At 37.3% G+C, this 115,556-nt stretch overlaps 1 protein-coding gene across 1 annotated transcript; it reads left to right on the plus strand.

The window, feature by feature from the left end:
* Positions 1-9,016: 9,016 nt before the first annotated feature.
* On the plus strand, positions 9,017-73,631 carry B4GALT4 (beta-1,4-galactosyltransferase 4). The gene is made up of 8 exons (XM_075263295.1): positions 9,017-9,107; positions 20,638-20,764; positions 31,267-31,680; positions 45,521-45,753; positions 45,967-46,154; positions 46,937-47,059; positions 56,024-56,128; positions 73,025-73,631. The coding sequence occupies exons 3-8, from the start codon at positions 31,410-31,412 to the stop codon at positions 73,158-73,160; spliced, it is 1,056 nt and encodes a 351-aa protein (XP_075119396.1). The 5' UTR covers positions 9,017-9,107; positions 20,638-20,764; positions 31,267-31,409; the 3' UTR covers positions 73,161-73,631.
* The last annotated feature ends 41,925 nt before the right edge of the window (positions 73,632-115,556 follow it).

Genomic DNA, 115,556 nt, shown 5'->3' on the forward strand with positions numbered 1-115,556 from the left:
GACCAGACACAGGGCCCCAACAACAAGGAGACCAGACACAGGGGCCCAACAACAAGGAGACCAGACACAGGGGCCCAACAACAAGGAGACCAGACACATGGGCCCAACAACAAGGAGACCAAACACAGGGGCCCAACTACAAGGAGACCAGACACAGGGGCCCAACAACAAGGAGACCAGACACAGGGGCCTAACAACAAGGAGACCAGACACAGGGGCCCAACAACAAGGAGACCAGACACAGGGGCCCAACAACAAGGAGACCAGACACAGGGGCCCAACAACAAGGAGACCAGACACAGGGGCCCAACAACAAGGAGACCAGACACAGGGGCCCAACAACAAGGAGACCAGACACAGGGGCCCAACAAGAAGGAGACCAGACACAGGGGCCCAACAAGAAGGAGACCAGACACAGGGGCCCGACAACAAGGAGACCAGACACAGGGGCCCGACAACAAGGAGACCAGACACAGGGGCCCAACAAGAAGGAGACCAGACACAGGGGCCCGACAACAAGGAGACCAGACACAGGGGCCCAACAACAAGGAGACCAGACACAGGGGCCCAACAAGAAGGAGACCAGACACAGGGGCCCAACGACAAGGAGCCCAGACACAGGGGCCCAACAACAAGGAGACCAGACACAGGGGCCCAACAACAAGGAGACCAGACACATGGGCCCAACAACAAGGAGACCAGACACAGGGGGGCCCAACAACAAGGAGACCAGACACAGGGGCCCAACAACAAGGAGACCAGACACAGGGGCCCAACAACAAGGAGACCAAACACATGGGCCCAACAACAAGGAGACCAGACACAGGGGCCCAACAACAAGGAGACCAGACACAGGGGCCTAACAACAAGGAGACCAGACACAGGGGGGCCCAACAACAAGGAGACCAGACACAGGGGCCCAACAACAAGGAGACCAGACACAGGGGCCCAACAACAAGGAGACCAAACACATGGGCCCAACAACAAGGAGACCAGACACAGGGGCCCAACAACAAGGAGACCAGACACAGGGGCCCAACAACAAGGAGACCAGACACAGGGGCCCAACAACAAGGAGACCAGACACAGGGGCCCAACGACAAGGAGACCAGACACAGGGGCCCAACAACAAGGAGACCAGACACAGGGGCCCAACAACAAGGAGACCAGACACAGGGGCCCAACAACAAGGAGACCAGACACAGGGGCTCAACAACAAGGAGACCAGACACAGGGGCCCAGCAAAAAAGGAGACCAGACACAGGGGCCCAACAACAAGGAGACCAGACACTGGGGCCCAACAACAAGGAGACCAGACACAGGGGCCCAACAACAAGGAGACCAGACACAGGGGCCCAACAACAAGACTAGACACAGGGGGGCCCAACAACAAGACCAGACACAGGGGCCCAACTACAAGGAGACCAGACACAGGGGCCCAACAACAAGGAGACCAGACACAGGGGCCCAACAACAAGGAGACCAGACACAGGGGCCCAACAACAAGGAGACCAGACACAGGGGCCCAACAACAAGGAGACCAGACACAGGGGCCCAACAACAAGGAGACCAGACACAGGGGCCCAACAACAAGGAGACCAGACACCGGGGCCCAACAACAAGGAGACCAGACACAGGGGCCCAACAACAAGGAGACCAGACACAGGGGCCCAACAACAAGGAGACCAGACACATGGGCCCAACAACAAGGAGACCAGACACAGGGGGGCCCAACAACAAGGAGACCAGACACAGGGGCCCAACAACAAGGAGACCAGACACTGGGGCCCAACAAGAAGGAGACCAGACACAGGGGCCCAACAAGAAGGAGACCAGACACAGGGGCCCAACAACAAGGAGACCAGACACAGGGGCCCAACAACAAGGAGACCAGACACAGGGGCCCAACAACAAGGAGACCAAACACATGGGCCCAACAACAAGGAGACCAGACACAGGGGCCCAACAACAAGGAGACCAGACACAGGGGCCCAACGACAAGGAGACCAGACACAGGGGCCCAACAACAAGGAGACCAGACACAGGGGCCCAACGACAAGGAGACCAGACACAGGGGCCCAACAACAAGGAGACCAGACACAGGGGCCCAACAACAAGACCAGACACAGGGACCCAACAAGAAGGAGACCAGACACAGGGGCCCAACAACAAGGAGACCAGACACAGGGGCCCAACAAGATGGAGACCAGACACAGGGGCCCAACTACAAGGAGACCAGACACATAGGCCCAACAACAAGGAGACCAGACACAGGGGCCCAACAAGAAGGAGACCAGACACAGGGGCCCAACAACAAGGAGACCAGACACAGGGGCCCAACAACAAGGAGACCAGACACAGGGGCCCAACAAGAAGGAGACCAGACACAGGGGCCCAACAACAAGGAGACCAGACACAGGGGCCCAACAAGAAGGAGACCAGACACAGGGGCCCAACAACAAGGAGACCAGACACAGGGGCCCAACAACAAGGAGACCAGACACAGGGGCCCAACAACAAGGAGACCAGACACAGGGGCCCAACAACAAGACCAGACACAGGGGCCCAACTACAAGGAGACCAGACACAGGGGCCCAACAACAAGGAGACCAGACACAGGGGCCCAACGACAAGGAGACCAGATACAGGAGCCCAACAAGAAGGAGACCAGACACAGGGGCCCAACAACAAGGAGACCAGACACAGGGACCAAACAACAAGGGGACCAGACACAGGGGCCCAACAACAAGGAGACCAGACACAGGGGCCCAACAACAAGGGGACCAGACACAGGGGCCCAACAAGAAGGAGACCAGACACAGGGGCCCAATAATAAGGAGACCAGACACTGGGGCCCAACAACAAGGAGACCAGACACAGGGGCCCAACAACAAGGAGACCAGACACAGGGGCCCAACAACAAGGAGACCAGACACAGGGGCCCAACAACAAGGAGACCAGACACAGGGGCCCAACAACAAGGAGACCAGACACAGGGGCCCAACAACAAGGAGACCAGACACAGGGGCTCAACAACAAGGAGACCAGACACAGGGGCCCAACAACTAGGAGACCAGACACAGGGGCCCAACAACAAGACCAGACACAGGGGGGCCCAACAACAAGAACAGACACAGGGGCCCAACAACAAGACCAGACACAGGGGCCCAACAACAAGACCAGACACAGGGGCCCAACTACAAGGAGACCAGACACAGGGGCCCAACAACAAGGAGACCAGACACAGGGGCCCAACAACAAGGAGACCAGACACAGGGGCCCAACAACAAGGAGACCAGACACAGGGGCCCAACAACAAGGAGACCAGACACAGGGGCCCAACAACAAGGAGACCAGACACAGGGGCCCAACAACAAGGAGACCAGACACAGGGGCCCAACAACAAGGAGACCAGACACAGGGGCCCAACAACAAGGAGACCAGACACAGGGGCCCAACAACAAGGAGACCAGACACAGGGGCCCAACAACAAGGAGACCAGACACAGGGGCCCAACAACAAGGAGACCAGACACAGGGGCCCAACAACAAGGGGACCAGACACAGGGGCCCAACAACAAGGAGACCAGACACAGGGGCCCAACAACAAGGGGACCAGACACAGGGGCCCAACAACAAGGAGACCAGACACAGGGGCCCAACAACAAGGAGACCAGACACAGGGGCCCAACAACAAGGAGACCAGACACAGGGGCCCAACAACAAGGAGACCAGACACAGGGGCCCAACAAGAAGGAGACCAGACACAGGGGCCCAACAACAAGGAGACCAGACACAGGGGCCCAACAAGAAGGAGACCAGACACAGGGGCCCAACAACAAGGAGACCAGACACAGGGGCCCAACAACAAGGAGACCAGACACAGGGGCCCAACAAGAAGGAGACCAGACACAGGGGCCCAACAACAAGACCAGACACAGGGGCCCAACTACAAGGAGACCAGACACAGGGGCCCAACAACAAGGAGACCAGACACAGGGGCCCAACGACAAGGAGACCAGATACAGGAGCCCAACAAGAAGGAGACCAGACACAGGGACCAAACAACAAGGGGACCAGACACAGGGGCCCAACAACAAGGAGACCAGACACAGGGGCCCAACAACAAGGGGACCAGACACAGGGGCCCAACAAGAAGGAGACCAGACACAGGGGCCCAATAATAAGGAGACCAGACACTGGGGCCCAACAACAAGGAGACCAGACACAGGGGCCCAACAACAAGGAGACCAGACACAGGGGCCCAACAACAAGGAGACCAGACACAGGGGCCCAACAACAAGGAGACCAGACACAGGGGCCCAACAACAAGGGGACCAGACACAGGGGCCCAACAACAAGGAGACCAGACACAGGGGCCCAACAACAAGGGGACCAGACACAGGGGCCCAACAACAAGGAGACCAGACACAGGGGCCCAACAACAAGGGGACCAGACACAGGGGCCCAACAACAAGGAGACCAGACACAGGGGCCCAACAACAAGGGGACCAGACACAGGGGCCCAACAACAAGGAGACCAGACACAGGGGCCCAACAACAAGGAGACCAGACACAGGGGCCCAACAACAAGGAGACCAGACACAGGGGCCCAACAACAAGGAGACCAGACACAGGGGCCCAACAACAAGGAGACCAGACACAGGGGCCCAACAACAAGGAGACCAGACACAGGGGCCCAACAACAAGGAGACCAGACACAGGGGCTCAACAACAAGGAGACCAGACACAGGGGCCCAACAACTAGGAGACCAGACACAGGGGCCCAACAACAAGACCAGACACAGGGGGGCCCAACAACAAGACCAGACACAGGGGCCCAACAACAAGACCAGACACAGGGGCCCAACAACAAGACCAGACACAGGGGCCCAACTACAAGGAGACCAGACACAGGGGCCCAACAACAAGGAGACCAGACACAGGGGCCCAACAAGAAGGAGACCAGACACAGGGGCCCAACAACAAGGAGACCAGACACAGGGGCCCAACAACAAGGAGACCAGACACAGGGGCCCAACAACAAGGAGACCAGACACAGGGGCCCAACAACAAGGAGACCAGACACAGGGGCCCAACAACAAGGAGACCAGACACAGGGGCCCAACAACAAGGAGACCAGACACAGGGGCCCAACAACAAGGAGACCAGACACAGGGGCCCAACAACAAGGAGACCAGACACAGGGGCCCAACAACAAGGAGACCAGACACAGGGGCCCAACAACAAGGGGACCAGACACAGGGGCCCAACAACAAGGAGACCAGACACAGGGGCCCAACAACAAGGGGACCAGACACAGGGGCCCAACAACAAGGAGACCAGACACAGGGGCCCAACAACAAGGAGACCAGACACAGGGGCCCAACAACAAGGAGACCAGACACAGGGGCCCAACAACAAGGAGACCAGACACAGGGGCCCAACAAGAAGGAGACCAGACACAGGGGCCCAACAACAAGGAGACCAGACACAGGGGCCCAACAACAAGGAGACCAGACACAGGGGGGCCCAACAACAAGGAGACCAGACACAGGGGCTCAACAACAAGGAGACCAGACACAGGGGCCCAACAACTAGGAGACCAGACACAGGGGCCCAACAACAAGACCAGACACAGGGGGGCCCAACAACAAGACCAGACACAGGGGCCCAACAACAAGACCAGACACAGGGGCCCAACAACAAGACCAGACACAGGGGCCCAACTACAAGGAGACCAGACACAGGGGCCCAACAACAAGGAGACCAGACACAGGGGCCCAACAACAAGGAGACCAGACACAGGGGCCCAACAACAAGGAGACCAGACACAGGGGCCCAACAACAAGGAGACCAGACACAGGGGCCCAACAACAAGGAGACCAGACACAGGGGCCCAACAACAAGGAGACCAGACACAGGGGCCCAACAACAAGGAGACCAGACACAGGGGCCCAACAACAAGGAGACCAGACACAGGGGCCCAACAACAAGACCAGACACAGGGGGGCCCAACAACAAGACCAGACACAGGGGCCCAACTACAAGGAGACCAGACACAGGGGCCCAACAACAAGGAGACCAGACACAGGGGCCCAACGACAAGGAGACCAGATACAGGAGCCCAACAAGAAGGAGACCAGACACAGGGACCAAACAACAAGGGGACCAGACACAGGGGCCCAACAACAAGGAGACCAGACACAGGGGCCCAACAACAAGGGGACCAGACACAGGGGCCCAACAACAAGGAGACCAGACACAGGGGCCCAACAACAAGGAGACCAGACACAGGGGCCCAACAACAAGGAGACCAGACACAGGGGCCCAGCAAAAAAGGAGACCAGACACAGGGGCCCAACAACAAGGAGACCAGACACAGGGGCCCAACAACAAGGAGACCAGACACAGGGGCCCAACAACAAGGAGACCAGACACAGGGGCCCAACAACAAGGAGACCAGACACAGGGGCCCAACAACAAGGAGACCAGACACAGGGGCTCAACAACAAGGAGACCAGACACAGGGGCCCAACAACTAGGAGACCAGACACAGGGGCCCAACAACAAGACCAGACACAGGGGGGCCCAACAACAAGACCAGACACAGGGGCCCAACAACAAGACCAGACACAGGGGCCCAACTACAAGGAGACCAGATACAGGAGCCCAACAAGAAGGAGACCAGACACAGGGGCCCAACAACAAGGAGACCAGACACAGGGGCCCAACAACAAGGAGACCAGACACAGGGGCCCAACAACAAGGGGACCAGACACAGGGGCCCAACAACAAGGGGACCAGACACAGGGGCCCAACAACAAGGAGACCAGACACAGGGGCCCAACAACAAGGGGACCAGACACAGGGGCCCAACAACAAGGAGACCAGACACAGGGGCCCAACAACAAGGAGACCAGACACAGGGGCCCAACAACAAGGAGACCAGACACAGGGGCCCAACAACAAGGAGACCAGACACAGGGGCCCAACAACAAGCCGATGTTGAGATTTCAGAATCGTTTTTAAAATCCAATTTTCAATCATTTTCCAGCCAATCCCGATCGTGAAATTTGCTCGATTGCCGATTGGACTCTGATCTTTCCCGATCCCTATCGCTCAACCCTAATGATTGGCCAGTAGCCAAGGACTGTGGGAAATAACCTCCAACTTTGATCCCGCTGGAAAAGATTGGGATTGGAATTCCGATCGGGATTGTGAAATTTACTCGATTGCTGATCGGAATCTGATCTTTTCCGATCCCAATTGCTCAACCCTATCCAGGAGGTGTCACTGCAGCTACTTTAGCCCTCTGTACAACGTCTTCTTGTACATAAGAGTATATGGGGCCTCACTGGCCGCCATGTCCCTTACAGGAAGAAGGACAACACAGTGATACGCATACCTCCCAACCGTCCCCATTTCCGCGGGACATTGACAATTCCGGTGTCCTGTCCCGCAGTCCCGGTTGGCGGGAGGTATGTCCCGTCCTCCGGACGCAGATCTGAGTTGAATACATATGCGACTAAAGCAAGGAGCTGTTACAGCTCAGCTCCTTGCTTTGCCGCGGCGCTCCGACTAGTGGATGTGTACATATGATGCGATGATGTCACATCGCGCCTACAACTCTGTTGTGAGACTGCGGAGAGAGCGGCGGGGGAGCGGTGGAAGGCGAGTATCAGTGTTTTTTTATGTTAAACATTGAGGTGGAACATAGTGAAGGGGGTCCATGAAACTGGGGGCAGATGAAGGGGGGGGGGACGGCATGAAACTGTGCAGAGATGGAGGGACATGAATCTGGGGGCAGAGATGGAGGGACATGAATCTGGGGGAGAGATGGAGGGGGGACATGAATCTGGGGGCAGAGATGGGGGACATGAATCTGCGGGCAGAGATGGAGGGGGGACATGAATCTGGGGGCAGAGATGGAGGGGACATGAAACTGGGGGGCAGAGATGTGGGGACATGAATCTGGGGGCAGAGATGGAGGGGGGACATGAATCTGGGGGCAGAGATGGGGGGACATGAAACTGGGGAAGAGATGGAGGACATGAATCTGGGGGCAGAGATGGGGGGACATGAATCTGGAGGCAGAGATGTGGGGACATGAATCTGGGGGCAGAGATGGAGGGGGCAGAGATGGAGGGGACATGAAACTGGGGTCAAAGATGGAGGGGACATGAAACTGGGGGGCAGAGATGTGGGGACATGAATCTGGGGGCAGAGATGGAGGGGACATGAATCTGGGGGCAGAGATGGAGGGGACATGAATCTGGGGGCAGAGATGGGGGGACATGAATATGGGGGCAGAGATGGAGGAGACATGAATCTGGGGGCAGAGATGTGGGGACATGAATCTGGGGGCAGAGATGGTGGGACATGAATCTGGGGGCAGAGATGAGGGGACATGAATCTGGGGCAGAGATGGATGGGGGACATGAATCTGGAGACAGAGATGGAGGGGGGACATCTAATTTACGGGTGACTGTAGGAGGATTATACTGTGTGGGGGCACATGAAAAATGAATGAGAATTGGCGGAGTCAACATAAAAGTGGGTGGAGCTAAATTTGCCGCACAATTTGTCCCTCTTTCAGTTCTTCAAAAGTTGGGAGGTATGGACACGTAACACGTCCTGTCTCGCCTTCAGTCCTCTAACAGTTGAGCCGCAGCTTTGTAGATTAGACCGGAGTGTTGCATTGGCCGTGTATATTGCAGGACAAATGGTGGACACATCAATAAGAAGAATATTAATAACATGTAATATCTGAGCTAATAGTAATGTCCACGTCACCCGCCTGGCGCCCACATCTCAGTATTGGGGAACCATAAGTCACTTTCCATTAGCTGATCCCTCACAGATAGATGAAGAATTATATACAAGAGCCTAAACATGGTAAAGTAAGGGCACAGCATTCCTTTGCCCTCAACCAATATGGCGGCGGAACACTTCCTGTTTCCTGGTGACGCTCTAGCTCTGCCCGGACTGTAATATGAGCTGAGCTGGCAGCTGTGGACGCTCTGTCCTCCTGTGTACAGAGACTCTATGATGGATAACGGGACTGGGATGATGGACACGTAGTGAGCGCCCGCTGAGGGGAGACAGGTGAGACCCTGACACGAGGGGCGCCCCCTGCGGGCGGTGTCTGTACCTGCACCTCACATTGCTCTGCTTGCTTTTATTTAGGGTATAATCTGTTTGCTGAGGTGAAAGGGCAAATCCAGAGATTGTTGTCAACGGGGGCAGATTATTAATTCATGGAGTGAAGGGGGGGGGGGTAATAAAAACACGACGAATAATACGACTGTAAATAACAAGCAACAATAACTTTATTAGTTGTAACTTGAGCAATGACATGAGGAAATCAACAGCAGAAACCCGAAATGAGAATCGCGGAAATCATTATTTGTGTCTTTTAGTCGCATTTGGTGAATTTCGCAAAAATCTGAGACAAAATAATTAATGTATTCATAATTCTGTCAGATTCTCTGAGGCGTCTCCTGTAATCAGGTAAAGATCTAACCGGTAATAATGGAGAAGGAGCCTCGTCAAGAAGACACATGGCGACTTATGTAGAAGTCCTGAAAATACATGCAAAGAAAGTAATGCACAATGTAAGAGACTGCGCCATGAAAAACCGTCCGTATGTGCGTAATGGCGACATGTTATATCATGTGGGGCGAACTGCGAGATAACTGACTATGGTCTGACTAGCATAAGGAAAATGTTTGTTCTCGTACCGAGTTAGCCAGTGGGTAGGAAATATAAAAAAACAAAAAACTTGATAGTCTTCAGTAGTTGACACCAGCCCAGTACTACAACCCATACACGGAACGTCTATCAAGGGCAGAATATAACTACTATAATACTACTCCTATGTACAAGAATATAACTACTATAATACTACTCCTATGTACAAGAATATAACTACTATAATACTACTCCTATGTACAAGAATATAACTACTATAATACTGCTCCTATGTACAAGAATATAACTACTATAATACTGCTCCTATGTACAAGAATATAACTACTATAATACTACTCCTATGTACAAGAATATAACTACTATAATACTACTCCTATGTACAAGAATATAACTACTATAATACTACTCCTATGTACAAGAATATAACTACTATAATACTGCCCCTATGTACAAGAATATAACTACTATAATACTACTCCTATGTACAAGAATATAACTACTATAATACTACCTCCTATGTACAAGAATATAACTACTATAATACTACTCCTATGTACAAGAATATAACTACTATAATACTGCTCCTATGTACAAGAATATAACTACTATAATACTACTCCTATGTACAAGAATATAACTACTATAATACTGCTCCTATGTACAAGAATATAACTACTATAATACTACTCCTATGTACAAGAATATAACTACTATAATACTGCCCCTATGTACAAGAATATAACTACTATAATACTACTCCTATGTACAAGAATATAACTACTATAATACTGCTCCTATATACAAGAATATAACTACTATAATACTGCTCCTATGTACAAGAATATAACTACTATAATACTGCTCCTATGTACAAGAATATAACTACTATAATACTACTCCTATGTACAAGAATATAACTACTATAATACTACTCCTATGTACAAGAATATAACTACTATAATACTGCCCCTATGTACAAGAATATAACTACTATAATACTACTCCTATGTACAAGAATATAACTACTATAATACTACTCCTATGTACAAGAATATAACTACTATAATACTGCTCCTATGTACAAGAATATAACTACTATAATACTGCTCCTATGTACAAGAATATAACTACTATAATACTACTATGTACAAGAATATAATTACTATAATACTACTCCTATGTACAAGAATATAACTACTATAATACTGCTCCTATATACAAGAATATAACTACTATAATACTGCTCCTATGTACAAGAATATAACTACTATAATACTACTCCTATGTACAAGAATATAACTACTATAATACTACTCCTATGTACAAGAATATAACTACTACAATACTACTCCTATGTACAAGAATATAACTACTATAATACTACTCCTATGTACAAGAATATAACTACTATAATACTACATCCTATGTACAAGAATATAACTACTATAATACTGCTCCTATATACAAGAATATAACTACTATAATACTACTCCTATGTACAAGAATATAACTACTATAATACTACTCCTATGTACAAGAATATAACTACTATAATACTGCTCCTATGTACAAGAATATAACTACTATAATACTGCTCCTATGTACAAGAATATAACTACTATAATACTGCTCCTATGTACAAGAATATAACTACTATAATACTACTATGTACAAGAATATAATTACTATAATACTACTCCTATGTACAAGAATATAACTACTATAATACTGCTCCTATGTACAAGAATATAACTACTATAATACTACTCCTATGTACAAGAATATAACTACTATAATACTACTCCTATGTACAAGAATATAACTACTACAATACTACTCCTATGTACAAGAATATAACTACTATAATACTACTCCTATGTACAAGAATATAACTACTATAATACTACATCCTATGTACAAGAATATAACTACTATAATACTGCTCCTATATACAAGAATATAACTACTATAATACTGCTCCTATGTACAAGAATATAACTACTATAATACTACTCCTATGTACAAGAATATAACTACTATAATACTACATCCTATGTACAAGAATATAACTACTATAATACTGCTCCTATATACAAGAATATAACTACTATAATACTGCTCCTATATACAAGAATATAACTACTACAATACTACTCCTATGTACAAGAATATAACTACTACAATACTACTCCTATGTACAAGAATATAACTACTATAATACTACTCCTATGTACAAGAATATAACTACTATAATACTACTCCTATGTACAAGAATATAACTACTATAATACTACTCCTATGTACAAGAATATAACTACTATAATACTACTCCTATGTACAAGAATATAACTACTATAATAATACATCCTATGTACAAGAATATAACTACTATAATACTGCTCCTATATACAAGAATATAACTACTATAATACTGCTCCTATATACAAGAATATAACTACTATAATACTGCTCCTATGTACAAGAATATAACTACTATAATACTACTCCTATGTACAAGAATATAACTACTACAATACTACTCCTATGTACAAGAATATAACTACTATAATACTACCTCCTATGTACAAGAATATAACTACTATAATACTGCTCCTATGTACAAGAATATAACTACTACAATACTACTCCTATGTACAAGAATATAACTACTATAATACTGCTCCTATGTACAAGAATATAACTACTATAATACTACTCCTATGTACAAGAATATAACTACTATAATACTGCCTCTTATGTACAAGAATATAACTACTATAATACTGCTCCTATGTACAAGAATATAACTACTATAATACTGCTCCTATGTACAAGAATATAACTACTATAATACTACTCCTATGTACAAGAATATAACTACTACAATACTACTCCTATGTACAAGAATATAACTACTATAATACTACCTCCTATGTACAAGAATATAACTACTATAATACTACCTCCTATGTACAAGAATATAACTACTATAATACTACTCCTATGTACAAGAATATAACTACTATAATACTACTCCTATGTACAAGAATATAACTACTATAATACTACTCCTATGTACAAGAATATAACTACTATAATACTACTCCTATGTACAAGAATATAACTACTATAATACTACATCCTATGTACAAGAATATAACTACTATAATACTGCTCCTATATACAAGAATATAACTACTATAATACTGCTCCTATATACAAGAATATAACTACTATAATACTACTCCTATGTACAAAAATATAACTACTATAATACTACTCCTATGTACAAGAATATAACTACTATAATACTACTCCTATGTACAAGAATATAACTACTATAATACTACCTCCTATGTACAAGAATATAACTACTATAATACTACCTCCTATGTACAAGAATATAACTACTATAATACTACCTCCTATGTACAAGAATATAACTACTATAATACTACTCCTATGTACAAGAATATAACTACTATAATACTACTCCTATGTACAAGAATATAACTACTATAATACTACCTCCTATGTACAAGAATATAACTACTATAATACTACTCCTATGTACAAGAATATAACTACTATAATACTTCCTCCTATGTACAAGAATATAACTACTATAATACTGCTCCTATGTACAAGAATATAACTACTATAATACTACTCCTATGTACAAGAATATATCTACTATAATACTACATCCTATGTACAAGAATATAACTACTATAATACTGCTCCTATATACAAGAATATAACTACTATAATACTGCTCCTATATACAAGAATATAACTACTATAATACTACTCCTATGTACAAGAATATAACTACTATAATACTTCCTCCTATGTACAAGAATATAACTACTATAATACTGCTCCTATGTACAAGAATATAACTACTATAATACTACTCCTATGTACAAGAATATATCTACTATAATACTACATCCTATGTACAAGAATATAACTACTATAATACTGCTCCTATATACAAGAATATAACTACTATAATACTACTCCTATGTACAAGAATATAACTACTATAATACTACCTCCTATGTACAAGAATATAACTACTATAATACTACTCCTATGTACAAGAATATAACTACTATAATACTTCCTCCTATGTACAAGAATATAACTACTATAATACTGCTCCTATGTACAAGAATATAACTACTATAATACTACTCCTATGTACAAGAATATATCTACTATAATACTACTCCTATGTACAAGAATATAACTACTATAATACTGCTCCTATATACAAGAATATAACTACTATAATACTACTCCTATGTACAAGAATATAACTACTACTAGCTGGTACCCGCGACTTCGTCTGCGGTGATTGTAGCAGGGGGTATATACAGGCGCGGGTAAGGTTTTCGTACTGTGTATAAGGTATGGGATATGAAATGTAACTGTGTATCTTGTTGTTGCTGTAATTCGGAGAGCACATGAGACTTTTGTGTTGAATGTAATTTGTATTTCAGCTGCTATATATACGGTGTTGGTATAAACTGTACATAGTGTCTTTGGGACAGAAGTATTTCAGGTTAATATACTTCGATATACGACATTGTATGAGTTGTTATTTTGCGCCAGTACATGTAAGTTTTGGGCACAGGATACTCTGGAGCAGCCACATAAAGTCTGGCCCTGTGCATGACAGTTTAGTAACTCCATGCGCCTCTTATTAATAGCAATTAACCCCATTATGTCCCTCACATTAACCCCAGTGTAAGAGTTACTGATAGAGATGAGCGAGTACTGTTGGGATCAGCCGATCCGAACAGCACGCTCGCATAGAAATGAATGGACGTAGCCGGCACGCGGGGGGTTAAGCGCGCTGGCTACGTCCAAGCGGAAGTACCAGGTGCATCCATTCATTTCTATGGAGCGTGCTGTTCGGATCGGCTGATCCCAACAGTACTCGCTCATCTCTAGTTACTGATATGTGAGAGACTTGGAGGTAATAATTAAGTATCTTCATTACTGAGGTCTTTTATTAGTACCTCCATATGTCTCACATAGTAGTAACCTTTATATGGGGCACACAGGGGTTAATATGAGGGACATGATGGGGTTTATTCCTATTAATGTGAGGCACACAGGGGTTAATATGAGGGACATGATGGGGTTTATTCCTATTAATGTGAGGTACATGGAGTTACTAACACTAAACTAATAACCCCAAATGCCTGACATTAATGAGAATAGGAAGTAAAGGAAGGGAGCTGTGTGTTTCTTACTTTCAGTTTGCTAGCAGCTTCGGCAGGAGCTATCACTATAGCAGGCAGAGACTTGAGCGATTAAGCTCCACCCCCTGGGTTTCCTGCACCCCTCGCAAAGGGGAGTGTCCTTATGCCTCAGCTCTAGCAGGGACTTCATTTAACTCTTGCAGGTCCTGTGCTGCTGGCATGCCAGTGAAATATGGCAGGAGTGCCACTCTTGGCATGTGTGCCAGGGGTTGCTGACCTCTGCTGTAGGGAGTAATATGAATTTTGTGGCTTGCTATGGTCCAAAGTGTGTGAGATTGCAGAGATAGTGATGTGAGTTTGGGTTTTGTGGGGGTCCTGGGAAAAACGTATGTGCGCTATTGTGACGAAAAGTAGCCTATTGCACAATCGAGTGTAGGGACTATGTTTGTGGAAAATTTCAGCCAAATCGGGGTCCAAAGTGTGTGAGATTGCAGAGATAGTGATGTGAGTTTGGGGTTTGTGGGGGTCCTGGGAAAAACGTATGTGCGCTATTGTGACGAAAAGTAGCCTATTGCGCAATGGGGTGTATTAACTATGTTTGTGGAAAATTTCAGCCAAATCGGTGGAGCGGGTTTTGCGTGATTGACTAACAAACATCCGAACACACAAACCCACAAACATCCAAACTCACAAACTTTCACATTTATAATATTAATAGGATAATACTGATCCTATGTACAAGAATATAACTACTATAATACTACTCCTATGTACAAGAATATAACTACTATAATACTACTCCTATGTACAAGAATATAACTACTATAATACTACTCCTATGTACGAGAATATAACTACTATAATACTGCTCCTATGTACAAGAATATAACTACTATAATACTACTCCTATATACAAGAATATAACTACTATAATACTACTCCTATATACAAGAATATAACTACTATAATACTACTCCTATATACAAGAATATAACTACTATAATACTACCTCCTATGTACAAGAATATAACTACTATAATACTACTCCTATGTACAAGAATATAACTACTATAATACTACTCCTATGTACAAGAATATAACTACTATAATACTACTCCTATGTACAAGAATATAACTACTATAATACTACTCCTATGTACAAGAATATAACTACTATAATACTTTTATTCTATGAGAAACAAAAAAACTTGCAAATCTTCAGTAGTTGATCCCTTTTTTAATGGCTAAGTCATGATGAAAGAATATAACGTTTCGAAGCTCTCGGCTTTTTCTTCGGAAATATCTAAAAACAAATTCTGAAGGCTGCATATTTATGTACAACAGGACACATAATAGGGATAGGATTTCAGGAGGGAGGGGGGGAGGCTTATTACTATATACATATAAATATAAACTATTCCCAGTTCCCAGGTTCTTTATCTTTATGGCTGTCTTAGTTCAGTGATTTGTATAGAATGACATGAACCCATGTGATGTATTCATTCCATTCTCCAGAGTGTTAAATAGGGCCATGCACCTGTACTCATAAATCTCTCTCTGTTTCCTAATGTGGTGTATTTGATAATGTGCACCAAATGTCCCACTGATAATCTGTATGTTGGAGAGACCGGACAGCAGCTTAGAATGCGGATGATTTCCCATCGTCATACAATTTGAGAACGAAGACTGGACCTTCCCTTATCAAAACATTTCTGCCAGGAGGACCATAATATCACCAATGATATGAAAATTTTGATTTTGAGAGGGAATTTTAAATCAAGGAAACAGATGGATTTATGAGTACAGGTGCATGACCCTATTTAACACTCTGGAGAATGGAATGAATGTCTCACATGGGTTCATGTCATTCTATACAAATCACTGAAAATATATCTGAAGAAGCCAGGAAGCTTCGAAATGTTATATTCTGTCATCATTATGAGTTAGCCATTAAAAAAGGGATCACCTACTGAAGACTCGCAAGTTTTTTGTTTTTTTATATTTCCTACCCACTGGCTAACACAGGACAAAAACAAACACTTTTCTTTTATTCTTTGGTCAGGTTCAGTCTTTGGTTTCCTTATGTCTTGTTGCAGTTCTTTGTTTCACCACTAGGTGGCGGTGCGGGGTCCAGCTTGTGATCCTGAGTTTCTTGGGTTCTGGACTTCTTGCTGTGTAGTGGAAAGTGATGGCCGCTGCCAGTTTTCCAGTAACGTCTTGGGTGCTGTATCATGAGTTTGTCTTGGCAGTGGTTGTAGAGTAGACGTTCCGACCATAAGCTCACAGGGCAGTCCTCAGGGGGCACTTCCAGGATTTGGGCGGGTGGTGATCATGCAGGCGTCCTGTGACAGAGTCCATATCATATGTCAGGCTGTGACCTGGGACTGTAACCCCTTCCTGACTGGTAGACATGGAGCGGTTGGATTGTGTACAGTGTTCTACCACTAGTCACCTGTAGTAGCGGGCTCTGACCACATGGCGGTGTTATTGGGGCGTAGACTCTGTAGTTTAGACGTGACTTCCAGACACTCTGAGCTCCAGGTATTCAGGTCTTCTACAGACCCCTCCGAATCCTTCTGGCCACCATTTCACTCCAGTCTCTGTCACTATAACATTGCTCCGTGGGGTTTAGACTTAGGTACAGCAGGAACAACGAAACAAGTGAATGGGGTGGTATACAGTCCCAAGGGGGCGCTCTGTTATGTGGACCCCTAAGTGCGTATCTTGTTTCCTCAGGGCTACAGCAGCACATAAGGGGTTACTACTGTATATACTAGTGATCCCATATAGCCGTCCCCGTATGAGACCCCATAATCCCAGACATTAGAGGACGCGGAGACACCTCTTAAGGGGGTCTGTGTATACCGAGCGGAACGTGCCGTAACCTGGAGAAGCCAAGTGATGCCTGGCGACCGCTATCCCTGTCCGGTTACCTCTTGTGGGGCCTCAGCTGGCCGTGGTCCTGTGTACACTGAATATTCAATGGGTTTAACCCCTTGGTGTTCGGCCGCTTACACGGATACCTATGGCGGGGAGGTATTTCATCGAATACTATTCGCTCATCTCTACTGGTAACCGTATATGTGGATATAGAAAGAAGAAGTTTTATTTTACATTAGAGGGGCGTAAGAAATGTCTTCTGGTAGAGAAAGCCAAAGAAAACCTGTGGGTGACAATCTTTGCTGCTCTATGGTGCGTGTAATGTCATTTATTATCAGATCAAAGGGAACGGAAATGGCGGTACTACAGGTAACAGAGAGGGAGCGAATACATGTGTACATAGGGCAGTGCAGCAATGTGTAAGCTATAAAGAGCCTGTTAGTCCATTAGTAATTACATAAATCATCCTGATGGCAACGTGCCGAGAACAGAAGGAATGTGCAAACAGTACAGGTGTGCAGGTGTGATACACAGGGCTGGGATGTGTAGTCGCTACAGCTACAATAGGCCTATATAAGAGCAACTAAGTGGTATAATACTGCCCCTATATAACGGAATGTCACTACTATAATACTGCTCCTATGTACAAGAATATAACTACTATAATACTACTCCTATGTACAAGAATATAACTACTATAATACTCCTCCTATGTACAAGAATATAACTACTATAATACTACCTCCTATGTACAAGAATATAACTACTATAATACTACCTCCTATGTACAAGAATATAACTACTATAATACTACCCCTATGTACAAGAATATAACTACTATAATACTACTCCTATGTACAAGAATATAACTACTATAATACTACCTCCTATGTACAAGAATATAACTACTATAATACTACTCCTATGTACAAGAATATAACTACTATAATACTACTCCTATGTACAAGAATATAACTACTATAATACTGCTCCTATGTACAAGAATATAACTACTATAATACTACTCCTATGTACAAGAATATAACTACTATAATACTGCTCCTATGTACAAGAATATAACTACTATAATACTGCTCCTATGTACAAGAATATAACTACTATAATACTACCTCCTATGTACAAGAATATAACTACTATAATACTACCTCCTATGTACAAGAATATAACTACTATAATACTGCCCCTATGTACAAGAATATAACTACTATAATACTACTCCTATGTACAAGAATATAACTACTATAATACTACTCCTATGTACAAGAATATAACTACTATAATACTACTCCTATATACAAGAATATAACTACTATAATACTGCTCCTGTGTACAAGAATATAACTACTATAATACTACTCCAATGTACAAGAATATAACTACTATAATACTGCTCCTATATACAAGAATATAACTACTATAATACTGCTCCTGTGTACAAGAATATAACTACTATAATACTACTCCTATGTACAAGAATATAACTACTATAATACTACTCCTATGTACAAGAATATAACTACTATAATACTGCTCCTGTGTACAAGAATATAACTACTATAATACTACCTCCTATGTACAAGAATATAACTACTATAATACTACTCCTATGTACAAGAATATAACTACTATAATACTACTCCTATGTACAAGAATATAACTACTATAATACTGCTCCTGTGTACAAGAATATAACTACTATAATACTACCTCCTATGTACAAGAATATAACTACTATAATACTACTCCTATGTACAAGAATATAACTACTATAATACTATTCATATGTACAAGAATATAACTACTATAATACTACTCCTATATACAGTAGATGTATATAAGGATGCTCAGTTTTCTCTGTGTCTTTGTAGTTACATATTTTGTGTTCCTTCCTCTCTCTGTTACATTTCTCGTTTGTTCTTGTCTTATTGGTCTCTGTTTTTCTTCTCTGTGTCTCTGCCTTTTGCTGTTTCCTCTCTGTCTATCTCATTTCATTTCTTTTCTTTCTTTCTTTCTTTCTTTCTTTCTTTCTTTCTTTCTTTCTTTCTTTCTTTCTTTCTTTCTTTCTTTCTCTCTCTTTCTTTCTCTCTCTTTCTTCCTTCCTTTCTCTTTCTCTCTCTCTCTCTCTTTCTATTTCTCTCTCTCTCTTTCTCTCTCTTTTTATTTCTCTCTCTCTCTCTGTTTCTCTCTCTCTCTCTTTCTCTCTCTCTCTCTCTCTGTTTCTCTCTCTCTCTTTCTCTATCTCTCTCTCTCTGTTTCTCTCTCTCTCTTTCTCTCTCTCTTTCTCTCTCTTTCTCTCTCTCTCTCTCTCTCTGTTTCTCTCTCTCTCTCTTTCTCTCTCTATCTCTCTCTCTGTTTCTCTCTCTCTCTTTCTCTATCTCTCTCTCTGTTTCTCTCTCTCTCTTTCTCTCTCTCTTTCTCTCTCTCTCTCTGTTTCTCTCTCTCTGTTTCTCTCTCTCTGTTTCTCTCTCTTTCTTTCTTTCTTTCTTTCTTTCTTTCTTTCTTTCTTTCTTTCTTTCTTTCTTTCTTTCTTTCTTTCTTTCTCTTGTACACTTCTTCTCTCCTATATATAGCAGTCTTCTCTGTAGGTAAGTTCTGTGTCTTCTCCTTGTGATCTTCTTCCTCCTCCGCCTCTTCTCTCGGTCTTTGCCCTGTCCATTGTGTGTGTGTGATGAGGCAGTTGCGTTCTTGCTGCCAGTGACTGTCCCGCCTGCCACATGGCACAGGAGCGGCATTGTATGGAGAGAGGAGGGGCGGCCGCTCGGTCCCTCCTCGCTCACAGACACTTTCTTTGCCTTCTGTCTCCTCAGTCACTCAGAGATGTTCAGCAGCTACTTCAAGGCTGGAGAGAGTCGCGAACGGAACGTCACTGAGAACACCCCCTAGGATCTGAGGAAGACGAGATATGGAGGACGCCATGAGGGGAGGACGCTGCCGGTGAGGACTACTGGTCTTCTCTGACCTGTCCATTCCTGTCCGAGGACTCCTACCCCCATCTGACATATGTACAACCTGTAGGGAGTAACAGTCCCTATAGACAGAGGAGCTGCAGCGTTGCGATGAGATGTGTGTGACCTTGTACTTGTGATGACTTTGTGATTTTTGTATAAGTGATGGCCGATGTGTCCGGCAGGAATCGGGGCCGTGGTCGTGTAATGTGATGTATGGCGGTATTACATCTCCGTGTACCAATGATAGTCATGATGGATCTGTCATGTGATGGTCCGCTCCATGTGTCTGGGGTAGATAACACTGCGCACCGTGTTATAGTTATAGACAAATATTCAGATATAAGATGTGAAATACACCAAAGACTGTGTCACATCTGCGCTGTTATCTCTGGACCCTCCGACACAGGTGTGAGAGAAGAGTAAGATATATTGTGTATCCATCCGTATATCCATATATACTACACGTGTGTGCACTGATATAAGATATATATGTGTGTGTGATATAGTTGTGTATCCATCCATATATACATATATACCACACTGTGTGTACACTAATAGGACTGTTATAAGCAGTTCTTCTATTTGTTGTAGGGGATAGTGATGTCACACGTAGCAGTGGGGGGGGGGGGGTGCGGTATTATTGTGAATTATCACACATTTATAGTACTACTAGCTGGTACCCGCGACTTGGTCTGCGGTGATTGTAGCAGTGGGTATATACAGGCGCGGGTAAGGTTTTCGTACTGTGTATAAGGTATGGGATATGAAATGTAACTTTGTATCTAGTTGTTGTTGTTGTAATTCTGAGAATACGTGAGACTTTTGTGTTGAATGTAATTTGTATTTCAGCCGCTATATATACGGTGTTGGTATAAACTGTACATAGTGTCTTTGGGACAGAGGGATTACCAGTGAATATACTGTGATATACGACATTGTATGATTTGTTATTTTCGGCCAGTATATGTCAGTTTTGGGCACAGGATACTCTGGAGCAGCCACATACAGTTGTCCATGTGAGGAGCCTGGTGTGGTAAATGTCTTCCTGCTACTCTCAGCGTTTGTCCTTGGGATTTATTAATGGTCAGTGTAACTTAAGGGGAAATTGTAGTCGTGTGAATTGTAATGGGGAATGATTTGGTATAATTGGAATGCGCGGGGTTAACACACTGTCACCTGTAGCTGCTCCTGTGGTGGCTGCAATGAGATTTGTTCCTAGTTATGTGACCCGTAGCCTCGCGCCATTACACAATCGGGGGCATCAAGATTACGCATGAGTAGGACAGGGACGCCAATCGTCAGTTCTAGTTTATGTGAAGGGACGCCGGGTAATTCTACGGAGTTGAGGAATTCCACAGGATAACTTGTAGTCTCCTCAGAGGTTAATCGGGGACATTACGGTGCCGAAAGGGTCATGTGCACGATTGCTGTGGTCAGCAACCGTGGACATGACGGTGGCTTGGCAAGTGGATGGAATATTAGGCAAGGGGATGGCTATGGCGGCCGGGCGGCTGCCATAGCGAAGCCACCAGCATGCGCCGTAGTACAACAGCGTATGTCGGCAAAGAGTTAACTGAGCGCCTGTCTGGTGTTTTGGGGGGAGGAGAAATTAATGGAGACGGCAGATTGTTCAGATGTTATGGGGCGTAACGTGTGTATGGTGTGTTCAAAGGGTAGAGCGGAGTGTAGAGGAGAAGGAGTGATTGCGGCTGTGGAGCCGAACTTACCAGTGTCGCCTGTAGAGCTTGGGAACGTGGATGGATGGTGAAGACGAAAGAGCAGGGTGGTCACAGTGCCGTCGGAGAGTGCAGCTGGCTGGAGACGGTATGTCAAGTGCTGTGGCCTACGTTGGAGGCGCAAAATGGTGGCGAGCAGGAACATGTTCTGTAGGTGGGTAACATACGCATGCTCCTGGCAACACAGTGGAGTAGCTGGGTGGGCGGTGTCGCGGAGCGTGCAAGGGGTGGAGGGCCAGCAAACATGGCTGCTCCGGAGCATGGAAGATGTAGCCTCCTGCAGCATTGTTAAGGTGAGGGGCAAAGTCTTAAAGTATATGTATATGTGATTGTGTGGGGTTAGGGGCAAGGCCAGAGAGGGCAATAGGAAGTTTTGTGGTTTGCTATGCTTGAAAGTGTGTGAGATTGCAGAGATTGTGATGTGAGTTTGGGTTTTGTGGGGTCCTAGGTAAAAGGTATGTGCACTATTGTGACGAAAAGTAGCCTATTGCGCAATCCTGTGTAGTGACTATGTTTGTGGAAACTTTGAGCCAAATTGGTGGAGCGGGTTTTGCGTGATTGAGGAACAAACATCCAAACACACAAACCCAGAAACATCCAAACTCACAAACTTTCTATTATAATAGGATTTCAGGGAAGACATCAAACACCTTCTAAATATGTCCTATATAATATCACACCATACAATACAGAAATATACACACCTACAGTATATATACTCCTATACAACTATATATACTCCTATACAACTATTTATACACATACACAACTATATACAGTGTTGGCCAAAAGTATTGGCCCCCCTGCAGTTCTGTCAGATAATACTCGTGTTCTTCCAGATAATGATTGCAGTCACAAATTCTTTGGTATTTTCTTCATTTAATTTGTCTTCAATGGAAAACCACAAAAAGAATTGTCAAAAAGCCAAATTGGATATAATTCCACAGCAAACATAAAAAAGAGGGTGGACAAAAGTATTGGCGCTGTTTGAAAAATCATGTGATACTTCTCTAATTTGTGTAATTAACAGCACCTGTTACTTACCTGAGGCACCTAACAGGTGGTGGCAATAACTAAATCACACTTGCAGCCAGTTGAAATGGATTAAAGTTGACTCCACCTCTGTCCTGTGTCCTTGTGTGACCACATTGAACATGGAGAAAAGAAAGAAGACCAAAGAACTGTCTGAGGACTTGAGAAGCAAAATTGTGAGGAAGCCTGAGCAATCTCAAGGCTACAAGTCCATCTCCAAAGCCCTGAATGTTCCTGTGTCTACCGTGCGCAGTGTCAGTAAGAAGTGTAAAGCCCATGGCCCTGTGGCTAACCTCCCTAGATGTGGACGCAAAAGAAACATTGACCAGAGATTTCACCGCAAGATTGTGCGGATGGCGGATAAAGAACCGCGACTAACATCCAAACAAGTCCAAGCTGCCCTGCAGTCCGAGGGTACAACAGTGTCACCCCGTACTATCCAGCGTCAGCGTCTGAATGAGAAGGGACTGTATGGTAGGAGACCCAGGAAGACCCCACTTCTTACCCACAGACAGAAGCCAGGCTGGAGTTTGCCAAAACTTACCTGAGAAAGCCAAAACCGTTCTGGAAGAATGTTCTCTGGTCAGAGGAGACAAAAGTAAGAAAAGGCCTCAACATAGAGATTACAGGAAAAAGAGAAGAAGACGCCCCCTACAGTCAGACATGGCGGAGGTCCCTGATGGTTTGGGGTTGCTTTGCTGCCTCTGGCACTGGACTGCTTGACCGTGTGCATGGCATTATGAAGTCTGAAGACGACCAACACATTGTGCAGCATCATGTAGGGCCCAGTGTGAGAAAGCTGGGTCTCCCTCAGAGGTCAGGGCTCTTCCAGCAGGACAAGGACCCAAAACACACTTCAGGTCAGCACTAGAAAATGGTGGTGAGAGAAAGTCCTGGAGACTTGTAAAGTGGCAGCAATGAGTCCAGCCCTGAATCCCATAGAACACCTGTGGGGGAGGGGGAGAGATCTCTTGGGGGCAGTTTGGAGAAGGCCCCCTTCACATCTCAGTGGGGACCGCGAGCAGGAGCCAAAGAAGAAGGGTCTAAGATTCCAGCAGAGCCTTGTAAGAAACTCATTGCTGGTTAGCGGAAGCGGTTGTGCGCAGTTATTGTGTCTAAAGGTTGTGCTACCAAGTATTAGGCTGAGGGCGCCAATACTTCTGTCTGCACCAGTTTTGGAGTTTTGTGTAAAATGATCAATGATGTGACTTTTTTTTCATTCTCTTTTGTGTTTTTTCATTGCAAGAAAAATAACTGAAGATATTACCAAAGAGTTTGTGCTGTGTAATCATTATCTGGGGGACAGCGAGGATTATCTGACAGGACTGCAGGGGGCGATACTTATACTGTATATACCCTGTGTCACTTATATACTATATAAGAGTCTGTGCTGTGTAATCATTATCTGGGGGACAGCGAGGATTATCTGACAGGACTGCAGGGGGCGATACTTATACTGTATATACCCTGTGTCACTTATATACTATATAAGAGTCTGTGCTGTGTAATCATTATCTGGGGACAGCGAGGATTATCTGACAGGACTGCAGGGGGCGATACTTATACTGTATATACCCTGTGTCACTTATATACTATATGAGTCTGTGCTGTGTAATCATTATCTGGTGGACAGCGAGGATTATCTGACAGGACTGCAGGGGGGGCGATACTTATACTGTATATACCCTGTGTCACTTATATACTATATAAGAGTTTGTGCTGTGTAATCATTATCTGGGGGACAGCGAGGATTATCTGACAGGACTGCAGGGGGCGATACTTATACTGTATATACCCTGTGTCACTTATATACTATATAAGAGTTTGTGCTGTGTAATCATTATCTGGGGGACAGCGAGGATTATCTGACAGGACTGCAGGGGGCGATACTTATACTGTATATACCCTGTGTCACTTATATACTATATAAGAGTTTGTGCTGTGTAATCATTATCTGGGGGACACCGAGGATTATCTGACAGGACTGCAGGGGGCGATACTTATACTGTATGTATACCCTGTGTCACTTATATACTATATAAGAGTCTGTGCTGTGTAATCATTATCTGGGGGACAGCGAGGATTATCTGACAGGACTGCAGGGGGCGATACTTATACTGTATATACCCTGTGTCACTTATATACTATATAAGAGTCTGTGCTGTGTAATCATTATCTGGGGGACAGCGAGGATTATCTGACAGGACTGCAGGGGGCGATACTTATACTGTATATACCCTGTGTCACTTATATACTATATATAAGAGTCTGTGCTGTGTAATCATTATCTGGGGGACAGCGAGGATTATCTGACAGGACTGCAGGGGGCGATACTTATACTGTATATACCCTGTGTCACTTATATACTATATATAAGAGTTTGTGTTGTGTAATCATTATCTGGGGGAAACTGAGGATTAGCTGACAGAACTGCAGGGGGCGATACTTTTGGCCAACACTGTATATATACCTATACAACTATATATGTACACAGCAATGTATATTACACCATACAACACAGAAATACACACACCTATATATACATTCTCTTATAAATATACTCAGACATATACAGTATATACAATGTATAGATGCACATACACTATATATATTATATACTGTGTATGCTGTGTCTGTTGGGACTTTCCCATTGCGTAGATGGCGGTGTTACCAGATCCTGTTCCCCTGTTGTTCCTCCCCTCATTGTTTTGTTAGTCCGGTATCTAGGAGCCCACCCCAGCCCCGGCCCAGTAGATATACTCGTATTACCAGTCTGAGCTATAGGGGACTGGTTTTCCAGTGACTGGACATGTAGATTCTCCCAGTACTCTGGTGACGGTCAGTATACAGCCTGAGTGACAGCGCGGCAGGTACGGTGTGTTATATGTGAGTTATATGTATATTACAGGGTTACTCTGTGCACTGTATAGAGGTGATGTATACTGGATGGTTCCGGTCATATGAGCTGACTATCTAGTCTCAGGTATTGTTTTTTTAGTCTTTGCAAATCCTGGGCTCAGTGTTAGGTTTCACCGCTGCGCCCTCTGCACTGGGGAATGTCTGAACTTGCTGGAGTCCGTGTATGAATGGCTGCTTAAAGGGGTTTTCTATTTGACTTTACAAACAAAGTTAATGGATAGAGTGTTCACAGGTAGGTGGTAATAGTACATGTATGTGAGTGTGAGTAGCCCTGTCTTGGTAGCAGTCCACCTCGAAGTCTGCAGTTCTTGGTCCTTACCAGCTGTCTGAGATCCGCAGATCGGTGACAATCAGCTGATCACTGGGCCGGGCTGTACTTATTTCCAGACAGGTTTGTCGTGGTAGGATATGTGGGTTTAGTTACCTCTGTTCCAATGATCTAGTCACCAGTGATCAGCTCGGATCGTTAGCAATCTGCTGTGATCGTAGCAATACGGGGCAGATTCCCTGCAGTGCCTCGATAGGGGAAATGAGGAATTGCACAATCAGGTCCTCCAGATGAAATTTAGGCTTCCAGTTTACTAGACAGAATTACTAGGCCTGAGATTCCCTACGTATGATGTTGAAAGGATAGACCACAGACCCGCGTGTGTGTATGTGTGTGTATATATATATATATATATATATATATATATATATATATATATATATATATATATATATATATATAGGCAGGCTCTCTGGAAAGAAACATTGAAGGGATTTTTCAACTAGATTATATTATATGTTAGATCAAGTGCCCCTACTTTCCCCCAGTAGTCACAGCAGATCCATTTACCATCCCCTTATAGTCACAGCGGGTGCCCTTACTTTCCCCCCAATAGCCACGGTAGGACTTTCTCCCCGAGCTGCATGTGTATAAGGAGGTCAGGGGATATAGCGTTCAGTGAAACCAGGGAAAGGCCGCCATTATGGAGCCCACAGTTATCGGCCGCTGAGCTTCTCCTCCTCTATTTTATGGCGTAATAAATGTTCCATCTCTTTATTAGTGACACCATCAGTAAACAGAGGCCGGACGCCATATACAGAGATAAGACATATACAGAGATAAGACGCATCCACCTGGATGGGCCTGTGATATAGGTAACCTCAGGTCAGGTCTTCACTAGAGATACACAGTGGACGGAGCTGGAAGCGGACAGCGCCACCCATTGTGTAGTGGCCGTGCATGGTTACTGCATCTCACCTCCAATACTAGGACCTGTCCAGCATTACAGAAACATCACATTTATATGAATGGACGCTGTGTAATGCCTCATTTTCCCTCTGGTGGCGCTAACAACTAAATAAACAACTGCTGAGGGGGTATGGGGGGGGAGGGGAGGGTCTCAACATTTAGCCTGGAAGCATTTCTGTAATCTGTGACATCCAGGTCTGCTGCGGGACTGAGGCTTTTTAGACTGTAGTGATTTGTGTCAGTCCTTACAGGTTTCCTGGCATTCTGTTCATTATAAACAAAATCGGGATAAACTTTCCCATTCTTATATTTGTGCTGCGACGCCATAGTGTGCGGCCCCGGAGAGGCGACAGCCGGCGCTATATACAGCAGCAAGTCACAGGCAAACGCCAAAAAACAGCATCTTGTGTTAAGATTAACTATGCAGATGAAGATTCCCTCCATGTACATGTGTCAGACGGGTGCGGAGCTGCGCTCACAGGACAGACTTGGCAGAATAATGCTTTGTGCTCTGGAGGCGGCAGCGGTCTCCATACAAGACACAATCTGGCTGCCTGAGTTATATGACTAGCTTTATAGTTCTGAATATCATCTTTGTGTGCAGCTTCTGATGATGTCATATATTAGGATCATACAGGGCTAAAGCTGCAACTCTTCATAGACTCCACGTATCAAATCTTCACCGTTTTCAGATTCCCTTTCAAGTATCTGAGATCTTATTGCAGCAAGTGTAACCGTCACTATCAAGAATTCACTCTAAGGAGGCGGTTGGGGACCCCAGACAATGTTTGCATCGGGCCCACAAGATTTTAGTTATGTCACAGCATCCTATATTATACTCCAGAGCTGCGCTCACTATTCTGCTGGTGCAGTCACTGTGTACATACATTACATTACTTATCCTGTATTATACCCCAGAGCTGAGCTCACTATTCTGCTGGTACAGTCACTGTGTACATACATTACATTACTTATCCTGTATTATACTCCAGAGCTGCGCTCACTATTCTGCTGGTACAGTCACTGTGTACATACATTACATTACTTATCCTGTATTATACTCCAGAGCTGCGCTCACTATTCTGCTGGTGCAGTCACTGTGTACATACATTACATTACTTATCCTGTATTATACCCCAGAGCTGCGCTCACTATTCTGCTGGTGCAGTCACTGTGTACATACATTACATTACTTATCCTGTATTATACCCCAGAGCTGCACTCACTATTCTGCTGGTGCAGTCACTGTGTACATACATTACATTACTTATCCTGTATTATACCCCAGAGCTGCACTCACTATTCTGCTGGTGCAGTCACTGTGTACATACATTACATTACTTATCCTGTATTATACCCCAGAGCTGCGCTCACTATTCTGCTGGTACAGTCACTGTGTACATACATTACATTACTTATCCTGTATTATACTCCAGAGCTGCGCTCACTATTCTGCCGGTGCAGTCACTGTGTACATACATTACATTACTTATCCTGTATTATACTCCAGAGCTGCGCTCACTATTCTGCTGGTGCAGTCACTGTGTACATACATTACATTACTTATCCTGTATTATACTCCAGAGCTGCGCTCACTATTCTGCTGGTGCAGTCACTGTGTACATACATTACATTACTTATCCTGTATTATACCCCAGAGCTGCGCTCACTATTCTGCTGGTACAGTCACTGTGTACATACATTACTTATCCTGTATTATACTCCAGAGCTGCGCTCACTATTCTGCTGGTGCAGTCACTGTGTACATACATTACATTACTTATCCTGTATTATACTCCGGAGCTGCGCTCACTATTCTGCTGGTGCAGTCACTGTGTACATACATTACCTATCCTGTATTATACTCCAGAGCTGGGCTCACTATTCTGCTGGTGCAGTCACTGTGTACATACATTACAGTACTTATCCTGTATTATACCCCAGAGCTGCGCCCACTATTCTGCTGGTACAGTCACTGTGCACATACATTACATTACTTATCCTGTATTATACTCCAGAGCTGCGCTCACTATTCTGCTGGTGCAGTCACTGTGTACATACATTACATTACTTATCCTGTATTATACTCCAGAGCTGCGCTCACTATTCTGCTGGTGCAGTCACTGTGTACATACATTATATTACTTATCCTGTATTATACTCCAGAGCTGCGCTCACTATTCTGCTGGTGCAGTCACTGTGTACATACATTACATTACTTATCCTGTATTATACTCCAGAGCTGCGCTCACTATTCTGCTGGTGCAGTCACTGTGTACATACATTACATTACTTATCCTGTATTATACTCCAGAGCTGCGCTCACTATTCTGCTGGTGCAGTCACTGTGTACATACATTATATTACTTATCCTGTATTATACTCCAGAGCTGCGCTCACTATTCTGCCGGTGCAGTCACTGTGTACATACATTACATTACTTATCCTGTATTATACTCCAGAGCTGCGCTCACTATTCTGCTGGTGCAGTCACTGTGTACATACATTACATTACTTATCCTGTATTATACTCCGGAGCTGCGCTCACTATTCTGCTGGTGCAGTCACTGTGTACATACATTACCTATCCTGTATTATACTCCAGAGCTGGGCTCACTATTCTGCTGGTGCAGTCACTGTGTACATACATTACAGTACTTATCCTGTATTATACCCCAGAGCTGCGCCCACTATTCTGCTGGTACAGTCACTGTGCACATACATTACATTACTTATCCTGTATTATACTCCAGAGCTGCGCTCACTATTCTGCTGGTGCAGTCACTGTGTACATACATTACATTACTTATCCTGTATTATACTCCAGAGCTGCGCTCACTATTCTGCTGGTGCAGTCACTGTGTACATACATTATATTACTTATCCTGTATTATACTCCAGAGCTGCGCTCACTATTCTGCTGGTGCAGTCACTGTGTACATACATTACATTACTTATCCTGTATTATACTCCAGAGCTGCGCTCACTATTCTGCTGGTGCAGTCACTGTGTACATACATTACATTACTTATCCTGTATTATACTCCAGAGCTGCGCTCACTATTCTGCTGGTGCAGTCACTGTGTACATACATTACATTACTTATCCTGTATTATACTCCAGAGCTGCGCTCACTATTCTGCTGGTACAGTAACTGTGTACATACATTACATTACTTATCCTGTATTATACTCCAGAGCTGCGCTCACTATTCTGCCGGTACAGTCACTGTGTACATACATTACATTACTTATCCTGTATTATACCCCAGAGCTGCGCTCACTATTCTGCCGGTGCAGTCACTGTGTACATACATTACATTACTTATCCTGTATTATACTCCAGAGCTGCGCTCACTATTCTGCTGGTGCAGTCACTGTGTACATACATTACATTACTTATCCTGTATTATACTCCAGAGCTGCGCTCACTATTCTGCTGGTACAGTCACTGTGTACATACATACTGTGTATTTTCGGTCGGGGGCGCTGCGCTGGTGGTTTGTACTTTGTTATATTTGATAAGGAGATGTTTTATTACTTGTGATACTTCTCTGTCTTGCAGGTCAGATGATGGCGGTCACATGTGAGTCGCTCTGTGAGATGGATGTTTCATGTGAGAGGTCGATGAGGTGACGTAAAGGAGTCGCCGCTGATCTCCAGTCCGCATTTCCCTTCAGTATTTGGACCTTCGGAGTCGTTGTAGTGATGGGACTGAGCAGCACCATCGGGAACCTCTTCTGTCAGATCCGGCTTCTGCTTTTCATTGCCGTGTGTCTGACCGCCATGGGCTGGGCCTGCTTCTATATAATGGACAGCACCCACTACACCCCCAAATTCAGGACCCCAGTGGACAACTTCTGGAAGTGTCCACCCTCAGAGAAGAAATCTACGGACAGTAGGCCGCCCCCTGCCGTGGAGCAGACCACGCAGAATGAGGTGGACTTAAAGCTCTGCCCGCTGCTGTCCCCACAGCTCAGTAAGTATATACGGTCAGTGACAGCCGCGCCGGTGCGTTACGTTATACTCCACTGTAGGAAACTTCATGTAGTGAGCACCCCTCATCTTATGTGTATAGTAGTCCCATCCACAACTGCAACATTATGGAACAGACCACTACATGCCTGTTATGGGGGTGTCTGATTACATTACATGACAGATATTAAGCCATGTGATAAATATGATATGTCAGGATTATGAGGGTGTGATGGATAATAGGATAGGGTGATAAGCGGCGCCGCTCCTTTCAAATATTTGACTTCATTAATAGAGATGAGTGAACAGCGTTTGATTGAATTGGTATTCGATCAAATATCAGGCTGTTCGAGATGTTCGATTCCAATTGAACACCACGCGGCAAATGCAGTAAAAATTTGTGTCCCCTCCCACCTTCCCTGGCGCTTTTTTTGCACCAATAACTGCGCAGGGGAGGTGGGACAGGAACTACGACAACGGAGGCATCGAAAAAAAATCGGAAAAAGTAATTGGCTGTCGAAATCACGTGACCTCCAATTTATATGAATGGAGGATTTCATATCTGGGTCATATAAGACTGTGACCTATGTGACTGTGAGACAGGGACAGATGTACAGGAGGGTTAGCTAGGGATTACCTTTATTTAGGGGGGAATGTCACTCACCCAGCTCTTTGGGGCTCTATATACTTTGACTTCCATGTGCTGGGGCCGAGATACAGCCCAAGATACATGCAAGAGTACGGTCAGTGCATTCCTATGGGAAAAAGTCAGCTCAGGTATAGCAGGGTTGACACAGCTCTGCTACATCTTAGGTGTAGCAGTGCTGTGCGCTCAACTCTGCTACATTTGAGATCGGACCACAATGGAGACTGCTGTGGACTGATCTTAGACTCCGCCTCCTCACAGATGAGCCTCCGGCAGAACCAGCGTTGATTGGCCAATGCTGTACACTGTATGGCATTCGGCCAATCAACACTGGTCAATGCATTCCTATGGGAAAAAGTCAGCTCCGGCATTATTAGTGAGGTAATACAGTGACTTGGGCTTGTTAGATGCCCCCAGACATGCTTCCCCTGCTGTCCCAGTTGTATTGCAGAGGTGTTGGCATCATTTCCTGGGGTGTCATAGTGGACCTGGTGACCCTCCTGAGTTGAATGGTGGGATCCCCTGAAACAAAGCATTTTCTCCCATAGACTATAATGGGGTTCGATATTCGTTCCAATAGTCCAATATTGAGGGGCTATTCGACACGAATATCGGATATTTCACTACTCGCTCATCTCTATTCATTAACATTTAATATTGGCTGAGCAGGATCCGGACAATAATGATGAAGCATCTTTACAATGTATTCCATCTGGGCGCTCAGGATTTAATTACGCCAGGTATCGCAGAAGTAGAAAAAAAACATGACATCCTCCAGTAACTGACTTGGTGTAGTCAGCACCCCCATTTGTATGTGCCTAGTGGTCTGTTCCGTACCTGCAGCAGAGCGGAACAGACCATTCCATGCAGATTATAGGGATTCTGACTACACGGAGGTGTAGTCAGGAACAGGAGAATTTTTTTTTCTAATTTTTGTTTTCTAAAGTAAGACAATGATCTTAAAGGTGAACCAACACTTTAAGGTAATGCAGGGTCTTGTGAGAATGTACATTGATGATGTCCTATTATAAAGGACTCTTATTGGGTCCACTGGCAGTGAAAGGGTTAGGATTTCCCTTTGGGTCACGTTGTTGAGCTGGATTTGTGTGTACTCAGACCTTCCCCTCCCTCAGGCCGCACGTCTTCTGTCCGTATTAATACACTCTGGTGCCCCACTAAGTAGCCAGTAATACTTGAAATACAACTTGTATTAAATTCTAATAAGATGCCAAATGATCACATCCCTATTAATAATGTGTTCTCAAGTTAATTAATGCGATATTAATGCTGCAACATTGTAGCGTTTTGTTTCAACTTTCTCCATCAGACTTTGTTAGTAAACCTGCTGAGTTTGTAGAGAAACCCCCTAAACTCAGGGCAGCAACCAATCACAGCCCAGCACAGTGGTAAGCTATTCATCAATGTGGCCGGGTGTTATTATAGGATGCCTGTATCTCTCTGCCTGTAGCAAACACGGGGTTAACTAGGTCAGAACATTCACCGATAGTCACGCTCCCTTTCACTAAAATGCTATCATGCAACAAGATCATTCACACTGATAGGGCCAATGCTGACATCCCCAGCCAGTCTCATTCATTCCTCTACGCGTTTCGCCAGATACGAATCATCAGGAGGATTTCTAGTTAGGCTGATAGACTGCGGTAAGAACCGAAGTCCCCGGGGTCTTTGTGGTAGACCCCAGTACTTGTTTGGAATGGACACTGAGCGTTATCAGAGCACTCCTTAAATAGACCCATCTTTGCTCTGAAATTGAGATGTTTCATGACTTTACGGCAGCCTTGAATCACAATGAGTTAAATTTACACTTTACATCATTCGTTAATGAGAAACAAATTCCTTTTCTTGACATGAACGTCTCCCTGACGGAAACAGGGACTCTCTGTACTACAAGCGGCGACCAACTGCTGCTGCATTGGACTAGTCACCACCCATTACCACTTAAACTTTGTTCTTCATAGGGATGTGATCATTTGGCATTTTATTAGAATTACTGGCTACTTAGTGTTCCAGAGAGTTCCGATACCCTGTGATACATTCCCCGTATAAACTAATATTCCTATCAAATTTGTCGTAACGCCAAAGTCAACAGCGGCTGAATTAAGTTACTGAGCAAATACATTTTATGATATTTGCTAAGCGTTGACCCCTTGTATGAGGGCGTAGTCGGAACACATACCCCGAGATAAACGGTGAAGAAGTGTACATATCTGTATGTACATGGCTTTATATAGGAAACCTGGGTGATGAGCTATTGGGCTGCCAAGTTGCGGGGGCGGCCGTCCATGTTCATGATAGTTGTGAGCCTATTGAATCCCCCCAGGCCAGCCATTACTGTACTGTATCAGGGGATTGTACATCAGTATTGCAGTATATTGTATTGGTGATTGTGGATCAATTACCTAATCAAAATAATAATAATAATAATAATTAAAATTAGTAATAAAAAAATATTCAGAGTTGAAAAATTTAGCATTTCACTCCCTTCCCTATTTCTTTTTATTATTATTTTATATTTTATTTTAGGGGGGGCACATAGAATACAGGGGGGCAGGGGGACACATAGAATACAGGGGGGGGGGGGTGACGAATCGCGCCATTCCGCCCCGGCCTCAAGGTGCAAGGATTCGGCCTCCACCTTAGCCACGCGGCCGCAGCCGCGATCGCCTTCTTATCTATACCGTACACTCCCACAACCCGAGAGAGAACTGGGCCTTATAGGATAATACGAGAAGAGCCTTCTAAAGTTTTAACGTTTTATTAACTCAAGATGGTCGTTACCACTCAGCCAGAACATATATATATATATATATATATATATATATATATATATATATATAAAGATATACCCTGGCGGTTACAAGCTTATACGGTTACAGGAAGGTATGATACAGTACAGTAAGGTAAAAAAGAATAAAAGATTAGAAACAGGGATAAACAGATTCGATCTCCGGAATTCCACTCACGAAATCCAGGGCACATAGCTTTAGAGTCCTTTTAAGTAGTCCACAGATGGAAAGGGGTGGACGACTCCATTAACAGAATAGTCCAGGGTGTATGGTATTTCCCTAGGCATTAGTCAATAGTCCAAGGGAACAGTTTCCACAGCATCACAGCACCTAGTGACACATTCCAGCAGACCAGGAAGAACAAGAACAAAGAACACCAGGGTCCTGGCATGGGTGACAATATATCTCCCCTCAGCCCCCTCCCACAATGAGGTCAGCAAGGTGGGAAACTCAGCCCCCTCACCTTACACCAGAATAACTATAAACGGCCATAACTCTTTGCCAGGTGAACCCACTGTTTGGCTAGGGGCATGATGGGGTTCCTCAATGAAGTCTCCATCAGGTAGAGACCAAGGACGATTCCCCAATTCCCTATGGGTAACGAGTTCAGTGCTGGAACCCCTCCTAGGCCTCTGATCGGGTAGTGCTTGGGCTCGAAACGTGCGACCTGGTCCTGCGCACAGGAGGAAGTTATTGTCATGACTGTATCATATTTTCCTGTGACAATAAATTCATAAATCCCATAACTGATTGAAGTTTTTGTGGAGTCAGGCAGTCTGCTACAAGGTGTTAGGAGAACTCTCAGTGCACTGAGCCAAGATGGCCCCCTGCTAGGGATAAGGGATGATCAAAGCCACTTCCAGGGAGTAGTTAGGCTCGGGCATGTGGACACTATCTCTCACATCCTGCTAATCAGTGAGAGGGAGTCCATCTGAGGCAAAGGGCAATTACAGACCAGATACCAAGATATACAGTTGAGGGTCAGTCAGCACAATACATAGATAGTTATACCTATAGCTGAGAATCATGATTGGGGTCCGATTCATCACACTTCCCCCTTTTAGAGCGTGCCGGGAGGAAGGAGTGTCCTAAGATCACCTTCCTCACACACCTCCGCAGCCTCACCGCACCTGGACAAACCATCGGCATTGCCATGGGCCCGGCCGGGCTTGTGGCGGATGTCGTAGTTGTACTGCTGGAGCACTAGACTCCACCGCAGCAGTCGTCCATTCTGACCTGCTACACGTTTGATCCAGGTCGGAGGGTTGTGGTCTGTCATCACGGTGAAGTGGCGCCAATACTAGTAATAGTAGGCTTCTAGTAAGTCAGCCAGCACCTAATGCAGCTCAATGGCTCGGCGTGCCGCTTTACATACTCCTTGTGCTCAGCTGGTATTTCACAAGGGCACTACATCAATGCACTAGCTACGTACAGAATATTCATCTTGATACAACAGGGCCAGCAGGGCAACTATAAACAAAGTCCTTACAGCTTGTCCTGTGACACATACAGCCTGGTATAGTACAAACAGGTAATGCACAAGTCCAGCGTATCATCTTTACCTGGCCGGGATGGCTTTGTACTTGCTCAATCCTCGGCCGGGACACTATAAATTGATAAATACACATCATTGGTGGTGGTGGGAGGCGGGGACCTCATTTCCCACAATTTCATGATTGGCGCATGCGCGCCGGCGCTTCTCGCTTCCACGAGTCGGAGCAGAGCGGTGTCTGAAGGAAGTCAGGTCACATGCGCGGAATCCTGAGTCTGCGCATGCTTAGTTCTAAGTACGGCTGGTTGGGCCATAGAAGTTTAATAGAGCCGGCGTTCAGCACTAATATCCAATAACTAATGTCAAAATACACAATATTATAATAAATATACAAATGAGCGTACAAATACATGTAAATGTAAACCGACTCCTAATTATATGAAAACATGAATCTATAAAAATGTATAATGTAGATAAAGAGTACCAGCAATCCTTAAATGACATAGCGACTGAAACAATGTACAACAATCCCCCAAATAATTAGGTTGTTGTTAGAGATGAGCGAACAGTGTTCTATGGAACACATGTTCGATCGGATATCAGGCTGTTCGATGTGTTCGATTCGAATCGAACATCACGTGGCAAACTCCCAAAAAATTTGATTCCCCTCCCACCTTCCCTGGCGCTTTTTTTGCACCAATAACAGCGCAGGGGAGGTGGGACAGGAACTACGACACCGGAGGCATCGAAAAAAATCGGAAAAAGTCATTGGCTGCCGAAATCAGGTGACCTCCACTTTAGACGAATAGTGGATTTCCAATCCGGGTCATATGAGAATGTGAACTTTGTGACTAAGAGACAGGGATAGCTGTACAGGCAGGGATAGCTAGGGATTACCTTTATTTAGGTAGGAATGTTATTAAAAATAACTTTTTGAGCCTTTATCGGGTGTGTAATTGTGATTTTTGTGACATAAACTTTTTCCCATAGGAATGCATTGGCCAGCGCTGATTGGCCAGAGTACGGAATTCGACCAATCAGCGCTGGCTCTGCTGGAGGAGGTGGAGTCTAAGGTCGGACCTGAATGGAGACTGGTGTGGAGCGATCTTAGACTCCGCCTCCTTCAGCAGAGCCAGCGCTGATTGGTCGAATTCCGTACTCTGGCCAATCAGCGCTGGCCAATGCATTCCTATGGGGAAAATCGCAAGCTGACAGGGATTTCCATGAAATAAAGTGACTTTTATGCCCCCAGACATGCTTCCCCTGCTGTCCCAGTGTCATTCCAGAGTGTTGGTATCATTTCCTGGGGTGTCATAGTGGACTTGGTGACCCTCCAGACACGGATTTGGGTTTCCCCCTTAACGAGTATCTGTTCCCCATAGACTATAATGGGGTTCGAAACCCGTTCGAACACTCGAACAGTGAGCGGCTGTTCGAATCGAATTTCGAACCTCGAACATTTTAGTGTTCGCTCATCTCTAGTTGTTGTATCTTCCAATGCTTCATTCAAACCTTTGGGGGAAAGTGTATCAAATTTAAAGGGATCCTATCACTCACTCACATTTTTTCTAGGTACCACGTCAGATTAGCCTTAAAGAGGACCTTTCACCATATCTGGGCACAGGCAGTGTTATATACTGCCAGAAAGCTGACAGTGCGCTGAATTCAGCGCACTGTCGGCTTTCCCGATCCGTGCCCGGTGTAAAGCGCTATCGGTCCCGGTACCGTAGCGCTTTACAGTCAGAAGGGCGTTTCTGACCATTAGCCAGGAACGTCCTTCTGCCTCACGGCGCCAATCGCGCTGTGCTGTGGAGCCGGGAGGAACGCCCCCTCCCTCTCCTGATAATGCTAGTCTACGGACAAGCAGTGTGAGCAGAGGGAGGGGGCGTTCCTTCCGGCTCCACAGCACAGCGCGATAGGTGCCGCGAGGCAGAAGGACGTTCCTGGCTAATGGTCAGAAACGCCCTTCTGACCATAGAAGAGCTACGGTACCGGGCCGTAAGCTCTTCACACCGGGCACAGATCGGGAAAGCCGACAGTGCGCTGAATTCAGCGCACTGTCAGCTTTCTGGCAGTATATAGAACTGCCTGTGCCCAAAAGTGGTGAAAGGTCCTCTTTAAGAAAGGCTATTCTTCTCCTACCTTTTATCATCTTCTCTTCTGATTGGCGGTGCGCACATGTGCGAACCCCTGTGCGCCCCTGCCTCCCATTGTTCCTCGCTGGGCACTGCGGTCTCTGTACCTACCTATACATCCCAACTTTCCAAGAGAGGGAGAAAATATGCACCGCGCGCACCACGGGAAACTTAATGCCGCCCACTTTTATGTTGATTCTGCCCATTCTCATGTTTTTTTTTTAATGTGCCCCACACGCCCCCCCCTTCATCTTCCCCAGTGTCATGTCGTGCTCCCCCTTCATCTGCAGCAGTGTGATGCCGTTCCCCCACCCCCTGCACCTGCCCCAGTGTCATGCCGTTCTCCTCCACTTCATCTGGCCCAGTGTCATGCCGTTCTCCTCCCCTTCATTTGGCCCAGTGTCATGCTGTTCTCCCTCCTGCTCTTTATCTGCCTCCAGTTTCATAGGCCCCTTACATTATGTCCCCCTGGATGTGTAACACAAAGAAATAGTTGTACTGACCTTCCCACGCTCCCACGCCGCTCTCTCCACTCACTCACTCCACATAGTTGTCGGGCGGATGGCTGGGAGGTATGCATAGCTTCTCTGCCTGATGTATGCCACACGCAGCCGGAGCTGCGAGTAGGCGCCATGCTGGCCGGACTCGGGAGCGGAGAACGGCCCGCCCACACACTGCCTTGGACATATTGGGCTGCGCCGCTTCTCCACAGGCCCGCCCAGAGCCTGGCGTGCACCAATGGGAGCGCCGTGGACAGAGCAGCGAGGACGCCATGACAGGCCTTACAGCGGAGCCGGAGTATCGTTTCACCGGTCCCGGTGGGGCTGTCGGGGGAGTACTCACCTCGGGAGGTGGCTTATCATTCCTTCCTGCAAAATATCTAGGTATGTTCGAAATCTCAGCCAAATCCGTACAGGCGTTTGGCTGTGATTGAGGAACAAACATCCAAACGCACAAACATCCAAACACACAAACATCCAAACACACATACTTTCACAATTATAATATTAGTAGGATGTGACAGTTTGGATGTTTGTTCCTCAATCACACAAAAACCACTGAACGGATTTTAATGAAATTTGGCATATAGATAGACTGTAACCTCAATTAAAACATCAGCTACATTTTATCCTGGTAAATGACATGGCTTTGTAACTGTTATGAATTTATGTTCATGTACTATATTACACTGCTCTTATCTCGGCTTCTGAGAAAGCCAGGACTGTTATCTCTCTGTGTAAACACTCGCTAACCCTCTGTGGTTTGTGTACGTACATTTGCATATTATCTGATCTGCTCCAGTGCTCACACACTGACATGGGCAAACACCTTTAATCCAAACTGGCAGTTTGTCAATTTTAAACACGTTGGGAAAAAGAAAATCTAATTTGTCGCAAACAACAAAAGCTATGAAGGAGCCAAAAGTCACAGAGTTCTCCTTAAGCACAGATGAAAGGGATCATCGATGCCAACAACACATGCATTATATGACGTCGCAGCGAGCTGCTGAGATTCCGGAACAATTACAGGCACGATGCAAAGAACAACTTCAGTGCCAGGCCAACTTGAGAGCCGCCGGAACAGGAGGATCATCAATGCCAACAACATGCTCATTATATGGTGTCCCAGCGAGCTGCTGAGATGCCGCAACAATCACGGGCACAGCGCCAGGAATGACTTCAGCGACAGGCCAGCTTGGGAGTTGCCGAAACGCTGGAGCAGGCGAATCATCAACACCAACAACATGCTCATTATATGGCGTCCCAGCGAGCTTCTGAGGTGCTGAAACAATCACAGGCACGGTGCGAGGAACAGGTTCAGCAGCAGGACAGCTTGAGAGCTGCTGAAATGAAGCAGGCAAACAATCGATGGCAGCAATTGCTGCAGATGAGTATCAATATATTGAGATAGGTTACGGGTTAAGGACCTCATATCCGAGACGATGGGCCTCCCAGGTGGATCAGACCTTTATGCATCTTGGATAAATGATAAAAGAGAGATAGGACCGGGCCCTGCACTGTCAGGAACTCTCGCTCTTTCTTATTGCAGACTCCTGTATCGGAGCCTTCTTTGATTAGCCTATGGTATTGTGCAGAATGGACAAGTGTGGGGTCTCCATCCAACACCACCTAGTACACCTCATCTGATCGGAGCCTCCTAGTGCGCCTCATCTGATCGGAGCCTCCTAGTACGCCTCATCTGATCGGAGCCTCCTAGTGCGCCTCATCTGATCGGAGCCTCCTAGTGTGCCTCATCTGATCGGAGCCACCTAGTACCCCTCATCTGATCTGAGCCACCTAGTGCGCCTCATCTGATCGGAGCCTCCTAGTGCGCCTCATCTGATCGGAGCCTCCTAGTGCGCCTCATCTGATCGGAGCCTCCTAGTGCGCCTCATCTGATCGGAGCCTCCTAGTGCGCCTCATCTGATCGGAGCCTCCTAGTGCGCCTCATCTGATCGGAGCCACCTAGTACGCCTCATCTGATCGGAGCCTCCTAGTACACCTCATCTGATCGGAGCCACCTAGTACACCTCATCTGATTGGAGCCTCCTAGTGCACCTCATCTGATCGGAGCCTCCTAGTGCACCTCATCTGATCGGAGCCTCCTAGTGCACCTCATCTGATCGGAGCCTCCTACTGCACCTCATCTGATCGGAGCCTCCTAGTGCACCTCATCTGATCGGAGCCTCCTAGTGCACCTCATCTGATCGGAGCCTCCTACTGCACCTCATCTGATCGGAGCCTCCTAGTGCACCTCATCTGATCGGAGCCACCTAGTGCACCTCATCTGATCGGAGCCTCCTAGTGCACCTCATCTGATCGGAGCCTCCTAGTGCACCTCATCTGATCGGAGCCTCCTAGTGCACCTCATCTGATCGGAGCCTCCTAGTTCACCTCATCTGATCGGAGCCTCCTAGTGCACCTCATCTGATCGGAGCCTCCTAGTGCACCTCATCTGATCGGAGCCTCCTAGTGCACCTCATCTGATCGGAGCCTCCTAGTGCACCTCATCTGATCGGAGCCTCCTAGTTCACCTCATCTGATCGGAGCCTCCTAGTGCACCTCATCTGATCGGAGCCTCCTAGTGCACCTCATCTGATCGGAGCCTCCTAGTGCACCTCATCTGATCGGAGCCACCTAGTACACCTCATCTGATCGGAGCCTCCTAGTGCACCTCATCTGATCGGAGCCTCCTAGTGCACCTCATCTGATCGGAGACATGCCAAATGACTCTTTATTGGAACTTAAAGAATACATCGCCTTCCTTTCGGCAGGGGTCAGATTATGACTAAAATTCTTTGTCTTACTGTTCCGGGTCCTAAATTCAGAAGCCACAAGAGCGTAGAACGTTTCGTTGTGGCACCCCTTATGGTGGAGGGGATAGAATTTGGACTTTGGTCTGAGATCAGTATGTATCACATCTGAATCATCTGGCAGTACAGTTCCAGTCTCCGTTCCAGGTATAGAAGGAGGAAGGTCACTCCTAGTTGTGGGCGCCAGAGAAATATTAACCCCTTCCCGCCAATGGCATATTTCAATTTTCGTTTTTGACTCCCCTCTTTCTAAACCCCATAACTTTTTTATTTCTCCGCTCCCAGAGTCATACGAGGTCTTATTCTTTGCGGGACAGATTTTTCTTCCTGATGCCGCCATTAATTATTCTGTACAATGTCCTGGGAAGCGGGAAGAAAATTCAGAATGGGGGGGATTTGAAGAAAAAATGCATTTCTGCGACTTTCTTACGGGCTTTGGTTTCACGGCGTTCACTGCGCAGCCACAATGACACGTCCCCTGTATTCTGTGTTTCGTTACGATTCCGGGGATACCACATGTATAAGGTTTTATTTACATTTTAACTCCTTAAAAAAAATCCAAAACTGTGTTAAAATATTTTTTTCTAAAAGTCGCCATATTCTGACAGCCGTAACTTTTTTATACGTGTGTGTACGGGGATGTATAGGGCGTATTTTTTTGCGGGGCCGGGTGTACTTTGTAGTTCTACCATTTTCGGAAAATGTCATTGCTTTGATCACTTTTTATTCAAATTTTTAGCAGAAGCAAAACAGTGAAAAAACAACGGTTTGGCACTATTGACTTATTTTCCCGCTACGGCGTTTACCGAACAGGAAATATATTTTTATAGATTTGTAGAGCGGGCGATTTTGGACACGGGGAGACCTAACATGTATGTGTGTCACAGTATTTAAGCACTTTTATGTGTTCTAGGGAAGGGGGTGATTTGAACTTTTAATTTTTTTATTTTTTTTTTACTTTTTTTTGCATTTGTTAGACCCCCTCCCTAGAGGGTCTTGAACCCCAGGGGGTCTGATCACTAATGCATTGCAAAATATCGGCACTTCTATTGCAGGATATCTAGCATAGCCTGCAATAGAAGCAAAAGAATGACAGGCCGGAGAACCTTCACAAGGCTCCTGACTGTCATAGCAACGTGACGCCGGCCCTGGAGCTTATTCTGGGAGCCGGCGATCACAAGGAAAATGGCGGCGCCCACGCTGACCGAGGGCCAGAAGGGTTAATGTCGATCGGTCTGGGCACTGAGCGGGGACATTACCGCTGGTTGTCTACTGTATAAAGCTGTAGACACCCGGCGGCTATGGTGGCCGCCCAGCACCCAGGCGGCTTCCGTAGTTAAACATCCAGCATGTGTCGTACTACTACAGTGGATGTCGGGAAGGGGTTAAAATGCCTTGTGAGTGTTAATTTACATATATATATATATATATATATATATATATATATATATATATTTATATGCAGATTGCCAGGACAGAAGGATAGGCCTTTAGGCCGGGTTCACACGGAGTATTCTGGCTCGTGATTTGGTACGTAGACGCCGCGGGATCTTTTGTGGGCCGTATATGCTCCCATTGTTTTCAATAGGAGCCGGTACTGTATACGCGGCACTATTTTGCGACCGCCGCAAAATCACGGCCGCAAAATAGTGCCGCGTGTACGGTACCGGCTCCCATTGAAAACAATGGGAGCATATACGGCCCGCAAAAGATCCCGCGGCGTCTACGTACCAAATCACGAGCCAGAATACTCCGTGTGAACCCGGCCTTATAGTCCGATATCTTGGAGATCTTGGTGTAAAACCCGGACTCCTTTGTATGTCTTGGGCTGGCCGGAGTCAGCGCAGCAGGTAGGACTAACACAAACCTGATGTATTGGGAGGGGGGTCCTCTTCAGGCGATGCTACAGCCCTCTGAGACATTGAGAGGTGAATGATATGATGAGTCATCCAGTTCAGTTGGCGAATCGGGTGTCGCTGCATGGTGGACATGTTGTGCTCTAGCACGTGGCATATCATGTGACTGCCTGGTAACCAGTGGATTTGGTGGGGGCAGACGACTGGTTTCTTCTACTGTAGAAGTCACATTAGATTTCAGCCCAAACTTGGTTGGTGGTAGACTCAACGAAATGCAACGCATGCCCCAGGGAAGGCATCCTTGAGGCTGCTATCTGTGTTATTAGGTGCTGTAATATCCACACACTTTACTGCACAGCTGTAATATGCACACACTTTACTGCACAGCTGTAATATCCACACACTTTACGGAACAGCTGTAATTTGCACACATTTTACTGCACAGCTGTAATATGCACACACTTTACGGCACGGCTGTAATATCCACACACTTTACTGCACAGCTGTAATATCCACACACTTTACTGCACAGCTGTAATTTGCACACATTTTACTGCACAGCTGTAATATGCACACACTTTACTGCACAGCTGTAATATGCACACACTTTACTGCACAGCTGTAATATCCACACACTTTACGGCACAGCTGTAATTTGCACACATTTTACGGCACAGCTGTAATATGCACACACTTTACTGCACAGCTGTAATATGCACACACTTTACTGCACAGCTGTAATATCCACACACTTTACTGCACAGCTGTAATTTGCACACATTTTACTGCACAGCTGTAATATGCACACACTTTACTGCACAGCTGTAATATGCACACACTTTACTGCACAGCTGTAATATGCACACACTTTACTGCACAGCTGTAATATGCACACACTTTACTGCACAGCTGTAATATCCACACACTTTACGGCACAGCTGTAATTTGCACACACTTTACTGCACAGCTGTAATATGCACACACTTTACTGCACAGCTGTAATATCCACACACTTTACTGCACAGCTGTAATATCCACACACTTTACGGCACAGCTGTAATTTGCACACATTTTACTGCACAGCTGTAATATGCACACACTTTACTGCACAGCTGTAATATCCACACACTTTACGGCACAGCTGTAATTTGCACACATTTTACTGCACAGCTGTAATATGCACACACTTTACTGCACAGCTGTAATATGCACACACTTTACTGCACAGCTGTAATATGCACACACTTTACTGCACAGCTGTAATTTGCACACACTTTACTGCACAGCTGTAATATGCACACACTTTACTGCACAGCTGTAATATCCACACACTTTACTGCACAGCTGTAATATTCACACACTTTACTGCACAGCTGTAATTTGCACACATTTTACTGCACAGCTGTAATATGCACACACGTTACTGCACGGCTGTAATTTGCACACACTTTACTGCACGGCTGTAATATGCACACACTTTACTGCACAGCTGTAATATGCACACACTTTACTGCACGGCTGTAATTTGCACACACTTTACTGCACAGCTGTAATTTGCACACACCTTATTACATGTATTCTTATTCCTATTACAGAGGGGATGGTGCCGCTTACATTTTCACCAAACCTAAGCCTAGAAGATGTGCAGAAGAAGCTTCCTATGATGAGCGACGGCCATTACCAGCCAGAGACCTGCAGAGCCCAGCAGAAAGTAGCCATCCTGATCCCACACCGCAACCGAGAGCGACACCTCCTGTACCTGCTGGAGAACTTGCACCCCTTCCTCCAGAGGCAGCAGCTGGACTATGCCATTTACGTCATTCATCAGGTGGGAGCTCTTAAGGATTCCACTATTTCTTGTTGGAAACAGTCAGCAAGCTTGTTGTCAGACCCTCCCCTATATACGGGATGTGGTAATGCAATGGGACAGTACAATGTCTGCCATAAAGACAACAATTCCCACAATGCAAGCAGAGGGATGCTTTGAGATTTCAGCTCTGAAGCTGCAGAATTCTGCCTTATGTCTTTCTGTTTCTTGCAGGCTGGAGATGTGAAGTTTAACCGAGCCAAACTACTGAACGTTGGGTACCTGGAGGCATTAAAGGAGGAGAACTGGGACTGCTTTATATTCCACGACGTGGACCTGGTCCCAGAGAACGACTTTAACACTTACCTCTGTGACAGCGAACCCAAACACCTGGTGGTGGGCCGCAACGTCACTGGATACAAGTAAGGGGGGCGGTATATCTACGGATCGGTTCTCATTGCTGGTAGTAGATTTCTGATGTCTGCCGGACATCCTGGGACCTGATGTCAGAAAATCCTCCAGCTCCTAATAATTGTAGAATGCAGAGTAGAGACATGGTCACACTAATGCTGACTGTTTCCATATGACACTATACCTGGTAATAGTACACAAAATATTTAGAACCTGACGCATATTACAAACTGTTGTGCAAAATATCCCAGTTCTTATGATGAGTCCCTTTGGTTGGACCCCAGTGATCAGCAACTTGTGACCAAAATATCCCTTTAAGGAGGACCTTTCACCACCACGACCAAATCCAACTATTTGCATCCTTCCATAGGCACTGCTTCACTGATTCCAGCACATTTGGAATTTTTTCTGTAGCTCCAACCGTTCTCAAGGAATCATGTTTGTTAGTTTCAATACAATTATTCTCTCTAGTCTCAGGTGGGTGGTCCCAGACTACCTGCTGCAGCCAAGGACCGCCCACCTGACTGTAGAGAGCCGAATTACTATGTCAGGTACTGAAATTTACAGACTGATTGCTCAGGAATGGTGCGGGCTAAAGAAAAAATTCTGACAGCACCAGAATCAGTGGAACAGCGCCATCCGGAGAATGCAAACAACTGAAGTTGATGGAGGTCTTAAAAAGTCCCCTTTAATTCCTTTCTATACAGAGGGTTTGGAGCTTTGGAACAGAAATACAGCTCTGGCCACTATAAATATGTATTGAGGAATGTGAACCTGTCCCTCTGTTCCCCAGATTACGATATGAAGGCTACTTTGGAGGAGTCACTGCCATGACCAGGAAGCAGTTTGCCAGGGTGAACGGCTATTCCAACAACTACTGGGGCTGGGGCGGCGAGGACGATGACCTGCGATTCAGGTAAAAGACTGATGGCGTCATCATGATATCTGTCTATAGAGGGAGCTGCTAAATATTGCTGAATCTATGTACAGAAATTCTGCTAGCCACAGTGGCTCAAATTACTCCTCCTGTCAGACACTTGATCCAATAGCCCAGATCTGATTGGGTAGCGGACCTCTGATGGCTCTTGTAACTGAACCGCTCTGAGTGTAGCTTTATGTGTGAATAGAGAAGAAAGTATTTCAAACCTCCAGTAAAATACTCTGACTTCCAGTAATGACAGTAAATGTGGACATGGACAGAAAATCTACCGCCATAATGTCTGTGCTAATGCTTAATGTTTAATAATGCCACAGAGCAAATATGACAGTACAGTATAATGGCGGTATTATAGTAGTTATATTCTTGTACATAGGAGTAGTATTATAGTAGTTATATTCTTGTACATAGGAGCAGTATTATAGTAGTTATATTCTTGTACATAGGAGCAGTATTATAGTAGTTATATTCTTGTACATAGGAGTAGTATTATAGTAGTTATATTCTTGTACATAGGAGCAGTATTATAGTAGTTATATTCTTGTACATAGGAGCAGTATTATAGTAGTTATATTCTTGTACATAGGAGTAGAATTATAGTAGTTATATTCTTATATATAGGGGGTAGTATTATAGTAGTTATATTCTTGTACATAGGAGTAGTATTATAGTAGTTCTATTCTTGTACATAGGAGTAGTATTATAGTAGTTCCATTCTTGTACATAGGAGTAGTATTATAGTAGTTATATTCTTGTATATAGGAGCAGTATTATAGTAGTTATATTCTTGTACATAGGAGTAGTATTATAGTAGTTATATTCTTGTACATAGGAGTAGTATTATAGTAGTTATATTCTTGTACATAGGAGTAGTATTATAGTAGTTATATTCTTGTACATAGGAGTAGTATTATAGTAGTTCTATTCTTGTACATAGGAGGTAGTATTATAGTAGTTCCATTCTTGTACATAGGAGTAGTATTATAGTAGTTATATTCTTGTATATAGGAGCAGTATTATAGTAGTTATATTCTTGTACATAGGAGGTAGTATTATAGTAGTTATATTCTTGTACATAGGAGTAGTATTATAGTAGTTATATTCTTGTACATAGGAGTAGTATTATAGTAGTTATATTCTTGTACATAGGAGCAGTATTATAGTAGTTATATTCTTGTACATAGGAGTAGTATTATAGTAGTTATATTCTTGTACATAGGAGTAGTATTATAGTAGTTATATTCTTGTACATAGGAGTAGTATTATAGTAGTTATATCCTTGTACATAGGAGCAGTATTATAGTAGTTATATTCTTGTACATAGGAGCAGTATTATAGTAGTTATATTCTTGTACATAGGAGCAGTATTATAGTAGTTATATTCTTGTACATAGGAGTAGTATTATAGTAGTTATATTCTTGTACATAGGAGTAGTATTATAGTAGTTATATTCTTGTACATAGGAGCAGTATTATAGTAGTTATATTCTTGTACATAGGAGGTAGTATTATAGTAGTTATATTCTTGTACATAGGAGTAGTATTATAGTAGTTATATTCTTGTACATAGGAGCAGTATTATAGTAGATATATTCTTGTACATAGGAGCAGTATTATAGTAGTTATATTCTTGTACATAGGTGGTAGTATTATAGTAGTTATATTCTTGTACATAGGAGCAGTATTATAGTAGTTATATTCTTGTACATAGGAGCAGTATTATAGTAGTTATATTCTTGTACATAGGAGCAGTATTATAGTAGTTATATTCTTGTACATAGGAGTAGAATTATAGTAGTTATATTCTTATATATAGGGGGTAGTATTATAGTAGTTATATTCTTGTACATAGGAGTAGTATTATAGTAGTTCTATTCTTGTACATAGGAGTAGTATTATAGTAGTTCCATTCTTGTACATAGGAGTAGTATTATAGTAGTTATATTCTTGTATATAGGAGCAGTATTATAGTAGTTATATTCTTGTACATAGGAGTAGTATTATAGTAGTTATATTCTTGTACATAGGAGTAGTATTATAGTAGTTATATTCTTGTACATAGGAGTAGTATTATAGTAGTTATATTCTTGTACATAGGAGTAGTATTATAGTAGTTCTATTCTTGTACATAGGAGGTAGTATTATAGTAGTTCCATTCTTGTACATAGGAGTAGTATTATAGTAGTTATATTCTTGTATATAGGAGCAGTATTATAGTAGTTATATTCTTGTACATAGGAGGTAGTATTATAGTAGTTATATTCTTGTACATAGGAGTAGTATTATAGTAGTTATATTCTTGTACATAGGAGTAGTATTATAGTAGTTATATTCTTGTACATAGGAGCAGTATTATAGTAGTTATATTCTTGTACATAGGAGTAGTATTATAGTAGTTATATTCTTGTACATAGGAGTAGTATTATAGTAGTTATATTCTTGTACATAGGAGTAGTATTATAGTAGTTATATCCTTGTACATAGGAGCAGTATTATAGTAGTTATATTCTTGTACATAGGAGCAGTATTATAGTAGTTATATTCTTGTACATAGGAGCAGTATTATAGTAGTTATATTCTTGTACATAGGAGTAGTATTATAGTAGTTATATTCTTGTACATAGGAGTAGTATTATAGTAGTTATATTCTTGTACATAGGAGCAGTATTATAGTAGTTATATTCTTGTACATAGGAGGTAGTATTATAGTAGTTATATTCTTGTACATAGGAGTAGTATTATAGTAGTTATATTCTTGTACATAGGAGCAGTATTATAGTAGATATATTCTTGTACATAGGAGCAGTATTATAGTAGTTATATTCTTGTACATAGGTGGTAGTATTATAGTAGTTATATTCTTGTACATAGGAGCAGTATTATAGTAGTTATATTCTTGTACATAGGAGCAGTATTATAGTAGATATATTCTTGTACATAGGAGCAGTATTATAGTAGTTATATTCTTGTACATAGGAGTAGTATTATAGTAGACTAGCTGGTACCCGCGACTTGGTCTGCGGTGATTGTAGCAGTGGGTATATACAGGCGGGGGTAAGGTTTTCGTACTGTGTATAAGGTATGGGATATGAAATGTAAGTTTGTATCTTGTTGTTGCTGTAATTCAGAGAATACGTGAGACTTTTGTGTTGCAGTTACTTTGTATTAGAGCCGCTATATATACGGTGTTGTGAGAAACTTTACATAGTGACTTTGGGACAGAAGTATTTGAAGTTAACCCTTTCCCGCCGATGGCATTTTTTGAATTTCGTTTTTGACTCCCCTCCTTCTAAACCCCATAACTTTTTTATTTCTCCGCTCCCAGAGCCATATGAGGTCTTAATTTTTGCGGGACAGATTTTTCTTCATGATGCCACCATTATTTATTCTATATAATGTACTGGGAAGCAGGAAAAAAATTCAGAATGGGGTGGATTGGAAGAAAAAATGCATTTCTGCGACATTCTTACGGGCTTTGGTTTTACGGCGTTCACTGTGCAACCAAAATGACACGTCCCCTGTATTCTGTGTTTCGTTACGATTCCGGGGATACCAAATTTATATGGTTGCATTTACATTTTGACCCCTTAAAAAAAATCCAAAACGGTGTTAAAAAATTATTTTTTGAAAAGTCGCCATATTCCGACAGCCGTAACTTTTTTATACGTGTGTGTACGGGGATGTATAGGGTGTCTTTTTTTGCGGGGTCGGGTGTACTTTGTAGTTCTACCATTTTCGGGAAATGTTATTGCTTTGATCAGTTTTTATTAAAATTTTTATCAGAATCAAAACAGTAAAAAAATGTCGGTTTGGCACTTTTGACCATTTTTCCCGCTACGGCGTTTACCGAACAGGAAAAATATTTGTATAGCTTTGTAGAGCAGGCGATTTTGGACGTGGGGATACCTAACATGTATGTGTTTCACGGTATTTAACTACTTTTATATGTGTTCTAGGGAAAGGGGGGTGATTTGAATTTTTAATCCTTTTTATTTTATTTTTTAAATTTTTTTTACTTCTTTTAAACTTTTTTTTGCATTTATTAGACCGCCTAGGGGTATTGACATGGGTGGGCGGTGTCGCAGATTGTCAGAGCGGTGGGGGTTGGCAAACATGGCTGCTCCGGAGCGTTATAGAGAAGCTCCTGGAGTATCGTTAAGGTGAGGGGCAGAGTGGTAAAGTCTATGTATATGAGATTGTGTGGGGTTAGGGGCGAGGCTGTAGAGGGCAATAGGAATTTTGTGGCTTGCTATGGTCCAAAGTGTGTGAGATTGCAGAGATGGTGGTGTGAGTTTGGGTTTTGTGGGGGTCCTGGCACAAACGTATGTGCGCTATTGTGACGAAAAGTAGCCTATTGTTTAATCGAGTGTAATGACTATGTATGTGGAAAATTTCAGCCAAATCGGTGGAGCGGGTTTTCCGTGATTGAGGAACAAACATCCGAACATGCAAACACACAAACCCACAAACTTTCACATTTATAATATTAATAGGATATTCTTGTACATAGGAGTAGTATTATAGTAGTTATATTCTTGTACATAGGAGTAGTATTATAGTAGTTATATTCTTGTACATAGGAGTAGTATTATAGTAGTTAAATTCTTGTACATAGGAGGTAGTATTATAGTAGTTATATTCTTGTACATAGGAGTAGTATTATAGTAGTTATATTCTTGTACATAGGAGGTAGTATTATAGTAGTTATATTCTTGTACATAGGAGGTAGTATTATAGTAGTTATATTCTTGTATATAGGAGTAGTATTATAGTAGTTATATTCTTGTACATAGGAGGTAGTATTATAGTAGTTATATTCTTGTACATAGGAGGTAGTATTATAGTAGTTATATTCTTGTACATAGGAGCAGTATTATAGTAGTTATATTCTTGTACATAGGAGGTAGTATTATAGTAGTTAAATTCTTGTACATAGGAGGTAGTATTATAGTAGTTATATTCTTGTACATAGGAGTAGTATTATAGTAGTTATATTCTTGTACATAGGAGGTAGTATTATAGTAGTTATATTCTTGTATATAGGAGTAGTATTATAGTAGTAATATTCTTGTACATAGGAGGTAGTATTATAGTAGTTATATTCTTGTATATAGGAGTAGTATTATAGTAGTTATATTCTTGTACATAGGAGCAGTATTATAGTAGTTATATTCTTGTACATAGGAGGTAGTATTATAGTAGTTAAATTCTTGTACATAGGAGGTAGTATTATAGTAGTTATATTCTTGTACATAGGAGTAGTATTATAGTAGTTATATTCTTGTACATAGGAGTAGTATTATAGTAGTTATATTCTTGTACATAGGAGTAGTATTATAGTAGTTATATTCTTGTACATAGGAGTAGTATTATAGTAGTTATATTCTTGTACATAGGAGTAGTATTATAGTAGTTATATCCTTGTACATAGCAGTAGTATTATAGTAGTTATATTCTTGTACATAGGAGTAGTATTATAGTAGTTATATTCTTGTACATAGGAGTAGTATTATAGTAGTTATATTCTTGTACATAGGAGTAGTATTATAGTAGTTATATTCTTGTACATAGGAGTAGTATTATAGTAGTTATATCCTTGTACATAGGAGTAGTATTATAGTAGTTATATTCTTGTACATAGGAGTAGTATTATAGTAGTTATATTCTTGTACATAGGAGTAGTATTATAGTAGTTATATCCTTGTACATAGGAGTAGTATTATAGTAGTTATATTCTTGTACATAGGAGTAGTATTATAGTAGTTATATTCTTGTACATAGGAGCAGTATTATAGTAGTTATATTCTTGTACATAGGAGCAGTATTATAGTAGTTATATTCTTGTACATAGGAGCAGTATTATAGTAGTTATATTCTTGTATATAGGAGTAGTATTATAGTAGTTATATTCTTGTACGCAGGAGTAGTATTATAGTAGTTATATTCTTGTACGCAGGAGTAGAATTATAGTAGTTATATTCTTATATATAGGGGGTAGTATTATAGTAGTTATATTCTTGTACATAGAAGCAGTATTATAGTAGTTATATTCTTGTACATAGGGGGTAGTATTATAGTAGTTATATTCTCTTCAGTTGTGTCTGATTTTGTCCTCATAAGCCACTTGCATTACAGTTTTCATTACCAGTCAGTCGGAGGACACAGGGCTCTTTATACGTCTGTGAATTTGATATGTGTAGAAGCCTCATTGTACAGCGATCACTTCTTGAAGTCTTCTGGTTACTGAGTATTCCTACATTAACACCAGAACTCAGTAGAGATTTCTGATAAGGGGTCGGTGAGCGAATATTGGCAGGACATAGATGGTAATTGAAGAGGCCTCAGATAACAGCAAATGTGATATGTCTCACAAATAGCAGCTCAGGGAATATGTCCGTCATCACGTGCTTTTATGCAAAGGAAACTCATTACAGCTGAGAACAGAAACTTCAGATAATGTTAGGTCTATTCCCACTAATGAAACAAATATCTCATAGTATTGTACCAATGCAAGAATCCAGAGTGAACAGAGTATGAATGGAGAATTAGCAGAACCTCTAATATACAGGAATTATACATAAATAATACTTCCCCTATATAAAAGAATATAACTGCTATAATACTACTCCTATGTTCAAGAATATAACTACTATAATACTACCTCCTATATACAAGAATATAACTACTATAATACTACTCCTATGTACAAGAATATAACTACTATAATACTGCTCCTATATACAAGAATATAACTACTATAATACTACCTCCTATGTACAAGAATATAACTACTATAATACTACCTCCTATGTACAAGAATATAACTACTATAATACTACTCCTATGTACAAGAATATAACTACTATAATACTACTCCTATGTACAAGAATATAACTACTATAATACTGCTCCTATATACAAGAATATAACTACTATAATACTACCTCCTATGTACAAGAATATAACTAATATAATACTACTCCTATGTACAAGAATATAACTACTATAATACTGCTCCTATATACAAGAATATAACTACTATAATACTACCTCCTATGTACAAGAATATAACTACTATAATACTACCTCCTATGTACAAGAATATAACTAATATAATACTACTCCTATGTACAAGAATATAACTACTATAATACTGCTCCTATATACAAGAATATAACTACTATAATACTACCTCCTATGTACAAGAATATAACTACTATAATACTACCTCCTATGTACAAGAATATAACTACTATAATACTGCTCCTATGTAAAAGAATATAACTACTATAATACTACTCCTATGTAAAAGAATATAACTACTATAATACTACTCCTATGTACAAGAATATAACTACTATAATACTACCTCCTATGTACAAGAATATAACTACTATAATACTGCTCCTATGTAAAAGAATATAACTACTATAATACTACCTCCTATGTACAAGAATTTAACTACTATAATACTACCTCCTATGTACAAGAATAGTACTACTATAATACTACTCCTATGTACAAGAATATAACTACTATAATACTACCTCCTATGTACAAGAATATAACTACTATAATACTACCTCCTATGTACAAGAATATAACTAATATAATACTACTCCTATGTACAAGAATATAACTACTATAATACTGCTCCTATATACAAGAATATAACTACTATAATACTACCTCCTATGTACAAGAATATAACTACTATAATACTACCTCCTATGTACAAGAATATAACTACTATAATACTGCTCCTATGTAAAAGAATATAACTACTATAATACTACCTCCTATGTACAAGAATATAACTACTATAATACTACTCCTATGCACAAGAATATAACTACTATAATACTACTCCTATGTACAAGAATATAACTACTATAATACTACCTCCTATGTACAAGAATATAACTACTATAATACTACTCCTATGTACAAGAATATAACTACTATAATACTACCTCCTATGTACAAGAATATAACTACTATAATACTACTCCTATGTACAAGAATATAACTACTATAAAACTACTCCTATGTACAAGAATATAACTACTATAATACTACTCCTATGTACAAGAATATAACTACTATAATACTACTCCTATGTACAAGAATATAACTACTATAATACTACTCCTATGTACAAGAATATAACTACTATAATACTACCTCCTATGTACAAGAATATAACTACTATAATACTACTCCTATGTACAAGAATATAACTACTATAATACTACCTCCTATGTACAAGAATATAACTACTATAATACTACTCCTATGTACAGGAATATAACTACTATAATACTACCTCCTATGTACAAGAATATAACTACTATAATACTGCTCCTATATACAAGAATATAACTACTATAATACTGCTCCTATGTACAAGAATATAACTACTATAATACTACCTCCTATGTACAAGAATATAACTACTATAATACTACTCCTATGTACAAGAATATAACTACTATAATACTACCTCCTATGTACAAGAATATAACTACTATAATACTACTCCTATGTACAAGAATATAACTACTATAATACTACTCCTATGTACAAGAATATAACTACTATAATACTACCTCCTATGTACAAGAATATAACTACTATAATACTACTCCTATGTACAAGAATATAACTACTATAATACTACCTCCTATGTACAAGAATATAACTACTATAATACTGCTCCTATATAAGTAATACTTACCTATTTCCGGCTCCGCTGCATTCTCTAGCGCTGTCGGCCATGTTCAGTGACGGCTGGGATGTCATGTGACCGGTGGGCCCCCTAATGTCCCGGGCCCTGTGTCAGTTACTTTGGCTGCTACCCTGGTAGTTTCACCACTGCCCAACGTGTAACGATATAGTTTATTGTATGGTTTTAATATATCAGACATTTCCTTGTGTTTACAGGGTAGAATTTGAAAAGATGACGGTGGTTCGGCCTCCACCAGAAATCGCCAGATACACTATGATATTCCACACCAGAGATGCAGGGAATGAGGTCAACAAAGAGAGGTGAGAATATGATATATAATATTAATAGGCGTTATCCATCTTCTTGTATATAGTGATATGGACCGTGCTGGTATAACCTGGGTATATACTGTATATAATTATATATGTACAGCCGGTATAACCTGGGTATATACTGTATATAATTATATATGTACAGCTGGTATAACCTGGGTATGTACTGTATATAATTATATATGTACAGCCGATATAACCTGGGTATATACTGTATATAATTTTATAAGTACAGCCGGCATAACCTGGGTATATACTGTATATAATTATATATGTACAGCTGGTATAACCTGGGTATATACTGTATATAATATATATGTACAGCCGGCATAACCTGGGTATATACTGTATATAATTATATATGTACAGCTGGTATAACCTGGGTATATACTGTATATAATATATATGTACAGCCGGCATAACCTGGGTATATACTGTATATAATTATATATGTACAGCCGGTATAACCTGGGTATATACTGTATATAATTATATATGTACAGCTGGTATAACCTGGGTATATACTGTATATAATTATATATGTACAGCTGGTATAACCTGGGTATATACTGTATATAATATATATGTATAGCCGATATAACCTGGGTATATACTGTATATAATTATATATGTACAGCCGGTATAACCTGGGTATATACTGTATATAATCATATATGTACAGCCGGTATAACCTGGGTATATACTGTATATAATTATATGTGTACAGCTGGTATAACCTGGGTATATACTGTATATAATTATATATGTACAGCTGGTATAACCTGGGTATATACTGTATATAATATATATGTACAGCCGGTATAACCTGGGTATATACTGTATATAATTATATATGTACAGCCGGTCTAACCTGGGTATATACTGTATATAATTATATATGTACAGCCGGTATAACTTGGGTATATACTGTATATAATTATATATGTACAGCCGGTATAACCTGGGTATATACTGTATATAATTATATATGTACAGCTGGTAGTATGCTGTCCTTTTCCCATTCACCTTCACACTGCACTGGTTTCCGGTGTAGGAGCTCTTGATGACGTCGTACGTTCTTCCTCCTATTCCACTCTCTAGGAGTTTTAGAAGTAGGCCTGGGTGCCATACTGAATCTAACGCCTTCTTAAAGTCTACGAAGCAGGCGAATATCTTGCCTCTTCTGGTGTTGTGGACGTGCGTCTTGATGAGGCTGTGCAGGGTGTAGATATGGTCTGTGGTGCGGTGGTTTGGCATGAACCCTGCTTGGCTCTTGCTGAGGACCCCGTGTTGTGTGAGGAAGGTGAGGATTCTGTTATTGATGATGCTGTTGAACAGTTTCCCTAGCGTGCTGCTGACGCAGATCCCTCTGTAGTTGTTGGGGTCATATTGGTCCCCATTCTTGTAGATGGGGGTTATGAGCCCTTTGTTCCAGTCTTCGGGGAAGTGTCCAGCATTGAGCACGAGGGTGAATAGCTTTGCCAGTGCCGCGTGTATTGCTGGAGGGCTGTATTTGATCATCTCTGGTAGGATGCCATCAGGGCCACTGGCCTTTTTGCCTTTCAGCAGGGCAATTCTTTCCTGTATATCTTTTATGGTGATTGGCGAGTCCAGAGGGTTCTGGAAGTCTTTGATGACCTTCTCCATGTCCCTCAGTTTGGTGATTATCTGTTGCTGTTCTGGAGTTAGTTCTTCTTCTGGGATGTTTTTGTAGAGACCTCTGAAGTAGTTGAGCCAGATATTGCCATTTTGGATGTGGAGAGAGTTTTTCTTGGGCTTTGTGCCCATGTGGTGCCAGGTCTCCCAGAATGAGCTGTCCTGGAGGGAGTCCTCTAGTTGTTCTATTTTGTGGGAGAGGTATCTCTGTTTCTTCTCTCTGAGGGTGCCCTTGTATTGCTTGCATAGATTGCTGTAGGCTTCCCTCACCTCCTTGTTGTTGGGGTCCCTGTGTTTTTGGTTGGAGGCTGTTCTTAGGGTATGGCGTAGTGCTTTGCATTCGCTGTCGAACCATTTGTGGGACTGTTTGTTGGTTTGTCTTATGGGTTTGGTTGGTTTCAGGCCTGCTAGTTCTGCTGTGGTCTGTAGGATGTACTTGAGATCCTTCACAGCTCTGGTGACTCCCTGTTGGTCTGGCTGATAGTTGTTTGTATGGAAGTTTGTGAGCAGTGTCTTGATTTCAGGTCGGTTGGTTGCGTTGCTATATTCTATGGCCTGGTGGTTGGCCCATGTGAAATGTCTTGGTAGGTTGTAGAGGCCGGACTGTTGGGGCTCATGTGTGGGTGTTTTGTTCCTGGTTCTCATGTATAGTAGGATCTGGTTGTGGTCTGATAGATGGGAGTCAGGTGCGATTGTGAAGTCTTCAATGTCTGACAGGTCTGCGTCTGTAATGGCATAGTCCACCACGCTGTTGCCCACTTGGGAGTTTAATGTGAAGCGTCCTCTGGGATCGCCTGTGGTACGCCCGTTTATTATGTACAGTCCTAGGCTTCGGCACATGTTCAGCAGTTGTCTCCCACTCTTGTTGACAATTCTGTCTTGGCTGTTTCTTCTTGTCTGTGTGGGTTCTGGGTGGTGGATCTCACTACCGTGCGTATGTGGGTTGTCGTCAGGAGGCAGGTAGTCTAATTCTGTGCCTGTCCTTGCATTCAGGTCTCCGCATATTAGTATTCTGCCTTTGGGTTGGAAGTGGACAGCTTCCCTTTGTAGGACCTCGTAAGTGTCGGGGTGGTGGTAGGGGGACCCTGGTGGGGGCATATATACTGCACAGAGATAGATGTCCTGCTGGCCGCTGAGGATGGAGCTGCTTATTTTTATCCATATGTGATTAGTTCCACGTTTGGTAGCTTTTACGTGTTCTTTGAGCTCCTCCTTGTACCATATTAGTATGCCTCCTGAGTGGCGGCCATGTTTGGTGGTCTTATTTTTCTGGGCGGGCACTGAGAGTTCCTTGTAGCCCATGGGTGTTAGGGACTCGTCATCTGCCCGGGTCCATGTCTCTAGGAGGATTTGAATGTCTATGTTTTTTAGTCTGTCTATGAAGTCTGGATCTTTTGGGTTAGATCTATAGGCTGAGGCGTTCAGCCCTTGTATGTTCCAACTACTGATAGTTAGTGATTTCATCTTCAGTGTGTAAACCTTGTAATGAGCTGTCCTGCAGAGGACGGGCTGGGTTCTTGGTTGGTTGCAGTGTGGCCAGGTATTGGTTTATGTGCATTGCTGTTGTGGCCATTGTAGTGACCGCATGCTCTATTCTCTTTATTGTCTCTATGTCGGTGCTCTGGGTTGCTCTGGTTGGCTTTTTCTTGATAGGTGGCATCTTTGGGGGGTTCTGTCTTGGATATTGGCGGTTGTCGGGTATTATTTCCATGGTTCTTTGTCTTGTTTGTTGTCTAGGCCCGGGGTCTCTGTTGAGCACTAAGTCTTTGAATTCCTTCGCTAGGAGGCTGACGCCATGTTTATTGAGGTGTTTGTCATCATATAGGTGACGCTTATCTATGGAGGGGTGTTGTGCCAGGGTGATGCCTGATGTTTGTCTGATTCTGGTCGCCAGCTCTTTGTTGATCCCCATGATGGTAGCTTCAGAGATGTCTTCTGGTGGGAGCAGAGATGACAGGATGATACTACTGTCTGGGAACTGTTGCTTTGCTTTCTCTGCTAGTTGGACCAGTTGGCCCGCTGTCTGTTGGGGCTGGTCAGAGAGATCTTCTGTGCCTGTGTGTATGACAATGTGTTTCGGGGTAGTGAAGAAAGGCTTGCAAATGACGGTATTGGCTTTTTCAATGGTTGGGCTGTGGATTTTCTTGACTCTTTGCCGTGGGAAGAGCTTTCTTGTATTAATGTACTTGCCATTGGAGTCTATGATCAGGACTATATCTGGGTTTGAGGTTCTCGTTGTTTGGGTTCTCTCTGGCTCTATGTCTGGGGTGATGGGCAGTTCTGGACTTTCTTGTGATGTTTGAGGCATTTCTGGCTTATTGGTACCTTGATCAGAGTCTGTTGTGTTTTCCTCCCCCTCTTCCTTAGATCTTATCTCTTGTGTCTGTAGTTTCAGGCCTGATAACTCTTCCTTTAGTTCTGTGATTTCTTGTAGGCATTGCGTCATTTTATCCCACAGCTTGACATTCTCTTGCTGGCAGGCTGCTATCTCTTTTCTCAGATTTGTGTTTTCCTGGATAAGTTTGTGGATGGCTTTTGTGTCGCCATTTGTGCTGGACAGTTCGTTGACATTACAGTTTCTATTATAATTGTGTTTATAGATAGTAAAATCTCTCTCCAGCCGGGATACAATCTCTGTGAGGGACTCTACTGAGAGGTGTGAGGAGTCGGGGGAGGGCTTGCTGGCTTGTGTACTGGCAGTGTTGGGGGATGTCACGGGTAATTCACCTGAGTCAGTGGGTGGTCCTGTGTCTGTGCCCCTTTTTAGTTGTGCCTGATTCTTGATCTCTGGGAATTTTTCTATATATTGGTGAAGCCTATCTTCTCTTCCTTGAATCATTAAAGTCCCATTATTAAAAATGGTTGTTGTGAGAATCACTTCGCCGGCCCCTTGTGGGTTTTTTATTCTGATTGTTATTTTGCCTGTATCCGCCTCTTCTGTTGTTGTACTCTTGTAGCAGTCACATATTGCATGCTGCCAGTCTCTTATGTAATCGGTGTGCATAATGAGGTTAGTCATTCTTTGGTTTGATGTGTAATCAGCAAACAGGGTCTCAGCATGGGCTTTGAGGAGATCTTTCTTTGCATTTTTCTTTTCATTGGCACTCATGTTATCAGGGTATGTAATCTGTAGAGTGGCCTGCCCCCCCGCTGTGTACAGAGACAGTGCTCTTCGCATAACAGTCAATGTCCTCATTCTCTGTGGCCATTTTCACACCTTCTGGGATGCCTGACCCCCTGCTGTGCTGGGACCTTGTCCTAGGTTCTATGGAGCTCATACTAGGTTCATCTAAGAATTCCATATTATAATCTCCCAGGTTCCCAAAATCTGAGGGTGTCCCCGATTTCCTTATTTCTGAGGGATAATCTACTTGTTTATGGGATTAGCCAAGTGGTGGCCCTACCTTCTCTGATGTGGGATCCTGGGGTCAGATGTGATGTTCCTGTTGCATTCAGCCAGTCTGAGGTCTGTAGGAATCTTCTCTTGTATTTTAAAATCCTTTTTCTGTTCTTATTTCATTTTTCTCTTGGGATGTTTTTAGTCTCGCTTAGTTATGTCTTCCATGGAGCCGATATTTCCTGGTTTTCGTCTTGCAGGTAGCTCAATTACAAGGTTTTACTTTGATGAAAGTCAGGAGCTCATGTTGGGAGATGCTTACAGTTCAGTGTATATAATTATATATGTACAGCCGGTATAACCTGGGCATATACTGTATATAATTATATATGTACAGCCGATATAACCTGGGTATCTCCTGTATATAATTATATATGTACAGTCGGTATAACCTGGGCATATACTGTATATAATTATATATGTACAGCCGGTATAACCTGGGTATATACTGTATATAATTATATATGTACAGCCGGTATAACCTGGGCATATACTGTATATAATTATATATGTACAGCCGGTATAACCTGGGTATATACTGTATATAATTATATATGTACAGCCGGTATAACCTGGGTATATACTGTATATAATTATATATGTACAGCCGATATAACCTGGGTATATACTGTATATAATTATATATGTATAGCCGGTATAACCTGGGTATATACTGTATATAATTGTATATGTACAGCCGGTGTAACCTGGGTATATACTGTATATAATTATATATGTACAGCCGGTGTAACCTGGGTATATACTGTATATAATTATATATGTACAGCCGGTGTAACCTGGGTATATACTGTATATAATTACATATGTACAGCCGGCATAACCTGGGCATATACTGTATATAATTATATATGTACAGCCGGTATAACCTGGGTATATACTGTATATAATTATATATGTACAGCCGGTATAACCTGGGTATATACTGTATATAATTATATATGTACAGCTGGTGTAACCTGGGTATATACTGCATATAATTATATATGTACAGCCGGTATAACCTGGGTATATACTGTATATAATTATATATGTACAGCCGGTATAACCTGGGTATATACTGTATATAATTATATATGTATAGCCGGTATAACCTGGGTATATACTGTATATAATTATATATGTACAGCCGGTATAACCTGGGCATATACTGTATATAATTATATATGTACAGCCGATATAACCTGGGTATCTCCTGTATATAATTATATATGTACAGTCGGTATAACCTGGGTACATACTGTATATAATTATATATGTACAGCTGGTATAACCTGGGTATATACTGTATATAATTATATATGTACAGCCAGTATAACCTGGGTATATACTGTATATAATTATATATGTATAGCCGGTATAACCTGGGTATATACTGTATATAATTATATATGTACAGCCGGTGTAACCTGGGGATATACTGTATATAATTATATATGTACAGCTGGTATAACCTGGGGATATACTGTATATAATTATATATGTACAGCTGGTATAACCTGGGGATATACTGTATATAATTATATATGTACTGCTGGTATAACCTGGGTATATGCTGTATATAATTATATATGTACAGCCGCTATAACCTGGGTATATACTGTATATAATTATATATGTACAGCCGGTATAACCTGGGTACATACTGTATATAATTATATATGTACATCTGGTATAACCTGGGTACATACTGTATATAATTATATATGTACAGCCGGTATAACCTGGGTATATACTGTATATAATTATATATGTACAGCCGGTATAACCTGGGTATATACTGTATATAATTATATATGTACAGCCGGTATAACCTGGGTATATACTGTATATAATATATATGTACAGCCGGTATAACCTGGGGATATACTGTATATAATTATATATGTACTGCTGGTATAACCTGGGTATATGCTGTATATAATTATATATGTACAGCCGCTATAACCTGGGTATATACTGTATATAATTATATATGTACAGCCGGTATAACCTGGGTACATACTGTATATAATTATATATGTACATCTGGTATAACCTGGGTACATACTGTATATAATTATATATGTACAGCCGGTATAACCTGGGTATATACTGTATATAATTATATATGTACAGCCGGTATAACCTGGGTATATACTGTATATAATTATATATGTACAGCCGGTATAACCTGGGTATATACTGTATATAATATATATGTACAGCCGGTATAACCTGGGTATATACTGTATATAATATATATGTACAGCCGGTATAACCTGAGTATATACTGTATATAATTATATATGTACAGCTGGTATAACCTGGGTATATACTGTATATAATATATATGTACAGCCGGTATAACCTGGGTATATACTGTATATAATTATATATGTACAGCCGGTATAACCTGGGTATATACTGTATATACTGTATATAATTATATATGTACAGCCGGTATAACCTGGGTATATACTGTATATAATATATATGTACAGCCGATATAACCTGGGTATATACTGTATATAATTATATATGTACAGCCGGCATAACCTGGGTATATACTGTATATAATTATATATGTACAGCCGGTATAACCTGGGTATATACTGTATATAATTATATATGTACAGCCGGTATAACCTGGGTATATACTGTATATAATTATATATGTACAGCCGGTATAACCTGGGTATATACTGTATATAATATATATGTACAGCCGATATAACCTGGGTATATACTGTATATAGTTATATATGTACAGCCGGCATAACCTGGGTATATACTGTATATAATTATATATGTACAGCCGGTATAACCTGGGTATATACTGTATATAATTATATATGTACAGCCGGTATAACCTGGGTATATACTGTATATAATTATATATGTACAGCTGGTATAACCTGGGTATATACTGTATATACTGTATATAATTATTAGAGATGAGCGAACACTAAAATGTTCGAGGTTCGAAATTCGATTCGAACAGCCGCTCACTGTTCGAGTGTTCGAATGGGTTTCGAACCCCATTATAGTCTATGGGGAACATAAACTCGTTAAGGGGGAAACCCAAATTCGTGTCTGGAGGGTCACCAAGTCCACTATGACACCCCAGGAAATGATACCAACACCCTGGAATGACACTGGGACAGCAGGGGAAGCATGTCTGGGGGCATAAAAGTCACTTTATTTCATGGAAATCCCTGTCAGTTTGCGATTTTCGCAAGCTAACTTTTCCCCATAGAAATGCATTGGCCAGTGCTGATTGGCCAGAGTACGGAACTCGACCAATCAGCGCTGGCTCTGCTGGAGGAGGCGGAGTCTAAGATAGCTCCACACCAGTCTCCATTCAGGTCCGACCTTAGACTCCGCCTCCTCCGGCAGAGCCAGCGCTGATTGGCCGAAGGCTGGCCAATGCATTCCTATGCGAATGCAGACTTAGCAGTGCTGAGTCAGTTTTGCTCAACTACACATCTGATGCACACTCGGCACTGCTACATCAGATGTAGCAATCTGATGTAGCAGAGCCGAGGGTGCACTAGAACCCCTGTGCAAACTCAGTTCACGCTAATAGAATGCATTGGCCAGCGCTGATTGGCCAATGCATTCTATTAGCCCGATGAAGTAGAGCTGAATGTGTGTGCTAAGCACACACATTCAGCACTGCTTCATCAAGCCAATACAATGCATTAGCCAGTGCTGATTGGCCAGAGTACGGAATTCGGCCAATCAGCGCTGGCTCTGCTGGAGGAGGCGGAGTCTAAGGTCGGACCTGAATGGAGACTGGTGTGGAGCGATCTTAGACTCCGCCTCCTCCAGCAGAGCCAGCGCTGATTGGTCGAGTTCCGTACTCTGGCCAATCAGCGCTGGCCAATGCATTCTATTAGCCCGATGAAGTAGAGCTGAATGTGTGTGCTTAGCACACACATTCAGCTCTACTTCATCAGGCTAATAGAATACATTGGCCAATCAGCGCTGGCCAATGCATTCTATTAGCTTGATGAAGCAGAGTGTGCACAAGGGTTCAAGCGCACCCTCGGCTCTGATGTAGCAGAGCCGAGGCTGCACAAGGGTTCAAGCGCACCCTCGGCTCTGATGTAGCAGAGCTGAGGGTGCACAAGGGTTCAAGTGCACCCTCGGCTCTCCTACATCAGAGCCGAGGGTGCGCTTGAACCCTTGTGCAGCCTCGGCTCTGCTACATCAGAGCCGAGGGTGCGCTTGAACCCTTGTGCACACTCTGCTTCATCAAGCTAATAGAATGCATTGGCCAGCACTGATTGGCCAGAGTACGGAATTCGGCCAATCAGCGCTGGCCAATGCATCCCTATGGGAAAAAGTTTATCTCACAAAAATCACAATTACACACCCGATAGAGCCCCAAAAAGTTATTTTTAATAACATTCCCCCCTAAATAAAGGTTATCCCTAGCTATCCCTGCCTGTACAGCTATCCCTGTCTCATAGTCACAAAGTTCACATTCTCATATGACCCGGATTTGAAATCCACTATTCGTCTAAAATGGAGGTCACCTGATTTCGGCAGCCAATGACTTTTTCCAATTTTTTTCAATGCCCCCAGTGTCGTAGTTCCTGTCCCACCTCCCCTGCGCTGTTATTGGTGCAAAAAAGGCGCCAGGGAAGGTGGGAGGGGAATCGAATTTTGGCGCACTTTACCACGTGGTGTTCGATTCGATTCGAACATTGCGAACACCCTGATATCCGATCGAACATGTGTTCGATAGAACACTGTTCGCTCATCTCTAATAATTATATATGTACAGCCGGTATAACCTGGGTATATACTGTATATAATATATATGTACAGCCGATATAACCTGGGTATATACTGTATATAATTACATATGTACAGCCGGTATAACCTGGGTATATACTGTATATAATTATATATGTACAGCCGGTATAACCTGGGTATATACTGTATATAATTATATATGTACAGCCGGTATAACCTGGGTATATACTGTATATAATTATATATGTACAGCCGGTATAACTTGGGTATATACTGTATATAATTATATATGTACAGCTGGTATAACCTGGGTATATACTGTATATAATTATATATGTACAGCCGGTATAACCTGGGTATGTACTGTATATAATTATATATGTACAGCCGGTATAACCTGGGTATATACTGTATATAATATATATGTACAGCCGGTATAACCTGGGTATATACTGTATATAATATATATGTACAGCCGGTATAACCTGGGTATATACTGTATATAATTATATATGTACAGCTGGTATAACCTGGGTATATACTGTATATAATTATATATGTACAGCCGGTATAACCTGGGTATATACTGTATATACTGTATATAATTATATATGTACAGCCGGTATAACCTGGGTATATACTGTATATAATATATATGTACAGCCGATATAACCTGGGTATATACTGTATATAATTATATATGTACAGCCGGCATAACCTGGGTATATACTGTATATAATTATATATGTACAGCCGGTATAACCTGGGTATATACTGTATATAATTATATATGTACAGCCGGTATAACCTGGGTATATACTGTATATAATTATATATGTACAGCCGGTATAACCTGGGTATATACTGTATATAATTATATATGTACAGCCGGTATAACCTGGGTATATACTGTATATAATTATATATGTACAGCCGGTATAACCTGGGTATATACTGTATATAATTATATATGTACAGCCGGTATAACCTGGGTATATACTGTATATAATTATATATGTACAGCTGGTATAACCTGGGTATATACTGTATATAATTATATATGTACAGCCGGTATAACCTGGGTATGTACTGTATATAATTATATATGTACAGCCGGTATAACCTGGGTATATACTGTATATAATATATATGTACAGCCGGTATAACCTGGGTATATACTGTATATAATATATATGTACAGCCGGTATAACCTGGGTATATACTGTATATAATTATATATGTACAGCTGGTATAACCTGGGTATATACTGTATATAATTATATATGTACAGCCGGTATAACCTGGGTATATACTGTATATACTGTATATAATTATATATGTACAGCCGGTATAACCTGGGTATATACTGTATATAATATATATGTACAGCCGATATAACCTGGGTATATACTGTATATAATTATATATGTACAGCCGGCATAACCTGGGTATATACTGTATATAATTATATATGTACAGCCGGTATAACCTGGGTATATACTGTATATAATTATATATGTACAGCCGGTATAACCTGGGTATATACTGTATATAATTATATATGTACAGCCGGTATAACCTGGGTATATACTGTATATAATATATATGTACAGCCGATATAACCTGGGTATATACTGTATATAGTTATATATGTACAGCCGGCATAACCTGGGTATATACTGTATATAATATATATGTACAGCCGATATAACCTGGGTATATACTGTATATAGTTATATATGTACAGCCGGCATAACCTGGGTATATACTGTATATAATTATATATGTACAGCCGGTATAACCTGGGTATATACTGTATATAATTATATATGTACAGCCGGTATAACCTGGGTATATACTGTATATAATTATATATGTACAGCCGGTATAACCTGGGTATATACTGTATATAATATATATGTACAGCCGATATAACCTGGGTATATACTGTATATAATTACATGTGTACAGCCAGCATAACCTGGGTATATACTGTATATAATTATATATGTACAGCCGGTATAACCTGGGTATATACTGTATATAATTATATATGTACAGCCGGTATAACCTGGGTATATACTGTATATAATTATATATGTACAGCCGGTATAACCTGGGTATATACTGTATATAATTATATATGTACAGCCGGTATAACTTGGGTATATACTGTATATAATTATATATGTACAGCTGGTATAACCTGGGTATATACTGTATATAATTATATATGTACATCTGGTATAACCTGGGTATATACTGTATATAATTATATATGTACAGCCGGTATAACCTGGGTATATACTGTGTATAATTATATATGTACAGCTGGTATAACCTGGGTATATACTGTATATAATTATATATGTACAGCCGGTATAACCTGGGTATATACTGTATATACTGTATATAATTATATATGTACAGCCGGTATAACCTGGGTATATACTGTATATAATATATATGTACAGCCGATATAACCTGGGTATATACTGTATATAATTATATATGTACAGCCGGCATAACCTGGGTATATACTGTATATAATTATATATGTACAGCCGGTATAACCTGGGTATATACTGTATATAATTATATATGTACAGCCGGTATAACCTGGGTATATACTGTATATAATTATATATGTACAGCCGGTATAACCTGGGTATATACTGTATATAATTATATATGTACAGCCGGTATAACCTGGGTATATACTGTATATAATTATATATGTACAGCCGGTATAACCTGGGTATATACTGTATATAATTATATATGTACAGCCGGTATAACCTGGGTATATACTGTATATAATTATATATGTACAGCTGGTATAACCTGGGTATATACTGTATATAATTATATATGTACAGCCGGTATAACCTGGGTATGTACTGTATATAATTATATATGTACAGCCGGTATAACCTGGGTATATACTGTATATAATATATATGTACAGCCGGTATAACCTGGGTATATACTGTATATAATATATATGTACAGCCGGTATAACCTGGGTATATACTGTATATAATTATATATGTACAGCTGGTATAACCTGGGTATATACTGTATATAATTATATATGTACAGCCGGTATAACCTGGGTATATACTGTATATACTGTATATAATTATATATGTACAGCCGGTATAACCTGGGTATATACTGTATATAATATATATGTACAGCCGATATAACCTGGGTATATACTGTATATAATTATATATGTACAGCCGGCATAACCTGGGTATATACTGTATATAATTATATATGTACAGCCGGTATAACCTGGGTATATACTGTATATAATTATATATGTACAGCCGGTATAACCTGGGTATATACTGTATATAATTATATATGTACAGCCGGTATAACCTGGGTATATACTGTATATAATATATATGTACAGCCGATATAACCTGGGTATATACTGTATATAGTTATATATGTACAGCCGGCATAACCTGGGTATATACTGTATATAATATATATGTACAGCCGATATAACCTGGGTATATACTGTATATAGTTATATATGTACAGCCGGCATAACCTGGGTATATACTGTATATAATTATATATGTACAGCCGGTATAACCTGGGTATATACTGTATATAATTATATATGTACAGCCGGTATAACCTGGGTATATACTGTATATAATTATATATGTACAGCCGGTATAACCTGGGTATATACTGTATATAATATATATGTACAGCCGATATAACCTGGGTATATACTGTATATAATTACATGTGTACAGCCAGCATAACCTGGGTATATACTGTATATAATTATATATGTACAGCCGGTATAACCTGGGTATATACTGTATATAATTATATATGTACAGCCGGTATAACCTGGGTATATACTGTATATAATTATATATGTACAGCCGGTATAACCTGGGTATATACTGTATATAATTATATATGTACAGCCGGTATAACTTGGGTATATACTGTATATAATTATATATGTACAGCTGGTATAACCTGGGTATATACTGTATATAATTATATATGTACATCTGGTATAACCTGGGTATATACTGTATATAATTATATATGTACAGCCGGTATAACCTGGGTATATACTGTGTATAATTATATATGTACAGCCGGTATAACCTGGGTATATACTGTGTATAATTATATATGTACAGCCGGTATAACCTGGGTATATACTGTATATAATTATATATGTACAGCCGGTATAACTTGGGTATATACTGTATATAATTATATATGTACAGCCGGTATAACCTGGGTATATACTGTATATAATTATATATGTACAGCCGGTATAACCTGGGTATATACTGTATATAATTATATATGTACAGCCGGTATAACCTGGGTATATACTGTATATAATTATATATGTACAGCCGGTATAACCTGGGTATATACTGTATATAATTATATATGTACAGCCGATATAACCTGGGTATCTCCTGTATATAATTATATATGTACAGCCGGTATAACCTGGGTATATACTGTATATAATTATATATGTACAGCCGGTATAACCTGGGTATATGCTGTATATAATTATATATGTACAGCCGGTATAACCTGGGTATATACTGTATATAATTATATATGTACAGCCGCTATCACCTGGGTATATACTGTATATAATTCTATATGTACAGCCGGTATAACCTGGGTATATACTGTATATAATTCTATATGTACAGCCGGTATAACCTGGGTATATACTGTATATAATTATATATGTACAGCCGGTATAACCTGGGTATATACTGTATATAATTCTATATGTACAGCCGGTATAACCTGGGTATATACTGTATATAATATATATGTACAGCCGGTATAACCTGGGGATATACTGTATATAATTATATATGTACAGCTGGTATAACCTGGGGATATACTGTATATAATTATATATGTACAGCCGGTATAACCTGGGTATATACTGTATATAATTATATATGTATAGCCGGTATAACCTGGGTATATACTGTATATAATTATATATGTACAGCCGGTATAACCTGGGTATATACTGTATATAATTATATATGTACAGCCGGTATAACCTGGGTATATACTGTATATAATTATATATGTACAGCCGGTGTAACCTGGGGATATACTGTATATAATTATATATGTACAGCTGGTATAACCTGGGGATATACTGTATATAATTATATATGTACAGCTGGTATAACTTGGGTATATACTGTATATAATTATATATGTACAGCTGGTATAACCTGGGTATATACTGTATATAATTATATATGTACAGCCGGTATAACCTGGGTATATTCTGTATATAATTATATATGTACAGCCGGTATAACCTGGGTATATACTGTATATAATTATATATGTACAGCCGATATAACCTGGGTATCTCCTGTATATAATTATATATGTACAGCCGGTATAACCTGGGTATCTCCTGTATATAATTATATATGTACAGCCGGTATAACCTGGGTATATACTGTATATAATTATATATGTACATCCGGTATAACCTGGGTATATACTGTATATAATTATATATGTACAGCCGGTATAACCTGGGTATATACTGTATATAATTATATATGTACAGCTGCTATAACCTGGGTATATACTGTATATAATTATATATGTACAGCCGGTATAACCTGGGTATATACTGTATATAATTATATATGTACAGCCGGTATAACCTGGGGATATACTGTATATAATTATATATGTACAGCCGGTATAACCTGGGTATATACGGTATATAATTATATATGTACATCCGGTATAACCTGGGGATATACTGTATATAATTATATATGTACAGCTGGTATAACCTGGGTATATACTGTATATAATATATATGTACAGCCGGTATAACCTGGGGATATACTGTATATAATTATATATGTACAGCCGGTATAACCTGGGTATATACTGTATATAATTATATATGTACAGCCGGTATAACCTGGGTATATACTGTATATAATTATATATGTATAGCCGGTATAACCTGGGTATATACTGTATATAATTATATATGTACAGCCGGTATAACCTGGGTATATACTGTATATAATTCTATATGTACAGCCGGTGTAACCTGGGTATATACTGTATATAATTATATATGTACAGCCGGTATAACCTGGGTATATACTGTATATAATTATATATGTACAGCCGGTATAACCTGGGTATATACTGTATATAATTATATATGTACAGGTGGTATAACCTGGGCACATTTGGTATACAGATATATTTTAGGTTATATAACTTGCCTCCTGTCTCGGTCTCTCTCGGATATTTGCGCCGTCTCTTCTGGTATTTCCTGAGCTGACGACAGATTTGTTTTGCAGAGAATTTTCTGACATGAATAAGATGAGGCAGAATCTGAAGAAAAGGATAAGATTGTGAGAATTTCCTCAGAGTAGACAATTCAGAGGCTGTATATACAGTATATATATATATATATATATATATATATATATATATATATATATATATATGACACTAGTGGGTTCTCTGACATGGAGCCTCTCCCTACTGGGGCCGTATTTATAGAGGTTTCGCTTCCCCTTAGTTGTTCCCTGTCTCTGTATATAGCAGTGCAGGGCCCGGCAGCCTGTGCTATATCAGCCGCTCTATTCGTTTTGGGTTACACTTATTGGGGGTCTCATATGGTGCAGTATCTTACATTATATACTGTAAATAAGCATTCCTCACAGTGCCCATGTATAAGTGCCATAGGTCAGTGCTCTGATGGAGGGGCTATATGTGGGCTACAAATTGCTTCTATAAGATCATTGCTGATGTCTTTCCTCTTTGCCACACACCTGAATACTCCTGACCAGCAAACTGCAAAAACTTTTGCTCTTATTTATCTAATTTTAATAACAGAAGTTTATTTACAGTCCTGATTCATAAAACCAGAGAATGCAAAGATGGTGGACGACTTCTCAGGACTGTACGTGAGTGGCGGTCACATGAACATGGCGGTGCCCACTATTTATATTGTCTGTTTTCCTCTTTCGCAGGATGCTTTTACTCAGGAAAGCGTCCAAGGTGTGGAGGACGGACGGCCTGAACTCCTGCTCCTACAAGCTGCTGTCCATCCAGCACCATCCTCTGTACATCAACATCACAGTTGATATAGGAAAACCGCACCACTAACCAGAAGACCGAACTCCTCGGAACCGCCATGGACTTCACCAGATGGCGCCATTCATGATATTTATGGGTGGATTGAAGACTGTTCACATGAATGTTGTCGATAAAACTTTAGAACCCAGCCGCTGCCGGAGCGCACACCCCAGACGGACGGAAACAGCCGGCAGGGGGCGGGGCTTATACACTCCTCAGTAATATATACCAAACAGTCTGACGTCAAGGGTCGTTTACAGTACAAGTGGGCGTGAAGACCCCAGCACTGCCTGCCCGAGCCTTGACTTTTAACTTTCATATTAGAACAATCAAAGCTTTATTAGACCGATGTTTGTATACGACGACGTACGACAAGGCGAATATTTACATTCGAGAAAATTACATTCCAGCAGCTCTTTGTTATACGATGTTCTTACCGCCAAGATGACGCTTATTTATGACACTTTCTGATACTCAAAAAATTATTAATAAAGTATTGATTTTGGAGAATTCTTTCATTTTGGGGGTGATTGGAGGACGATGGGGTCACATGGAAAGCGAACCCCAAAGTCACAGGCGAAACCTTTTTGTTCTTTCTCTGGCGGTTTTGGGGCAGAAAGTGTCCACTCAGCATTATAATGACTCAGCACAGCATTGTATAGGCAGCTAGAGACAGCACCGCCTCTGCCTGCTGGGGGCGGTGTAATTATCCTTCACTGCATAGTCTCCTATGTAATCTAAGAGGCCATAGGTATACAGTGAGGGCGGCTTTATTATCACGGTGTAACAGGAGCCTGTGTAACCATCAGCGGTAAGGCTCTATGCCGGGACTGTGAGTTATGTGATGATTGTGTTGAACTGCCCATGCAGTTTCATTACATAGGCAGTGCCTGCTATGTGGGGGGGCAGAACATGTCTGCGGTTATATATGAGGACACGGTGACCCGGGATATTCGCAGCCTCTCCCCTACTGCTGCGGACAATGAGCTGATATGTATAATGTTCGGTCTATTCTTTGTCCCTCTGCTCGGATATGGGGCGCACCAGAGTTACAAATCATAAGCTTTGGCAGAGCCCGGCCCGTTGCACGCCACACTGCACACCACATGGGCATTAGCAGAGGTGCCAGGATTGTACCCGATAAGGTTAGATACAGCCAGGTGTTTGCTACGGCTCCTGAAGTGGCAGAAAATTTACACACAAAAGGTGAGAGAAAAACGGGGAGGAAAAAACAAATTCATAACCAGCAGTGCAGAGGATTTCAGGAGATGAATGAGCTAATACTCGTAATAGCTGAAGTAATGACATGGCTGCATATGAGGTGTTACAGGCTGACAGTGGAAGAAGCAGCAACCACAGCAGTACAGAGTGTTTCAGGAGAGGTGTTTTCTACCTAGTTTGGGAGTAATTCTGATACGCTCGCATCCTCACACCGTGCACTTTATCAGTGCAGTAGCCAAAACGTTCACGCCTCCATACACATGACCGTGTATTATTATAGGACTGGACGGGGCAGAACGAGACCCCAGGCCCGATCCTACACCTGTCTGCTAGTGGCCAGGGCGCGTTACTGAAACATACAGGAGGTCACAGGTGCCACGTGGAGATCATCCTCGTCCGGGCCATTCCCACTTGTAGACATTGGGCGACTTCCAGAGATGTTTTACTAGATTTCACTCTCCTGACATTTCCTCTTCCTGAAGCCACAAACCTGATATCACCGCAAACAGGACTAACAAACGTCCTCGAAAATCTGAGACGTTATAAGACCCGGAAAGTCATAAAATGGTTTAATAGATTTACTCAGGGAGGTGCGAAGATGGTCAGCGCCAAAAAGGAGGAGGACACAGCGGATCTAGATCTGTCATATCTACTAGTGGATGAAAGAAAGTGCAATAAAACCGCCATAACAATGCATCAAATGGAATAATAAACGTAACAGTAATAGCTACATGAACTATCTACTATAATACTGCCCCATACGTACAATAATATAACTACTATAATACTACTCCTATGTACAAGAATATAACTACTATAATAGTACTCCTATGTACAAGAATATAACTACTATAATACTACTCCTATGTACAAGAATATAACTACTATAATACTACTCCTATGTACAAGAATATAACTACTATAATACTACTCCTATGTACAAGAATATAACTACTATAATACTACTCCTATGTACAAGAATATAACTACTATAATACTACTCCTATGTACAAGAATATAACTACTATAATACTACTCCTATGTACAAGAATATAACTACTGTAATACTACCTCCTATGTACAAGAATATAACTACTATAATACTACCTCCTATGTACAAGAATATAACTACTATAATACTACTACTATGTACAAGAATATAACTACTATAATACTACTCCTATGTACAAGAATATAACTACTATAATACTACTCCTATGTACAAGAATATAACCACTATAATACTACCTCCTATGTACAAGAATATAACTACTGTAATACTACCTCCTATGTACAAGAATATAACTACTATAATACTACCTCCTATGTACAAGAATATAACTACTATAATACTACTACTATGTACAAGAATATAACTACTATAATACTACTCCTATGTACAAGAATATAACTACTATAATACTACCTCCTATGTACAAGAATATAACTACTATAATACTACCTCCTATGTACAAGAATATAACTACTATAATACTGCTCCTATGTATAAGAATATAACTACTATAATACTACTCCTATGTACAAGAATATAACTACTATAATACTACCTCCTATGTACAAGAATATAACTACTATAATACTACTATATACAAGAATATAACTACTATAATACTACTCCTATGTACAAGAATATAACTACTATAAAACTGCTCCTATGTACAAGAATATAACTACTATAATACTACCTACTATGTACAAGAATATAACTACTATAATACTGCCCCTACGTACAATAATATAACTAAAATAATACTACTCCTATGTACAAGAATATAACTACTATAATACTACTCCTATGTACAAGAATATAACTATTATAATACTACTCCTATGTACAAGAATATAACTACTATAATACTGCCCCATATGTACAAGAATATAACTACTATAATACTGCTCCTATGTACAAGAATATATCTACTATAATACTACTCCTATGTACAAGAATATAACTACTATAATACTACTCCTATGTACAAGAATATAACTACTATAATACTATTCCTATGTACAAGAATATAACTACTATAATACTACTCCTATGTACAAGAATATAACTACTATAATAGTGCCCCATATGTACAAGAAAATAACTACTATGATACTACTCCTATGTACAAGAATATAACTACTATAATACTACCCTATATGTACAAGAATATAACTACTATAATACTGCTCCTATGTACAAGAATATAACTAAAATAATACTGCCCCTACGTACAATAATATGACTACTATAATACTACTCCTATGTACAAGAATATAACTACAATACTACTCCTATGTACAAGAATATAACTACTATAACACTACCCCATATGTACAAGAATATAACTACTATAATACTGCTCCTATGTACAAGAATATAACTAAAATAATACTGCCCCTACGTACAATAATATGACTACTATAATACTACTCCTATGTACAAGAATATAACTACTATAATACTACTCCTATGTACAAGAATATAACTACTATAATACTACTCCTATGTACAAGAATATAACTACTATAATACTGCCCCATATGTACAAGAATATAACTACTATAATACTGCTCCTATGTACAAGAATATAACTAAAATAATACTGCCCCTACGTACAATAATATGACTACTATAATACTACTCCTATGTACAAGAATATAACTACTATAATACTACTCCTATGTACAAGAATATAACTAAAATGATACTGCCCCTACGTACAATAATATAACTACTATAATACTGCCCCATATGTACAAGAATATAACTACTATAATATTGCTCCTATGTACAAGAATATAACTAAAATAATACTGCCCCTACGTACAATAATATAACTACTATAATACTGCCCCATATGTACAAGAATATAACTACTATAATACTGCCCCATATGTACAAGAATATAACTACTATAATACTACTCCTATGTACAAGAATATAACTACTATAATACTGCTCCTATGTACAAGAATATAACTACTATAATACTGCTTATATGTACAAGAATATAACTACTATAATACTGCTCCTATGTACAAGAATATAACTACCATAATACTAATCCTATGTACAAGAATATAACTACCATAATTCTACTCCTATATACAAGAATATAATTACTATAATACTGCTCCTATGTACAAGAATATAACTACTATAATACTACTCCTATGTACAAGAATATAACTACTATAATACTACCTCCTATGTACAAGAATATAACTACTATAATACTACTCCTATGTACAAGAATATAACTACTATAATACTGCTCCCTAAGTACAAGAATATAACTACTATAATACTACTCCTATGTACAAGAATATAACTAAAATAATACTGCCCCTACGTACAATAATATGACTACTATAATACTACTCCTATGTACAAGAATATAACTATTATAATACTGCTCCTGTGTACAAGAATATAACTACTATAATACTGCTCCTGTGTACAAGAATATAACTACTATAATACTGCTCCTATGTACAAGAATATAACTACCATAATACTACTCCTATGTACAAGAATATAACTATCATAATACTACTCCTATATACAAGAATATAATTACTATAATACTGCTCCTATGTACAAGAATATAACTACTATAATACTACCTCCTATGTACAAGAATATAACTACTATAATACTACTCCTATGTACAAGAATATAACTACTATAATACTGCCCCCTAAGTACAAGAATATAACTACTATAATACTACTCCTATGTACAAGAATATAACTACTATAATACTACCTCCTATGTACAAGAATATAACTACTATAATACTACTCCTATGTACAAGAATATAACTACTATAATACTGCCCCCTAAGTACAAGAATATAACTACTATAATACCCTACTCCTATGTACAAGAATATAACTACTATAATACTACCTCCTATGTACAAGAATATAACTACTATAATACTGCTCCTATGTGCAAGAATATAACTAAAATAATGCTGCCCCTACGTACAATAATATGACTACTATAATACTACTCCTATGTACAAGAATATAACTATTATAATACTGCCCCATATGTACAAGAATATAACTACTATAATACTACTCCTATGTACAAAAATATAACTACTATAATACTACCTCCTATGTACAAGAATATAACTACTATAATACTACTCCTATGTACAAGAATATAACTACTATAATACTGCTCCTATGTACAAGAATATAACTACTATAATACTGCTCATATGTACAAGAATATAACTACTATAATACTGCTCCTATGTACAAGAATATAACTACCATAATACTACTCCTATGTACAAGAATATAACTACCATAATACTACTCCTATATACAAGAATATAATTACTATAATACTGCTCCTATGTACAAGAATATAACTACTATAATACTGCCCCATATGTACAAGAATATAACTACTATAATACTGCCCCATATGTACAAGAATATAACTACTATAATACTACTCCTATGTACAAGAATATAACTACTATAATACTACTCCTATGTACAAGAATATAACTACTATAATACTGCTCCTATGTACAAGAATATAACTAAAATAATACTGCCCCTACGTACAATAATATAACTACTATAATACTGCCCCATATGTACAAGAATATAACTACTATAATACTGCTCCTATGTACAAGAATATAACTAAAATAATACTGCCCCTACGTACAATAATATAACTACTATAATACTGCCCCATATGTACAAGAATATAACTACTATAATACTGCTCCTATGTACAAGAATATAAATAAAATAATACTGCCCCTACGTACAATAATATAACTACTATAATACTGCTCCATATGTACAAGAATATAACTACTATAATACTGCTCCTATGTACAAGAATATAACTACTATAATACTGCTCCTATGTACAAGAATATAACTACTATAATACTATTCCTATGTACAAGAATATGATTACTATAATACTATTCCTATGTACAAGAATATGATTACTATAATACTGCTCCTATGTACAAGAATATAACTACTATAATACTACTCCTATGTACAAGAATATAACTACTATAATACTACTCCTATGTACAAGAATATAACTACTATAATACTACCTCCTATGTACAAGAATATAACTACTATAATACTGCTCCTATGTACAAGAATATAACTACTATAATACTACCCCATATGTACAAGAATATAACTACTATAATACTGCTCCTATGTAGAAGAATATAACTAAAATAATACTGCCCCTACGTACAATAATATGACTACTATAATACTACTCCTATGTACAAGAATATAACTACTATAATACTACTCCTATGTACAAGAATATAACTAAAATAATACTGCCCCTACGTACAATAATATAACTACTATAATACTGCCCCATATGTACAAGAATATAACTACTATAATATTGCTCCTATGTACAAGAATATAACTAAAATAATACTGCCCCTACGTACAATAATATGACTACTATAATACTACTCCTATGTACAAGAATATAACTACTATAATACTACTCCTATGTACAAGAATATAACTAAAATAATACTGCCCCTACGTACAATAATATAACTACTATAATACTACCCCATATGTACAAGAATATAACTACTATAATACTGCTCCTATGTACAAGAATATAACTAAAATAATACTGCCCCTACGTACAATAATATGACTACTATAATACTACTCCTATGTACAAGAATATAACTACTATAATACTGCTCCTATGTACAAGAATATAACTAAAATAATACTGCCCCTACGTACAATAATATAACTACTATAATACTGCTCCATATGTACAAGAATATAACTACTATAATACTGCTCCTATGTACAAGAATATAACTACTATAATACTGCTCCTATGTACAAGAATATAACTACTATAATACTATTCCTATGTACAAGAATATCATTACTATAATACTATTCCTATGTACAAGAATATGATTACTATAATACTGCTCCTATGTACAAGAATATAACTACTATAATACTACTCCTATGTACAAGAATATAACTACTATAATACTACTCCTATGTACAAGAATATAACTACTATAATACTACCTCCTATGTACAAGAATATAACTACTATAATACTGCTCCTATGTACAAGAATATAACTACTATAATACTACCCCATATGTACAAGAATATAACTACTATAATACTGCTCCTATGTAGAAGAATATAACTAAAATAATACTGCCCCTACGTACAATAATATGACTACTATAATACTACTCCTATGTACAAGAATATAACTACTATAATACTACTCCTATGTACAAGAATATAACTAAAATAATACTGCCCCTACGTACAATAATATAACTACTATAATACTGCCCCATATGTACAAGAATATAACTACTATAATATTGCTCCTATGTACAAGAATATAACTAAAATAATACTGCCCCTACGTACAATAATATGACTACTATAATACTACTCCTATGTACAAGAATATAACTACTATAATACTACTCCTATGTACAAGAATATAACTAAAATAATACTGCCCCTACGTACAATAATATAACTACTATAATACTACCCCATATGTACAAGAATATAACTACTATAATACTACTCCTATGTACAAGAATATAACTACTATAATACTGCTCCTATGTACAAGAATATAACTACTATAATACTGCTCATATGTACAAGAATATAACTACTATAATACTGCTCCTATGTACAAGAATATAACTACCATAATACTACTCCTATGTACAAGAATATAACTACCATAATACTACTCCTATATACAAGAATATAATTACTATAATACTGCTCCTATGTACAAGAATATAACTACTATAATACTACCTTCTATGTACAAGAATATAACTACTATAATACTACTCCTATGTACAAGAATATAACTACTATAATACTGCTCCTATGAACAAGAATATAACTACTATAATACTGCTCATATGTACAAGAATATAACTACTATAATACTGCTCCTATGTACAAGAATATAACTACTATAATACTGCTCCTATGTACAAGAATATAACTACCATAATACTACTCCTATGTACAAGAATATAACTACCATAATACTGCTCCTATGTACAAGAATATAACTACTATAATACTGCCCCATATGTACAAGAATATAACTACTATAATACTGCCCCATATGTACAAGAATATAACTACTATAATACTACTCCTATGTACAAGAATATAACTACTATAATTCTACTCCTATGTACAAGAATATAACTACTATAACACTACCCCATATGTACAAGAATATAACTAATATAATACTGCTCCTATGTACAAGAATATAACTAAAATAATACTGCCCCTACGTACAATAATATGACTACTATAATACTACTCCTATGTACAAGAATATAACTACTATAATACTACTCCTATGTACAAGAATATAACTACTATAATACTACCTACTATGTACAAGAATATAAGTACTATAATACTGCTCCTATGTACAAGAATATAACTACTATAATACTGCCCCTACGTACAATAATATAACTAAAATAATACTACTCCTATGTACAAGAATATAACTACTATAATACTACTCCTATGTACAAGAATATAACTATTATAATACTACTCCTATGTACAAGAATATAACTACTATAATACTGCCCCATATGTACAAGAATATAACTACTATAATACTGCTCCTATGTACAAGAATATATCTACTATAATACTACTCCTATGTACAAGAATATAACTACTATAATACTACTTCTATGTACAAGAATATAACTACTATAATACTATTCCTATGTACAAGAATATAACTACTATAATACTACTCCTATGTACAAGAATATAACTACTATAATAGTGCCCCATATGTACAAGAAAATAACTACTATGATACTACTCCTATGTACAAGAATATAACTACTATAATACTACCCTATATGTACAAGAATATAACTACTATAACACTACCCCATATGTACAAGAATATAACTACTATAATACTGCTCCTATGTACAAGAATATAACTAAAATAATACTGCCCCTACGTACAATAATATGACTACTATAATACTACTCCTACGTACAAGAATATAACTACTATAATACTACTCCTATGTACAAGAATATAACTACTATAATACTACTCCTATGTACAAGAATATAACTACTATAATACTGCCCCATATGTACAAGAATATAACTACTATAATACTGCTCCTATGTACAAGAATATAACTAAAATAATACTGCCCCTACGTACAATAATATGACTACTATAATACTACTCCTATGTACAAGAATATAACTACTATAATACTACTCCTATGTACAAGAATATAACTAAAATAATACTGCCCCTACGTACAATAATATAACTACTATAATACTGCCCCATATGTACAAGAATATAACTACTATAATACTGCTCCATATGTACAAGAATATAACTACTATAATACTGCTCCTATGTACAAGAATATAACTACTATAATACTACTCCTATGTACAAGAATATAACTACTATAATACTACTCCTATGTACAAGAATATAACTACTATAATACTACCTCCTATGTACAAGAATATAACTACTATAATACTGCTCCTATGTACAAGAATATAACTACTATAATACTACCCCATATGTACAAGAATATAACTACTATAATACTGCTCCTATGTAGAAGAATATAACTAAAATAATACTGCCCCTACGTACAATAATATGACTACTATAATACTACTCCTATGTACAAGAATATAACTACTATAATACAACTCCTATGTACAAGAATATAACTAAAATAATACTGCCCCTACGTACAATAATATAACTACTATAATACTGCCCCATATGTACAAGAATATAACTACTATAATATTGCTCCTATGTACAAGAATATAACTAAAATAATACTGCCCCTACGTACAATAATATGACTACTATAATACTACTCCTATGTACAAGAATATAACTACTATAATACTACTCCTATGTACAAGAATATAACTAAAATAATACTGCCCCTACGTACAATAATATAACTACTATAATACTACCCCATATGTACAAGAATATAACTACTATAATACTGCTCCTATGTACAAGAATATAACTAAAATAATACTGCCCCTACGTACAATAATATGACTACTATAATACTACTCCTATGTACAAGAATATAACTACTATAATACTGCTCCTATGTACAAGAATATAACTAAAATAATACTGCCCCTACGTACAATAATATAACTACTATAATACTGCTCCATATGTACAAGAATATAACTACTATAATACTGCTCCTATGTACAAGAATATAACTACTATAATACTGCTCCTATGTACAAGAATATAACTACTATAATACTATTCCTATGTACAAGAATATCATTACTATAATACTGCTCCTATGTACAAGAATATAACTACTATAATACTACTCCTATGTACAAGAATATAACTACTATAATACTACTCCTATGTACAAGAATATAACTACTATAATACTACCTCCTATGTACAAGAATATAACTACTATAATACTGCTCCTATGTACAAGAATATAACTACTATAATACTACCCCATATGTACAAGAATATAACTACTATAATACTGCTCCTATGTAGAAGAATATAACTAAAATAATACTGCCCCTACGTACAATAATATGACTACTATAATACTACTCCTATGTACAAGAATATAACTACTATAATACTACTCCTATGTACAAGAATATAACTAAAATAATACTGCCCCTACGTACAATAATATAACTACTATAATACTGCCCCATATGTACAAGAATATAACTACTATAATATTGCTCCTATGTACAAGAATATAACTAAAATAATACTGCCCCTACGTACAATAATATGACTACTATAATACTACTCCTATGTACAAGAATATAACTACTATAATACTACTCCTATGTACAAGAATATAACTAAAATAATACTGCCCCTACGTACAATAATATAACTACTATAATACTACCCCATATGTACAAGAATATAACTACTATAATACTGCTCCTTGTACAAGAATATAACTAAAATAATACTGCCCCTACGTACAATAATATGACTACTATAATACTACTCCTATGTACAAGAATATAACTACTATAATACTACTCCTATGTACAAGAATATAACTAAAATAATACTGCCCCTACGTACAATAATATAACTACTATAATACTGCCCCATATGTACAAGAATATAACTACTATAATACTGCCCCATATGTACAAGAATATAACTACTATAATACTACTCCTATGTACAAGAATATAACTACTATAATACTGCTCCTATGTACAAGAATATAACTACTATAATACTGCTCATATGTACAAGAATATAACTACTATAATACTGCTCCTATGTACAAGAATATAACTACCATAATACTACTCCTATGTACAAGAATATAACTACCATAATACTACTCCTATGTACAAGAATATAACTACTATAATACTACCTTCTATGTACAAGAATATAACTACTATAATACTGCTCCTATGAACAAGAATATAACTACTATAATACTGCTCATATGTACAAGAATATAACTACTATAATACTGCTCCTATGTACAAGAATATAACTACTATAATACTGCTCCTATGTACAAGAATATAACTACCATAATACTACTCCTATGTACAAGAATATAACTACTATAATACTGCTCCTATGTACAAGAATATAATTACTATAATACTGCTCCTATGTACAAGAATATAACTACTATAATACTACCTTCTATGTACAAGAATATAACTACTATAATACTACTCCTATGTACAAGAATATAACTACTATAATACTGCTCCTATGAACAAGAATATAACTACTATAATACTGCTCATATGTACAAGAATATAACTACTATAATACTGCTCCTATGTACAAGAATATAACTACTATAATACTGCTCCTATGTACAAGAATATAACTACCATAATACTACTCCTATGTACAAGAATATAACTACCATAATACTGCTCCTATGTACAAGAATATAACTACTATAATACTGCCCCATATGTACAAGAATATAACTACTATAATATTGCCCCATATGTACAAGAATATAACTACTATAATACTACTCCTATGTACAAGAATATAACTACTATAATTCTACTCCTATGTACAAGAATATAACTACTATAACACTACCCCATATGTACAAGAATATAACTACTATAATACTGCTCCTATGTACAAGAATATAACTAAAATAATACTGCCCCTACGTACAATAATATGACTACTATAATACTACTCCTATGTACAAGAATATAACTACTATAATACTACTCCTATGTACAAGAATATAACTACTATAATACTACCTACTATGTACAAGAATATAAGTACTATAATACTGCTCCTATGTACAAGAATATAACTACTATAATACTGCCCCTACGTACAATAATATAACTAAAATAATACTACTCCTATGTACAAGAATATAACTACTATAATACTACTCCTATGTACAAGAATATAACTACTATAATACTACTCCTATGTACAAGAATATAACTACTATAATACTGCCCCATATGTACAAGAATATAACTACTATAATACTGCTCCTATGTACAAGAATATATCTACTATAATACTACTCCTATGTACAAGAATATAACTACTATAATACTACTTCTATGTACAAGAATATAACTACTATAATACTATTCCTATGTACAAGAATATAACTACTATAATACTACTCCTATGTACAAGAATATAACTACTATAATAGTGCCCCATATGTACAAGAAAATAACTACTATGATACTACTCCTATGTACAAGAATATAACTACTATAATACTACCCTATATGTACAAGAATATAACTACTATAACACTACCCCATATGTACAAGAATATAACTACTATAATACTGCTCCTATGTACAAGAATATAACTAAAATAATACTGCCCCTACGTACAATAATATGACTACTATAATACTACTCCTATGTACAAGAATATAACTACTATAATACTACTCCTATGTACAAGAATATAACTACTATAATACTACTCCTATGTACAAGAATATAACTACTATAATACTGCCCCATATGTACAAGAATATAACTACTATAATACTGCTCCTATGTACAAGAATATAACTAAAATAATACTGCCCCTACGTACAATAATATGACTACTATAATACTACTCCTATGTACAAGAATATAACTACTATAATACTACTCCTATGTACAAGAATATAACTAAAATAATACTGCCCCTACGTACAATAATATAACTACTATAATACTGCCCCATATGTACAAGAATATAACTACTATAATATTGCTCCTATGTACAAGAATATAACTAAAATAATACTGCCCCTACGTACAATAATATAACTACTATAATACTGCCCCATATGTACAAGAATATAACTACTATAATACTGCCCCATATGTACAAGAATATAACTACTATAATACTACTCCTATGTACAAGAATATAACTACTATAATACTGCTCCTATGTACAAGAATATAACTACTATAATACTGCTCATATGTACAAGAATATAACTACTATAATACTGCTCCTATGTACAAGAATATAACTACCATAATACTAATCCTATGTACAAGAATATAACTACCATAATTCTACTCCTATATACAAGAATATATTTACTATAATACTGCTCCTATGTACAAGAATATAACTACTATAATACTACTCCTATGTACAAGAATATAACTACTATAGTACTACCTCCTATGTACAAGAATATAACTACTATAATACTACTCCTATGTACAAGAATATAACTACTATAATACTGCTCCCTAAGTACAAGAATATAACTACTATAATACTACTCCTATGTACAAGAATATAACTAAAATAATACTGCCCCTACGTACAATAATATAACTACTATAATACTGCCCCATATGTACAAGAATATAACTACTATAATATTGCTCCTATGTACAAGAATATAACTAAAATAATACTGCCCCTACGTACAATAATATGACTACTATAATACTACTCCTATGTACAAGAATATAACTACTATAATACTACTCCTATGTACAAGAATATAACTAAAATAATACTGCCCCTACGTACAATAATATAACTACTATAATACTGCCCCATATGTACAAGAATATAACTACTATAATACTGCCCCATATGTACAAGAATATAACTACTATAATACTACTCCTATGTACAAGAATATAACTACTATAATACTGCTCCTATGTACAAGAATATAACTACTATAATACTGCTCATATGTACAAGAATATAACTACTATAATACTGCTCCTATGTACAAGAATATAACTACCATAATACTACTCCTATGTACAAGAATATAACTACCATAATACTACTCCTATATACAAGAATATAATTACTATAATACTGCTCCTATGTACAAGAATATAACTACTATAATACTACCTTCTATGTACAAGAATATAACTACTATAATACTACTCCTATGTACAAGAATATAACTACTATAATACTGCTCCTATGAACAAGAATATAACTACTATAATACTGCTCATATGTACAAGAATATAACTACTATAATACTGCTCCTATGTACAAGAATATAACTACTATAATACTGCTCCTATGTACAAGAATATAACTACCATAATACTACTCCTATGTACAAGAATATAACTACCATAATACTGCTCCTATGTACAAGAATATAACTACTATAATACTGCCCCATATGTACAAGAATATAACTACTATAATACTGCCCCATATGTACAAGAATATAACTACTATAATACTACTCCTATGTACAAGAATATAACTACTATAATTCTACTCCTATGTACAAGAATATAACTACTATAACACTACCCCATATGTACAAGAATATAACTACTATAATACTGCTCCTATGTACAAGAATATAACTAAAATAATACTGCCCCTACGTACAATAATATGACTACTATAATACTACTCCTATGTACAAGAATATAACTACTATAATACTACTCCTATGTACAAGAATATAACTACTATAATACTACCTACTATGTACAAGAATATAAGTACTATAATACTGCTCCTATGTACAAGAATATAACTACTATAATACTGCCCCTACGTACAATAATATAACTAAAATAATACTACTCCTATGTACAAGAATATAACTACTATAATACTACTCCTATGTACAAGAATATAACTATTATAATACTACTCCTATGTACAAGAATATAACTACTATAATACTGCCCCATATGTACAAGAATATAACTACTATAATACTGCTCCTATGTACAAGAATATATCTACTATAATACTACTCCTATGTACAAGAATATAACTACTATAATACTACTTCTATGTACAAGAATATAACTACTATAATACTATTCCTATGTACAAGAATATAACTACTATAATACTACTCCTATGTACAAGAATATAACTACTATAATAGTGCCCCATATGTACAAGAAAATAACTACTATGATACTACTCCTATGTACAAGAATATAACTACTATAATACTACCCTATATGTACAAGAATATAACTACTATAACACTACCCCATATGTACAAGAATATAACTACTATAATACTGCTCCTATGTACAAGAATATAACTAAAATAATACTGCCCCTACGTACAATAATATGACTACTATAATACTACTCCTATGTACAAGAATATAACTACTATAATACTACTCCTATGTACAAGAATATAACTACTATAATACTACTCCTATGTACAAGAATATAACTACTATAATACTGCCCCATATGTACAAGAATATAACTACTATAATACTGCTCCTATGTACAAGAATATAACTAAAATAATACTGCCCCTACGTACAATAATATGACTACTATAATACTACTCCTATGTACAAGAATATAACTACTATAATACTACTCCTATGTACAAGAATATAACTAAAATAATACTGCCCCTACGTACAATAATATAACTACTATAATACTGCCCCATATGTACAAGAATATAACTACTATAATATTGCTCCTATGTACAAGAATATAACTAAAATAATACTGCCCCTACGTACAATAATATAACTACTATAATACTGCCCCATATGTACAAGAATATAACTACTATAATACTGCCCCATATGTACAAGAATATAACTACTATAATACTACTCCTATGTACAAGAATATAACTACTATAATACTGCTCCTATGTACAAGAATATAACTACTATAATACTGCTCATATGTACAAGAATATAACTACTATAATACTGCTCCTATGTACAAGAATATAACTACCATAATACTAATCCTATGTACAAGAATATAACTACCATAATTCTACTCCTATATACAAGAATATAATTACTATAATACTGCTCCTATGTACAAGAATATAACTACTATAATACTACTCCTATGTACAAGAATATAACTACTATAATACTACCTCCTATGTACAAGAATATAACTACTATAATACTACTCCTATGTACAAGAATATAACTACTATAATACTGCTCCCTAAGTACAAGAATATAACTACTATAATACTACTCCTATGTACAAGAATATAACTAAAATAATACTGCCCCTACGTACAATAATATAACTACTATAATACTGCCCCATATGTACAAGAATATAACTACTATAATATTGCTCCTATGTACAAGAATATAACTAAAATAATACTGCCCCTACGTACAATAATATGACTACTATAATACTACTCCTATGTACAAGAATATAACTACTATAATACTACTCCTATGTACAAGAATATAACTAAAATAATACTGCCCCTACGTACAATAATATAACTACTATAATACTACCCCATATGTACAAGAATATAACTACTATAATACTGCTCCTTGTACAAGAATATAACTAAAATAATACTGCCCCTACGTACAATAATATGACTACTATAATACTACTCCTATGTACAAGAATATAACTACTATAATACTACTCCTATGTACAAGAATATAACTAAAATAATACTGCCCCTACGTACAATAATATAACTACTATAATACTGCCCCATATGTACAAGAATATAACTACTATAATACTGCCCCATATGTACAAGAATATAACTACTATAATACTACTCCTATGTACAAGAATATAACTACTATAATACTGCTCCTATGTACAAGAATATAACTACTATAATACTGCTCATATGTACAAGAATATAACTACTATAATACTGCTCCTATGTACAAGAATATAACTACCATAATACTACTCCTATGTACAAGAATATAACTACCATAATACTACTCCTATATACAAGAATATAATTACTATAATACTGCTCCTATGTACAAGAATATAACTACTATAATACTACCTTCTATGTACAAGAATATAACTACTATAATACTACTCCTATGTACAAGAATATAACTACTATAATACTGCTCCTATGAACAAGAATATAACTACTATAATACTGCTCATATGTACAAGAATATAACTACTATAATACTGCTCCTATGTACAAGAATATAACTACTATAATACTGCTCCTATGTACAAGAATATAACTACCATAATACTACTCCTATGTACAAGAATATAACTACCATAATACTGCTCCTATGTACAAGAATATAACTACTATAATACTGCCCCATATGTACAAGAATATAACTACTATAATACTGCCCCATATGTACAAGAATATAACTACTATAATACTACTCCTATGTACAAGAATATAACTACTATAATTCTACTCCTATGTACAAGAATATAACTACTATAACACTACCCCATATGTACAAGAATATAACTACTATAATACTGCTCCTATGTACAAGAATATAACTAAAATAATACTGCCCCTACGTACAATAATATGACTACTATAATACTACTCCTATGTACAAGAATATAACTACTATAATACTACTCCTATGTACAAGAATATAACTACTATAATACTACTCCTATGTACAAGAATATAACTACTATAATACTACCTACTATGTACAAGAATATAAGTACTATAATACTGCTCCTATGTACAAGAATATAACTACTATAATACTGCCCCTACGTACAATAATATAACTAAAATAATACTACTCCTATGTACAAGAATATAACTACTATAATACTACTCCTATGTACAAGAATATAACTATTATAATACTACTCCTATGTACAAGAATATAACTACTATAATACTGCCCCATATGTACAAGAATATAACTACTATAATACTGCTCCTATGTACAAGAATATATCTACTATAATACTACTCCTATGTACAAGAATATAACTACTATAATACTACTTCTATGTACAAGAATATAACTACTATAATACTATTCCTATGTACAAGAATATAACTACTATAATACTACTCCTATGTACAAGAATATAACTACTATAATAGTGCCCCATATGTACAAGAAAATAACTACTATGATACTACTCCTATGTACAAGAATATAACTACTATAATACTACCCTATATGTACAAGAATATAACTACTATAACACTACCCCATATGTACAAGAATATAACTACTATAATACTGCTCCTATGTACAAGAATATAACTAAAATAATACTGCCCCTACGTACAATAATATGACTACTATAATACTACTCCTATGTACAAGAATATAACTACTATAATACTACTCCTATGTACAAGAATATAACTACTATAATACTACTCCTATGTACAAGAATATAACTACTATAATACTGCCCCATATGTACAAGAATATAACTACTATAATACTGCTCCTATGTACAAGAATATAACTAAAATAATACTGCCCCTACGTACAATAATATGACTACTATAATACTACTCCTATGTACAAGAATATAACTACTATAATACTACTCCTATGTACAAGAATATAACTAAAATAATACTGCCCCTACGTACAATAATATAACTACTATAATACTGCCCCATATGTACAAGAATATAACTACTATAATATTGCTCCTATGTACAAGAATATAACTAAAATAATACTGCCCCTACGTACAATAATATAACTACTATAATACTGCCCCATATGTACAAGAATATAACTACTATAATACTGCCCCATATGTACAAGAATATAACTACTATAATACTACTCCTATGTACAAGAATATAACTACTATAATACTGCTCCTATGTACAAGAATATAACTACTATAATACTGCTCATATGTACAAGAATATAACTACTATAATACTGCTCCTATGTACAAGAATATAACTACCATAATACTAATCCTATGTACAAGAATATAACTACCATAATTCTACTCCTATATACAAGAATATAATTACTATAATACTGCTCCTATGTACAAGAATATAACTACTATAATACTACTCCTATGTACAAGAATATAACTACTATAATACTACCTCCTATGTACAAGAATATAACTACTATAATACTACTCCTATGTACAAGAATATAACTACTATAATACTGCTCCCTAAGTACAAGAATATAACTACTATAATACTACTCCTATGTACAAGAATATAACTAAAATAATACTGCCCCTACGTACAATAATATGACTACTATAATACTACTCCTATGTACAAGAATATAACTATTATAATACTGCTCCTGTGTACAAGAATATAACTACTATAATACTGCTCCTGTGTACAAGAATATAACTACTATAATACTGCTCCTATGTATAAGAATTTAACTACCATAATACTACTCCTATGTACAAGAATATAACTATCATAATACTACTCCTATATACAAGAATATAATTACTATAATACTGCTCCTATGTACAAGAATATAACTACTATAATACTACCTCCTATGTACAAGAATATAACTACTATAATACTACTCCTATGTACAAGAATATAACTACTATAATACTGCCCCCTAAGTACAAGAATATAACTACTATAATACTACTCCTATGTACAAGAATATAACTACTATAATACTACCTCCTATGTACAAGAATATAACTACTATAATACTGCTCCTATGTGCAAGAATATAACTAAAATAATGCTGCCCCTACGTACAATAATATGACTACTATAATACTACTCCTATGTACAAGAATATAACTATTATAATACTACTCCTATGTACAAAAATATAACTACTATAATACTACCTCCTATGTACAAGAATATAACTACTATAATACTACTCCTATGTACAAGAATATAACTACTATAATACTGCTCCTATGTACAAGAATATAACTACTATAATACTGCTCATATGTACAAGAATATAACTACTATAATACTGCTCCTATGTACAAGAATATAACTACTATAATACTGCTCCTATGTACAAGAATATAACTACCATAATACTACTCCTATGTACAAGAATATAACTACCATAATACTACTCCTATATACAAGAATATAATTACTATAATACTGCTCCTATGTACAAGAATATAACTACTATAATACTGCCCCATATGTACAAGAATATAACTACTATAATACTGCCCCATATGTACAAGAATATAACTACTATAATACTACTCCTATGTACAAGAATATAACTACTATAATACTACTCCTATGTACAAGAATATAACTACTATAATACTGCTCCTATGTACAAGAATATAACTAAAATAATACTGCCCCTACGTACAATAATATAACTACTATAATACTGCCCCATATGTACAAGAATATAACTACTATAATACTGCTCCTATGTACAAGAATATAACTAAAATAATACTGCCCCTACGTACAATAATATAACTACTATAATACTGCCCCATATGTACAAGAATATAACTACTATAATACTGCTCCTATGTACAAGAATATAACTAAAATAATACTGCCCCTACGTACAATAATATAACTACTATAATACTGCTCCATATGTACAAGAATATAACTACTATAATACTGCTCCTATGTACAAGAATATAACTACTATAATACTGCTCCTATGTACAAGAATATAACTACTATAATACTATTCCTATGTACAAGAATATGATTACTATAATACTATTCCTATGTACAAGAATATGATTACTATAATACTGCTCCTATGTACAAGAATATAACTACTATAATACTACTCCTATGTACAAGAATATAACTACTATAATACTACCTCCTATGTACAAGAATATAACTACTATAATACTGCTCCTATGTACAAGAATATAACTACTATAATACTACTCCTATGTACAAGAATATAACTATCATAATACTACTCCTATATACAAGAATATAACTACTATAATACTACCCCATATGTACAAGAATATAACTACTATAATACTGCTCCTATGTAGAAGAATATAACTAAAATAATACTGCCCCTACGTACAATAATATGACTACTATAATACTACTCCTATGTACAAGAATATAACTACTATAATACTACTCCTATGTACAAGAATATAACTAAAATAATACTGCCCCTACGTACAATAATATAACTACTATAATACTGCCCCATATGTACAAGAATATAACTACTATAATATTGCTCCTATGTACAAGAATATAACTAAAATAATACTGCCCCTACGTACAATAATATGACTACTATAATACTACTCCTATGTACAAGAATATAACTACTATAATACTACTCCTATGTACAAGAATATAACTAAAATAATACTGCCCCTACGTACAATAATATAACTACTATAATACTACCCCATATGTACAAGAATATAACTACTATAATACTGCTCCTATGTACAAGAATATAACTAAAATAATACTGCCCCTACGTACAATAATATGACTACTATAATACTACCCCATATGTACAAGAATATAACTACTATAATACTGCTCCTATGTACAAGAATATAACTAAAATAATACTGCCCCTACGTACAATAATATGACTACTATAATACTACTCCTATGTACAAGAATATAACTACTATAATACTACTCCTATGTACAAGAATATAACTAAAATAATACTGCCCCTACGTACAATAATATAACTACTATAATACTGCCCCATATGTACAAGAATATAACTACTATAATACAAAAATGAATATGGTTTAGGTTTTACATTTCAACACAGTTTTTCGACAATAAATTTTTTGGATATTACATTGCGGGGGTGTGTGGACTCAAATAGGGTTATCACTAAATTATTTCGCAAACCTACGGCTGGTAACGCTATTTTGAAGGCAGATAGCTGCCATCCGGCGGCTACTATTAGAGGGATCCCCGTGGGGGAATTAATCCGAGCAAAACGTGCTTGCAATCATGAGGAGGATTTTGTACAAGAAAGTCAGGAGGTAATCAACAGACTCCAAAGCAGAGGTTACTCTAAGAAAATATTGAATCAGGCATTTGAGAAAGTACAATCGAGGGATAGAGAAAAATTATTGGAGGAAAAAACTGAAATTAATACCAATCTAGAACACGCCACAGTGTTCTCAACAAATTATAGTCCACAGTTCAATTTAATAAAGAAAATAATCAAAAACAATTTACCTATCCTGGAGCTTGATGATACAGTTAAAAAAAATCCTTAAAAATGGGTTTCACTTTGTCCCTAGGAGAGGTGTATCTTTGGGGAATGATTTGTCCCCTAGTTTCTTAAAATCCCCCAACATTAGTTTAATACCAGATAGAAAGGGATCGTTTAGGTGTGGCAGACCTAAATGTAAGAGCTGTCCCTTTACTGACAATACGGTAGAATTAAGCAGTTTTAAAACAAATTTCAAAGTAAAGTTTAATTCCAGCATTAACTGCACCACCAGATATACTGTATACTGCATCAAATGTTCAGCTTGTAGAATGGACTATGTAGGCAGTACCACCAGGCCATTGAAGGTAAGAATAGCCGAACATATCAGAGACAGTAAGAAGCAGGGTACGGATGGTATTTCTGGTGCATCAAAACATTTCTTGAGTAAACATGGTGGAGAGACAGATAATTTCTCTTTCTGGGGAATTGAAACAGTCAATGATAACATCAGAGGAGGCAATAAAAAAAAGATCTTACTTAAAAAAGAAGCATTATGGATCCTCCGGTTTGGCTGTCGGCAACCGGAGGGTATGAATGCTAAGTCAGACCTGGCTTTTATTTTTTGACTAACAAACTTTTCATTTCTAACCTTACTAAATTAACGTGTTTTATTTTATATCATTATTTATCTTAGTGTTATATAAAAAACATATAAAAAACTTTTAGATATGTTAAGGGATGTGTTGAAAAGTTTTGAGAATTAAGGTATCTGTATCAGCGAATCTGATGTCTATCTTAGATGCTTGGTTAAAGTTAGTGAGAACAGTGTTACATGTCAGTTTACCTGTTAGATTAGATTTCAGCCCTTAACTCTGCAAGTTAATTACCTTGGGAGTGGTCAGGCTTGTTGTACCTTTGTAGGACTAAATTCACATGGAGGGAGGTACTGCGGTAATCTGTTTCAGTTTAGTATTGAAAGTAGCTAACTTTTTGATATCAACTTTAGTTAGAGTTGAGATATTTATTCTTTTATGCTCGTGCAACAGAATAATCTCGAATAAACAAGTGTTTTTTGTTTTTTTTTTACTTCTATTCCTGTCTCTATTTAAAACAAAACTAAGTGAGATCCACAAACTTGCCAGGAAGGGGTTAATGATCAGCTGATGATGTAGAAAGGTTTTGGATCTTCCTAGTTTTAGTCATCTCAGAGTGTATATTAAGTTCACACTGCTTACAATGTTCAGGCTAGTTTCACTATGAGTAAGGGACGCCTCAATAGTCCCGAAACGCGTCAGTTTTCTAGCGGTTTTTAACTCACCATGTCCAGTGTCTACCTTGTCTACACTATGTTTTTTTGTGTTTAAATGTATACTCCAGCCTATGGTGGCAAACAGAAATTTTAAAAGGATGAAATAAAAAGAAAAGTTTTTACAAGCTGTGAGTCGCGGACCCTTATATCGAACCTTCGGTTTGACAAGATTATACTTCCATAATACTACCTCCTATGTACAAGAATATAACTACTATAATACTACCTCCTATGTACAAGAATATAACTACTATAATACTGCTCCTATGTACAAGAATATAACTACTATAATACTACTTCCTATGTACAAGAATATAACTACTATAATACTGCTCCTATGTACAAGAATATAACTACTATAATACTACTTCCTATGTACAAGAATATAACTACTATAATACTACTTCCTATGTACAAGAATATAACTACTATAATACTACTCCTATGTACAAGAATATAACTACTATAATACTACTCCTATGTACAAGAATATAACTACTATAATACTACTCCTATGTACAAGAATATAACTACTATAATACTACCTCCTATGTACAAGAATATAACTACTATAATACTACCCCATATGTACAAGAATATAACTACTATAATACTGCTCCTATGTAGAAGAATATAACTAAAATAATACTGCCCCTACGTACAATAATATGACTACTATAATACTACTCCTATGTACAAGAATATAACTACTATAATACTACTCCTATGTACAAGAATATAACTAAAATAATACTGCCCCTACGTACAATAATATAACTACTATAATACTGCCCCATATGTACAAGAATATAACTACTATAATATTGCTCCTATGTACAAGAATATAACTAAAATAATACTGCCCCTACGTACAATAATATAACTACTATAATACTGCCCCATATGTACAAGAATATAACTACTATAATATTGCTCCTATGTACAAGAATATAACTAAAATAATACTGCCCCTACGTACAATAATATGACTACTATAATACTACTCCTATGTACAAGAATATAACTACTATAATACTACTCCTATGTACAAGAATATAACTAAAATAATACTGCCCCTACGTACAATAATATAACTACTATAATACTACCCCATATGTACAAGAATATAACTACTATAATACTGCTCCTATGTACAAGAATATAACTAAAATAATACTGCCCCTACGTACAATAATATGACTACTATAATACTACTCCTATGTACAAGAATATAACTACTATAATACTACTCCTATGTACAAGAATATAACTAAAATAATACTGCCCCTACGTACAATAATATAACTACTATAATACTGCCCCATATGTACAAGAATATAACTACTATAATACTGCCCCATATGTACAAGAATATAACTACTATAATACTACTCCTATGTACAAGAATATAACTACTATAATACTGCTCCTATGTACAAGAATATAACTACTATAATACTGCTCATATGTACAAGAATATAACTACTATAATACTGCTCCTATGTACAAGAATATAACTACCATAATACTACTCCTATGTACAAGAATATAACTACCATAATACTACTCCTATATACAAGAATATAATTACTATAATACTGCTCCTATGTACAAGAATATAACTACTATAATACTACCTTCTATGTACAAGAATATAACTACTATAATACTACTCCTATGTACAAGAATATAACTACTATAATACTGCTCCTATGTACAAGAATATAACTACTATAATACTGCTCATATGTACAAGAATATAACTACTATAATACTGCTCCTATGTACAAGAATATAACTACTATAATACTACTCCTATGTACAAGAATATAACTACCATAATACTGCTCCTATGTACAAGAATATAACTACCATAATACTACTCCTATGTACAAGAATATAACTACCATAATACTGCTCCTATGTACAAGAATATAACTACTATAATACTGCCCCATATGTACAAGAATATAACTACTATAATACTGCCCCATATGTACAAGAATATAACTACTATAATACTACTCCTATGTACAAGAATATAACTACTATAATTCTACTCCTATGTACAAGAATATAACTACTATAATACTACTCCTATGTACAAGAATATAACTACTATAATACTACCTCCTATGTACAAGAATATAACTACTATAATACTACCGCCTATGTACAAGAATATAACTACTATAATACTGCTCCTATGTACAATAATATAACTACTATAATACTGCCCCTACGTACAATAACATAACTACTATAATACTGCCCCATATGTACAAGAATATAACTACTATAATACTGCTCCTATGTACAAGAATATAACTACTATAATACTACTCCTATGTACAAGAATATAACTACTATAATACTGCTCCTATATACAAGAATATAACTACTATAATACTGCTCCTATGTACAAGAATATAACTACTATAATACTGCTCCTATGTACAAGAATATAACTACTATAATACTACTCCTATGTACAAGAATATAACTACTATAATTCTACTCCTATGTACAAGAATATAACTACTATAATACTACTCCTATGTACAAGAATATAACTACTATAATACTACTCCTATGTACAAGAATATAACTACTATAATACTGCTCCTATGTACAAGAATATAACTACTATAATACTGCTCATATGTACAAGAATATAACTACTATAATACTGCTCCTATGTACAAGAATATAACTACCATAATACTAATCCTATGTACAAGAATATAACTACCATAATTCTACTCCTATATACAAGAATATATTTACTATAATACTGCTCCTATGTACAAGAATATAACTACTATAATACTACTCCTATGTACAAGAATATAACTACTATAGTACTACCTCCTATGTACAAGAATATAACTACTATAATACTACTCCTATGTACAAGAATATAACTACTATAATACTGCTCCCTAAGTACAAGAATATAACTACTATAATACTACTCCTATGTACAAGAATATAACTAAAATAATACTGCCCCTACGTACAATAATATAACTACTATAATACTGCCCCATATGTACAAGAATATAACTACTATAATATTGCTCCTATGTACAAGAATATAACTAAAATAATACTGCCCCTACGTACAATAATATGACTACTATAATACTACTCCTATGTACAAGAATATAACTACTATAATACTACTCCTATGTACAAGAATATAACTAAAATAATACTGCCCCTACGTACAATAATATAACTACTATAATACTGCCCCATATGTACAAGAATATAACTACTATAATACTGCCCCATATGTACAAGAATATAACTACTATAATACTACTCCTATGTACAAGAATATAACTACTATAATACTGCTCCTATGTACAAGAATATAACTACTATAATACTGCTCATATGTACAAGAATATAACTACTATAATACTGCTCCTATGTACAAGAATATAACTACCATAATACTACTCCTATGTACAAGAATATAACTACCATAATACTACTCCTATATACAAGAATATAATTACTATAATACTGCTCCTATGTACAAGAATATAACTACTATAATACTACCTTCTATGTACAAGAATATAACTACTATAATACTACTCCTATGTACAAGAATATAACTACTATAATACTGCTCCTATGAACAAGAATATAACTACTATAATACTGCTCATATGTACAAGAATATAACTACTATAATACTGCTCCTATGTACAAGAATATAACTACTATAATACTGCTCCTATGTACAAGAATATAACTACCATAATACTACTCCTATGTACAAGAATATAACTACCATAATACTGCTCCTATGTACAAGAATATAACTACTATAATACTGCCCCATATGTACAAGAATATAACTACTATAATACTGCCCCATATGTACAAGAATATAACTACTATAATACTACTCCTATGTACAAGAATATAACTACTATAATTCTACTCCTATGTACAAGAATATAACTACTATAACACTACCCCATATGTACAAGAATATAACTACTATAATACTGCTCCTATGTACAAGAATATAACTAAAATAATACTGCCCCTACGTACAATAATATGACTACTATAATACTACTCCTATGTACAAGAATATAACTACTATAATACTACTCCTATGTACAAGAATATAACTACTATAATACTACCTACTATGTACAAGAATATAAGTACTATAATACTGCTCCTATGTACAAGAATATAACTACTATAATACTGCCCCTACGTACAATAATATAACTAAAATAATACTACTCCTATGTACAAGAATATAACTACTATAATACTACTCCTATGTACAAGAATATAACTATTATAATACTACTCCTATGTACAAGAATATAACTACTATAATACTGCCCCATATGTACAAGAATATAACTACTATAATACTGCTCCTATGTACAAGAATATATCTACTATAATACTACTCCTATGTACAAGAATATAACTACTATAATACTACTTCTATGTACAAGAATATAACTACTATAATACTATTCCTATGTACAAGAATATAACTACTATAATACTACTCCTATGTACAAGAATATAACTACTATAATAGTGCCCCATATGTACAAGAAAATAACTACTATGATACTACTCCTATGTACAAGAATATAACTACTATAATACTACCCTATATGTACAAGAATATAACTACTATAACACTACCCCATATGTACAAGAATATAACTACTATAATACTGCTCCTATGTACAAGAATATAACTAAAATAATACTGCCCCTACGTACAATAATATGACTACTATAATACTACTCCTATGTACAAGAATATAACTACTATAATACTACTCCTATGTACAAGAATATAACTACTATAATACTACTCCTATGTACAAGAATATAACTACTATAATACTGCCCCATATGTACAAGAATATAACTACTATAATACTGCTCCTATGTACAAGAATATAACTAAAATAATACTGCCCCTACGTACAATAATATGACTACTATAATACTACTCCTATGTACAAGAATATAACTACTATAATACTACTCCTATGTACAAGAATATAACTAAAATAATACTGCCCCTACGTACAATAATATAACTACTATAATACTGCCCCATATGTACAAGAATATAACTACTATAATATTGCTCCTATGTACAAGAATATAACTAAAATAATACTGCCCCTACGTACAATAATATAACTACTATAATACTGCCCCATATGTACAAGAATATAACTACTATAATACTGCCCCATATGTACAAGAATATAACTACTATAATACTACTCCTATGTACAAGAATATAACTACTATAATACTGCTCCTATGTACAAGAATATAACTACTATAATACTGCTCATATGTACAAGAATATAACTACTATAATACTGCTCCTATGTACAAGAATATAACTACCATAATACTAATCCTATGTACAAGAATATAACTACCATAATTCTACTCCTATATACAAGAATATAATTACTATAATACTGCTCCTATGTACAAGAATATAACTACTATAATACTACTCCTATGTACAAGAATATAACTACTATAATACTACCTCCTATGTACAAGAATATAACTACTATAATACTACTCCTATGTACAAGAATATAACTACTATAATACTGCTCCCTAAGTACAAGAATATAACTACTATAATACTACTCCTATGTACAAGAATATAACTAAAATAATACTGCCCCTACGTACAATAATATAACTACTATAATACTGCCCCATATGTACAAGAATATAACTACTATAATATTGCTCCTATGTACAAGAATATAACTAAAATAATACTGCCCCTACGTACAATAATATGACTACTATAATACTACTCCTATGTACAAGAATATAACTACTATAATACTACTCCTATGTACAAGAATATAACTAAAATAATACTGCCCCTACGTACAATAATATAACTACTATAATACTACCCCATATGTACAAGAATATAACTACTATAATACTGCTCCTTGTACAAGAATATAACTAAAATAATACTGCCCCTACGTACAATAATATGACTACTATAATACTACTCCTATGTACAAGAATATAACTACTATAATACTACTCCTATGTACAAGAATATAACTAAAATAATACTGCCCCTACGTACAATAATATAACTACTATAATACTGCCCCATATGTACAAGAATATAACTACTATAATACTGCCCCATATGTACAAGAATATAACTACTATAATACTACTCCTATGTACAAGAATATAACTACTATAATACTGCTCCTATGTACAAGAATATAACTACTATAATACTGCTCATATGTACAAGAATATAACTACTATAATACTGCTCCTATGTACAAGAATATAACTACCATAATACTACTCCTATGTACAAGAATATAACTACCATAATACTACTCCTATATACAAGAATATAATTACTATAATACTGCTCCTATGTACAAGAATATAACTACTATAATACTACCTTCTATGTACAAGAATATAACTACTATAATACTACTCCTATGTACAAGAATATAACTACTATAATACTGCTCCTATGAACAAGAATATAACTACTATAATACTGCTCATATGTACAAGAATATAACTACTATAATACTGCTCCTATGTACAAGAATATAACTACTATAATACTGCTCCTATGTACAAGAATATAACTACCATAATACTACTCCTATGTACAAGAATATAACTACCATAATACTGCTCCTATGTACAAGAATATAACTACTATAATACTGCCCCATATGTACAAGAATATAACTACTATAATACTGCCCCATATGTACAAGAATATAACTACTATAATACTACTCCTATGTACAAGAATATAACTACTATAATTCTACTCCTATGTACAAGAATATAACTACTATAACACTACCCCATATGTACAAGAATATAACTACTATAATACTGCTCCTATGTACAAGAATATAACTAAAATAATACTGCCCCTACGTACAATAATATGACTACTATAATACTACTCCTATGTACAAGAATATAACTACTATAATACTACTCCTATGTACAAGAATATAACTACTATAATACTACTCCTATGTACAAGAATATAACTACTATAATACTACCTACTATGTACAAGAATATAAGTACTATAATACTGCTCCTATGTACAAGAATATAACTACTATAATACTGCCCCTACGTACAATAATATAACTAAAATAATACTACTCCTATGTACAAGAATATAACTACTATAATACTACTCCTATGTACAAGAATATAACTATTATAATACTACTCCTATGTACAAGAATATAACTACTATAATACTGCCCCATATGTACAAGAATATAACTACTATAATACTGCTCCTATGTACAAGAATATATCTACTATAATACTACTCCTATGTACAAGAATATAACTACTATAATACTACTTCTATGTACAAGAATATAACTACTATAATACTATTCCTATGTACAAGAATATAACTACTATAATACTACTCCTATGTACAAGAATATAACTACTATAATAGTGCCCCATATGTACAAGAAAATAACTACTATGATACTACTCCTATGTACAAGAATATAACTACTATAATACTACCCTATATGTACAAGAATATAACTACTATAACACTACCCCATATGTACAAGAATATAACTACTATAATACTGCTCCTATGTACAAGAATATAACTAAAATAATACTGCCCCTACGTACAATAATATGACTACTATAATACTACTCCTATGTACAAGAATATAACTACTATAATACTACTCCTATGTACAAGAATATAACTACTATAATACTACTCCTATGTACAAGAATATAACTACTATAATACTGCCCCATATGTACAAGAATATAACTACTATAATACTGCTCCTATGTACAAGAATATAACTAAAATAATACTGCCCCTACGTACAATAATATGACTACTATAATACTACTCCTATGTACAAGAATATAACTACTATAATACTACTCCTATGTACAAGAATATAACTAAAATAATACTGCCCCTACGTACAATAATATAACTACTATAATACTGCCCCATATGTACAAGAATATAACTACTATAATATTGCTCCTATGTACAAGAATATAACTAAAATAATACTGCCCCTACGTACAATAATATAACTACTATAATACTGCCCCATATGTACAAGAATATAACTACTATAATACTGCCCCATATGTACAAGAATATAACTACTATAATACTACTCCTATGTACAAGAATATAACTACTATAATACTGCTCCTATGTACAAGAATATAACTACTATAATACTGCTCATATGTACAAGAATATAACTACTATAATACTGCTCCTATGTACAAGAATATAACTACCATAATACTAATCCTATGTACAAGAATATAACTACCATAATTCTACTCCTATATACAAGAATATAATTACTATAATACTGCTCCTATGTACAAGAATATAACTACTATAATACTACTCCTATGTACAAGAATATAACTACTATAATACTACCTCCTATGTACAAGAATATAACTACTATAATACTACTCCTATGTACAAGAATATAACTACTATAATACTGCTCCCTAAGTACAAGAATATAACTACTATAATACTACTCCTATGTACAAGAATATAACTAAAATAATACTGCCCCTACGTACAATAATATGACTACTATAATACTACTCCTATGTACAAGAATATAACTATTATAATACTGCTCCTGTGTACAAGAATATAACTACTATAATACTGCTCCTGTGTACAAGAATATAACTACTATAATACTGCTCCTATGTATAAGAATTTAACTACCATAATACTACTCCTATGTACAAGAATATAACTATCATAATACTACTCCTATATACAAGAATATAATTACTATAATACTGCTCCTATGTACAAGAATATAACTACTATAATACTACCTCCTATGTACAAGAATATAACTACTATAATACTACTCCTATGTACAAGAATATAACTACTATAATACTGCCCCCTAAGTACAAGAATATAACTACTATAATACTACTCCTATGTACAAGAATATAACTACTATAATACTACCTCCTATGTACAAGAATATAACTACTATAATACTGCTCCTATGTGCAAGAATATAACTAAAATAATGCTGCCCCTACGTACAATAATATGACTACTATAATACTACTCCTATGTACAAGAATATAACTATTATAATACTACTCCTATGTACAAAAATATAACTACTATAATACTACCTCCTATGTACAAGAATATAACTACTATAATACTACTCCTATGTACAAGAATATAACTACTATAATACTGCTCCTATGTACAAGAATATAACTACTATAATACTGCTCATATGTACAAGAATATAACTACTATAATACTGCTCCTATGTACAAGAATATAACTACTATAATACTGCTCCTATGTACAAGAATATAACTACCATAATACTACTCCTATGTACAAGAATATAACTACCATAATACTACTCCTATATACAAGAATATAATTACTATAATACTGCTCCTATGTACAAGAATATAACTACTATAATACTGCCCCATATGTACAAGAATATAACTACTATAATACTGCCCCATATGTACAAGAATATAACTACTATAATACTACTCCTATGTACAAGAATATAACTACTATAATACTACTCCTATGTACAAGAATATAACTACTATAATACTGCTCCTATGTACAAGAATATAACTAAAATAATACTGCCCCTACGTACAATAATATAACTACTATAATACTGCCCCATATGTACAAGAATATAACTACTATAATACTGCTCCTATGTACAAGAATATAACTAAAATAATACTGCCCCTACGTACAATAATATAACTACTATAATACTGCCCCATATGTACAAGAATATAACTACTATAATACTGCTCCTATGTACAAGAATATAACTAAAATAATACTGCCCCTACGTACAATAATATAACTACTATAATACTGCTCCATATGTACAAGAATATAACTACTATAATACTGCTCCTATGTACAAGAATATAACTACTATAATACTGCTCCTATGTACAAGAATATAACTACTATAATACTATTCCTATGTACAAGAATATGATTACTATAATACTATTCCTATGTACAAGAATATGATTACTATAATACTGCTCCTATGTACAAGAATATAACTACTATAATACTACTCCTATGTACAAGAATATAACTACTATAATACTACCTCCTATGTACAAGAATATAACTACTATAATACTGCTCCTATGTACAAGAATATAACTACTATAATACTACTCCTATGTACAAGAATATAACTATCATAATACTACTCCTATATACAAGAATATAACTACTATAATACTACCCCATATGTACAAGAATATAACTACTATAATACTGCTCCTATGTAGAAGAATATAACTAAAATAATACTGCCCCTACGTACAATAATATGACTACTATAATACTACTCCTATGTACAAGAATATAACTACTATAATACTACTCCTATGTACAAGAATATAACTAAAATAATACTGCCCCTACGTACAATAATATAACTACTATAATACTGCCCCATATGTACAAGAATATAACTACTATAATATTGCTCCTATGTACAAGAATATAACTAAAATAATACTGCCCCTACGTACAATAATATGACTACTATAATACTACTCCTATGTACAAGAATATAACTACTATAATACTACTCCTATGTACAAGAATATAACTAAAATAATACTGCCCCTACGTACAATAATATAACTACTATAATACTACCCCATATGTACAAGAATATAACTACTATAATACTGCTCCTATGTACAAGAATATAACTAAAATAATACTGCCCCTACGTACAATAATATGACTACTATAATACTACCCCATATGTACAAGAATATAACTACTATAATACTGCTCCTATGTACAAGAATATAACTAAAATAATACTGCCCCTACGTACAATAATATGACTACTATAATACTACTCCTATGTACAAGAATATAACTACTATAATACTACTCCTATGTACAAGAATATAACTAAAATAATACTGCCCCTACGTACAATAATATAACTACTATAATACTGCCCCATATGTACAAGAATATAACTACTATAATACAAAAATGAATATGGTTTAGGTTTTACATTTCAACACAGTTTTTCGACAATAAATTTTTTGGATATTACATTGCGGGGGTGTGTGGACTCAAATAGGGTTATCACTAAATTATTTCGCAAACCTACGGCTGGTAACGCTATTTTGAAGGCAGATAGCTGCCATCCGGCGGCTACTATTAGAGGGATCCCCGTGGGGGAATTAATCCGAGCAAAACGTGCTTGCAATCATGAGGAGGATTTTGTACAAGAAAGTCAGGAGGTAATCAACAGACTCCAAAGCAGAGGTTACTCTAAGAAAATATTGAATCAGGCATTTGAGAAAGTACAATCGAGGGATAGAGAAAAATTATTGGAGGAAAAAACTGAAATTAATACCAATCTAGAACACGCCACAGTGTTCTCAACAAATTATAGTCCACAGTTCAATTTAATAAAGAAAATAATCAAAAACAATTTACCTATCCTGGAGCTTGATGATACAGTTAAAAAAAATCCTTAAAAATGGGTTTCACTTTGTCCCTAGGAGAGGTGTATCTTTGGGGAATGATTTGTCCCCTAGTTTCTTAAAATCCCCCAACATTAGTTTAATACCAGATAGAAAGGGATCGTTTAGGTGTGGCAGACCTAAATGTAAGAGCTGTCCCTTTACTGACAATACGGTAGAATTAAGCAGTTTTAAAACAAATTTCAAAGTAAAGTTTAATTCCAGCATTAACTGCACCACCAGATATACTGTATACTGCATCAAATGTTCAGCTTGTAGAATGGACTATGTAGGCAGTACCACCAGGCCATTGAAGGTAAGAATAGCCGAACATATCAGAGACAGTAAGAAGCAGGGTACGGATGGTATTTCTGGTGCATCAAAACATTTCTTGAGTAAACATGGTGGAGAGACAGATAATTTCTCTTTCTGGGGAATTGAAACAGTCAATGATAACATCAGAGGAGGCAATAAAAAAAAGATCTTACTTAAAAAAGAAGCATTATGGATCCTCCGGTTTGGCTGTCGGCAACCGGAGGGTATGAATGCTAAGTCAGACCTGGCTTTTATTTTTTGACTAACAAACTTTTCATTTCTAACCTTACTAAATTAACGTGTTTTATTTTATATCATTATTTATCTTAGTGTTATATAAAAAACATATAAAAAACTTTTAGATATGTTAAGGGATGTGTTGAAAAGTTTTGAGAATTAAGGTATCTGTATCAGCGAATCTGATGTCTATCTTAGATGCTTGGTTAAAGTTAGTGAGAACAGTGTTACATGTCAGTTTACCTGTTAGATTAGATTTCAGCCCTTAACTCTGCAAGTTAATTACCTTGGGAGTGGTCAGGCTTGTTGTACCTTTGTAGGACTAAATTCACATGGAGGGAGGTACTGCGGTAATCTGTTTCAGTTTAGTATTGAAAGTAGCTAACTTTTTGATATCAACTTTAGTTAGAGTTGAGATATTTATTCTTTTATGCTCGTGCAACAGAATAATCTCGAATAAACAAGTGTTTTTTGTTTTTTTTTTACTTCTATTCCTGTCTCTATTTAAAACAAAACTAAGTGAGATCCACAAACTTGCCAGGAAGGGGTTAATGATCAGCTGATGATGTAGAAAGGTTTTGGATCTTCCTAGTTTTAGTCATCTCAGAGTGTATATTAAGTTCACACTGCTTACAATGTTCAGGCTAGTTTCACTATGAGTAAGGGACGCCTCAATAGTCCCGAAACGCGTCAGTTTTCTAGCGGTTTTTAACTCACCATGTCCAGTGTCTACCTTGTCTACACTATGTTTTTTTGTGTTTAAATGTATACTCCAGCCTATGGTGGCAAACAGAAATTTTAAAAGGATGAAATAAAAAGAAAAGTTTTTACAAGCTGTGAGTCGCGGACCCTTATATCGAACCTTCGGTTTGACAAGATTATACTTCCATAATACTACCTCCTATGTACAAGAATATAACTACTATAATACTACCTCCTATGTACAAGAATATAACTACTATAATACTGCTCCTATGTACAAGAATATAACTACTATAATACTACTTCCTATGTACAAGAATATAACTACTATAATACTGCTCCTATGTACAAGAATATAACTACTATAATACTACTTCCTATGTACAAGAATATAACTACTATAATACTACTTCCTATGTACAAGAATATAACTACTATAATACTACTCCTATGTACAAGAATATAACTACTATAATACTACTCCTATGTACAAGAATATAACTACTATAATACTACTCCTATGTACAAGAATATAACTACTATAATACTACCTCCTATGTACAAGAATATAACTACTATAATACTACCCCATATGTACAAGAATATAACTACTATAATACTGCTCCTATGTAGAAGAATATAACTAAAATAATACTGCCCCTACGTACAATAATATGACTACTATAATACTACTCCTATGTACAAGAATATAACTACTATAATACTACTCCTATGTACAAGAATATAACTAAAATAATACTGCCCCTACGTACAATAATATAACTACTATAATACTGCCCCATATGTACAAGAATATAACTACTATAATATTGCTCCTATGTACAAGAATATAACTAAAATAATACTGCCCCTACGTACAATAATATAACTACTATAATACTGCCCCATATGTACAAGAATATAACTACTATAATATTGCTCCTATGTACAAGAATATAACTAAAATAATACTGCCCCTACGTACAATAATATGACTACTATAATACTACTCCTATGTACAAGAATATAACTACTATAATACTACTCCTATGTACAAGAATATAACTAAAATAATACTGCCCCTACGTACAATAATATAACTACTATAATACTACCCCATATGTACAAGAATATAACTACTATAATACTGCTCCTATGTACAAGAATATAACTAAAATAATACTGCCCCTACGTACAATAATATGACTACTATAATACTACTCCTATGTACAAGAATATAACTACTATAATACTACTCCTATGTACAAGAATATAACTAAAATAATACTGCCCCTACGTACAATAATATAACTACTATAATACTGCCCCATATGTACAAGAATATAACTACTATAATACTGCCCCATATGTACAAGAATATAACTACTATAATACTACTCCTATGTACAAGAATATAACTACTATAATACTGCTCCTATGTACAAGAATATAACTACTATAATACTGCTCATATGTACAAGAATATAACTACTATAATACTGCTCCTATGTACAAGAATATAACTACCATAATACTACTCCTATGTACAAGAATATAACTACCATAATACTACTCCTATATACAAGAATATAATTACTATAATACTGCTCCTATGTACAAGAATATAACTACTATAATACTACCTTCTATGTACAAGAATATAACTACTATAATACTACTCCTATGTACAAGAATATAACTACTATAATACTGCTCCTATGTACAAGAATATAACTACTATAATACTGCTCATATGTACAAGAATATAACTACTATAATACTGCTCCTATGTACAAGAATATAACTACTATAATACTACTCCTATGTACAAGAATATAACTACCATAATACTGCTCCTATGTACAAGAATATAACTACCATAATACTACTCCTATGTACAAGAATATAACTACCATAATACTGCTCCTATGTACAAGAATATAACTACTATAATACTGCCCCATATGTACAAGAATATAACTACTATAATACTGCCCCATATGTACAAGAATATAACTACTATAATACTACTCCTATGTACAAGAATATAACTACTATAATTCTACTCCTATGTACAAGAATATAACTACTATAATACTACTCCTATGTACAAGAATATAACTACTATAATACTACCTCCTATGTACAAGAATATAACTACTATAATACTACCGCCTATGTACAAGAATATAACTACTATAATACTGCTCCTATGTACAATAATATAACTACTATAATACTGCCCCTACGTACAATAACATAACTACTATAATACTGCCCCATATGTACAAGAATATAACTACTATAATACTGCTCCTATGTACAAGAATATAACTACTATAATACTACTCCTATGTACAAGAATATAACTACTATAATACTGCTCCTATATACAAGAATATAACTACTATAATACTGCTCCTATGTACAAGAATATAACTACTATAATACTGCTCCTATGTACAAGAATATAACTACTATAATACTACTCCTATGTACAAGAATATAACTACTATAATTCTACTCCTATGTACAAGAATATAACTACTATAATACTACTCCTATGTACAAGAATATAACTACTATAATACTACCTCCTATGTACAAGAATATAACTACTATAATACTACCTCCTATGTACAAGAATATAACTACTATAATACTACTTCCTATGTACAAGAATATAACTACTATAATACTGCTCCTATGTACAAGAATATAACTACTATAATACTACCTCCTATATACAAGAATATAACTACTATAATACTACTCCTATGTACAAGAATATAACTACTATAATACTGCTCCTATATACAAGAATATAACTACTATAATACTGCTCCTATGTACAAGAATATAACTACTATAATACTGCCCCATATGTACAAGAATATAACTACTATAATACTACTCCTATGTACAAGAATATAACTACTATAATTCTACTCCTATGTACAAGAATATAACTACTATAATACTACTCCTATGTACAAGAATATAACTACTATAATACTACCTCCTATGTACAAGAATATAACTACTATAATACTACCTCCTATGTACAAGAATATAACTACTATAATACTACTTCCTATGTACAAGAATATAACTACTATAATACTGCTCCTATGTACAAGAATATAACTACTATAATACTACCTCCTATATACAAGAATATAACTACTATAATACTACTCCTATGTACAAGAATATAACTACTATAATACTACTCCTATGTACAAGAATATAACTACTATAATACTACTTCCTATGTACAAGAATATAACTACTATAATACTACTCCTATGTACAAGAATATAACTACTATAATACTACTCCTATGTACAAGAATATAACTACTATAATACTACTCCTATGTACAAGAATATAACTACTATAATACTGCTCCTATGTACAAGAATATAACTACTATAATACTACCTCCTATGTACAAGAATATAACTACTATAATACTACCTCCTATGTACAAGAATATAACTACTATAATACTGCTCCTATGTACAAGAATATAACTACTATAATACTGCTCCTATGTACAAGAATATAACTACTATAATACTACTCCTATGTACAAGAATATAACTACTATAATACTACTCCTATGTACAAGAATATAACTACTATAATACTACTCCTATGTACAAGAATATAACTACTATAATACTGCTCCTATGTACAAGAATATAACTACTATAATACTACCTCCTATGTACAAGAATATAACTACTATAATACTACCGCCTATGTACAAGAATATAACTACTATAATACTGCTCCTATGTACAATAATATAACTACTATAATACTGCCCCTACGTACAATAACATAACTACTATAATACTGCCCCATATGTACAAGAATATAACTACTATAATACTGCTCCTATGTACAAGAATATAACTACTATAATACTACTCCTATGTACAAGAATATGATTACTATAATACTGCTCCTATGTACAAGAATATAACTACTATAATACTACTCCTATGTACAAGAATATAACTACTATAATACTGCTCCTATATACAAGAATATAACTACTATAATACTGCTCCTATGTACAAGAATATAACTACTATAATACTGCTCCTATGTACAAGAATATAACTACTATAATACTACTCCTATGTACAAGAATATAACTACTATAATTCTACTCCTATGTACAAGAATATAACTACTATAATACTACTCCTATGTACAAGAATATAACTACTATAATACTACCTCCTATGTACAAGAATATAACTACTATAATACTACCTCCTATGTACAAGAATATAACTACTATAATACTACTTCCTATGTACAAGAATATAACTACTATAATACTGCTCCTATGTACAAGAATATAACTACTATAATACTACCTCCTATATACAAGAATATAACTACTATAATACTACTCCTATGTACAAGAATATAACTACTATAATACTGCTCCTATATACAAGAATATAACTACTATAATACTGCTCCTATGTACAAGAATATAACTACTATAATACTGCCCCATATGTACAAGAATATAACTACTATAATACTACTCCTATGTACAAGAATATAACTACTATAATTCTACTCCTATGTACAAGAATATAACTACTATAATACTACTCCTATGTACAAGAATATAACTACTATAATACTACCTCCTATGTACAAGAATATAACTACTATAATACTACCTCCTATGTACAAGAATATAACTACTATAATACTACTTCCTATGTACAAGAATATAACTACTATAATACTGCTCCTATGTACAAGAATATAACTACTATAATACTACCTCCTATATACAAGAATATAACTACTATAATACTACTCCTATGTACAAGAATATAACTACTATAATACTACTCCTATGTACAAGAATATAACTACTATAATACTACTTCCTATGTACAAGAATATAACTACTATAATACTACCTCCTATGTACAAGAATATAACTACTATAATACTACTTCCTATGTACAAGAATATAACTACTATAATACTGCTCCTATGTACAAGAATATAACTACTATAATACTACCTCCTATATACAAGAATATAACTACTATAATACTACTCCTATGTACAAGAATATAACTACTATAATACTACTCCTATGTACAAGAATATAACTACTATAATACTACTCCTATGTACAAGAATATAACTACTATAATACTACTCCTATGTACAAGAATATAACTACTATAATACTGCTCCTATGTACAAGAATATAACTACTATAATACTACCTCCTATGTACAAGAATATAACTACTATAATACTATCTCCTATGTACAAGAATATAACTACTATAATACTGCTCCTATATACAAGAATATAACTACTATAATACTACTCCTATGTACAAGAA

Source organism: Leptodactylus fuscus, chromosome 2 (genome assembly GCF_031893055.1).
Source record: "Leptodactylus fuscus isolate aLepFus1 chromosome 2, aLepFus1.hap2, whole genome shotgun sequence".
Classification (NCBI taxonomy): Eukaryota; Metazoa; Chordata; class Amphibia; order Anura; family Leptodactylidae; genus Leptodactylus; species Leptodactylus fuscus.

What these genes read in the sequence shown, in the direction of transcription:
- B4GALT4 (XM_075263295.1), top strand. Translation starts at nt 31,410, where the DNA reads ATGGGACTGAGCAGCACCATCGGGAACCTCTTCTGTCAGATCCGGCTT. An exon ending in GCTGCTGTCCCCACAGCTCA is followed by an intron (nt 31,681 to 45,520) that starts GTAAGTATATAC and finishes TTCCTATTACAG; the next exon opens with AGGGGATGGTGCCGCTTACA. An exon ending in GACGATGACCTGCGATTCAG is followed by an intron (nt 47,060 to 56,023) that starts GTAAAAGACTGA and finishes TTGTGTTTACAG; the next exon opens with GGTAGAATTTGAAAAGATGA.